General features: G+C 34.1%; 1 protein-coding gene and 1 pseudogene across 2 annotated transcripts; one reads left to right on the plus strand and one right to left on the minus strand.

Moving 5' to 3' along the window:
- The first annotated feature begins 21,390 nt into the window (after positions 1–21,390).
- On the plus strand, positions 21,391–26,314 carry LOC149545650 (disease resistance protein Roq1-like). The gene is made up of 4 exons (XM_089790760.1): positions 21,391–22,064; positions 23,447–24,527; positions 24,610–24,879; positions 24,964–26,314. The coding sequence occupies exons 1-4, from the start codon at positions 21,517–21,519 to the stop codon at positions 26,077–26,079; spliced, it is 3,015 nt and encodes a 1,004-aa protein (XP_089646886.1). The 5' UTR covers positions 21,391–21,516; the 3' UTR covers positions 26,080–26,314.
- Positions 26,315–28,325: 2,011 nt separating this feature from the next.
- LOC149545651 (uncharacterized) lies at positions 28,326–102,048 on the minus strand (annotated as a pseudogene). The gene is made up of 11 exons (XR_016354237.1): positions 101,857–102,048; positions 101,066–101,415; positions 99,996–100,176; positions 99,734–99,875; positions 99,200–99,285; positions 98,958–99,101; positions 98,369–98,858; positions 31,348–31,927; positions 30,169–31,225; positions 29,747–30,067; positions 28,326–29,651 (listed from the first exon to the last, which is right to left on the minus strand). The product of XR_016354237.1 is annotated as an uncharacterized LOC149545651 (transcript).
- Between the last annotated feature and the right edge of the window lie 42,131 nt (positions 102,049–144,179).

Below are 144,179 nucleotides of genomic sequence, written 5' to 3' on the forward strand. Positions count from 1 at the left end.
GGTTGCAAGTTTACTAATGGGGATATCATGTAAGAATTAGATCTAGATTGAACATGGATGTCTATTTACAAGGTGAATAGATAGATCGTATATCTGAATATAGATAATTTTCTAGCTGCTGAGAAATGCTAAAAATTAGGGGTCTAGTTCCCACCACAAAACTAGATGAAAATAAAGTTATTTCCCTTTGATCTCAGACTATTTTATAGATAACACATATAGCTAAAACAATTAAAAATAAAAATAAGCTTTAGACCTATATTTTCTTTTTTTATAATGATTCAAATTTTAACTCACCTACAATCAATAGTTTTCATCTCCCACCACATTTTTCAAAACAAATCTATTATAACCAAGAGAAAAATATACATTCTAAAAGAGGACTCTCTCCTCTAGAATGCCATATAATTTTCACGGGATATAATTTTTAGATTTTTTTGATATGATTTAATATTTTTTCTTTCTCAAAATTGACATCTTTTCAAGTGTTAAAATACATATATAGAAGTTTTTAATTACAATATACTATATCTAATTAAAACACTAGAAACTCTATAGGAGAATATTCTTGACTCTGAGCTCTATAAAATGGTGTTTATATATTATTAAAAACATATCATAAAAAATAGTAAGAGTTATTGAAATGCCACTTTTATGAAATAATTGTATTTCTTTAGCAATTGGATACAAACTAGTATAAAACATGAATTTAATAGACATTTCCAATTGGAAAAGTGTGAGACCATATATAACTTACTTAGAATAAATTTATCTAGACTATTTGTTTGGCCAAAATTGATTTTTAGATAGAAATATTCAAATTTAGTCCTTCTAATAAGTCAGCCTAAAAAGTGACACAAATTTGTACTTTTACCCCTCTACCCTACACCCTCGACAACTATGTAATTAAGTCCATGGAGATAATCTCCCATTTATGCACTAGAATAGGAAGAGGGTGTAATAATCTAGCTAGAAACTCGTGCTCTGACTTGTTCTATTAACAAGTCTGACATTCTCTGATATGCTGGAGGCCATCGTCCTTAAGGCCCTTTCATGAAAACCTTTCCTTGACCTACCTATAGGTTTTGAAGAAACCTAGGTGTTCGACTGATGGTGTATCATAAAGAGTTTCCATAATCTTTCATTTGAGCTTAGATTCTAGTACGAGGTAGATCCTATCCTTATAAAAAAAATCACATCTGTGATCACCTTGTACCTGCTATCCTAAAGTTGTCCATCCATAATCTGAAACGTTTGAGGATTCTTAGAATACTCAACCAACAACTAAGACTTCTAATTTGTCGATATCTCATAAATGACACAACATTAGACTGGGTAAAAGTACAAGGCTATGTCACCTTTCAGGCTAAATGAATTTGAGTATTTATATCTAAAAATCAATTTTATTCAAACATATATCTAGAACTGGGTAAAAGTACAAGGCTATGTCACTTTTTAGACTGAATGAATTCGAGTATTTATATCTAAAAATCAATTTTATTAAACATATATCTAGACAAATTCATTCTAGCTAAGTTATATATGTTCTCACACTTTTTCAATTGGAAATTTCTATTAAATACATGTTTTATACTAGTTTGTATCCAATTACTTAAAAAATAAAATTATTTTAGAAAATCGATGTTTCAATAACTCTTACTATTTTGATATTTTTATAATAACATATAAACACTATTTTATAGAGCTAAAAGTCAAGAATATTTTCATATAGAGTTCATAGTGTTTTAATTAGATATAGTATATTGTAATTAAAAAATTCTACAAGTACATATTTTAACACTCGAGAAGATGTTAATTTTGAGAAAGGAAAAAATATTAAATCATATAAAAAAAATAAAAAAATCATATGATGTTCTAGAGGAGAGAATCCTCTTCAAGAATGTATGATTTTTCTTTTGGTTAGAATAGATTTGTTTTGAAAAATGTGGTGGGAGATGAAAACTATCAATTTCAAGTGAGTTAAAATTTGAATTGTTATCAAAGATGAAAAATAAGTCTAAAACCAATTTTTATTTTTTATTGTTCTAGCTATATATGCTATCTATAACATAATTTATGATAAAAGGGAAATAAGTTTATTTCCATATAGTTTTGTGGTGGGAACTAGACCCCTAATTTCCAATGTTTTTCAACAAGTAAAAATGTATCTTTAAAAATTAGAAAAATATATCAATTCTTATTCCAAATAATTATTAAAAATTATAATCCTAAAATTCATCCATATCTACACATTTCATTAGTTTACTTCATTATCAATTTCTAAATAACACTTCCAATTTTATGTAATTGAAGATGAACTGACTATAATTTTGTTAGCCTTTTCCTTTATAAAAGGGTGACATAAGTTTGTGCTTTTACCCTCTACTATTGAAAGTCTCTTGGAAAGTGTATCAACAATTACATTATTCTTACCCTTGACATACTTGATGTCAAAATCATAGGCATGAATCTTGCTGACCCATTTTTTCTATCTTTCATTTAGATCCTTCTATTCTAAGAATTAGCACAAACTGTTGTGGTTTGTCTTATCTATGAATACACCACCCACCAAGTACTGTCTAAACTTGGCTAAAGCATGCACAATGGCCAATATTTCCTTTTCATAGGTGGAGTATAGTCTATCACCATCCTTGAGCTTCCTACTCTCATAAGCTATTAAATACCTATCCTATACGAGAACTGTGTCAATTTCACTCTCTAAAGCATCACACTCTAGTACAAAAGGGTGAGAGAAATTGGGCAGTGCCAAAACTGGGCATGTACTCATCACCTTCTTGATCTTATCAAAGGTCACCTCTACATCATCTATCCATTTGAATACCCCCTATGTGAGATTAGTGAGGGGAGCTATTGTCTATGAGAAGCCTCTAGAAAACCTCCTATAATAAGGGCAAAGACCAAGGAAGCCCATCAAATCTGATACATTCCTTTGTGGTGGCCAATCTAGGATTGCCTAAATCTTTTCCTGGTGTACCTTCACCACATTTGCACCAATCATGTGACCAAGGTAAATAATCTCAATTAATCCAAACTCACACTTTGACTCCTTCAAAAACAATGAGTGCTCCTGCATAATACTAAGTACCTCATCTAGGTGATGCGAGTGCTCCTCCCATGTTTTGTTGAAAACTAGGATATCATCAAAAAATATTAACACACTCTTTTATAGTTATCTTTTAAAAATATGGTTTATAGATGACTAAAATGTAGCCGACACATTAGTGAGTCCAAATGGTTTTTATGTGTTATCCTTGAAGACTTCGACATAGTGTTTTAGGAGCTCTTTCTAGGCCCTAGCCTCATAGAATGAGGATAAGATGTAAATTCCTTGATCTATCCCTACTCTACTAACACAATGAAATTGTGACCATAAACCTTAGCCTCTATAATAAATAGGTAGGGGGATATGGGGTCACCTTATGAAAGTCACCTTGTTGGTGCTTTCTAAGGAGTACCATTGATTAATAAAGAAAATTGTGTCATATTAACCACCTCCTTAATAAGGAGAAAAAGTTCTCTCCAAAATAAACTATGAAAATATGTCAAATAAGAACTCCCTATGGACTTTTTCATAGGTTTTGGAGATGTCAAGTTTCATCAACATACCAAGGTCCTTAATTTTCTCCATAGAATGCATCACTTCATGGGAGGTAATACCACATCTAGTATTTATATTCAAGGAACAAAGCCACTATGTGAAGTCCTAATGAATCTGACAAGTAAAGGTTTAAGGAAATTCACCAACACCTTAGAGAGAATCTTGTAGATCATGTTATAGAGTTTGATAGGTCTGAAATCTTCCATTCTAGTTGGCTTCCCAACTTTGAGAAAATGAGTAATATAGGTCTAATTAAATTCCCTCAACATCTACCCTATCCTTGTAAAATATCTAATAGTGTAAACCAAGTCATATCCAATGATCTCGCTGAACTCCTTAAAAAAAGTTGGAGGCGGGGGGGTTGGGGGGGGCGGGGTGGGGGGTGTGCGAGAACCATCTTAGGCTTTAAATTCTCTCATAGAAAAGAAAATATTTTTAACTTCTTTCTCATTGACCTTCTTAGTTGAGTCTTGATTCATCTCATCATCAATAAGCTATGTGATAGTCCTCAATAATGTGTCCTTAGCACTGGAATCCTCAATCTTATGGTAGGCATTGTAGATGTATTGAAAGTACCTAGTCACCAAGTTACCTAAATCATTTTCCTACACTAACGCCCTATTGTTGTCATCCAACATTTTTAGTATTTATTTTCTTATGACTAGAAGCAAATCTATGGAAGAAAGCAGTTTTCCTATCCCCTTTAGTTAACCATTGAATGTACAAGACATTAAAATTATAGACCCTAGCATAAAATTTTTCCAACTAGATTTAGGGATTCTCACATTGCCCAGGTTTACTTTCCCTTACACCTCCTTGGGAGTGGAGTTGTCAAGAAATGTCAAATCATCTAACTAAACAAGAGTCTCAATAGACAATAGAGTTTGCAGGGCTAGATGAGACCCCATTAGAGACCAGTCTCAAATGTGTGGATAAAATAACAAGGAGATCTAGGTGTAACTACACTAGATCATGAGGGGGTGAGGGGGCTCCAAAGTAGCACACAAGAGTAGAGTTGCAAAGTGCAAAAACCAAATTCAAATTTTTTTTTTATTTGAATTTGTTATAAAAGATATTTAATTAAATAATCAGAATATAAAAACCATTTCCAACAAAGTGAATGATAAGGAAAGGAAATGTGATTACAATGTAAATAAATACTTATAGTAATATAGCATTATTCTATGCTTCTTTTAGAAGCACTTATCTATTCTACCTAGGATGTGTACATACCATATTTTTTGTAGACTTAATTTATTGTATCTTTATTTCAAGGATTATGAATTCTACACCACTAGACAACTCATACTACACCTATTTAAAAGATTAAATATAAAAACATGTGAACAAAACTAACAACCCATCCATTTTTTAATTTTAGAATTATAGGAAGATCAATAGATGAAGACAAGTAGGAAATAAATATGCAAATCCAGAACAATAAATGTCTGGAACTTCTCAATTGTTTCTACTCAAATCAACTTCAATATATTGCATCATATAACCATGATTTCTTTCACTTTTATCAATTATAGATAATCCCTAGGAAGTTCCATAGAAACATTGAGATTAATGTACATGGGAAGACTCAATGAGCTTCCTTCATAGTTTGCATTTAGTAAACATAAGATAACTTCACAAAAATGCAAATTTAAGGAAATAATGAATGACATGAATGATTCAATGACATTTTATATTTATATTTCAGACTCATTCTTATATTCCAAACTTGTTTGTTGATCAATTTCTAATGAATATCTTTCATTTCCATATGATATATTCTTGTATATTGTATTTATATACAAAATAACTATGTTTAAGTAATTAGAATCATACCATCAAATATTAAAATTCTCATAATAGTTATCATGAGTAGTAATTTAGTTATAACTCATATATTAAACTAGAGGAATTATCCAATTCAAAGGACATAAAATACATGGACAGTGGAATAATTTATCATATAATTAATGTGAAGGTATTATGGAAGATATTTAGTTAAATGGTATGAATATAAAAATCTTCTTGCAAGAAAGTCAATGATATGGAAAGGAATGGTGATTTCAATATAAACAAGAGTTGTGTTACAACTAGAGTCCTGCCTTATGTAAAAACATATCCTATTTGCAAAGGTTGGAAGTATGCTCACTAAGTTGGACCAAGGGAAATAATTAGATAGGAAGTATTCGCATAAAGCTAACAACATAATTTAGTGTAGGTTCATTCTTTTTTTGTCAAATTAAGATGTTACAAACTTAAATTTTAAATGTAAACAAAAGTATGACAATAATTATGATTAACAAAGCTAAATGAGAACAATTAACGCTTGAAACACGTCAATTGTTTCCATAACCGTCATGCATCTCATGCATCTTAATCTTCAGATAGTCTATAAGAAATACAATAAATTTACATGGGACGAATAGATGGGATAATTTCATATATTGCATTTAGTAAACGTAAGAGAAGGGAAAAAAATGAAACCTCAGAACCAGTCAATTGTATTTAATATTTGTGTTTCAAATTGACACTTATATTTCAAACTTGTATATTAATAGAATTCTAATGAATATTATAACATCTTTGACGAAATCAAAGTCTAATCGTTCTTCTTCCTCGAAGAAGAAAAACCCCACCGATTAACTGGTTTATCTATTTTGATCGGTGTTCTTGATGAACAATTGAAATAGGTACTTCTGTTCCATGCGTGAAAATAATAGTTGAAAATGAAAAAATACATTTTCCTTCTATTTTTGTGGTCCATGCATGGATCACTAAGTTCTATGTGCCAATTTTAAGATTATATAATTGTACACATGGAAACGACTATAGATTCTTATATCTACTATGAGTTCATGTTTGGATGTGAGACATATTATCTAATTCATTAATTTATCATATCGTTATGTCTACTGAAAAAAATTTAAAATATGTATTTGAAGATTTAATTAAAAAAACTAATGATGCCATTATTATAAGTTTTTATATTTTATTTTCAAATTATATAATGTTTCAATGTTTCTAAAACTTTCTAATGGGCATCATCAACATTATCATTATTATTTCATTTATTTTTGTATTTAACACGTATTAAAGAAATATGTTTTGTATAATTATATTCGACAAAAAAATACTAATGACTTTTTCTCTTCATTTATCCTTTGGATTAAGATATTTATTTACAAAATAGCAAACCTCTTCCTTCATTATCATCTTGTTTTCTTTTGTAGGATTATTAGTCTACCATTTTATTTTATTAGTAATAGATCTCTCTCTCATGTCTATCTATGACATCCTTCTCTCCAAATTTAAATATTCATCTTCTGCCCTAAGTTACAAGGATTAATTACTCCCATACTTTTAATCTAATGACCATTCTTGTGTTATAGTTTTATGTTAGCCTTGTGAGATGCACAATGTTTAGTTTGTTCTAGTGTTTTTCCGAGATTACTAATGTGGTTATGATGGTATTGGGATTGTGAGACATTGTATATTATATGGCTTATGATGTCATTCATGGCCCCACTAAAGTTTTTTCCAATGGCTATTAGATTTTGATGGTATCATGATGTTACTTAGTAAGTACCAATGCGATTATTGGAAACTACAAGTGGGACAATTGTTATGTTGTCATTGATGCCAAACCTTAGTGGTAAGATAGTTGCTACCTAAGTAGAGTGCCATATCATTTGATTGATGAAGAGGACTTGAAAAGAAAAGAAAACTAGAAGACCTAGTGGAAAGGTTGAGTTATGTGAAACTACAATGGGCACTTGATTAGTTGGCACATTGACAAGATAATGTGTTGTTTAACCATTACACTAAGTGGAGAAGATAGTTGAATTGAAACCTAGTAGAGATGATTAGTGAAAGACCAAATGCATATGCTAAACCGAGCAATAGAGAAGAAGATTAATAAACTTATAGTTTAAATTGAGCTATGTTAGTGTCGATCAAGAGACAATATAAGCCAAGAAAATATAGTGTTGATTAAAGCTATGCTAGTGTAGACCAAGTGACAATATAAGCCGAGAAAATATAGTGTCGATTAAATATCAATAAAGATTGAGTAGCAAAAAAGTTAGACCAAGTGAAGAAAAAATATATCAAGCAAGATACTTAGTATTGACCAAGTTTTCTAGTGATGACTGAAGTCTAGGAATGTAGTATGGGTCAAGTGATAATATTTGATAGTTTGTGAAGGAATTTAGATTCCCAATTGGTACAGTTGAATTTTTGGATTGTTCAAAGTGATGAATGATAATTATTGATTAGCTAAAGCATTTAATGCATTATAAACCATATTTGATCATTTCTAGACATTGATTCATAGAGAATTTTTTAGGAGGAAACAAAATTATGGAAGGACTCAATGAATATAACCTAACCCTAAGATCAACAGTGATGTTAAGTGGAAAAAGATTAAAACTACCTATTTAAGTAAGCATAAGGATAACCTAGAAAGCTTGAGTAGTTGTTGATTTTGTTGATTGGCAAACTTGAGTAGAAGGCTCTAAGGAGTTAAGCAAGGGTGAAATGTGATTACTTTAAGGGTTTCCAAGTGAATCAATAATGGAGATGTTAATGGAGGCTAGTCAGTGGATGAGAAGATGAGTTACACCACGATTTGTATTTTCAAAGTGAGTTGTATTTATAAGATCAACATGTTGTTACTTTCAAACCATTGTATCAATTAAAATCCTTTAATCAAGGTTGACCTAATAGTCTTTGTAAATCCTTTAATTAAGGTGATATACTAATGGGACATTTTGAATCCCTTTAACCAGGCTATTCCTAATAGGGTGATTGAGTTATTTAATAGGGTAACACCTAATAGTGTGTAATTATAAGCTTTAACAAGATTGGCTCTTAGCTTATCTCACTTCAGAATAGTGAAAAGTTGGTAGCATGTTACTAGTGGCTTTTCCCAAATTGGGTTTCCACATTAAATCCTACTATCATACTTGTATGAATGGTATCTAATGTGATTTATTGTGTATTTCTTTACAATATGCAAGTAGGTTACTAGTGGCACAGTAAACTAAAAGTTTATGTTAATCATTCTACAGTTAACAAAATGAAACAAAAAGGCAAGTTTAAACAACCTAGATAGGTAAATGCATCATGATTCAATATGGAAAGTACCAATTTGATCAGATCATTCAATCATTTATGAGTATATTTATGCCTGCACATAGTAAATCACCCTGCCAGCTTTTGCACAAATTACATGCATTAAAGTATGTCACTTCAACCTTGTAGGAAATATTTTGATGATCTCTGTATTGCCACCTCTCACCTTCTATAAGTACTTTGGGTTGGTGAACTGAAACTTTGACCCACTTTGAGGTTTAAGATTCAAGTTCAATAGACTATAATTATAGGAATTCTAGCACATAAAAACCAACTTGATATGAAAGGAAATGACATGATTAATGAGTTGTGAACTTGAACGAGTCACTGTTCAAGCTTCAACTTCAAAAGAAGTGTCGAAATCTAATGATAATATTGACCTCATTACGTTCAAAAAAATGTATGGACATGGAGAATAAAATTCGAAGTTTGAGCTTAATTGGTTTGGAGTTCAAGTATAAGAAAAGAGGACAAAATAATCCAAACAAAGATGTATTGATAAGACCAAGACTATTTGAACCTTGAACTTTGAACTCAATTGTTCAAGATTGGAGTTCAAATTTCATTTAAGAAAGGAAATTTTATTGAAGGCTTGAAGAAAAGAAAACAAGAATTTAGGGCAGTTAACACATTGAATTTTGGTTTAGGATTTCACTTAACAATTCTACTCCTAAAAACATTTGTTGTATGGCTTGGTTTTCCATAGCAATAGCATGTAGACTTCTTGCTCTTATGTTTTTCTATCACATTCCTTTGTTCTCCATGTTTTGATGACTCCCCTTACTTGACACCTGATAGTAACTCAACATAGCCTAATCTAAAAGTGTTATGGGATCTCCTTGGTGCATTTATCTATTCATTAAGTAATCTAATGACCTTTTTAGGTTTGTTCATCCTTTCAATGATTTATTTTTTAACTCTTAACTCATTCTTCAGTTCATCATTTTTAGGTGTCAGATTTACAACCTCTACCACCTTTTCAGAAATCTCATGATATTCACTTAATAATTGGTTGACCTTGATTGTGATTCATTCTTTGTACCTCATTGATCCTTTCATCAAGATTTATAGCTATTTGCCTCATATCTTCATCAACCATTGCCTTCTTTTCTTCAACTTTATTCTTTTGTTAATTCACTTCACATAACTTTACTAACTATATTTTGTGTTCTCTTTTCAATGCTCTTACTTTTTCATTTAGAATATTGTTCTTTTCCAATAGATATTCTATGGCTACATAATATTCACTAGATGTGCCTTCATCAACTAAGTCTTCAATAGTTTCTTTTTTGTATTGAGTGTCAATTTGTTGAATTGCCATCTCTTTCCTTCTCTTCAAGGATTTCCTCAATGTCTCTTTGCAGTCTTATCTTGTTCAAATGTAAGTTGAACATCAAGATTCTAATTTTTAATGATCTTTCAAAATTTGTGCATGTCCATTTTCCAAGATCTTTAACTTGCAAGTGGTTAGATTTTTTCTAAGAGAACTAAGCTCTCATAATAATTATTTGAAGTCTAATATAGAAAGTAAGATACTGAGAGTGGGGGTGAATTAGGATCTTCAAAACCACTTCAAACATGAATAATATTTGACATCTTTAGCATAAACCCTCACTACACTTTAACATTATATGAAACAATCATATACTACAATGTAATATCAGATCTAACAATTAATACCATGAATAACATATATAAGCAATTGATCAAAACATGACACTAGATATGGTAACCCAGAAACTCTCCAAGGTGAAGGTAAAATTATGGTGGTGACACTCATAAAGATATTCACTACAAAAAAAAAGTGTTTCTCTTAAGGCTACAAAGTTTGATCATTTCTGATGATTAAACCTATGAGGGCTCTATCTGGTTAAGATCTTACAAGACTATTAGGTCTACCTTGATTAAAGGACTTAACATCACAACTAAGTGAGTACTCTACTAGGAGATTTATACAGGCTTGTTAAGACCAATTTATTAAAATATTTATTGTGAAACACTTGTCAAAATGTTACAATACCTTGATCCTTTAGTTTACACTACAATGATGATACATATCTCCTCTACCCAATATAATATCACCTCTCTATCATCGATCTCCAATGACTCATCACTACAATACCTGGTCACCTCTATCTTTTACCTTTGATTCACCTTAAACTTTGAATCCAAGCTTCCAATTTGTAACCTCTCTTATGTAGGTCTAAAAGCCCTCCTTATATAGCTATTCACTAAAGCTTCTAGATCATGATCAACGATCTATATTCATCTCTTTTTGCACTTAATACTTCTAATTTTCTAATTGGTTGATTATCTTTCATAGGGATAAATGGTCTTCAAAAACACACATAATTAGCTCCTTAATCTATAAAACATACTTCCAACTTGACAAAAATAATTTACATAAGATTTTGTGCCATTAAAAACTCTTATACAAAAAATTTCTTGCTCGGCACTAATAGTGTTCTAGTGCTTAGTCATGCCTTTTCTTCATCCTATCCCTCATATTTAACTCTTCTCATTTTATTCTAAAATCTCCTCTATCTTACTTGAAAATTAATTATATGCTTAATCACTCAACATTGACTAAATTGGTGGGTAACTCTTATGTGTATGTTTGACATTGGCTATCACTTAGTATGAACTAATTATGTATACTTCACAATTAGACTTTCTTGGCTTATATAGTGGCTTGGTCATAGTATTGACTGACCAACATTTCCTAGAAAATGATTAGGTTTTTTTCTCTAGTAGACAATACTATTATTTCCTTTAGGGTCAATAGTTGGATGATGTATTAAGTCATAACTAGATATTCTTTTATAGGTGTTCATCATTGTGCTTTATTGAAAAGAAAGAGATACAAGTATACCCATATATTGACTATCTAGATAATACTATCTTCGATTAACAAGAAAAAATATAAAGGGAATAGTTCAATATCCTTCTAGATTTATCTTATATCATGGGTGTGTGTGCTTGCAAGATGAATGACAATGCTTATCAAATTCACCCTATATCATCCTTGCCCAAAAATTTTATTAGAAAACTCCACAAATAGAAAACAAAAAAGAAACAAGATTATGAAACATTATTGCATTTCTCACCACTCAATGGTATTCTTGATGAGCAAAGGAACATAATCATGAAAGATATAGCAAGAACAGAATGGCCTAAAGGAATTTTTCAATGGCTCTATTGATTAACATGTCTCATGAGACCATTATTAATTTTTGAAGGTCATTATTTTATTGGTTTGATGTTTGAGTATCACATTTTTTGCTTTTCATGATGTAGAGATATTTTATTGCCAAATTTTATACTAGGGGGCCGATTTCATCCATGTTTTCCTATCATATGTACTAGGTTAGCCCCATTTTGGCTGATTGTTGATATATAAAAAATTCAAGAAAATCTCTATTCAAAAAAGGAAAAGGAATTAGTAAACCATGTCCAAACAATTAACACTTTATATATACCTCTAGAGGAGAGAGTCATATTCAAGAATATGTAATTTATTTTTAAAAAAATGTAGATATGATAGGAAAAGTTTGGTGGGAATTAAAAATTGTCAATTTTTGATAAGTTTAACTTTGAACGCTTATAATGGAAAAATGTACACCAAAAATCTTTTTTTACCACTAGCTATACATGTCAACTACAACATATTGTAAAATTGGAGAAGAAACTGATCATTTGCATATACTTTTTGGGTGAAAACAAAACTCTATATTTTCAACATTTTAAAAAAAAAATTTTAAATATGGAATTTAAAAAATAAAAAATGCAATTTTTTTAACTCAATTTAAAAAGAAAATTAAAAGCATACAACTTCATCCAATTTTACACATCTCATCTCTTTAAAGCATCATCAAATTCTAAACATAAATGCCACTTTTATGTCATTAAAGTTGAATAGTTTAAATTCTTAGCACCTTTCTATATTTAGATTTTCTCCATCTCCTAATAATTTTTATAGGTGTTTGTTGTCATGCAGATTGTGGGTGTAATGTGTGGCATCGTGTAGGATAATTCACCTCCCTTTACATGACTTCTACAATTTGCATTCAAACTATTACACGAAGGGCAACATGTGATAAAAGTTAACAACCACATTCTAACAATGAGATATAGTTCTAGTTAAAAAAATATTATTTTTTTTTAGAAAAATTAAATCATCCATCACCCCACTACCTAGGGACTCAGGTCCCTCTAGATCTCAAAGAGATTAGAGGGAGTGGCCTCAAAAGCTACTTAAGTTTCTAGTTTTGTTTATGTTGATGGCTTCTAGAATTGTATTTGGTGTGATCATACGCTCCCACTTGAATACATGTTTGGATATAAGGAGTTTGTATTACCCTTATTTTATTTCTAGGAATTCTAGTTCTTGTAATAATTACAATCCAAATGATAAAGAAGATGAAGAAGCATCCATGATGTAAAAAACCTAGTTATTTGATGTAGATATGACTTACTAAGCTACTTTGAAGGGATCCAAATGGTTCCAATGAAGAAAAAGTAATCGTTTAAATATGTGTCAGGAAATCACCACAAATTCTATGTGAAGCTCTACCTATTTGACAACATCTCAATTCACAAGAAACCACATGAAAGTGCCAAATATACAAAGAAACAATTTTAATGTAGAGAGATGTCTACTCATCCTAAAAAAAAACTAAGATCCAAGAAATTTCATGTATGTAGAGGCATAAAGGGCTAAAAATAAATTTTAATAAATTTTAAATGATTTTATTGTTTGAATTTGTTTACTAATGTTTTCCAATCTTAAATGGGTGCACTTGTATTGAAGGATGCAACACATTTTTTTAATTTAGCTTTATCATCTTGCATTTTTTTATGATAGTAGTTCAATTTTTTAAAGATTTTCCTTTATATATTAGGGGCGTAAAACTAAATTAGGAATTGTGTAACTCCTCTGCCTCCATATTATATTGGATACTTAGCAAAGAGGATTATACTTTTACTATGGATAGTAAAGGTTTTCTAATGCTTCTATGAATCATACTTTTCCAAAAGGGTTGAACATCATAGTGTTGTAACTATTTCCACCATAAGGACTTTTGAATACCTAAAAAACCTACATAAGAAGTGTTAATGTAAGAAAAAGTCCCAAATAAAAAATGTATCAATTACTCCATGTATTAATGGTGTCTTTTTGTTCTAGACCTATTTGTAAAGAAAAATGGAAAACTAAAAATAAGGCAGTTGAAAATTATTGCTTTGGGACTCCAATAGAAGGCTCTCTAAATCTTCCATTACCACTGATACAATGACATTATCATTCTCTATTTCATTGGGTTATTGAAATGTCCCTTTACTGATTTTATATGATATTTCAAGCCTCTAATCAGATCTTTAAAATCAAACAACCAATATTTCAAAGATCCACTAATTCCTCAATAAACCCCAAATCGGGTATGCCAGAAATAGTGCCAAAAGCTTCACAGCTTCACCTATTATTAATAAATTTGAAAGTAGAAATTTTTACAAAAATTTGAGCAGAATAACAGCCTATAAAATGACATTTTCAGATCTGTATAACATGCACACAATAGCTCCCAAACGGAGGAAAAAAACAATGCTCATCGGGCTCCCAAAAATAGCACAAAATAGCTCGGAATCACCACAAAAACATAGTAATCTATCACAGAAGTATAATCATATCCAAATACATATATTCAGATCTATTTTAATATTTAAAAGTCTTATATACAGCAGCAACCCAAACTGATATGAAATACTCAATCGGAAACACCAAACTCTTACAAAAAATACACCTGAAAACTCACAAATCTGCACTGTTCAGCACAAAGGCGAACTCTGCATGAGCATGCACATGGAATGGCTTCAAACTCCCATCCTTAGCCTTCCTAGAAATCTACAAACTCTCATTCTTGGGTCTCCTTCTTCACAGGTTTGGCAGCCTCTGAAGAACAACAAAGCAATGCGCAAAAATCAAGTTCTAGAATGAGCCCAAAATGCCTCCAAACCCCTTAAAAGAGGGCATAACCATAACTCACATCCAAGAGGGGTTAATAAAACATATTTTAATAATAATTTTTATTTATTAGTCCATTAGATTCCAAAGATTATCCCCTTTTTCCAAAACTTCACCTTTTTGGGCTTGCCTACCTTAGCAAAGATTATTATTTTTAATTATTTGAAAAGGGGACATGACAAGTCCTCCCCTTCCAAATATTGCTCGTCCTCAAGAAATGGCTGAACAATAGACCAATAAATCCACCTGGATCCCAAATGTAGTCATGAACTATACTATTGTCAATTAATACAGGCTCCTACAATATCCTCCGCAATATAACCAAGAGGAATCCATAATCAAACTGACAATTACTGCTCAACCAAACTCCAAAGTCACAACTTCCACCATCAGAAACCCACAAGACACAAACTCTTAGAACATCAAAACTCAAGTAAAGTGGACAAATCAAATTGCCAACATAGTAAATACCATCAATGCATCCCACTGGCCTATATGGAATGTACAATCCAACTCTGCAACAATGGTGAATGCTCCCGAATGAAACTGTACCAAGTATGGAGAATTCACACCCTGTACAACTCCTACAGTCAACACAACTCTGTAGATCACTGGCCACTATCTGATAACCATAACTCCCATGCACCCCTAATGGTGAAAAGCCATCACAAGATAAACAACAAGAAATGGAACCCAAACCAAATTTGCCTGCCATCAACTCCTCAACACAAGGATCAAATGCTAACTAATGTACATACCTTGCAATATAATGTTGATAAAAAAAACCAACCTCAGTCAATAGCTCACCATGAACAAGTGATACAACCCACTGTGGATAATCACCAGCTAAGTCAGGAGATGTCATAGCCAAAGGAGTAGAATCAATAACAGCACTCATTGAAGCATCACTCCAAAACTCTTTCTCTAAGTCATGTATTATCAAGCTATCAACTGTAGAACCTATCACCATGTCGTGACCATCACAACTCTCATCCTGAGGTGTCAAACTATCCCGTAACTAATGATAAGCACTAAGAACCAAAGTACATCTTTGTATCATCATCTCACCAACATGGTCATCAAAGGTAAATTGATGAGCATACCTCACAATGTAATGTCGATAGAATGCGCCAATCTTAGTCAGTGGCTCAAACTGCAATCCAGATGTAACTAACTGCAATCGATCACTAATCAAGTTGGAACTGACTACTACCTCTAAAGACATTTCCAAGGGAGTAGTATTACTAGAAGGAACCATGCCAACTGTCGTCTCACCAACATCACACATGGTCTTTGATACAACATCTCTAGTCTTCGTGCCATTAGTACTAGAGGTCACCACCATGTCAGGCATACCACAACAATCTACTGCAGCACCCAACTCAACTGATCCTGACTCTAGTGGGGATGAACCTAATATGCCAATGTTAGTATCAAGGATGGATGCATCCCCATCTCCACTGTCTTTGACAATCTTGACCATGGACATCCTCAGATCACCAGACACCACGGCTTGTGACTGTACAGAATCTGGTAAAGACTGTAGTTGCTCTAGCTTCATGGTCACCTTAGCCAAATGAAACTATGACTCCTTGAAAGCCAACTGTGTACTCTCAAGAATCTCAGAAGTCACCTCAAGTTGCTGAATAAGCTCACTTACCTCATCTTCCTTGGCCAATAATGCGTCATATGCTGTACTCCCCCACTCTGTAAGATAATCTCTATTGGCTACCAACTGCATATAATTCTGTCTCAAAATCCGAATAGCCTCCCATAAAGAGTGGATCTCTGTCAAGGAAAGATAACTGCCTTCCTACTCATCACTAGTAGGAGAACCCCATCCATAAACTACTAACAACTGACGAGTAGCATCAAAATGCTGGGAAGTGATAGCAATGTCTCGGTCACTAACTCTCAACTGATTAGACACATGATGGCACTGGCTTGACTGTCTCCTGCAAACCTCCTCTGATGCATTGTCTAAAGGAGTATCCTCAAAATTACTAGTCTCTAGAGTATTACCATCCGTATCCTGTGAATCAAATCTAAAGCTCATATCAACATACGAAGTATCAAAAACATTAGCACTGCTGTCCAACTCCTTTGTACCCAAGGAAACTAAGTCTTCAAAACTGCCCACTGCATCCTCCTGGATGTCATCCATGCCAATATGATCCTAGGACTCATCTGTACACACTTCCAAATATGAAATATCATCAACACATTCCAGCAAGTATGGTCGACTAGATATATGAACAAAGACCAACACTGGTGTATAAAAACTAATACCAACATTGGATAAGCTCCTGGCACAAGAAAAGACAACACCGTGCAATCTGCTAATCAAATCCATGATAGCACCCAAACAATCGCTGCTATCAAAAAGTGTTAAAGATTTCCAATCAACTAAATCCCAAATGCCAATATAACAATCTCGAGTCCATATCCGTAACCTATAATCAGCTGGTAACTCAAGCAAAATCTTCACCTGAGTAATATGACCAATACCAACTAATTTCATATACCTATCTGACATTATCCCTATATCCTGGATGTGAATGCAAGATGAACTCGCAACATTATCAATGTCCACATATGATCTAGCATTCGCAGAAAGTTGAGTATTAGGAGTGCAAGATGAAACTAAACTCAATTCCATGCCATGCTTATCCCCATGTCTCTCCCAGTCTTGTAATGCCAATGGAGTATTCACCAAAGAAGCTCGAGTGTCCTCAAGCTCGTGAGAAAGCCTGTCAACTTCCTCCTCCTTCCTCCTCAAGGCATCTAAATAGTCTCCGACAAGGTTAAGAAGATGGTCACGATATGATAGAAGATGTAAATAACTCAACTTCATCCTTCCCATTCCTTCCCTAATCGCTTGTAAGTCAACACAAGGAGACTTTGCCTGAACTCCCTTATGTCTACCCTGTAACTGAATCATCTGAATGTGATCCTCTATCATATCCCACATCCTATCATGATGAGATAATGAAGTCACAATACTATCTTTGTTCACCTTTAGCTGGACAAATCATGTGAAGTACTACCTGCCTCAACCTCATGTGATGAAGCATCTAACTGTGCCTGGTACTCTTTCTCAGCAAAGTCATGAATGCTCAATGTCTGCTCATCTCTACCAGGTATCTCACCATCATGCACAACAACATCCTCATAATCATCATCTAAACCCACTACCTCCTATGGCAGAGTAGAATCTGAGACCTTTGCCTGGCTATAAGCTAGTTTCTCAAACTCCTCATGCAAGTTCTTGGTAATTGTGTCATTTGCCTTGTGAGAAAATCTGCCAAATAGAAATCTAGTCAACTTATCCACCTTAACTGGTCGGACAATATGTCATTCATCATACGGTGGTGCTCAACCAACTGTTCAGACATGTCATGGCTTATTTTCATAAGTTTATCTCGAATGTCTAAATAACCATCCTTTCTACTATTTTGACTCTGGATATCAATTGTCCAAGATCGTGTCCTCTGAGACTCTGTACTATACATGTCCATTCTGGATAAAGTAGAGTGTAACCCCAATAGGATATAACTTCTTCAAACACCAAGAACTAACATGCAAATGATTAGAAGTAGCATGCAGCCATAGATTTTGACATGCAACTAATTAGAAGCAACATGCAACCACCAAATTCACCAAGAACTAACATGCAAATGATTAGAAGTAGCATGCAACCATAAATTTTGACATGCAGCTAATTAGAAGCAACATGCAATCATAAATTATGACATGCAAGATCTTGGTAGTTGTCAAAACTGACATGCAAGATCTGGGTAGTTGTCAAAACTGACATGCAAGATCTGGGTAGTTGTCAAAACTGACATGCAAACTTCTACAAACCCTCAGGCTGGCAAGATCATGGCTCTGATGCCAATGAAATTTCCCTTTACTGATTTTATATGATATTTCAAGCCTCCAATCAGATCTTTAAAATCAAACAACCAATATTTCAAAGATCCACCAATTTCTCAATAAACCCCAAATCGGGTATGCCAGAAATAGTGCCAAAAGCTTCACAGCTTCACCTATTATTAATAAATTTGAAAGTGGACATTTTTACAGAAATTTGAGCAGCATAACAGCCTATATAATGACATTTTCAGATCTATATAACATGCCCACAATAGCTCCCAAACGGAGGACAAAAACAATGCTCATCAGGCTTCCAAAAATAGCACAAAATAGCTCGGAATCACCACAAAAACTTAGTAATCTATCACAAAAGTATAATCATATCCAAATACATATATTCAACTCTATTTTAACATTTAAAAGTCTAATATACAGCAACAACCCAAACTGATATGAAATACTCAACCGGAAACACCAAACTCTTACAAAAAATACACCCGAAAACTCACAAATCTGCACTGTTCAGCACAAAGGCAAACTCTGCATGAGCATGCACATGGAATGGCTTCAAACTCCCATCCTTAGCCTTCCTGGAAACCTACAAACTCTTGTTCTTGGGTCTCCTTCTTCACAGGTTTGGCAGCCTCTGAAGAACAACAAAGCAATGTGCAAAAATCAAGTTCTGGAATGAGCCCAAAATGCCTCCAAACCCCTTAAAAGAGGGCATAACCATAACTCACATCCAAGAGGGGTTAATAAAACATATTTTAATAATAATTTTTATTTATTAGTCCATTAGCTTCCAAAGATTATCTCCTTTTTCCAAAACTTCACCTTTTTGGGCTTGCCTGCCTTAGCAAAGATTATTATTTTTAATTATTTGAAAAGGGGACATGATAGTTATAATTTGTCAACCTTTCCATTCATTCAGGTAGGGTCTATGAATATTAGAACCAAAGTGGGTTCAATCTGAAACTGAATTCTTCCATCAAATTTTTTAGCTTCATGCCTACTGGAGCATGTGGATAATCATGGTGGCATAACACTCAATTTTTTTAAACATGTTTTGTATGTGATTTACTTTAGATATTTTAATTCATTGACTACCTTTTATTCCAAAAAATCTACAAGCTCATTGCCAACATTTATCCAAGTTTTAAAGGGCACAGTCAAGTACTTTGTTGTTGTTTTTGGTTTAAGTCTATAGTTATTATGGGGGCTTGTCACAACTCTTTCATTTTTAGCATTGACCATTGTTGTCTACTCAATCACTTGTGGACCTTTTTCTTTGACAGAGGGAGATCTGGCTTGTCTAGATCTTTCTTTACTAGGCACTAGTAATGTTCTACTCTTGGTGTCTAGTGTTTGTTTGCACTTTGGGTCAACACTCGTTAATTGCTACTTTTTTTAATAAAAATATTTATCCCACTTGCTTGGATATGGAAAATTTAAAATATATTTTAAATTCTTTACTAGCTTTTATTCCCAAAAAATTGCACACCATTGCCCACATTCTTCCTTCTTGTGCAGATATGGAACTTTAAAATATAGCATAGACACCTTTCAAAAGCACAAACAAGGTGTGCGAATTTTTTCAATAAAATGCCTCAATGAAATGTGGTCCTAATAGTGTTGAAGATGTTTGCATAGGTAAATGAATTTCACATTCGCTGCCACAACCATTTCTACTTGGGTGTAAATGGGAGTCATCAAACAAGGTATGTGTAAAATTAATGTAGTGAAAGGGCTTTAGAGACTTTCAAGCAATTGCAATTAAAAATAGATCTTCTACTATATACTATTTAAATTCTACTTTATATTTGTTTTAAGAATTGCAATTGTTGAACTCTACTTTGTGTTCTTGTAAAGTGATCTTATTAATCTTCTCTTGGTTTGAAATTTTGGTCTAACATCTTGGTGCCTTGAGAAATCAAAGGGGAAGATGGCTAATGGTTGTCAATTTTTGTACGGAAATTGTAACTGTAATTTTACCCTTGATTAGGTAAGTACTAATGGTGATCAAGAGCAGTGGATATGGTAGAGGCTAAAAGTATGGCAATAGCAATCATGAAGATGTAGGATATTGTGTAGGAGGTTATGACAGCAAAAATAATGGGGACTATCATAACCATGAAAATGTGATATGAAAGGAAGCTTTAGGATGATTCCATGTATTTTCACTAATAATTTTGATTTTTCTTTTAAAAAATTTCTAACATCCAATAATAAGATAGATAATCTTTTTTTTCTAAAAATATATATATATAAAAATATGAACTATAATTTAGATTTAAAATTATATATTTGAAAAATTCTTCAATACTATTGATTATTGTTGGCACTTGTTTTTGGATTAGATTGTGTTGAATTTTTTATCATCAACGTTTCAAATCAGACTATGTGATTCATCGTCCCGAATCACACTATGTGATTCATCGTCCGGATGGAAGAACAAGAGTTGCAAAACAAAGTAACCATCAAACAATTATTGATTAGATCCCGTAACGATCAAACAATGCAATAATTATAATTACTTGGCGTAGACAAGAACTAATAATAATATTAATTTGGAGACCACGCAATAAACTTGTGTTTGACTTCAAAACTCGGCAAAAGAGACCAAATCATGCTTCTCACCTGCCCTCCACCCTAAAAAATATCCTCCGTGTCCAAGTTCGCTACTTCCGTTCTTCTTTGCTCGTATGAAATTTAATTTCATCTTCTCAGAATATTTCTGTACCAAGCCGGCTATCTGTCTTCCTTACTGTTCCAGTCATATTTAATTTAATGTCAACTCTAATCTAGGAAGTTCTCCAGACACGAAGCTGCCTTTGTAGTTAAGAATTCTTGTATATCTCAATTTGCATCTATGGGTGTCCCTTCTACCAGTGACGGGCAGCCCAAATATGGGTTACGAAATGCTTTTGATCGGCTCAGAATCCCCTCGCCTCCTGGAACGAATCACATGCCCTACGATGTATTTATAAGTCATTCTAGTCAAGATGTCGAACAGACGCTAGCGGATAATATCTGCAATTACCTAGATGGCTTGGGTCTGCAAGTGTTTTTGGACAACCATAGGCTCAACTTATGGGATTTGACGCCTAGAGAGTTAGAGGAAGCCATGGCTAGTGCTTCAATCCATATAGCCATTTTCTCTCACTGTTATGCGCAATCTCCTCGGTGTTTGGCGGAACTGACATTTATGATCAAAACCCATACCACAATTATCCCCATCTTCTATCATATTGAGCCTTCTGATTTAAGATGGGTTGTTGTAGGGAAAGGAATATATGCACAAGTCTTCTCCGGCCACGAAAAGGCAGATGCTTACAGCACAGAAAACCTTCAGCAGTGGACAGGGGCACTCCAAAAAGTTTCGTATTGTACTGATGGCATTATTATTAGAAATGTTGAGTAAGTACCTTACTCCTCCCCTTCCCCTCCAAGTTTAATAGTGACGCCTCTTTAGAGCGGTTTTGATTGTAAAATACTTGCCATTTTTCACTTGCTGTGTATCCTTTCAATTTTAGGCTTAGAGTATTAACTGTCAAGTACTCTAAATATGCGTAAAACAGACTTTTATTCCTTAACTGTAACATGTTTTCTAATATTAAGAATCCGCAAAAAAATCTCGTTAGAAAGCAATTGGGTGTGTTAGGTTTTCTAGTCATTGTTGTGTGGATTTAATAGGGCAAGTTTATGTCAGATCTTTCAGCAAATAAGGCGTGATGACCTTATTTGTGGCCTCTATAAATTGATTTGGAGTTTGAATGTTTGGTGGGCTCAAATTTGTTTTCAAAATAATTGATGACAAAAAATTCGAAAACCAAATTCCTAATACTATTCTTCCAAATCTAAATTGTTATAACATGTAAATAACTTGGGAGAATCAACATTTACTGGACATCTGGGAAAAGGTTCTCTGAAAGCGTTATTTCTGACATGGTTAACAAATGTTGAATTTTCGCATGGAATTTGACCTGCTGGTATGCAGAACTTTACAAACAGATAAATACCGGTTTCTATTTTGCTAAAGCCATCGTCTTAGCTTGTTCTTTCCAGAGGCCCATGGCTTATTTGTTCCTCCTTGCTCTAATATCGATTTGACTAGTGAATTTTCAGGCGCAGAATTAATGTCTCTTGTTCTTTTAATTTCGATTGACTACCTTCTTGAAATTTTAACTAATTCACCAGGTTATGTCATTTTTTTAGAACTCAAAAGCAAAAATTGCAGCTCAACCAAAACATCGTGGCTATTTTGACATTGACCTTTCTAAGTATCTTACAAATAATGGATATCCAAATCGATCAGAACGAATAATCCTAGAGAATGCAGTATACAAATCCCTGCAACACTTTTTCTTGTTGTCAGACCTCTAATAACAAGATCAATTATTGTCTATTCGTTGTCCAACGCCCTTCAAGGCTCCTCAACGACTTTGTCGAAGCGTTAAACAATGGACATCATTGCTTGAATTCGGTGGTATGGGAAATTTGTGGCTTCTAGTAGGAGCTTGGAGTTCTTTCTTTTATTTCTATTCATTGGCAAGGCATTACCTTCCGTGCTAGGAAGCCTGGGAAAATTTTAGCTTTCAATAGCGAGAGAGATTATTACTGTTTCTGAGTCTCTTTAAATGTAATTGAAACCATGCAATTCTACGAATGGCTGTCGGTAAAATAATTTTTAAAAGAAAAGGAAGAAATAAGTGTCAGTAAAATAACTTTTAAACTGTAGCATAGCATGTGTTTCATCTCATTTTATTCCTACTCACTTCGAGTTCGGTTCACGTTTCCAGAGACGAGAAGAGGGTAATGAAGAATCTGGTGAAACGTGTAGTGAAAGAGACAAACAAGGTGCCGACAGAGGTTGCCAACCATTTGGTAGGTCTATATGAAGCCGTGAGTTACTTTGACGAGATTGCAGGGGAGTGTACTGGCAAAATACAGATTGTGGGAATTAGCGGAATGGGTGGCTCTGGCAAAACCACTCTTGCAAAGGAAATATATAAGAAGAGATCATCAATGTTTTCTAGATCAAGTTTTCTGTACAATATTCGAGATGCCACAGAGAAAGGACTACTGGTTGGAAAACAGAAAAAGCTCCTGGATGACCTCGATGTCAAAAGTGTATCCTTTGACGAAGTAGAAGCGGGCAAATGTATTCTTAACAGCCATTTGAGATTTGTTTCCGTGCTTGTCATTTTAGACGATGTGGATGATACAGACCAGTTGGATGCTCTTTTGCCAGCAAAGAAGAGTCTTGGCGAGGGGAGTTTGATTGTTGTCACCACGCGAAAGGTAGACGTTCTTAAAGAAAGAGGCATATCTATCATTTATCACATGAAGCTTCTCAAAGCCACTTATGCCAAACAACTCTTCTGTTGGCATGCATTTTTACAACCATTTCCACTTTTGGGATTTGAGGATCTCGTTGAGAAGTTCTTAAGAGTTTGCAACGGTCTCCCTTTGTCACTAAAGGTCCTCGGAGGAAAGCTCTATGGCGAGTCTCGCAGGGAACATTGGCAATATACATTAAAACAGTTATCCAAAGTATCAGAAAGGGGCATCAGAGGACAGCTGGAAGTCTGTTTTGATGCGTTAGATAGAGAAGATAAGGAAACGTTCTTGGATATAGCTTGTTTCTTCATTGGAGAGGAGGTAAGTTTGGCCATCGAAGTAAGGGAAGGATCAGGTTGGAATGCTCAGATCGGTTTGGACAGACTTCTGAATAAGTGCCTAGTTGAGGTAGACGATTATGATATCATACAAATGCATGATCATTTGAGGGATCTAGGAAGGCGAATTGCAGATCGACACTCACCCTATCGCCTCTGGTCTCCAGGACAATTCACTTCGATTCCCTCGATTCCTCCTCAGGTGAAGTTAAGGCTTTTACTTTTGTCATTCAAACAGGGTACCCTATTATTGTTCTAACTTTTTCTTTTGATTTTTTATTTAGAAACCCTTCCAAATTAGAGGGATGACAGACACCGTTTCCAATGTTTGTAACCTCTGGAAAGAGAAGATCTCGCTCGGATTAAAACTTTTGGTCTGTACCGGAGAATTTCTAAATCAAGATGTTGGCGAGTTATCAAGAGAACTGCTCTGGCTTCGCTGGAATAATTCCAGTCATACAAATCTTCCTGAATGGCTTTCATTGAAAAATTTGAGAGTATTAGAGCTTAATGGCGCTTTAAACTTGCAAGAACTTTGGACCGACACTAAGCATGTAAGTAACCTGTTTTACAGATATTTTCAAATCTTTATTCCAATTATGTTTTCTGAGTTAACCAAAATCGAATCTTGCAAGCAGGCACCTTTGTATTTAAGAGAGCTGATTATTGCTGGCACCTGGAGTGCTAGTTTTGAAAGGCTCCCAAGTTCAATATCAAATCTGAAACATCTGAGAAAAATAGCTCTGTTAGGTTGTGTTTGTAAAGAGTTCAGCATTAAAGAGCTGCCAGAAGAGTTTTGTCATCTCCAATCGCTGGAACACCTGGAGCTACGGCATTGCAAATTTCTGTCAACACTGCCGACTCATTTTGGGAAACTAAGAAAACTGCGGCATCTGGATTTGTACTCTTGCCAGATGCTAAGGAGGTTGCCAGGTTCTTTCAAGCAGCTGGTAAACCTGGAATATCTTGATTTATCAGGTTGTAAGAAGCTTCCATCTATGCCAGACATGCTTGAAAACATGAGAAAGCTGAAGAAGTTGTATTTCACAGGATGTTCTAAAGTTCAAGACTTGCCCTTGCAAATTGCAGAGCAGAAATATCTAAGGGAGCTCCACCTGAAAAAATCAATGCTAAAGGATGTACCAAATAACATTGGCCAACTAAGCAAATTGGAAACGCTGATGATTGGAAGTCCGCATTTGACAGGCTTTCCACACTCTTTTGGCTTTTTGTCAAGCTTGATAAATCTCAAAATTACAGGATGCATCAAACTGAAATCTCTCCCCGAGTCTATAGAGCATCTCAATCTTTTAAGATATTTATGCATTAAGTCATCTGGAGTGAGGTCTTTACCACAAGGATTTAGGCAACTGACTAATCTCCAAGTTTTGAAGATTTTTGATTGTCCAATCTCCCTGTTGGATGTCGGGTCAGCGTCATCTTCTTCATTGCGGAAACTCAAGGTGATACATCTGAAAGCAACTGATGTGATGAGACTATCTATTACTCAAAGTTGTTGCCCGAACCTTGAAACTCTGCAGCTTGAGCTAAATCGCCATATAATCGAGATAGATATCTTCTCAAAGTCAGTAAGGACGGTAAAGGTGTATGAATGTCCAATGCTGCGCATCATAAATGGCCTTTCAGGTGTAGTAAAGCTCGAGATAACAGGATGTCCGGAATTGGGTGCAGATAATATTAGATCAGCTTCAATGGCGGCGGTTTCGACTCACTCAACAGAGAGGTTCAATTAAGCCGTTCAATTGCCTCTAAACTCTTTCAACTGTGAGCAATCAGACCGTTTTTCTTAGTGAAAAACCGGAGTTCTTATTTTTCTGAGGTGATTTCCTTAAAAAACAGAGATATTGACGTGCGTCAATGTTGTTTATCTGTGTTTTGTATCGTGGACTTTAGACAGGCTTCGTTTGTAGTATGCATCGCTGTAGTCTTTCGTTTGTGTATTATTGATCTTAAAAACTTTTGGTATAATTCCGTGTTGTTATATTTTATGTTAACTTAGATGCATGTATCTAGCCTTCTTTTGCTACGTTGTACTTGTCACCAGTTTATTTAACTCTCAATTGTGGTGTCGTTTTATAATTATTCGTGGTTTCGTATCTTTCATTCATTATTCAGTGGTTGGTTGGCAATCCTTTATATTTTATCTTTCATTATCATAAAGTTTTCATGATATTTCAAGCACATTTTTATAGACTGGTGGTCATTTTAAATTGCAGTATTGTTTTAGTGTTTTGGCAGCATTTCTGGTCTATAGTAAAATTATTCTTGTATATTATGGTCTTTTTTATCAACAGTGATCTTGTAGATATGGCTGCATTGCTTATACTATTTTTATGATCTTATTATATCTATTATCAAATTATATTGTTTGTTTATGGTAGTTGGTAGCATTAATACAATAACATGGTATTCATGGTTTCATCATGCATTGACACTTTGTTCATATAATATTTTTTTATATCATCTTAGAGTGGTTGATATATTTCTCAGTATTATATATTCATGGCCATCTATTGTGATTGATGCTTCAAGCTTGGAGGTATCTTTTTATTGAAAATACCTTAGGATGACTTGCTTGATTATACATGACATATTCATCTTCACTTGTTTCTCCCTCGTCTTCCTTAAAGTTTATATGTTCATTTATGGTATAAATTTACTATTTATCTTGAAACTTGTACATGTTCTAATAGATCTAATTATTTTAAAATATTTTTCTTCTAGCTTGGTAATTCATTTGGTCATTTAAATAGGTGATAAGCCCAATAGAGTTTCTATTGTAAAGTCAATGGTTAATTTCAATTCATTAGATTCATGGTGGTTACCATTTGTATGTCAAATTTTTATTTCATTTGCATTCTAATGTTTTATGTCCTAGTTGATTTCTCATTCTAATATTTTATGTCCTAGTTGATTTCTTTGTAGGTGGTTGTTTATATTGAATTCGTAGGTGAGATGAGATCAAAAAATAAATCTCCAAACAATTAATTATGTTTACCATATATTACTAAGTTTGAGAGGGAAAAAATTTATTTATTAAATTAAATATTTAATCAATCAATTATTGGTTGATAGCCATTTTTTTTTCAAAAGAAAATGATAAGTAAAAGTAAGGGTTTTCTTTTCTATGTTTTATTGTGTAATGTTTCTTTTTTAATTACTAGAGATGAAGATAAATATCAATCTTTTATCATCTGAATGTATCCATGAATGTTTCTATACTTTAAATAGTCATAATAAAATTTAATAATTGAAGTATTTACTTTAGTTTGTTTTGTATTTATTGAGACCATATACAAGGAAGTTGCAATTATATATTAGAGTTCTATGTCAAGGAGTATTTGTGCGTGAAGTAAAAATATTTTGTTCCATTGATTGCTAAGAAATCAACATGACAAATACATAAAAGGACAACAATACATTTCCATAATATATCATCCACCCTTAATACATTGTTCTTCAAATTCTACTTCGCCAAGGAAACCACCCTAAGGAATAAATTATTATATTTGGTTCAAATTATTTCTTGTAAGAAGCAAATTCCAATATAAGTAGAACACGTCATTCACATATCACAAAGATAAAATTTCAGTGAGGTAAATTTTTGTCACAATAGAAACTTAAATACCTTGATTACAATCTAAAGAATGATCAACTTCTATAATCCTTAACATTTCTCTATTTTAATAAATTATTATATCAATCTTGAAGCTTGATTATCATCAAGAATGTCCTTTATATATGATAGACATTATACCTTATAATATTAAACTCATCTTTTTCTTAAAATCTTTATTCTCACAGAATCCCAACACTAAGGTTAAAATCTGATCCTAAGCTTTGATTTCTACATCTCTAAATTAATTGAAGTCAACATCATCACCATACTGAATTCTGAATAAATCCTCATGTTATCTCAATAATTCAGACCAGCTTAATCTCATATCGTTTCTCCCAAATTAATGTGGACTCTAATTAGTGCACTGATAAATTGTTGATATAATATGCTTCAGCAGACATCTACGTTAATTTTAGGGCAGACTTTCTTCCCCAGACAAAGAAATATACAATTCCTTGTTGAAATCCAAAGAAGACATTAATAATAACGACATTTAAGTTAAGAAGAATAAACCGACGGCTAGAACACATAATCCTTGCTCTTCCAAAAGAAAACTGCTAGACCTACAAACTGTAGTTACTTCGAGTGGCAAATAATTGCTATTTCATGATGACATTTGCTGCTATCTGTTTGTAAGCAGTCAGTCTAGTTTGCCGAATTCGGAATGATTGAGAGAGCAGCAATACCCTTTATATTCTTGTGTTTTTCACATTCTGACAATTCTATATTCTTAACTGTTCCTGGCGGCATTTCAATTTCCTCCAAATGCTCATTATTGCTAAGACGGAATGTTTCAAGTCTTGGGCAACAGTTTTCAGAAATTGAAATTCTGCTCATGTGTGTCTCGTTTAAATCTAGCACTGTGAGCTTCTCCAATGCAAAGGAAGTTACTGACCCAAAATACACTTCTTCAAGTGGGCAATCAGAAATCTTCAAGGTTCGAAGGTTAGCCAGCTGTGTAAATCCTTCAGGTAAAGCCGTCACTTCTGTGGACTCTATACAAAGATCTTCCAGAAGTCGTAGATGCCAAAGTGTGTTGGGTAAAGTTTCCAAAGCCATACAGTCAATAATTGAAAGGCTTTTCAAGCTGGATAAATTTCCAAGAGAATCTGGCAAGCTATTCAATAACGGACTCCCTAATGTCAACACTTCCAATTTACTCAGGCGCACGATGTTACTCGGTAACTCCTCCAAACTAGTATCTTTAAGTTGGAGCTCTCTCAAACATGCCTGATCTGTAATTTGATGAGGTAATTTCTTAATGGCTAGGCATCCTGAAAGGTTCACATTCTCTAGCTGTGTGATGTTCTTAAGAATGTCTTCCTCTAAGACGAGCCTTTTGCAACCAGACAAGTCTAGATACTTGAGGCGTCTCAATTGCTGAAAAGAAACTGGTAGCATCCTCAACTCCGTGCAAGAGTACAAATCCAGATGCTCTAGGTTTCTCAAATCCCCAAATCGGGCGGGGAGTGACGACAGCAATTTACATTGTCGTAGCTCCAGGTGCTCAAGGGATTGGAGATTACAGAACTCATCGGGCAGTCTTGAAAAGCGAAATTCTCTCCCATGGTAGGAAATCAGAGCTATCTTTGTCAAACGCTCCAGACTAGAAATTATGCTTGGAAAAGTGTGGAAAATGTTGCCTTCAGTAGCAGTAATAATCATCTCTCTCAACTCTTTCGGAGGCTGCGCCCAATTTTCAATTATATTTAGCTAGCAGGGTAATTAATACAGAAAATAAGGTTTTGAAAAAGAACTGTAGGGCAAGATATTCGACTTACTTGAACGTTGTTGTCCCACAGTTGCTGTAAGCTGGAGGTACCATAAAGCTCTAGTACCCTTAAATTTGTCAATGAAAGCCAACCGGGAAGTTCGGTGTGGTGGAAATCAAACCAACGAAGCCAGACTAGATGCTTTGGCTGTCCAGTAAAGTCTGCGGTAAAATAATTCCCAGCAACAACAAGAACTTTCAATAGAATCCAGAATCGAAGATTGATGCACTCTTGAAATAGTGGCGGATAACGATCACGACATGTAGGGAATTCGTTATGAGCAGGGCAAGCAACGAATTCAGTTGTAGCAGCCATTATGCCCCTGATCTCCTAAGTACAGAAAGGGAAAAAAAAAAAGAGGAATTAAATTGGATCAAAGCAAGTTCTTTGACTAGTAATTGCACAGAAAAATTTATGATCAAGCTTACTACCTCTGTGTAACTCATGATCCTGGTGATCTGCATGGTGGACCATAGACGATGCGGCGAGCATTAAATTGCGATTTCTCTCCCGAAATCGCGAAGATTGGAATGCATTCTTATCCGGTTCTTGTTGTCGATCTCAACCAGACATTTGCTCACAAGGTTTTCCAGATCACTCCACCCCGCCTCATCCCACACTGCAATGGCCAGACTTTTCTTTTCTCCAACGAAGAAACAAGCTACATCCAAAAATATATTTTTCTCCTCGTCATCTAGTGCATCATAACTAAGCCTCAGACTCTTTTTTATCTTAATGGGCAATGATCTAGAGACCTTCTCTAACACAGATTTCCACTGCTTCTCAGGTTTCCCGTAAAGCATTCCTGCCGTGACCTCAATAGACAAGGGCAATTCATCACAAAGATCTACAAACTGTTGAACGAGATCTTCACAGGCAGCCGGTGGAGAGAATCCTACGAAAGCATGCCAGCAAAAAAGCTCCTTGGCTTGACACGGATTCAGTGCTCGCATCGTGTATATAGGGCACGATCTAAGGACACTCGAATCCCTTGCAGTGATGACGATTAAACTACCGGATCCGAGGTGCCTACCCATTTCTGGCAACAGAGCGTTCAACTGATTGAAATCGTCAACGTCATCCAGAACAATGAGCACACGAAGAGATCTTAAACGCCCTGCCAAAATAGACTTGCCCTCGCTTGCATCCTTGAATGGTATGCTCATATGTACAACGTCCTCCAACAGTTGTTTTTGCAGTTCATGCAATGGATTCTCTCTTACTCTGAATACAAAGCTGCAGTTGTCAAAGGCAGAGTATTTTCTGTTATATATCTCTTTCGCCAGTGTGGTTTTACCACGGCCGCTCATGCCGACAATTCCCACAATCTCTACGTTCCGATTACCTCCCAGACATCTGACTGATTCAAACTCTCGTACAGCATCATCCAGTCCAACTGAATATGGAGCTACATCCAATGGTACCTTCACATTCTTTATCTCCTGCACTACGCGATTCACAATTTTTTTCAAAAGAATCCCTTCGTCACTGCCAGTGCGGATTGGGGACAAATATCAGTAGAGGGCAACTGTTCTAATAATCAAATATAATGTAAAGAAGATAAACAAATATTCATCCGAATTCAAGGGAACGGAATATATGATGCATACCTGTTATTCCTGTATTCATAGCCGGTAAAAGAGGAAACCCTGTCGAGAGTCTCTTTCCACTTTTGAACCTTTTCTGACTTGTATCTCCCGTTGGCTTCATAATTGGAAAAGGCGTCAGCATAGGATCCCCTGGTCACTCCCCTTCTCAGATCAGCAGGCTCGACATGATAGAAAATAGGAATAATCGTGCCCCCAATTTCTTGCATAAGCGACAGCTCTTCTAAACAATAGGGCGATCGCGCATAATCTCTGGAAAATATGGCGATGTGAACTACAGCGCTACGAATTGCATCTTCTATTGCTTTTGGAAAGAAGTCGCCCAACTCGAGCTCTTCTCGGTCCAGAAAGACTCTGACTCTAAGGCGATCAAGGAAATGGTAGATGGAGCTTGCCAATGTCAATTTCACATCAGGTCCACGGTGATTAATGAAAACGTCGTAGGGACCCTTGTTCAGTGTTGTTGTTGATGAAGCAACTCCTGTGCCAATTTCATGGAAAATATTCTCTTGCCTTCCCATTGAAGAGGAAGCAGTTGCCATGGAGTCAAATGAAAACGCAAAGAAATGGAGCTTGAATGATACTGATCAAGGAGGCGAAACAGTCGAAAGCTACAATAGGTATTATAGTATTAATAACTGAGTGGAGTGGTCGGTCCTGATAACAATCAGAAGACCTTTCATTCAAAGTTTTATCGATTTTAAAAATATAAATTTCCGCGTCCTTATATTTAATGTAATATTTTTAGAGATTTCTTTATTGAGGCGCGTATTTTTCATTTTTTCAGAATGTCACTAGTTGTCACTGCATAAAACGACAGACTTCAAATTACAATAAAATTATATTGTATTAGGATTATGCCTAAGGTTACAATTTTGATTAGGGATTAGGGTTTCTAGCTAGAGTTAAAATCACACTAAGTTTAAGATTATCATTAAGATGATGATTTATATTATTATTAGTGTCAAAGGTTTAGAATTAGGATTAGGATTATAGGTTACGATTTGGACTTCAGATTATGATTAGAGTTTAATTTAGGATTAGAGTTTATATCACAATTACAATTATGGCAAGACTTAGGATTAGGCTTGGAATTATGATTACGGTTATGATTTTTGGATAGGTAATAGTTTAGATCATGATGATTATTATGGTTGAGGTTAGGATTTATATTAGAATTAGGAGTTTGGGTAATGATTAGAAGTAGGATTTAGTAAACATATTATTGTTAGGGTTATTTTACAATGTGCCTCATTGACATGATGCACTATTTCAAGCACAATGAAATATTCAAGAAATAGGTTGGGATGGTGTGATCAAACAATATGAAAGGAAAAAAATATTTGAAGTCACAAGCCATAATATTTGCTAAAGGAAAAATGAAATACTAGGCCCTTATTTCGCTAGAAATGTTTAACAAGGACAATAGAAAAAAATAGTAAAATTTAAATAAATGGTGGGCCTCATAAATCAATGAAATTCATAGGGGAAAAAATATTGTAAAGGATTCTACTTCATCAATGTCATACTTTAGTAGCTTGTACCATCGTATGAATGAATCCATCTTGTGATATTGTGAAGAGCAAGAAATGTAGGTCTCTATATTCTATTGACATGCAATGTCTAGAATAGATGCACTACTGTAGGGAGAAAGGAAGATGCCAAACTTGACCCATCAATTTGTGATGTAACTACAACAAGATTATAAATTTTGTATATATTTTTCTTCTTGCCCATGTGTAATCCAAATGCACATAGAGAGCTAAAATAACAAATCTTGGGCAAAGGGCAATATTTTATTTCTATGTTAAAGCTCCCTCCCTCTCATTTTAATTAAAAAAATGTTAGGTAGAGGGTGCAAGCTTGCATTGGATAAATAAATATTTCCATATAAAATATTTTAATTATTTTAATTTTACTCTATATAGTTATGGTTAAGGTGATATTTTTTGGACAAATCTACTAGTTATAGAAAAACGAAACATATCTTCATCTATAGCATTGATGAATTGTTTATATAAAAGCATACAAATTAAAGGTGTATGAATATCAAATAACACCGACACTTGCACAAATCACATGCAAAGGTTGTATCAAGTATTTAATATCCATTATTTCTGTTAGAGAAGTGTCATAGAGCTCACATATGTAACCTTCTCAGTACTTTCCATCATCAACTATAAAACTTTAACAGGTAAAAAAAAATTAAAATAATTTAATGATACATTTTTAGTCATACATTTTTCTTCAGCTTTACTCATGTCATGTAATGAGATAGTCACCATTGTCATTCATACCATTAATACTGTCACCTCCAATACCATTTCCTTCATCTTCATCTATGTAAGTACATATTATTGTAATCAAATGTAGTCACAATGCAAAATGTTACCAAAATACTTACAATGTGTTAGGATAAACCACAGACAGAAATAAAAACTACATGCAAATATAACCAATAACAGAAAATAATAGATCACACAGAAATGAACACAAGGCACCAAGATTTAACGTGGTTCACCCAATCCCTGGGCTACGTCCACCAGACAGCAAGTCCGATCTTATTATAATCCAGTGATTGCAACCTGATTATAATTTATAATCCCTTATAGCTCAATACCGCCGCAAGAACCAATTTCGCATCACAACATAATGAAAGAATACCTAACCCTAAACCCTTTTATACAAGTATTAAGTTGCTTTAGGGTTATAACATGTCAGCCATTGCCCAAAAAAAAAATTTTAGGGCGATGCCCCGAACCCCACTATTTATGAAGTATGTACAGTACTTTCCTAATCAGTCACCATAATCTAACAATCTCCCACTTGGGGACTGATTAGGTTCCACACTAAACAACAATCTCCCACTTGGAGACTAATCCTGTACCAATACCACTACCACATGGGGCTCCCACTGGATCTAACCACCCTGGACTCTGCTGTTCTTTTATGCATGTTCAGTCTAAAAGACCAACTGAAGCTGAAGAGGAGTTTGGCTTCCCCTGTGTTACAACCTTTGTCAACATATCTGCTGGATTATCATTGGTATGTATCTTCTCTAGCTTTAACTATCCATCCTCCAAAACTAACCGAATGAAATGGTACCGCAACTGTATGTGTTTGGTGTTAGAATGCAGAGTTGAATTCTTAGCAAGATGAATGGCACTCTAACTATCTGTGAACAAATAATTGTCCTTTTGAGGATGTCCCAATTCTTCCAAGAAGAACTGAAGCCATATCATCTCCTTGGCTTCCTCTGTAGTAGCAACATACTCTACCTCTGTAGTGGATAGAGCATTAATCTTTTGTAACCTAGAAACCCAGCTCACAACTGCCCCACCAACAGTAAAGATATAACCTGTAGTACTCCGCCTGGTATCAATATCTCCTGCCAAATCTGAGTCAACATAGCCCTTTAAATCAGTAGTAGAGCCCCCAAAATGTAAACACTTATTGGATGTTCCTCTGAAATATTGAAGAATCCACTTGACAGCATTCTGATGCTCAAATCCTGGATGACTCATATACCTGCTAACGACTCCCACTGCATGTGTAATATCTAGCCTAGTGCATACCATAGCATACATCAAGCTTCCTACAGCTGAAGCATAGGGTACCTTGGACATCTTATCCTCCTCTTCCTGTGTCTTGGGACACATCTCCTTAGTCAATTTCAAATGACCAGGTAAAGGTGTGCTGACAGCTTTAGCATTCTCCATAGAGAAACGTTGCAACACCTTCTCAACATGATCAGCTTGAGATAGCGTCAATGTTCTATTCTTCCTATCTCTGCAAATCTTCATACCAAGGATTTTTTTTGCTGCCCCAAAATCCTTCATAGCAAATGCATGTGCTAACTGGCATTTTAGCCCCTTAATATGATTCATGTTAAACCCAGCTACAAGCATATCATCAACATATAAACATAAAATAATGTAGTTATCATCATCCAACCTCTTAAAATAAACACAATAATCTGAATGACACCTGTTATAGCCATGCTCATGCATAAACCTATCAAATTTCAAATACCATTGCCAAGGTGCTTGCTTCAAGCCATATAAACTTTTCTTCAATTTGCACACTAAGTTCTCCTTACCTTTGACCTCAAATCCCCATGGCTGGGCCATATATATTTCTTCATCCAAATCACCATGAAGAAAGGTTGTTTTAACATCCAACTGCTCTAAATGCAAATCTTCAGTAGCCACAAGACTTAAAACAATATAGATAGAAGTCATTTGAACAACAAGAGAAAATATCTCATCAAAATCAATTCCCTTTTTATGTGCAAATCCTTTTACAACTAACCTGGCCTTAAATCTTTTCTTACCTCCTTCCTCTTCTTTCAACCTGTAAACCCACTTATTCTATAAAGCCTTTTTACCTGCAGGCAACTTGCATAGATCCCATGTCTTATTCTGTAGCAAAGAGTCCATTTCATCTTTCATTGCAGACTCCCATTGAATCTTAGTATCCACCTGCACAACTTCATCATAACTTTCAGGTTCACTAGCATCAGTAAGTAAAATAGAATACAAAGAGGGAGAAAACCTTTGTGGAGGTCTAATTTGCCTCATTGACCATCTAACATTCACTGGTGTGTGTGGTATTTGTTGTTGCAGTTGTTGCACATCATGAGGAATGGCTGGAACATCAGCTTTTGGAGTATCATCCAACACTACATAATCATCTTTTTTCTTCTCATGTTGCTGCAATAGATCTTTGTACAACACTTTCTCATTGAATATGACATCCTGACTTCTAACAATTTTAAGATTTTCAAAATCCTAAAGCCTATAACCAAATTCATTGATGCCATATACAACAAAGACACATTTCTTTGATTTAACTTCTATCTTGGTTCTATTTTTAGAGTCTATATGAGTAAAAGCTTCACAACTGAAGGTCTTGAGAAAAGAATAACTCACCTTCTTACTAGTCCATGCTTCCTCTGGAATACCACAGCCCGAAGGAGTAGAGGGACCTCTATTAATCAAATATACTACAGTATTGACAGCCTCCGCCCACATGTGTAAGGGCAACCTAGCATGCAACCTCATGCTCCTTGCGCACTCCATTATAGTCATGTTCATGCGTTTAGCCACTCCATTTTCTTGTGGAGTCCTTGGAATAGTTTTGTATCTACGAATACCATCAGTGGAGCAATAATCTTCAAATTCATCATTACAATACTCACCACCATTATCAGATCTAAGACATTTTAATTTCTTACCAGTCTCATTTTCAACCAAGCATTTCCATTTCTTAAAAGTTTGAAATACATCAGATTTCTGTCTAAGGAAATAAACCAATACTTTTCTAGTTGCATCATCAATAAATGTAACATAATAATGAGAGCCACCAAGGGAAGATACCTGAGCTAGTCCCCATACATCTATATGCACAAGCTCTAATTTCTCCTTTTTGTTTTCCTTCCCAATCTTTACAAAACTCACTCTCTTTTGTTTTCCATACACATAACTTTCACAGAAATCAATATTAACACATTTCAGACCTGGTAAAACTTTCTTTGAATGAAGTACTTTTATACCTTTCTCACTCATGTGCCCAAGTCTATTGTGCCACAACGCTGTATCAGAATCTACAACAACTATTTGTTCTCCTTGCTCAACTGCAGCAATTGTTCCTGAACATTAATTTTTCTCTAAAACAATCAAAGTAGTAGGAACAATATGACCTGTACAAAGATATAAGGTGCCTACTTTAACACCTTTTGCTACTACAAGGGAACCTTTTGAAACCTTCCAATTTTTATCATTAAAAGTAACTACACAACCCTCATCATCGAGTTGCCCGACTGAAATTAAATTTCTACTCAACCTTGGAACATGTCTTACCTCATGTAGTAGCCAATGATTCCCATTCTGCAACTTAATCTTAATTTTTCCCTTTCCAACAATCTGACAGGGTTCATTATCCCCCAAATAAACAAGCCCAAAATCCCCTTGGACATAATCAATGAAATAACGTCTATGAGGTGTAGCATGAAATGAAGCACCAGAATCTAAAACCCATGAATCATCAACACTCTCTAAAGACAGAAGATAAGCATCCTCTTCAGATTTGTTACTTACCACATTTGCCTCCTTGTCTCCATCTGATTTATCTCCTTCATTGTTCTTTCGATTCCAGCAATCTTTCTTTTTGTGCCCTGGTTTCCCATAGTACCAGCAATCATTTGGTCCTCTCAATTGAGACCTCCTCCCCTTTGACTTTCCTCTTGATTTCCCACAATTTCCACAGTTACTTCCTCTTTCAGTCATTCTACCCCTGCTTTGTGCATTCAAAGCACTTCTTGATGTAGATCCACCTGAGGATTTCCTACGAGTTTCCTCACTCAAAACAACACTGATGACATCATCATATTTTAGGGTACTAGATCTAGGAACAGAATTACTCACCACCATTACCAAGCCATTCCAGCTTTCAGGCAAAGAACACAAAATCAAGAGTGCCCTAATTTCTTCATCAAAATTGATACCCACAGAAGATAACTGACTAGTAATAGTATTAAACTCATTTAAATGATCTGCAATAGATCCACCTTCTGCCATTTTCATATTAAATAAATGCTTCATGAGAAATACCTTGTTTGAAGCGGAGGGCTTTTCATATAGTGTCGCTAGGGTTTTCATCAAATCTTCTGTTGTCTTTGCTTTTGTAATATTAAATGCCACTGATGGTGCCAAGCATAACTGAATGCTTTCTAGTGCCTTTCTGTCCAAAAGATCCCATTTAGCCTCTGACATAGTTCCCTGATTCTTGGTTTTGCCTTCCAACGGCTTCCATAAATCCTTCTGATATAGATAGTCTTCCATTTGCATCTTCCATAACTGGAAGTTTTGCCCATTAAACCTGTCAACCCTCAGCTTACCCTCATCTACCATCATTCCCACTCAATCGTGAGACTCCCACTTAACTGTGAGACTTTCCTGTAGAGGATAACTGAAAGACAACCTCACTCTGATACCATTTGTTAGGATAAACCATGGACAGAAATAAAAATTACATGCAAATATAACCAATAATAGAAAATAATAGATCACATAGAAATGAACACAAGGCACCAAGATTTAATGTGGTTCACCCAATCCCTGGGCTATGTCCACCAAACAACAAGTATGATCTTATTACAATCTAGTGATTACAACCTGATTACAATTCGTAATCCCTTACAGCTCAATATCGCCGCAAGAACCAATTTCGCATCACAACATAATGAAAAAATACCCAACCCTAAACCCTTTTATACAAGTATTAAACTACTTTAGGGTTATAAAGTATGTACAATACTTTCTTGATCAATCACCATAATCTACACAATGCTCTCCAATTTCAAAATATATCTGTATCTTAACTACTTTATAGAAAGTAATTTAATATTACTATATATACATCATTTGTGAATTATTTATATTCAAACTTTTCATTTTTTCTAAATGGTTGCCATTATATATGTTGAAAAGCCCTGTTTTATAGCCTCCAATCATAACAACATGATGTCAGGAAGTTCCTAGTTGCTTCTTATCCATTTGAATAAATGAATATGAGTTACTCAAACATAAAAAAATTGAAGGCTATATTACAAAGTTACAAAGATAAAATTTTAGATAAAGTGAGATAAATAATTAATTACTAGGGGGAATTCTTTAATTCTACTAGGGGGTTGAGACAAGGGGATTCCCTTTCCCCTTCTTATTCATCATTGTAGCAGAGGTTTTTGGAAGAAAGTTTATGTCAATGATGGAGAAGGGTATCAAGTTAGCCACAACTCTTGATGCAGGAGCATCCTGGGTGTGAGGGCAATCTTGCATAACCTAAAAATATTTTTACTTTAAGCTTGTCTCTTTTTAGTTTCAAGCTTTTCTATTTTAATAAGAACTAGTAGACAAGGGGTTACTATTCTTGGGAACTTGCTATTTTTAGTAAGTTTTTCATATGAGCTTGAAATGTTTTGATATTTATCAAGAAGGTTTGTTTCAAAATTATAAGCCTACCATAAAATGCTCAAGGTTCCATCTTCCATATCGAAGAAGTTATTGTAGATTTTTAGTGGAAAATTTTGTAGAAATATCTTTGAACTCATTTTTGAAAGTTTTAGAGGCTTTGGAATGGTCTCAAATCTCAGCTAGGTGGCACTTTGCATCTTAGGCATTGTATTTTAGGACCTACGCTTTTTGAAAAGTAGTTATAATAGTCAATCGGAGCTACGATTTGTGAGTTATGATCTCTAGAAGTTTGGTTACCTTACTCATGGTCATAAAATAAAGTTTGTAATTCTTTGAGCTAACTCTAATGTAATAAATATAATTTATGTAATTTGGGGTTTGTTGGCCTCAATGGTTAATTTCTAGGACCTTCCTGGGTGACATAAAATTGCCTATTTAAGAAAGGCCTATAGGATTGTTTAGGATAGTTCTGGATAACTCTCAATGTTAGTTCATAGTTTTGTCTTGCAGACTTTCGTAATGAAGACACCCATGTGGGTTAGCAATTTGTAATCCTAAATTTTGTAATTCCACATTTTCCATGATAATAGAAAGCCCATATTTTGTTCTTGCAAATTTTTGTTGTTTCTTTTCTTTCTGTTATGTGTTTGTGGTATTAAGGGGAGCACCCTCCATCAAGTAGTATTAGAGCTAGAGTTCTTGAGTTTGTGGACAGATTGTTGACTATAAGGTAGTTTGCACAAGGACTATGGTTTGGGCTGAGTATGTAGACATATTACCGATTGCGAGGCCATTTGTTATAAGGTTTTAGATGAAGCATGAAAATACCTCTATGAAGAGAGCACAACAGAAGAGCTATAGGTGTTACACCTAAGGGTTTTAGAGACCTCCAAAGATCAATGCAAGCATTAGAAGAACAAATGTGTAGAGAAAAAATCTTATCGTAATAGATAAAAGCAAGGGTGAGGACAAAGTAGAAGAAAATGCCAAAGTAGAGGTAGTTCTAAATCCAGAGGAAGAGAGGCTTTTTAAGGCCATCTCCAAGATTGGAAAAAGACCTAGTTTGAGGTTCCCACATTTTTGAGAAATCTTAACCTAGAGGATCTAATAGATTGGATCAATAAATTGGAGGAGTACTTTGAGTATGAGGATATTGAGGATCTTGATAGGATCAAGTTTATGAAGGCAAAATTGAAGGGTCACGCAAACATTTGGTGGCAAGAAGTCTAGTTGGAGAGAAATAGAAGAGGAAAGGATAAAATAACCAAATGGGATTGAATGATAGCTAAACTAAAGAGATAGTTTATTCTTGTAGATTATGAGCTTGATCTACTAAAGAAAATACAAGGGTTGAATTAGGCAGGAAGATCTATTCAAGAGTATACTAAGGAGTTCTATCAAGTTCTCATCAGAATTGGCCATGTAGAAGCTAATAAGGAGAAAGTGGCTCATTGTCTTAATGGGTTAAGGCCAAGTATTCAACATGAGCTAAGTCTAGTTTGAATAACAAGTATTAAGGAGGCATACCGATTTTCCCTAAAAGTTGAGGAGAAACTGAGCAAGAAGTTTGACAACAAGAATCGTGGAATAGGTCGCGATGGAAGATTTGGCAGATGATCTTATGCTAGCTGAAATGATGATAAAAAAACAAGGATGAGGCTAGAAGTAGGAGTCAGAACTAGAGGGGAAAAAATTCCAATCATTTTCGTGATTAGAACAATAGAGATCAAAGAGGAAGAGGTAGAGCACAAGGATCTAGAAGAGGAGGCTTATGTGGGAAATGTTTTCACTGTGGAGAAGAAGGGCATAGAGCATTTGAATGTTCCCAACGGAAAGGAAGGATAGATCGAAGAATCAAAGGCTAGGCCAGAGTTGCACATGTTGATGAAGATGCCGGATCATCAGATTCTAAAGATGCTAAAAGAAGAGAAGTCCTAGTTAACAAAAGAATCCTATTGAGTGGGGAGAATGAACTAGATCAAAGGAGAGGCTTGTTTCACACAAGGTGTAAATGTGAAGATAAGTGTTGTGATGTGATCATTAATGGTGGAAGTATTGGCAATCTGGTGTCAAAAATGATGGTCACCAAGTTGAAGCTGAAAATATAGAAATACCTACATCCATACCATATTGCCTGAGTGCAAGATGACCATAAGGTCATGGTCAATGAACAATGCTCAGTGAAGTTCAAAATTAGAAGTTAGTAAGATGAGGTAGTATGTGATATCATACCTATGGACATATGTCATATGTTACTGGGTAGGCCATGGTAGTTTGACTAGTATGTTGTACACAATGGGAAAGAAAATACCTACACTCTAACCAAGGATAGAGTGAAACATAAGTTGAAGTTGTTGAAGGAGAAAGAAGAACATGTATGTAGTGTTGCAAAAATATCTTTTATTGATGAAAAGGAACTTCTCAAAGGTATAAAGCATGAACACGTTTGTTTTGCTATAATTCCAAAAGATAGTAAAGAAGAAGCAGAGGAGGTACCTACAGAAGTTGTAGATATATTGGGAGAGTTTTATGGCATTGTGCTAGATAATGTACTTGATGGATTTCCCCCAATGAGGAATATCAATCACTAGATGGATTTGGTTCTAGGAGCTCCTTTACCAAACAAGGAAGCACATAGAATGACACCAGCATAAAGTGAGGAGTTGAACATACAAGCTCATGAGTTGTTATAGAAAGGGTTGATTTGAGAGAGTCTAAGTGCATGTGATGTACTAGTAGTATTAGCACCAAAGACAAATGGAGGATGTGCACAAATTCTCATGCTATTAACAAGATTACAATCAAGTATAGAATTCTATTGCCAAGGATGGATGATATTATGGACTGTTTGAATGGGGATGAGTATTTCATGAAGATAGATATGAAGAGTGGGTACCATCAAATTCACATCAAAGAAAGAGATGAATGGAAGATTACTTTCAAAAAAAGGGAAGGACTGTATGAGTGGTTATTCATGCCTTTTGGGCTAATCAATGCACCAATCACTTTCATGAGGCTCATGAATGGGGTACCGAAGGAGTTTCTGGGTAAGTTTGTCATTGTTTACCTAGATAATATTTTGATCTTTAGTAAGACATTGGAGGAGAATTTGATGCATATTCAAAAAGGTGTTTGGAAAGTTGAGACAAGAGAAGTTGGCGATAAATCTGTAAAAGTGTAGTTTTCTAAAGAAGGAGTTGGTGTACTTGGGATTGCTAGTATCAAAAAAGGGTCTAAAAAATGGACCCTGAGAAAGTGTGAGCTATCCTTGAATGGCCTACTCAAAGAAGTACAATAGAGATAAAATCTTTTTGAATGGATTGGCTAGTTTTTACAGAAAACTCATAAGAGGTTTTAGTAGTATTTGTGGACCCTTGACTAAAACAATAAGAGGGGATAGCAAAGAATTTAAGTGGACTATAAGAGTAGATCAGAGTTTTAATTTGTTGAGATAGAAAGTTATTAAGCAACCTATTTTAGTACTTCCTAATTTTAACAAGGTGTTTCAAGTAGATTGTGATGCTAGTGGTAATGCAATAGGAGCTATTTTGAGCCAAAAAGGTAAACCTATTGTTTATTTTAGTGAGAAGTTGAATGATGCAAAAAGAAAATATTCTATTTATCATTAGGAATTTTATGTTATAGTTCAAGCATTTGAGAAGTGGAGACACTATCTTCTTCTAAGGAGTTTGTTTTGTATATGGATCACCAAGCTTTGTAATATTTGAATAGTCAAGAAAAATTAAACTAGAGGCATTTGAAGTTGGTTGACTTTTTGTAGGGTTATACATTTATTTTGAAACACAAGAGTGGAAATTCTAATAGAGTTACAGATGCTCTTAGTAGATGTCAAAATCAATTTTATTCTTGGATTGCTAAGGAAAAAGTGTGGGTATGATTCTATTTTTGTGGTGGTTGACAAGTTTTAAATGATGACATATTTCATTCCTTGCAAGAAGACTAGTGATGTTGTTCATGTGGTAGAGTTATTTTTTAGAGAAGTGGCGAGACTACATGATCTGCCAAAGAGTATAGTTTTAGATCAAGATACCAAGTTCATTGGGTATTTTTGGCATACATTATTGAAGAAGTTAAAGGCAGATTTGAAGTTTAGTTCATTGCATCATCCACAAACTGATGAATAGATGGAAGTTGTGAATAGAAGTTTGGGAAATTTGCTCATATGTTTTGTTGGAGACAAACCAAAAGGATGGGATATGATTTTACAATATGAAGAATTTGCATATAATAGTTCTGTCAATAGGAGTACTGGTAAATCAACATTCTAGATTGTATATTGGAGTAGTCCCAAGAATGGTTCTGAACTACGATAGTTGGATAAAGGAGAGATAAGTACTGCTGAAGTAGAAGAATTTGTTGAACATCTAAAGAACATCCATGAAGAGGCGAGGAAAAATATTATAAAGATGAATACATAGCACAAAGCTAAGGCATATGTGAAAAGGATGTATAAGGAATTTCAAATTGGGGACGAATTCATGGTTCATTTGTAGAAGGAGCATTTTCTAGTGGGTACATATAATAAGCTCAAAATGAAGAAGTTTAGACCATACAAATAGTAAAAAGGAATGATTCTGGAAATGCCTATGGAGTAGAGTTGCCTACCGAACTGAATATTTTGCCAATATTTAACATTTCATATTTGACATAGTTTTATGATGGAGGTAACGAAGATGTTGTTGTAGGATATTAGTGGGGCATTCTAGCAGGTACTTCAGCTACAAAGGATATTGAGGAGATATTGGATAGTCATACTACTAGAAATACAAGGAACATAATCTATGAAGAGTACCTAGTCAAATGGAAAGGTAGAGTAGTTGAAGATTCATCATTGCTAGCAAGGGATGAGGTTGACTGCCTTGGTTTTCCTTTGAACATCTGAGACATGATAGAGTCACATCTTATACTACCTCAAGTGTCTAATGTAGGAGCATCCTAGGTGTGAGGGAAATCTTGCATCATTGAAAAATATTTTTACTTTCAACTTGTATCCTTTTAGTTTCAAGATTTTCTATTTTAATAAGCACTAGTAGACATGGGGTTTACTATTTTTGGGAACTTGCTATTTTTAGTAATTTTTTCATACAAGCTTGGACTATTCTAATTTTTTTCAGGAAGGTTCATTTCAGGATTATAAGCCTACCATAAAAAGCTCATAGCTCCAACTTCCATATCAAAGAAGTTATTGTAGATTTTTAGTGGAAAATCTTGAAGAAATATCTTTGAACTTAGTTTTGAAGGCTTTAGATGCTCCAAAATGGGGTCAAATCTCAGCTAAGTGGGGATTTATGTCTTAGCTACTATAGTTCAAGATCTACCCTTTCCAAAAAGGGGTTATAATAGTCAATCATAGCTACGATTTGTGAGTTATGATCTCTAGACGTTTGGTTACCTTACTCATGGTCATAAAATAAAGTTTGTAATTCTTTGAGCTGACTTTAATGTAATAAATATAATTTTTGTAATTTGGGATTTTTCAGTCTCAATGGTTAATTTCTAGAACCTTCCTGAACAGGATAAAATTGCCAATTTAAGAAAGGCTTGTAGGATTGTATAGGATAGTTCTAGGTGTTAGTTCACAATTTTGTCTTGCAAATTTTTTTAATGAAGGCCCATGTGTGGGTTAGCATATTGTAATCCTGAATTCTATAATTCTGCATTTGTGGCAATAATAGAAAGGCTATATTTTGTTCTCACAAATTATTGTTGTTTCTTTTTTTTTTACTATGTGTTTGTGGTATTAAGGGAAGCACCCTTCATGAACTCTCCCCTTGGAGGTGAGCCAATAGTTTGAGGAAGGTACCTTTCTTTATGGGATTACTTGTTGGAAATATGGCTAGATAGATGTCTAAGTGTTGTCATTTATGGAAACATATACTCAGTATTTCATTTATATAATCAGAGTTAGAAAATTGTCTAAGTGTTCGATAATATTAGTAGTATAGAGATGGATAGTGTATGTGATAAAAAAATGTTAGGTAGAGGGTGCAAGCTTGCATTGGATAAATAAATATTTCTAAGTAAATTTTTTGAATTATTTTAATTTTACTCTATAGAGTTAGGATTAAGGTGATTTTTTTGGACAAATCTAGTAGTTATAGAAAAATGAAACATATCTTCATCTATAGCATTGATGAATTGTTTGCATGAAAGCATATAAATTAAAGGTGCATAATATCAAATAACACTAGCACTCGCAAAGGTCATGTTGATTATTTAATAACAAATCTTGGGAAAAGGGTGGTCTTTTGTTTCTATGTTTAAAGCTCCCTCCTTCTCATCTTAATAAAAAAAAATTGGGTAGAGGGTGCAAGCTTTCATTGGATAAAAAAATATTTCCAAGTTTTTTTTTGAATTATTTTAATTTTACTCGATATAGTTAGGGTTAAAGTGATAATTTATGGACAAATCTACCAGTTATAGAAAAATGAAACATATCTTCATTTGTAGCATTGATGAATTGTTTGCATGAAAGCATGCACATTAAAGGTGCATGAATATCGAATAACACTAAGACTTGCACAAACTACATGCAAAGGTCACATCCATTATTTCTATTAGATAAGTGTCATAGAACTCACATATGTAACCTTCTCGGTACTTCCTATCATCAACTATAAAGCATTAACAAGTCAAAAAAATTAAAAAAGTTTTACTGATAGATTTTTAGTCATACATTTTTCTTCATCTTTACTCATGTTGTGTAATGAGATAGTCACTATTGGAATTCCCACCATTAATACTATCATGTCAATTGCCATTTCCTTCATCTTTATCTATGCAAGCACATATTATTGTAATCAAATATAGTCACAATGCTAAATTTTACCAAAAACCTTACAATGCTCTCCAATTTCACGATATATCTGTATCCCAACTATATTTATAGAAATTAATTTAATATTACTATATATACATCATTTGTGAATTATTTATATTCAAACTTTTCATTTTGTCTAAATGGTTGCCATTATATATGTTGAAAAGCCTGGTTTATAGCCTCCAATTATAGAAACATGATGTCACACTAGTAAATTTGAACCCAATTTTTGACCAATTTTGGTCAAAATTTTGACCAAGTTGTTCGTCGAAGTTTTTCTCTTAGAAATTTTGACCAACTTACAAGTTGGTCAAAATTTTGACCAATACATTTGTCAAAAATTTTTAATTTTTGGTGGTCATGATTTGTCAATGTTGGTCAAAATTTCGACCAATCCATTCGTCAAATTTTTTTTGATTGGTGGAAATTTCAACGAATGCTTGGTAGAAAATTGATAGGCATTAGTCAAAATTTCCACCAATGTTTGGTCGAAATTTTTTAGCATTGGTGGAAATTTCCACCAATGGTTGGTTGAATTTTTTTTAGTTGGTGGAAATTTCAACAATTCTTGGTAGAAAACTAACAAGCATTGGTCAAAATTTCCACCAATGTTTGGTCAATTTTTTTTTCATGCTGTATCAAGCAATTGCTTCTTATCCAAGCCATTTAATTTGCAACCTTTTAAATCTTTGCAAAGATAAAGTTGGAGTAAAAAAAATTTTCTTTTCAAAGGTGTCCTCTGATTGTAAAGCATCCATTCCATTATCTATTCAACAAACAAGACATATCTAGTTTAATAGATAATGGAATGGACCCTTTACAATCAGAGGACACCTTTAAGAAGAAAAATTCTCCTACTCCAACTTTACCTTTGTAGAGATTTAAAAGGTTGCAAATTAAATGGCTTCGATAAAAACAATTGCTTGATATAGCATGGAACAAATGTACATTTATCCATAGGGCACCATCAACTATGTGAGTGATGCAGATGAAATTGAAATTTTTGAGGTCAAAACCACCAATTAATATGAGGTTTCTAATCTCCACAAGGTCGACATTGTAGTTCTAAGGGTTGTGGATGTTAGAATCTGAAAAGATTAATAACCCAGAAAACTAGTGCAAAGAGTAAATATCTAAACTATGAATGCAAATGATACAAAATCAAAATAGCATCATAGAGTTAGTCTCCAAGAGAGTAATGCAAATGCTAGAAGGAAAATAGCATTAAGAAGATGCAAAACCAAGAGATACAAATACAAGCCAGGTAGCATGCTTATATAGGCTAGGAAGAGGGAGGAGGTGGCAACACCAACCAATGAGGAGCAACCATCTATCGGACTAAAGATAGAAAAGTATCTTCCCAAGATAGCTAATGGATGCTCACATGTAGGAAGGTGACACCTCACAACAATTCACCTAATAAGACATGCTTTATTAACCTAAGCGAGATTATTAAAAAGTGTAGGAAAAACCTAGCAAAATAGGAAAAATAAAAAACTACACTAACACCCCCCCATAAGCGAAGCTTAGGTGGATGTAGAAATGGGTCCCGACAAGTCAAGCCTGATGAGGTACCCATGTAGATAAGATTTCCCAAAAGAGAGAGAAAAGAGACCCCCCCACAAAAAGTCAGGACTCCGAGTGAGAGGAAGAGGCCCCCCCAAAAGATGAAGCATCCCGCACCCCCAACAAAGCTCGCAAATGAAGGAATTTTCTCTCAGTGAAAGGTTTGGTGAAGATATCAGCAACTTGCTCAGAAGTCAGACAATAGCGAAGGTCAATGACATGACCATGGATGAGCTCCCGGATGTAGTGCATGTGGACCTCTATGTGTTTGGTCCGTTGATGATGAATTGGATTCCGTGAGATCTGAATGACACTCTGGTTGTCACAAAATATGACTGATGGCCATCTGATCTGGATACCAAACTCAGTGAGAAGATGTTGAATCCAAATGGCCTCAGTGGCAGAATTTACAGCCCCCTGATACTCAGCCTCAGTAGAAGACAGAGCAATAGCAGACTGCTTTTTGCTCGACCAACAAACAGGACCTGACCCAAGTGAGAAGCTATAACCTAAAGTAGACTTGCGATCCTCAAAATCACCTGACCAATCTGAATCTGTGTAGCCCACCAAATCAAGCTCAATACCTACTGCGTAGTGAATCCCACAACTATGAGAACCCTGAAAGTAGTGAAGGATTCGCTTGGTTGCTTTCTAGTGTAACTCATGGGGCTCCTGCATGAATCGAGAGACTATGCCTACAGCATAGGAGATGTTAGGTCTCATATGAGTCAAATAAATGAGACTCCCAACAAGTTGGCGGTACAAAGTGCCATCAACAAGTGGAGAAGAACATTGAGCCTCAAGTTTGACTTCAGAAAGGAAGGGAGTCGAATCAGGCTTATAGTTAGCCATATGAAACCTTGAGAGTAAATCTAGAGCATACTTGGATTGTGTGATGGTGATCCCAGAAGGAGACTAAAGGATCTCAATCTCGAGAAAGTAATACAACAAGCCCAAGTCAGTCATCAAAAAACTATCCTGAAGGGCCACTTTGACAGCCTTAATGGTGGGTGAAGAACTTCCTGTGATCAGCAAGTCATCAACATACAAAACCAAAACTAGAAGTGAATCACCTTGTTGCAAAATGTACACATTAGGATCAGAATGGCACCAAGTGAACCCAATTGATAGAAGGAAGGAGTCCATCTTGGCATACCAGGCCTAAGGAGCTTGTTTGAGGCCATAGAGAGACTTTCGAAGATAACACACAAGTGAAGAATCCTGAAGGAAGCCCTATGGCTGCTCCATGTAGATCTCCTCATGAAGGTCACCATGAAGAAAAACACTCTTCACATCCATCTGATGTACTTCCCAATGATTAGTTGTAGCAATGGCAAGAATAATTTGAATGGAATTCATTCGGGCAACTGGCGCAAAAGTCTCAGAGTAGTCAATCCCAGGAACCTGGGAGAATCCTTTGGCGACCAAGCGAGCCTTGTGTTTGTCAACTGACCCATCTGCTAAAAATTTTGTCCGATAGATCCACTTACATCAAACAAGTTTTCTTCCTTTAGGTAGAGGGACAAGATCCGAAGTGTGGTTCCTCATCAAGGAACTATACTCTTCCTGCATAGCTATATCCCACTCAGAAATACCAAAAGCCTCATGAAAGGACTATGGATCTGAGGCAGTAGCAATGAAGACATGTGGAGCATCCTAGAATTGTGAACGAGTTCGCCTGGTGTGTGATGGATCCCCAACCCAATCACCTGCAGACTGCAAGGTTTGTCTAGCCCAAAGTGGGCAAGAAGATGGAGAATCTGGAGGGGAATCATTAACCTCTGAATGATGACTAGGAGAGGAAGGAGGTGAGTTCTCTAAATCACTTTCTGCATTAGAAGTAGAGGTAGAAGACTGTTTAGGTGAATCTAACTCATCTGAAGATCTGTCATGTATTCCAAGTGACTCTAATGTCAAGGTAGAAGGAGTTGGAGAAGTGATAGAAAGTGAGCTTGAAGATCCCTCCTCAAACTAAACACTCCTCTCAATGAATAACTCATGTGTAGTAGGGTGGAGCAACCGGTAAACCTTCACACCATCAGGATAACCTACAAATATGCAAGGTCTGCTTTGGAGATCCAAGGCCTTACGTTTCTTTGTAGGAATGTGGGCCCATGTAGGGGAGACAAAAACTTGAAAGGTCTTAACTGATGATTTTCGACCGCTCCATGCTTCAAAAGGAGTAACTCCCTTCAAGGCTCAGTGAGGAACACGGTTTTGGATATAACAAGCACAGTTAGTGGCTTCTGCCCAATATTGTGGTGCAAGAGATCTAGAGTGAATCATATAGTTTTCCATTTCCTTCAAGGATCTATTCTTCCGTTCTGCAACACCATTTTGCTGAGGATTGTATGGAACTGAATGTTGTAAATCAATCCCCTCTGAAGTGCAAAATCTTTCAAACCGATGGTTGACATACTCACCACCATTGTCTGTGCGCAAAACCTTGATGGCTTTCCCAGATTGCTTTTCTACAAAATTTTTGAAATCTTGAAAATGATCAAATACCTCTGATTTTTGTTTGGGAAAGTACACCCATGTATATCGAGAAAGGTCATCAATGAATGTGAGGACATATCGGGCCCTGCTGAAAGAAGGATGTTGAAATGGACTAACCAAATCATTGTGAACTAACTCTAGTATCTGTGAAGCTCTCCATGCCTTACTTTTGTCAAACTTTTCCTTAGGATGCTTACCAAGAATGCAACCTTGGCAAACACCTCCTGAGAATTGAACCAAAGGCAACCCTATGACCATGCTCTGCTGGTTGAGCTGATGCAAATAGCGGAAGTTAAGATGGCCAAACCACTCATGCCATAATTTACTCACATCATTAAATTGAGTGAGCAAAATAGATGAAGGAGGATCAGGAACAAAGTGAGAAAATAGATAGAGCCGTGACTGATGATCTGCTCTCCCAACCGCAACTACAGAATCACTATGCAACTCACGTATCTCCACTAAATCAGGAGTGAACTCAACCCGCTTGCCTAAACCTATGTGAGTGATTTGGTATATTGATAGGAGATTAGTTGATAATGAGGGTACACAAAGCACATCATGGAATGTGCCATCCCGCACATCAACAGACCCTCTCCCACACACCTCAATAGGAGTGTCATCACCCATCAAAATAGAAGGCATAGTACATGGCTCCAAGGATGCAAGTTCTTCCTTAGATGAAGCCATGTGGTGCGAAGCACCCGAATCAAGAACCCAAGTGGATGGTGAGGAAGCAACTGCAACAAGAGCTTTTCCCTTTCCTTTCCCCTTGTTGTTTTCTTTTGCCTTGTTAGAATCTTCATTAGAACTTTGTTTGATAGACTCAGGAACACTAATATTATTCTTCTCAAGAATGTATGTCAAGTGATCAATTTGTTTCTTCAAACATTTATGTTCATCATGACCGGGTCTTTTACAATAGACACATTTAACCTTTTCTTTCTTAGGCTTATCGCCTTTAGAGGATGAGGTATCAATAGTTGCTTTTGAAGCAACTGGTATCTGATCCTTCTTTTCCTCACTATTATTTTGTTTCTCATCCTTACTATTGTTGTTACTACTTTGTCCTTTTTGTTCTTTTGTGCTTTGGTTGGTTGCTAAGGCATGTGACTTAGAGGACTTAAGAGTGCCCATCTGGATTAGCTTGTCTTGTTCTCGAGTGAGATTGACAGCAAAATCATCTAGAGATGGCATGTTGAATCAAGTACCAAGTGCACCCTTAGTAGCATAGAAGGTAGAGACAAACACAAAATATTCTGAACTTAGCTTAGAGAGAATATTGAGAATCAGTTGTTCATCTTTCTTTTCAATTCCACATTGTTTTAACTGCAGCCTTAGTGATTTCAATTTGGTGAAGAAATCTTGGATTGTGTTGAAATTGCCTGGACTCAAACTAATTAATTCATTTTCCAACATATGACCTCTCATTGAACCTTGTGTGCCAAATAATGTTTCTAGCTTTGTCCATACTTCATTTGGTGTATCCAAAGACTCAATGTGAAATAGCTAGTCAGGAGAAACAGACAAACACAATGTTCCATATGCCTCATCACATTTGTTAAACCACTTAGGCTTGTCTTCATCTTTAGCAGGTTCAGTTTCAAGTCCCATAGTTATCCTATTTAATCCAGCTTTCCTTAAGTGAATTATCATGCGTGATTTCCACTCAAAGTAATTGTATGGAGTTAGGATGGGCATATTTGTTTGATCCATGATGAAGAAATGCAAAGAAATGCTAAAAAGAAGAGAACCCAGCCATGACAATGCCCCCCCCCTTTTTACTCAATCAAAGAACCCCCCCCCCCCCCCGCCCCCAAAGAAATATGATTTGGCACTTTATTTTAGTGCATTTACAACTACCACTAGAAAGAGATACTTAGTGGTCTTGATTTCAATGCATTACAAACCCTCATGAAGAGCATATGCTAAAAATGAAACTTGGGCACAATAATAAAGGAAAAAAATAGCACCATTGCGATCTACTCAAAAAATCATGCACTTTCAAAAAAAGAATCGCCTCGATACGAGGTCATATGAGAAAGTTATGATCCTCCGAAGTTTCCAAAATGAGAACTGTGCACAGTCATGGCTGAGAATCTACAATTTCTAAAGAATTCATGCATGAAAATCAAAAAACAACTCCACTAGTGGATAGAGCACAAAAAAATAGCCAAGTTCATAACAAGAATCATCAAAATTGGAGTCTGTATGAGCAAGAACGAGACATTTGAAAACTGCATTCAAATCTACGACTGCCAACAGAGAGGGGTATGGCTGTAGCTTTGCATGCTCGATTCTGAAAAATATACAGCTTGCATGCAAAATCTAAAAGATACTCAGATGGTTTTTCGGGGCTGCGAACAAACCTAGAAAGCATTTTTCTTGCTAATGTATAGAAGATGTTGCTGTAGTGTAAATCAGACGCCTTTAACCGTAAAAAATGGCTCCAAAAATCAAAAAATGACCCCAGCAACCAAAATATGACATGCAAATGCTGGACCAGCTTCTTAAGTCCATCAATGGCATGCTGGAACCTGCAAAACTGATTGAAAACTCCAAATATGCAAGTTGGTTGTCAGATTTGAAATTGAAACCCCAGAGAAAAACTGTTTTTGTCAAAACTTTTCTGATTCTCAAGATCATCCAAAGATGCAAGAGAAGAGCATACTTCATTTTTCAAAAAACTATAATAAATTTTATTTGCCCCCCCCCCCCCCCCGAATCTCTCAAATAAGGAAACTAAAATCTACTCTTGCACATAGAAAAGCTCTGATACCATATTAGAATCTGAAAAGATTAATAACCCAAAAAACTAGTGCAAAGAGTAAATATCTAAACTATGAATGCAAAATGATACAAAATCAAAATAGCATCATAGAGTTAGTCTCCAAGAGAGTAATGCAAATGCTAGAAGCAAAATAGCATTAAGAAGATGCAAAAACAAGAGATACAAATACAAGCCAGGTAGCATGCTTATATAGGCTAGGAAGAGGGAGGAGGTGGCAACACCAACCAATGAGGAGCAACCATCTATCGGACTAAAGATAGCAAAGTATCTTCCCAAGATAGCTAATGGATGCTCACATGTAGGAAGGTGACACCTCACAACCATTCACCTAATAAGACATGCTTTATTAACCTAAGCGAGATTATTAAAAAGTGTAGGAAAAACCTAGCAAAATAGGAAAAATAAAAAACTACACTAACAGTGGAGAGGGCACTTCTTCACTATTTGCTTCATCACTAATTAACTTGCACCACAGATCGACAATCTTCTATCAATAGAATCATTTTTTATCCAAAGGATTGACTTTTTGAAGTTTTAAAAATAGAAATGAATCTAAAGAACAAAATAAAAAATAATGTAAAGAAGATAAGTAAATATTCATCCGAATACGAGGGAACGAAATATATGATACCTGTTATTCATGTATTCATAGCCGGTGAAAAAGGAAACCCTGTGGAGAGCCTCTTTCCACTTTTGAAGCATTTCTAACTTGTATCTTCCGTTGGCTTCAGAATTGCAAAAGGCATCAGCATAGGATGCCCTAGTCACTCCCCTTCTGAGATCAGCAAGCTCGACATGATAGAAAATAGGAATAATTGTGCCCCTAATTTCTTGCATAAGCGAAAGCTCTTCTAAATAATAGGGCGATCACGCATAGTTTTTGAAAAATATGGCGATGTGAACTACAACGCTACAAATTACATTTTCTATTTCTTTTGGAAAGAAGTCACCCAAATTGAGCTATTCTCAGTACAGAAAGACTCTGACTCCAAGGTGATCAAGGAAATGGTAGATGGAGCTTGCCAATTTCAATTTCACATCAGGTCCACGGTGATTAGTGAAAACGTCATAGGGACCCTTCTTCAGTGTTGTTGTTGATGATGAAACTCCTGTGCCAATTTCATGGAAACTAGCATTCGCACCTTAGTGTGCAATAGGTACACCATATTTTGGTGTAAAATTTGTTCTTAACTAACAAAAATGAGACATTTTATTTGTTCTTCTCAATCTCCATCTCCACACATCTTTTTGCCCCCTTACTCTCTCATTCTCTTCCCTCTACACCACTCCCTCTATATTTTCCCTCTCTCTCCCTCTCTCTATCTCTCTCCATCTTCATCTTTCTTTGTCTCTCACTCTCATTCTTTCCTCGTGTCTCCTTTATAAATATTTTCCATATAGTATTAATTAAATTAATATCAAGACATTAGATTCTTCAATCTATATTATTTAGAGTAGGCTTTGGATTTAACTATTTGGATTTTATTTAAGTCAAATAATGTTTCAAATCATACTCAATGAACCACCATCGAGAAATTGTATCATATCTATCTTTACTTCTTTCTTCCAATCTATCTCTCTCCCTTGTTTGTATCTCCTTACCTTTCCCCACCCTGTCTCCCTAAATACATATCTTTTCTATCTCCCTACTTTGTCTCTATCTCCTTAACCCTCCCCACCCCCTCTGCCTACATATGTAGGCTTTCTTTCTCCCTCCTTTGTCTCTATCTCTTTATCTTTTCTCACCCCCTTTCCTTCATATGTATCCTTTCTATCTCCCTCCCTTATCTCCAACTACTTACCCCCCCTCACCCCCTCTCTTTACATGTGTACCCAATCTCTATGTATATCTATTTATCCCCCTCTTCATCTTTCTATTACTTGTCTCTTAACACCTTTTCAATCTCTCATTCTCGCCCTCTCTACCTCTATCTTTTTATCTCTCCCTCTCCCTCTCCATCTATATTTATTAATTTTATGTCACATAGTCACTCTAATTATATCTCACTATCTATTGCCACCCTCCTCTTTATATATATCTTATTAACATTATATGTCCCATAGTCATTTCTCCTATATATAACACATTATTTCTCTATCTCTCTCTTTCTCTTCTCATACATATTTATCATGCATATTTATCCATCTTTCCATATCTCTATATGTCACTCTTTCTCTCTCCTCCCCTCTATCTTTTGTATATCTCTACCTCCATCTCTAGATCTCCTCTTCTCATCATCTATACTTGTTTGTCTCTATCTTCTTTCTATATGTTTGTCTTTTTATCTATTTCTATAACTATCCCTCTCTAGATTATGGAAAGTGAGGGGTCTTCAGTAACTTTCTTTATCCTATTGTATTAATAAACCTATTGTATTAATAAATGAATAATGCCAGAAATGGAAATTTGTAAATGTAATTTTTTTTCCAATATTCTCTCAAATGAAGCTTCAATTGTTTCCAACCTTCGTCCACTCCAACCTTTATCTTCTTCCTCATAAATGAATTGTCTTTGTCAACTTCTTTGCTGCCAGATTATAAGCACAATTTCACTTACACATATTTGCAAGACCACTTGCATATGAATGGAATACATAATGTGTAGGTTTGAGTAATAGAGAATCATAAGTCTAAGATAATTATAGGAAATTGCGTGACAAAAAGAGAGTAGTGTCCTTATAAAGGACTCTAAAACACACTGAATGTCTATATTTTTAGATAAAATTTACTGATCAACTAAACAATCAAACCAGAACTTTAATTATTTGAAGTCCAAAATTTTGAAGTAAAAGATGTAGCCACTGATATAATTTTTCAAGGATCTATGTAACTCTCTCTGAGCAATAGGAGTTTTATACATTCTCTCTTGACAGGGCATTGAGACCCAACCAAAGTGTGAACATGCCTTTACTATTGCTATTGCATCTTCTTTCCAAAAATTTCTAGATGTCCCCAATCTATTGATTCCACCATTACTCCAAATTTAAAGTTGAAAAAAACTTATCATAGTAAGCTTATAAAGCAAGATAAAGACCCATAGATTTGTAAGTGAAAAGAGTTTAATTGAAGTGAAAGAGCATGCTGGAATGAAAAATTTCACTTGCCGCGTACCTCAGGTCAGTTAAACAAAATATCTATAGATGTGGTATATTTTCATGGTTTGACGAGGGTTTTTTTTCAGTATTGGTCTTCCACAAATGTTTACACAATAAGTTATAAGCATAAAACATCTTCTACTTTTTATATTTAATACAAATCTATATTCTATTTTCCAAAAAAGGTAGGGACTCTAGCTCCTCACTTTTATAAGATTTTAAAAATATATTCAATTGTTTCAACTATAGACAAACGGAAATGCTCTTAATATTCTCATTCCCTATCAACTAAATTAATTGCCCATATGCACCCAAATGGATGCAATAGTTACCTGCCTATCCCAGAAACTAATAGACAACTTTCCACTACCATTCATCATGCTACAATCCATGAAAGAAAACTCACACTACAATCACATGAGTTCTTCAAGCCTTTCTCAAATTTTGTCCTTATATCCAATTGAGATGCCATTCTTAGCAAGATTTTGTATCCATTTTTGTTACTCCAACTTTGGGTGCTTTCCTCAATGCTCATCACTACATAAAAGTAGTTGTGATTATGAAAAGGAAATGTTCCCTTCCTCTTATTGTGCCAACCCTAAGCTTGCCTATTAAGAAGTACTATTCTTGTATCTCCAATGTGTTTGGCTATTGTAAGGTCATGCACTTGAATCCAAAGAGGTATCTCCTTGCTTTGATGGCTTCAGAGAGTAAGTTGTTCGATGTGGTAAGCAAGGATGCCCTGGTTCCGAGCAATATGATGCCCAATGTACTATTTATCCATGGAACAAAGGACCCACTCACAAGAAATATTACGAAATATTAGAGAAGAGGAAAACCCTTCCAGTATCGCAGCAAAAGAAGGAATTTCTTGACATGGTAGATAAGTCCTTGACTATTATTTTGGTTTGTATTCTTTGATCCACAAGTAAAGTGGTATATCTTCCCTTCATTGCCATTGCTTTACTTAACGTGAGGAACTCTACTATTTTATAACCTAGGAACTCAATTGCTTGGCATGGAATGTGGATGAGTACTTTGCAGGAGAAAAGAGGTGTATAAATCTAAGAATGTGTTAAGTCACTCACCCATGACATGTAATCTCTCATTTGTGCTGAGCCTCCTTTTTGTAATCCTATACAAAAATTAATTTTCAAAGATGAATGCTGAGAGTCAAGTTGTGTTTGTATGTATCAAAAGGGATCTTCTAGTCTATGTCTGGGTATCATTCTTACTATCCTTCCTTGAGGATTAATCCTTTTAAAATATGTGCTTTATTGATACTTCTATCCAAGGATAGCATATGAAAAAAAAACAAATTGAAACTTGATGGGTGACCTCCTGGGAAGTCCTGGTGCTTCACCCCTATGAGCATCACCTAGATCCAATAAGTGCTAAGTGTTTCATTTATTCTCATGAGAGATGGATTCATGTTGAATCACTACTCATGAAACATGGGTCAATAAGTTTGACTCAAAATCACACAGTTAAATCTTGATAGCAATATCACAAATTGAAACTTTTCAAACAATATATTAAATATTTATTATTAGTATACAAAGTTACAACAATGTTTACTTTGTGTCCATATAAAACAATTTCATGTATTAAAGTATATTCTACAATTGAAGATCTACTTTCCTTTATGGAATTTTTGCACAGCAAAAATATCGGTTAGGACAAATACGAGAATTTATGAGAAGTTATAGACTATCAAATAGGCAGTCACAGACCTGATCTTTATGTTTCTGTGTAATGCTATCCAACTGGCATGCCCTTCAGCTATTTTAATAAGAAAGACATGATTTTTATGCAACAAAAGAGTAATTGCATTGTATTTAATTTCCAACATTGAATGTTTACCCTACTTCCACTAACAACTGTGTCATCATTTTAGAGATTTAGAAATTTAGTGGTGAATAAAGTCAGATTTAGATTACCCATAGGAGAACTTTGGAGGTGACAGAAACATGTAAGAAAGGGCTTCATATGACGTTGGTCCTTTTAGTAAAAAATGATCAATGGTTGGAAATTATGCAATGATCGTTCACTGCCTCCAAAGGGGTCACATTATAATGAACGCTTAAGATTATTTTGATGGTAGTCATTGTCTCTCCATGATTGTTGACCGTCAGATGGAGAATTTGGCTCCTCACATTCAAATAAGGAATGCCTACGGCGTAAATATTCTCTTGCCTTCCCATTGAAGAGGAAGCAGTTACTATGGAGTCAAACGGAAATGCAAAGAAATGGAGCTTGAATGATACTGATCAAGTAGGCGAAATCGTTGAAAGTTACAACAGGTATTAATAGTATTAATGACTGAGTGGAGACCAGATTAAACGAGGGGAGCGGTCGGTCCTAGTAACAATCAGAAGGCCTTTCATTCAAAGCTTTATCAATTTAAAAAATATAAATTTTTGCCTCCTTATATTTAATGTAATATTTTTATTGAGGTGCTTATTTTTTCATTTTTTCATGATGCCACTAGTTGTCACTACATAAAATGACAGGACTTCAAATTACAATAAAATTATATTGTATTAGGATTATAAGGTTACAATTTTGATTGGGATTAGAGTTTTTAGCTAGAGTTAACATCATGCTTAAGTTTAAGATTCTCATTAAGATGAAGATTTATGTTATTATTAGTGTGAAAGGTTTAAAACTAGGATTAGGATTATAAGTTAGGATTTAGACTTTAGATTATGGTAAGAGTTATATTTAGGATTAGAGCTCATATTGCAATTAGTATTATGGTAAGACTTGGGATTAGGTTTGGAGTTATGATTAGGGTTACGATATAGGCTAGGTAATAGTTTACATCATGATGATTATTATGGTTAAGGTTAGGGTTTATATTAGACTTAGGATTTAGGGTACTAGTCAAAACTAGGATTTAGTAAACATATTATTGTTAGGGTTATTTTACAATGTGCCTCATTGACATGATGAACTATTTCAAGCACAATGAAATATTCAAGAAATAGCTTGAGAGGGTGTGATCAAATAATTTGAAAGGAAAAAAAATTTGAAGTCACAAGTTGCAATATTTGCTAAAGGAAAAATGGAATACTAGGCCCTTATTCTGCCAGAAATGTTTAATAAGAACAATGTAAAAAAAAAAATCAAAATTTAAATAAAGGGTTGGCCTCATAAATCAATGAAATTCAAAGGGAAAATAATATTGTAAAGGATTCTACTTCATCAATGTCACAGATTAGTAGCTAGTACCATTGTATGAATATAATTAAATGCCAAATTCATCTTGCAATCTTGTGAAGAGCACGAAATGTAGGTCTACATATTCTATTGACATGTGATGTCTAGAATAGACACACTATCGTAGGGAGAAAGGAAGATTCCAAACTTAACCCATCTATTTGCGATGTAACCCCAAAGGCATTATAACTTTTGTATATTTTTTTCTTCTTGGCCACGTGTAATGCAAATGCATCCAGAGAGCTAAATTAAAAATGCTTGGGCAAAGGGTGATCTTTTGTTTCTATGTTAGGTAGAGGGTGCAAGATTGCATTGGATAAATAAATATTTCCAAATAAAATATTTTAATTATTTTAAATTTTACTCTATTCAATTAGGGTTAAGGTAATATTTATTGGACAAATCTACTAGTTATAGCAAAATGACACATATCTTCATCTGTAGCACTGATGAATTGTTTTGATGAAAGCATATAAATTAAAGGTGCATGAATATAAAATAACACCAAAACTTGCACAAATCACATACAAAGGTCACGTTGATTATTTAATATCCATTATTTATATTAGAGAAGTGGCATAGAGATCACATATGTAACCTTGTCAGTACTTCCCATCATCAACTATAAAGCATTAACAAGTCAAAAAAAATTATTTAATGATACATTTTTTGTCATACATTTTTCTTCATCTTTATTCATGTAGTGTAAGGAGATGGTCACCATTAGAATTCCTACCATCAATACTATCATCTCAAATACCATTTCCTTCATCTTTATGTATGCACACACATATTATTGTAATCAAATGTAGTCACAATGCTAAATGTTACCAAAATCCTTACAATGTTCTCCAATTTCATAATATATTATCTTAACTACATTATAGAAACTAAATTAATATTACCATATATGAATCATTTGTGAATTATTTATATCCAAACTTTTCATTTTGTCTAAATGGTTTGCATTATATATGTTGAAAAACCTTGTTTATAGCCCCCAATCATAGCAACATGATGCTAGGAAGTTCCTAGTTGCTTCTTATCCATTTTAAGAAATGAATATGAGTTATTCAAACATAAAAAATTTGAAGGGTATATTATAAATTTATAGAAATAAAATTTTAAATAGAATGAGATAAACAATTAATTACTAGGGGGTTGAGACAAGGGGATTCCCTTTCCCCTTAATTGTTCATCATTGTGGTAGGGGTTCTTGGAAGAAATTTTATGTCCATGATGGAGAAGGGTTAGATAAAAGGTATCAAGTCAACCACAACTCTCCCCTGGAGGTGATCCAACAATTTGAGGAAGGTACCTCTCTCTATGGGACCACTTCTATCAGAGAATCTAGATACTAAAAGAAGCTCCTAGATGAGTGTGCTAAAGGTTTAGGTCAACATATAAACTATCATAAGAGAAATATTTATTTCTTCAACACTGAGAGTTGTCTGCAAGATTGGATGACAAGATAATTGTAGTGTGAAATGGAGAACCTCCCTCACACTTATTTTGGATTACCCTTTACTATCAAGGAGGTCATTGCTCAATTCTAGAACTCGATTGTCAAACATATGAAAATGGATCCTACTAAATGGAAGGATAAAGTGCTAAGAATTATTGGTAAGTAAAAACTCATCATACCCTCCTTACAAGGTACCCTTTTTAATTTCTTATGCCTACTTAAAATCTCTCAAAAAATTAGAAATGCTATAGAGAAAATCCAACACAATTATTTTTCGTTGGGGATAGAAGAGAAGACTAGGATGAGTCTTATGGCCTGGGAGAATATTTTCAAACCTAAATCATAGGGTGGACTAAAAATGAGGAGAATAGTTTAACATAATATTGGTTCTTACAAGATATATTCGATGGAAATTGATATAGAACAAGGCATGGTGGTGTAGAATCATGAAGGCTAAATACTTGAGGGGAAATTCTTTTAAGTACAACCTTGGAAATATCAACCTCCCATTGGAGTCAAAAATTGGGATCAATATTGTTAATAGTTAGAAATCCTAAGGAAGGGTATAAGATGGGTGATTAGGGATGGAAATAATATTAGATTTTTGGTGGGTAGGTGGATTGGAAACACCCTAGGCCAATCTCAATTTAGTCTATTGAGGAATTCTTGTGTAAACCATCTTGGGATATGGTTGAGAAACTATATAGATAACAATGAGAAGTGGATGAAGCTTTATCAGTTGATCCCAAACCAAAATTTATCTTAGGAACTTTAGAGAATAATAGAAAGAGTTAGGGTCCCAACTTTCTCTTCAAAAGATGAGGTAGTTTGAAATCCAAATGCCTCTAGGGATTTCAATGTTAAATATGTTTATAATATTTTTATTAGGAATGAAGAGTGTATGAACTATAAATATGTCTCGAACATAGGAATAATCTTGAAGGTGAATTCCTTGTAGTGGGTTGGACTACATGGGAGCATACTTACAATTGATAACCTAAAGAGAAGAGGGTTTTTATTTGTCAGTAAGTGTGTATTATGTCATAAAAAGGAGGATATTATCATGAACCTTTTGATCCATTACACCTATGCTAAGGAGGTTTGGATGGATATTTTGCATAGATTTGAGGTTCAATTAGTTTTCAATGGTAATCTTCAACAATTCATTCTTGGCTAGGAGCCTCTTTGCTTCTACTCCCTCATTAGAATGTTATGGAAGGTGTTACCCCTATATGTGTGTTGGTAGATATGGAAGGAAAGAAATAATCATATTTTTAGGGGTAGATCATCTCCTCTCTTTGGTTACCCTTGAAATAATTATTAACCTACTACATGAATGCATTTCTTAGTGAAGGTGAAATCTTCCCCCATACCCCAACATTGCATGAACATTTTATTACAGAGAATATGGGAATAATGGATTTGATAATTCCAAACTTTTGGCTAGACAATGGGTGAGATGGAAACCACCCCCTCCCCTTGATTCAAAAATAACTTTTATGAATGTGCAAATGAGGGTTATGAAAAGTGGGTGGTTTTATAAGGAATGACAAAGGTAATGTGGGGATGACCTATGTTGGAAACCGTGATAAGAACACTAGAAACTATTTTGAATCTATGGGGCAATTTCAAGGGGTCGGGCATGCCAGCTTAATTGATTTCAAAACTTGGTGGTGGATGGAGATTCACAACTTATTATTAAGACAATTAAAGGGAAAAATAAATTTAGCCAGAATATCACCCAAGTCATTAAGGATGCCCATACCCTCCTCTCAAGTTTTTAGGAAGTGGCTATTAAACACATTTACCATGAAGATAATCAGATGGTGGATACATTGGCAAGGATCAGACATATGATGACTAATATGTTTAGTTGGGATAACTTTGATAGGTTGCTTGCTCATATCCATACCTTAATTTAAAAATAGATAAAACAATAAAATAATCTTGTGGAGTCAAATAGTTTATGTAATAAATTCACCACTTCTTTGGCAATCATTATTTGGAGTTTCAAGAAGTTGGAATAGAAGCAAGAGATTCTTGAGTAGAGATTTGATGATATCACCAGGTTTGTAGTCAGGGTTATGCACTTGGTAGTGTCAACACTTCACCTCCTACATGCTGAGAAGGAAGGCCTTACTACTATGGCTAGGGTGGACACCATTGGATCCCTTTATAGGTTCTTGGTAGATGATAGGTTGTAGCTATTGTTGGAGAAACCAAAAAGGAAAGATAATAATAAGGAGAGTTAGCTCTCCCTCTAGTTATAGTCTTAGTTTTTGTTATGTTGTTTTATTATGGTACTCTTTGAACATGTAGGCTCTATTCATGGTACCTCTTCAATCTCTCTTTTATTATGGGTTATGTATATATCATGTTTAAGATTGCTCATAGTTACTTGATGATCATTATATTCTAGGACACTTTGATGTGGGTTTTTTTTAAATCAAGAAGCAAGATAGGTTAGAATGTGCTATATATAACTTGTAAATGTTCCATGGCATGTTTCTTATCTAGGTCAGCCCCATTTTTGGTTACTTTTAATTTCAAAAGAAATTAATTACCAGGCTAGGCATTTTTTCCTTAATGTATCCTTATCTATACAATTTGTTTCCATATATGAAACCCTAAATCAGATTAAAGCTATGAGTTTGAGTAGTTAAAAAGTATTTCACCAAGAGATTAAATCATAATCAACAAAAAATCAAATGGGAATTCAAGAAATTGAGAGTGAATTTATTTTAATAAAAAATGAGGGATCAAAATAAATTCAATAAATCCAAATGAGTTTTAAAATAATGCATTTTGAAATTGATGGCTTAGCGCTTTTGGGCCAGAGCCAAGGTGCCTTCACATTGAGATCTTGTAAATAGTTAAGCATTTTAGTTTCTAAAGAACATTACTTTAATACAAAAGATGATACTTTTTAGTACAATTAAATATCATTTGATTCAACATTACCCAAATCTAATATTAGATCTACATTTGTTATGGTCTTAGCATAATTAAGATCTCAGTTAGATTAATTCATGTAGAAATAACATTTAAATGTGTAACAAACTCATAAATATACCCATAATACATGTATTATTTTTATAAAAAATGAATCAACATTCCATTATCAATGTTATAAGAAAAATTCAAAACATTTTTTTTACAGGAAAAAAATAGATAATACACCTTAGAACATGAAGAGAAAAAACATGTAATATGGGGCATATAAATACCTATCAAGGGATTTCAAATTCATTGAATTTTTGAAAGAAAAGAAAGAAAGAAATTAGGAAGGGTGGGAAATGTCAAGAAAAACAAACAAACAATGGAGTTGAAAAACACTGAAAAAATGAAAGGCAGTTGACTAGTGATATTTTTTGTGTATATGAAGTGATTAAATATTGATATCGAGAAATTTAAATTTAAATGAGTAAAAGTAAAAAGTTATATGTTTGAGAAAAAATTTCAATCAATGCATTATGTTTAAGGAAAAAATCATATACTGTATAATCAACATATTAAGGATGAAATGTTATTTGATAAAATATTATGTCTTCATCTAAAAAATTTACATTTCATTATACTATCAATTATAAATATGGAAATATGAAAAGAACAAAAAATAAAGAGAGCCCTAATTTCTTCATCAAAATTAACATTGTAAGAATATTAAACTCATATAAATGATCTACAATATATTCACATTTTACAATCTTCATATTAAATAAACACTTCATGAGAAATACCTTGTTTAAAGTAGACAGTTTTTCATACAATTTAGCTAGGGTTTGCATCAACTTTTTTGTCGTCTTCACTCTTATAATGTTAAATGTCATTGATGGTTCTAGGCATAATTGAATACTTCCAAGTGCCTTTTTGTCTACAATCTCCCAGTATTCATATCTCATAGTTCCCTATTTCTTTGAATTTTCCTTCCAATGGATTCCATAAATGCTCCCAATAAAGATAGTCCTCCATTTGCATTTTCCATAACATAAAATTTTTCCCATTAAACTTCTCAACCTTTAGCTTACCCTCATCTGCCATCACTCCCACTCAATCATGAGACCTTCTTGTAGAGAATAGCTAAAAAATAATGATGATGATCTAGCTAAAAAATAATAATGATAGTTTGGCTCATATATCACTTATTATGATCAACCACCGATAGAAATAATAGTTACATGAAAATATAACCAATACCAAAAAATAATGAAGTGCATAGATGAGAACACAAGACAAAAATATTTAACATGGTTCACCCAATCCCTAGGCTACTTCCACAAACAACAAGTCCAATATTGTTATTATCCAATGATTGCAATCCACAATCCCTTATAGCTCAATACCACTGCAAGAAGAGTTGTAATCTCATTATACATTATGATATCTCTAACCCTTAGCCATTTTATACAAGATTTTGTCGCTTACAAAATTACGGCTAGAATAAGTCATCCAATAGAAAAATAACAATTGCCTAAGGACCATGCAAGGAGTGCTACCCCTTGACCACATCTTGAGGGCGCTACCCCAAAACCCTCATAGAAATAGTGTGGGGCGAATCACAACCTTAGATTCTACTTAGGCTCTACATCACAATATTTTATTTTATATATATTGGCGATAAATATCAAATAAAGTATCGATATAACTTTTCTTCTTCTCATATTCAAAGAATGTTTTGGCATACTATCCCTTTTCTACGAAGTGAAGATCTGAAGACTTCGTTCCATAAAACACTAGAATGATCTTAGCACTACTTTGCAACATGAGAATTCTAGCTCAGACAAGCACCATGGGGACTCTGTATATCATTTGAAGAAGATATCAATGTATACCTTAATAGAATGGATGGTATTCTCAACAGTTGAAGTAAATGAACCACCAAGTACTTTCTTTTCCAAATCAAGAAACACATGTATTCCCAACTCAGAGACATAATTGGAAAGTTGAAGGGCTAACTTTTGTTTGACATTAGGGCCTCTATGGTTGATGAACACTCAAACAATACCAAAGGCTCGTCTACTTTCCTTCTTGTTTCATGAGGCTCAACTCTAGGAAAAACATCATGTTTCTTATTTCAAGGGTTAGATGAGGAAGAAGACAAGGGACCCATTAGTGACTTCTTAACCCAATTAAATAATATGGAGTGTGGTTGAGCAATAACTAGATTTTAGAAACCATAAATGTTGAGAGGAATTATAGAAAAACTATTTCCAGATGTTGGGGCGAACACATTCCTTCCTAGAAACTACCAAGGAAAACACTTGGAAAATCAAGCACCAAAACAAGACAATTCAACAAAAATCAAATTTTGTTTAGCAAGTCATTGTCCAAGATTTTAATTTTTGAGTCAACCAGTCTCCCCTATGAATGGTCAGAATTTTGAAATATTGAGTCTATTTATGTGTTACCTAAACATTTTTTTTGAGACTGTATAAGAGCTGGAGTAGTATTAGAATTGATGACTTTCATACTTCATTTTTATTAAGCATCACTTATATGCAATGAGTGCTAATTGTTACATTCATTGTCATGAGAAATGGGCTTGTGTGAACTAGTACTCATGAAACATAGGTCAATGAGTTTTACTAGAAATAATCAAGAGTTAAATTTGATAGTAATATCAACATTTGACTTGTGGAAAATATATCCTACTTATCAATGTATGAGATCTCAATGGTTAATCCTTGCCCTTGTATAGAGTGGACAAAAATGATTTTCATTAAATGATCAATTGCAATTAATTCGTCCTTTTAAAATTCTAAAAGAATATTAATATGTTTGTTTTTATATTTTTGTATTAATTCTTTTTTTTCAATTTATGTTAGTTTTTATTAGATTTGACTTTTTTGTTAGAGTTTTGGGTAAACTTATTACAAAAAGATGGATTACACCAATTAAAAGAAGGTGAATGAAAATTCAAAGAATGTTCATAATGATTTTGCTAGGAATATTGTGGCATATTCAGAATAAAGTGCATGACTTAGGGTGAGGTCTCATTAAGATAGATTTCTTGAAAAATTCTAGTGGGTGTTGATAAGAGTTTTTAAGATTTTTTTAAACTAGGAAGTCACATGAATTTCTGAGGGAGTTCACACTTAAATATTTAAGTTCCACAATTTATGAAAGTATGTGATCATACATATGGTTTTTTAATTTAACATTCTCTATTCAATTAACTAAAAAAGTTAAAATATAGAAAGAAAAAAACTAGTTACAAGAGTTTAAAATTTTCATATGATTAACAAGTGGGAGGAAAAAACTTAGGCTAGTGGGACAGATTTTAGTCCCTCCCCTTTTTCAAACCACTCAAAAATAGAGCTCTAAAAAGTATGAATTGCATATAAGTTTCGGGTTAAATATCTCAAACACTTAAAAATTGAATGATTGTGGAGTACCTACAAAATTTCTATAAGTTTGGGATTAAATGTCTCAAACACATAAAAATTACACAAAACAAACACAATATGGCCTTCACATGACACTTAACACTAGTAATATCAACTAAAAGGTAATTATATCCAAATTATTTCATTCATCTTTCTATTCAAGCACATTATGTATTAAATATAATTAATTAGATTTCTTGCTTCTTTCATAACAATTATTACCCTTTGTTCCCTTATCTAAAACTTGCTAACGGTTAAAGGATTGAGAAGGAATAAGTCTAATCCGTATAGTTGTTCTTCTGACTATAGACTCTCCCTTATTAACTTGAGGTCAAAAGGTTATTCTTCACCCAAGTACCAACCACTACATTCCCTCTTTCCAACATAACAAAGTACATGCAACTCTCTTCACAAGGTTTATTAAAGCACCTACACACAAGTTCTCTAGATTTTATCAAATCAATATAGGACTAGGTCATTTTCTTATTCCATGTTTATTTTATCTCATATTGTACACTAGATTAACACACACACACACACACACACACACACACAAACATCATGATTTTCTACTACAATGCATACAAAAGAAATCACACAAAGAAGATGTAATGACCAAATCAAAATGGAAATTTTATATGAAGTATAAATATAACTATCATTTATAAATGTAAGGTCCTGTTTGGCTACGCGAATAGGAATAGCTATTCTAGAATAGAAAATGAGGCTACATATTCTTGTTCTATGTTTGGTTTAGCCAATATTTGATGGGGAATTCACGGACCCCAAAATTTATGTTTTCTAAAATAAATAAAAGTGGAATAGGAATATGTATTCCAATAAAACCTATTTGGGTGTAATTGCAAAACCCCATTTTTGGGTCAAAATTGAAATATGTATTCCTTTAATGCATCCAAACAAAGAATTCAAAATTTTAAGAATTTACATATGCCTATTTTTCTTGTATTCCCCTTTCCAAACGGGCCCTAACATTCAAATAGTCCATCTACTTTGTCCATCAACATAGAATAAACTAGACTAATGTGAAAGACAAATGAAGCAAGGAATTGGTAGTTTTTGTTTGCTTCATAGAAGGATCGATTGGACTTCGATTTCATTAAATATCTCATAATATTGATGCATGTAGCCCATGTAAACTGAAGGCAAGTGAATTGTCCAGTGAATCAATCGATGTATAGTGATGAACTCAATGACATATGATTAACATTTTAAATTTCCTTGGGTTAATAAAAATTTGGCTCAAAATAAATGCACAATAGAAAATTTGGTTGACATAAAAGTTTGGAATATTAGAATAGTTCAAATTAGAAATAAGATGCCATTGACTTGTTCTAAGCAATAATTTTGCATTTTCTTAATCGATCTGTATGCATATGAAACATAAAATTTGAAAGTATCCAATCAATTCCTTTAAAGGTCTTTTTGGAATTTTCTTAAGGGACTACTCGTGATCAAGATCAAGTGAAACCTACCACTTTTTGACATAATATATTGAATTTAGTCAAGAGATTAAAATATACGATGGTTATTTCATTGTTCTTTTATCTGCACATTTGTTTCCAATTTTTCTTCCCATTATCATCCCTCCTAGAACTAGCAATCGCACCTTAGTGTGCAATAGGTATGTTGAAGATCTTTTGAACTGGGACTTGTTCAAAATTATTTACAAAATAAATCAAAATAACTATTGTAAGAAATATGTTTCCATAAAATGTAATTATTACAAGAGCATCATTTTCTTCCACATTCTAAGGAAACAAAAATAAAAATATATAATCTAAATCATAGAAAACCTACACTCAATACCTTGTGTCACAAGTAATTTGTTGAAATATTCTAAAGCCTTTCCAATACATCCATTTTTTAAACATCCTACAAATTTAGCATCTCATTAAGTCATCTTTGTCTAGGCATTTTGTCAAATAGTGTAACAAAGAAATCAAGGTAACAACATGATCTATCTAGATTTTGTGTACATATGAACATGCCTATGAAATTGGATGTTTTACACTTTCATTTGTATATATTTCAAGATCCTTGTCCTAAGAAGAAGTATCTTTGAACTACATAGTCAAGAAATTAAGGAAACAACTTGATTTGGAGTTTGGTGACCTGCAAGATGGTTTTGAGTTTTTAGTCCCATAAATTGTTGGACTACCTATTTTGAGATTGAAACAAAGCTAACAAAGATTTATAGGCAATTGAATCTCAAATTTAAGAACATTGAAATAATTCAAAAAAGTGTTCTATTATAGAGGATATATAATTTGAATATATTTAAAATGATAACTTACTAATGCACTTTTTTTAATGTATTATAGTAAGCCATCTTTTCTAACGCAATAAAGAATTTTTGTAATAAATTAGATAAAAATATCTTCGCTAACACAAGGATGACCAACTATGAGAAGTACTTTTACAAATATTTAGTCTTATATCTTTTCAGTGTCAAATCATTTTATTATTTATTAGAACCCCCACTTCCAAGTGAAAAGTCACATTAGGAAAGAAAAATAAACAAGGAATAGTTATTATCAAAGAAGTAACTTATCCTAAAAATACAATTGATGAAAAAAATATGATGGATGAATGTTTTAAATACATATCTCTAGACTACTATTTATATGCTTAAAAAAGAAATAACAATAATTAGTAGGTAACACAATGAGATGACGATGATGATTATGGTGTGTTGCTTAATATTTTTAATGAGTGACAAAACATCAAGTAACATATAACGATTATTCAATTTAAAAACAAGAATTTTTTTTATTTTTTCAAATTAACATAAACTAATTGTAGATTCATTGTTGTGCTTTCTTTTTTAATTCAATGAAAATTTGGCAGTGCATAATTATTGGAAAAAAGTAATGATCAATTATGTTTTATTATTTATGAATATTAAATATAATTACATTTACATATATTTGAAGGAAACACATTAATAATATAATAATTTTCTTCATTCTAATATTTTAATATAAATATTATGATAGTAAATATTATCTATTCTGTAATATTGTTTAAATAATTTTATTGTAAAAATTAAAATATTTATCCTAAATTCTATATAATAATTTTTAGAAAAATATTATTTTTAAATCAACCTTTAAAATGAAATCCATTACACAATAATATATTTTTAATATTTATAACATCTTCCAAAAATGCAGGCAGGTGAAAACTGCAGCTTGAAATAGCCCTTGGACAAACTACCACACCTAATATTTTCAAATTTGGCATGGTTCCATCTCTCAACAAGGGTAACCTCTTGAACATGTACATCTCTGGCTTATTAATCTTCCTAAAACATCAATAGTGGAAAGAAATTCCAACAACTTTAGTTGAGCTTTTCTAATCACCATGGTCAGGGATTCTTAATGCATGAGTCACAATAAAGATCGAAATCAAGTTCATTGGTCAAAAAGTAAATCATCAATAGTAGATGATTAGGATCTCTCTAATCACATGTCACTTCAATGTTGAGAGATGATTGGTAGTTCTGGACTCATCCCAATGCCACAAATGGATATTGAAAAGGTCACTCTAAGCTCAAAAGGACCCAACAATCCAACAAATCCAATCAGATTATTCTCCAATTCAATGTTCAAACTCCCCTTCTCTATATTCATTTTCTCCTATTCCTCTATTGGTTTAGGTTAGTAGGCTCCATTAAAAAAGGCGAGCAATTTGACACACCAATTTCTTCCTCTCTTTAAAGTCTACTGTGTAGTTTTCTGATTTGCAATAATAGACATTATAATGTTAGTGACATATGTTTTGGTTTGGACAAGGTTGTTTGTGAATGGAAACTTTGAGTATGCTACAAAGTCATTATCTTTATAGGGATGACAATTGTAGGTTTGAATTCACTGCCCTTCTCAAAGATGAGATGGTTTGTGGAATATAAGAAAGGAGACATGTTGGTTGTTGTCCCTCATGAAGCACACACAACATGGATGGGGAACGAGGACCAGTTGAGTCAAGGGATTTAGAGTGAAGAAGAGATATCTTTATTCACTTACACTTAGCATGGCCCAAGCCATCAATATCTTTGTTTGGTTGGAGGTAGGAAAACTACTGATATAGACATTTAGTAGCCTTTCAAATTGGGATTTGAATGACTTGGTTTCCATGCATCATTTTGCAAAACTCTAGCATGGAGGAGGACCCCGCATATGGACTTTTGTTGACATCATTTCCCATACAAGGAGAGAGGAGTGAGGAAGAGATAATGAGAGATAGAACTAAAAAAATGGATATAGGAAGTGATAGATACATGGAGATAGATAGAGGGAAAGCTATAGGGGTTGAGAGATTTGGACATATGATGAAATAAAGAAAGTTAGAGATGAAAGAAGAGAGATTGAAATCGATAAAGAGGTATAATAAGAGGAAGAGGGAGAGAGATGGATGGATAAAGAGAGGTAAACATGTATAGAATAGAAGAGGAGAGATGGAGATAGAGTTAAAAAGAAGATAGAAGAGAGAAAACTTGATAGAGCGAGGTACACCTTTGTATTTATTTGTCCCTCTGTCCATCTCTTCTTCGCAACCTCTTTAAATGTACTCTCATTTGACTATTGATCTATCTCATCATCAATATCTCTTTCTATCTCTTCTTCTAAATTGATCTATCTTCATGTCTCCCTTCATATTTCCCTAGATCACTTTCTATATTTACAAGTCTTGATCTATCTGTATATCTCTATTTTGTATTCTCCTATTGCTTTCATTGTATATTCATATCCATCTCTATCTTCCTCTTTCCATTCCATATCTATACACATCTCCCTCTCTCTATCCATATCTCTCCATCACCCCTATCCTTTTTCTATCACACACACACACAGGGAAAATAAATGTAGGTAAATATTAATATGGAGTTAGATATGGGGAGAGGAGAGGGTGTGTATGTGTGTGTGTGTGTGTGTGTGTGTGTGTGTGTGTGTGTGTGTGTGTGTTTGTGTGTGTGTGTGTGTGTGTGTGTGTGTGTGTGTGTGAGAGAGAGAGAGAGAGAGAGAGAGTTGGAACTATAAAAATGAATATAGCAGGTGATATATACAAGGGAGCTATAAGGGTTGAGAAAGTTGAACATATAATAAAATAAAGAAAGTCATAGATGAAATAAGAAAGATGGAAATAGATAAAGAGAAAAAGAGATATAGATATAGAGGTCTAATAAGAGGGAGAGGGAGAGGGGTGAATGGATAGAGAGAGGTAGATGTGTATAGAGGAGAGGAGGAGAGATGGAGATAGAGGAAAAAATGAAGATAGGAGAGAGATAAAATGATAGAGAGAGGTGCAATTTTTTTTTTTTTTTTTTCCCTCTAACCATCTCTTCTTCTCATCCTCTTTATGTATTCTCATTTTTCTATTGATCTATCTCATTATCTATATCGCTTTCTATTTATTCTTCTAAATTTATCACTCTTCACATCTCCCTCTATACTTCCCTAGATCTCTTTCTATATATACAAGTCTTGATCTATCTCTATATCTCTATTTTTTATTCTCCTATTAATTTCATTAGATTCATCTCCATCTCTATCTTTCTCTCCCACCTCCATATATAGACACATCTCCCTCTCTCTATCCATCTCTCTCCATCAACCTTGTTCTCTCTCTTGCACACACATAGGGAAAATAAATGTAGGTAAAGATTGATATGGAGTTATATAAGGAGAGAGAGAGAGAGAGAGAGAGAGAGAGAGAGAGAGGGAGAGAACTATAAAAATGGATATAAAAAGTGATATGTGCAGAGAGATACACAGATGGAGAGCTATAGGGGTTGAGATATTGGATATGAATAAAATAAATAAAGTTAAAATGAAATAAGAAAGATGGAAAGTGATAAAGAGGAAAACAAATATAGATATAGAGGTCTAAGAAGAGGGAGAGGGAGAGGCATAGATGGATAGAGGCAAAAAATGAAGATAGGAGACAAAAAAATTGATAGAGAGAGGTACACCTATCTCTGTTTATTTGTCCCTCTATCCATCTCTCCCTCTCATCCTCTTTATGTACCCTCATTTTTCTATTGATCTATCTCATCGTCTATATATCTTTCTATCTCTCCTGAATTTATCTCTCTTCATGGCTCCCTTATTTCCCTAGAACTCAAGTTCTATATTTATTTATAAGTCTTGAATTTTCTCTATATCTATATTTTTATTTTCCTATTTATTTCATAATATATTTATCTCCATCTCCATCTTCCTCTTCCCCATCTGTGTGTGTGTGTGTGTGTGTGTGTGTGTGTGTGTGTGTGTGTGTGTGTGTGTGCTTGTGTGTGTCACTTCCTTCTTTATCTTCATTTGTATATCCTTCCCTCTCTCATTTTTGTGTTATGTCTTATATTTATTGTGAGGCCCTACCCCAAGCCATCCTAACATTTCATTTATTTGCATGATAGACTTATTGTTTGCTACTTTTTTTTTATGCATTATGGATTTAGACCTTACAAGATGAGTCAAAAGTGTACACAAAAACAACATAGGCACAATGGATTAATAATTTGGATATGTGTTTGTGTGTGTATGAAATTTTGAAAATGAAAATTTGAGGTTAACTATTTCACCTATGTATTCCTAGTTTTCATTCGATCAACAATTAGTTGAAATGTTTACAATTTTTATTCATCTAAAGTGGCATTATGTATTCATAAATGAAAAAATTAGATAGGAAATAGCCCATGATCAACATGAAAATAAGTTAAGAGTAAAAACTATATTGAAAAATAAGAAAGTTACTTTTTAAATAAATTTTTATGATACATTTGTTACATTAATCATTAAAATTTTAGTAATTCCTTTTCAATCTAAGAACTTGTAAATTTTCAATTTAGAACTTTTCAAATTTCAAATTTTAGATATTAATAATTATATAATTATATATTTTCTATATATTTTTATTTATAATTACTAATTAATGTGATATAGAGGAATTGATGATAAAAAACAATATTATTATTACTCAAAATCTATGCTTGTAAATATACCATTTCGGTTGAAGTTCACTATGCTTATTTGCATATTTACAAAGTACAACTATATTAAACAAAAAACTAAGGAAATAATCTTAAAATCCTGACACGTTGGAGAACTAAAGTGAATAAAGGGGGAAGCATGCTTTTCTGTGAAAAGTATGAAAAGAATATAAATGCATTTAGCCATTTTCAAGATGAAACTTAGAGGGGGGTAGGTGAAACATGTAACAAGCGGAACGAAAAGGCGGTGATAAAGAAAAGCAAAGCTATGAAAGGAATCAATAAATGGTATATGATTGTAAACTTGTAGATGTTTCTATCTTCATGCAAGCCCTGTTCGTAAATGTACTCAAATGAAATTGAACGGTAAATATTCTTACAATTGTCGTTCATGTTTTACTGTTGATTTCAAAATATAGCTTGTCAAAATGTTAAAGAACCCAAGAAAATGATGGCTAGCAGGAAAAGGGTGAACAAAAAAGTAGAGGCAAGAAGTGGATGGTACAGATTGTTTCTATGGTCGTCCATTGCATATAGATGATGTGGAGCCGTTTAAATTAGCTTGTCCATCTCATATAGGGAACGCCTTCGGCATAATTATAAAATAGAAAACAGGTGGGTTGTTAGACTAGATACTGTTTTCATATAGTATTATTTGAAGTTGGAGAAATTTTCCCCATTGAAAGGAAATATAGCCTCACGTTAGGTCAATTCACTTGCTTGCAATAGGTTTTGATTGAGATCCTTAAAAACTGTTTCACATTAATTAATATGATTGATTTGACATTATTTCACCTTCCATGGGTAGACTATATGTCATTCAAATTTACAGTTTAAGGCGTCAGTGGATAACATAAACACGGAGTCCAGCTTTAAATCAACATGTGATTTATATTAATTTGTTTCTCGATTATAGGGTTTCACATAATCATCGATTCTTTGTATATAAATATGTTGTATAAGGAAATGTTTTATTAGAGATTTTAGATACTGCAGTGTTAAGTGATGTGGAGATCCATTTCAATTAAAGTGTAAATATTTGAAAAAAAATGAAAGAGCTCTTTGAATTTTAATATGTTTTTTTAAAACAATAAAGTATGCTAAAGTCATACATCTATTCGTAATCAGCATATTAGATATAATAACGAAAAAATTTGAGGATTGCTCAATGAAAAGCAATTGTATTAGAAGCTTCTTAATTTCTTTATTATATTAAATTCACATTATTAGAGCTTCATTTTTTCTAATAGCATGCTGTAACTATGATTAGGCTTTATTATATAAAAAAATCATGAAGAGATCTAGTGGTATGTTATAAGTAAGAATTAGAGTTGATCATAAACAAATTATCATAAAGAGATCAATTATACAAGTCATTTCTAATTATAAACATTATAATTATTTTCTTAACTTCATATACAAATAATAATCAATAAAATTTAAATAAAGTTCAAATATTTAAATTAAAAATTTTAAATAAGAATTTAATTTAATTTTTTGTCATTAATATATATAAAATTTATCATTAACAAATTCATTGTGGTAAATTATTTAGTTAACTAGTCTATTATCTAATATAGGATCGACTGGACATGTAACTTAGTGGTGAGCACATATTTGTACAAACAAGCTTGGATATAAACTACCAAGCTACAAATATCCCTAAAGGTTGATATTTTTATTGAGCATTTCTTGATTATCTAGGTTATCATATTATATAAGAAAACATACAAAAAAATTTAAGATCCACCTATATTTGTAAGGCTAAAGCTCCCAAAAAATACTAATAAGAAGCAAATCCACAAGATTTGGTAATTTGTACTTCAGTTGATATGCCATACAAAATTTAGCATATGTACTTAGCCAAGACCTAAGAGGCATAAGACTAACATATGCACGTCTTAATTTTATAAATTAAGAGGTAATGAGATAAGTATGTTTATGTAGCAATTGAAAATATGGTCTAGGTAGCATATTTGTTAAGTAAATCAATTTTTCCACTTGAACTCATGGCTACTCATTTATGTTGTGTCTTAATGTTGATTTAATCTACCCAAAGATGAAGATAATATTTTTTAACAAATTTTGACATTTGAGCTTCTTAATAGGTGACATTCAAGTAACCATTTGGGGAAATCGCATCCATATTATTGTTTTGATCATAAATCATGCTCTTGGTTAATATCAAAGTGATACGGAAATGGGTGGAAAAGTTTATTTTAATGGATTTGTAAATTCAACTATTAAAAGATAATAATTTAGAAAATAAAATTTAGGGAACTTTAATTTAGAAACCAACACAGGCTAATTACTTCTCAAACATGGAGATACTCCCATCATATGTCATCTCCTTCATGCAGTGAACTAAAATTGAAAGAATCAAGTCTAGAAAATGAGATTACATCAAAAAATATGCAAAAAGATCGAAAGAGAGTATAACTACTACTTTCTTACCATTTGTAAACAAGCATGCATAATGTGGATCACCATATTACAAATTGGTAAGCTTACATTAGATCATATTTGAAAAAAAGTCTTTAAATATGGAAATTCATTCTTTATTAAGATATATTTCTAATAGTGCAATGCTATATACACCAATTTGTAAAAACATCCTTATTGTTCCAAGTCAAAAGCACTTATTTTCCCAAAAGGTTTTCTAATCATATAGTCTATCAATAATTGTGTGTAATACACACTGAACTTCCCATTCTTTGCCTTTCTTTATGCCCACTCCATATAGCTTCTTAGTTTCTCCATACATCCCATTACAATTTCCAATCTAAGAAGTGAGATTGTAATATTTTTCTCCATAATATTGTAGTAACCGTTGGGTAGTTACCACAGTAACAATCAATTCTTGTAGCTCACAATCCACAAAAACAACACAATAGATTGCTACGCTGGACTCTCCAATTATTTTCATCCTTTTAGGAGGATGGATTTCTGAAATAAACACATCAATGTTAGAAAAGAGATTTGGCTTTAAATTTGACAATGCTCCATCTAATTCTTTTCCAACAACAAGAAGCACATTTGGCCACATGCTCTACAATTGAAAGAAAGAGAATGAAAAGCTCATTTTCATCACCACTAACTTAAGAGATTATTTTATAAGAGGTCATATGCTGTTAAACACACTAAGCACAAAAGATGTCTCATAAAAGTTGATCTAGTTACCTTCATTAGTTGGAGCCATGAAGGAAAGCAACGAGATATATGATCACTAGATCAACGACACCATGGTCCATGACATGGAGAAACTTAGAATCACTCACAGCTACCACTTTGGTTTCATACAGTTTTTAGTTTTGGACAAAGGCAATGGTGACATTTCAATCTTCCAACAGAGCAATGATAAATTTAATGGACATATATAAGTGAAATTTACGGTCGATACACAAAGGCGGTGGAATTTCTTTTGCCCTAGATTTTTTATTTTTCTTATCCCAGAAACATTGGAAATACTCCCTACAATTCTTTGGAACGAGAGACTGCTTTTCTCAAAATATCATCATAACATGATACTACCTAATGTTTTTCGATTATTATGGGGTATTCATGAGTGCAATCAAACATCCTACAAAATATGAGTTAAAAAACTTTTCATATTAAAATAAATTGTTTTGAATGATTTTGGGTGGGAAAATTAATAGTTTTCAACATGAATCAAAGTTAGAAATGTGGCATGTTATGGGTGGGTGTGTAGTTTAGTCAACCTAGTGAGGGCAAGGAGGGAATTTCTTATAGAATGTTGAAGAGTACATGGGCTGCTACTAAGGTCAGATCATTCCTCTGGCCACTAATGATCAGCCTCGGCATTGCATATGGACTTGGAAGTTAGTTATTTAAATATTTTCTTTTATCTATTTATCAAATGTCAACCAAGCTATGGGGCAAAGGCATAACAATCTGACCGTCTCATCCATAGAATCCAAGTAAAGTCTTTCTACTCTTGAAACTCATGAGACAATGAAGGTGCAAGCTTAAAGGAATAGATACATGACTAAATTCCACTCCAAAATGTTACCATCCTATGTAATCAATGAAGAAGCTATATAAATTAGAAATCACAAAACAAATAGTTTTTATATCAACTATTACCCATTACATCTAAAAACTTTGTAAAACACTATGTATGAAAAAAACATGTTATATAAACACAATGAACCATTGTATCAATGCTATGATTAACAATGAACTACTCTAACTGCACCAAGATACATACATGTACTCTTGCTAAAAGCATGTTGTTGCCAACAAGAAGTGCATTAATTGTACCACCAACTCAATTTAAGGGGCCAAAATATTCCAAGTCTACGACCACATTTTTTTTTGGGTGTAATGGATGCTACATAAATAAATATTGAATTTCCTAATAAATTGAATGCAATGAATCCAAAGAAAAGGTTAAACTAATTGACTTCAATTACCTTAATAGAATTTGGAATGCGAACAAAAAGCCAAGGACCTTCGCTAAGTAGGCATCTAGTCTCAACACCCAGCTTGATTACACTACTACACTATGACACACAAGGGAAGCACATAGTATAAAATGTTTGAAAATGAAAATTCTTTAATATTTACCCACTAAATGATATGAACATATAGTAGATAATTTCCAATCGGCCATGCTCTATCATTGATACAGGGGCATATAGTGGTGTAAGGGCAATCCTGTATCACCCAAAAGTATGCTTAGATATATTTTCTTTTTAATGTGTTTTCATTTTTGGATACCCATTTGGGTCAAATAAAGGTTCCAACTCTCATTGTTCCACTATTAGAGTTTTGGGTTAGAGTTTTTAAGCACCTTGGGATACGTGTAAATGCCAAAAAAGTAGGACTACGTAATTGAGCCATAATTATGGTGAGTTAAAGGGTGTAAATTGGAGGGATGATTATATTTGTAATTTAAATCACTCCAGAAAAAGAATCAGTTCTTGGAGACCTCCTAAGAGCACTTCAAAGTCAGATATGGGGCACTAAATGGTCTCACATGGGGCCAAAAAATGGAAGATGAGCAAAGCTGGTCCATAGGGCTGTAGAGAACTTCGAGAGCTTTCCAAAAATGTAAACAGTTTATCAATCAAAGTTACGGTTCAAAAGTTATGCCTCTCGAAAGTTGGACTACCATTTCTGGATTATTCTAATTTTACACCGATTTCTAATGTGATTTTTGGAACCTTCTATTTTGGCAGTGGATGCCAACTGGCATATTCTAGAATGAATTCCTAATCCTAAACCATTTGGGGCTTATTTAAGAACAATTTTGGCATTGTAAAGGAAGCTCTTAGTGGAGTTAGAGAGAAGGTACTGTGTGGAGGATTTCTTTCTCCAAAATCATACTGTTGTAAGCCCATAGGGAATTTTTCATTGATAATAATATTTCCCTTTTCTTGTGTGTTCATTCTGGTCTTTGGATGTGTCTCCATAAAACACCAAGATAGAGCAATTTTGATGATGATGATGATATTGAATCAAGCCCTACTGAGCATGACCCCTGTGTTAAAGCACCAGTATGTGATATCCCCATTTTGATATATAATAATAAATGAGTATTATATATTATTAAAAAGATTAAATAATGTAGATAAATTGAAAAATAAAAATTATATATAATATATATTTCATATAACTATATGTGTATATAACAAATATATATACTTCTGTGTGTGTGTATATATATATATGTGTATAAATACTATATTATTGAATATAAATAATTAATATACATACACATAAATCAACTATTGACAAATGTATCTTAATTACTTATTAATAGTATTATTAATTACAAGGAATATGATTTATATAATTTATAATCATATTTAATATAATAATATATAATATAGTTATCTTGTTAATATATTTAATTTTAATCATGAAAGGACATGTCACTTCGACACACACACACACACACACACACACACACACACACACACACACACACAGAGTATATAGAAGGTATTGGAAATGATATCAAGAAGGAAAAAATAAAATATATACACATAATTTAGGTTTAAAATCTAATAGCCTGAAATGGGTTATTACAATTGGTATTTGAGCATAATCTTGCTATCCGGCAGAAATTTTTCAAGAGTAGGAACAAAAAGAACAATATGAAGAGCTAGAAATTCAAGCCTAGAAATAAAGATGGGGAGAATTTATTGGTTATGTATTTAAGGAGATAACAATAGATATAGGAGGAGTAACGATCTCAAATAATGAAGATATTTGTAGAAAATTGTTGCTCAAAATTTTAATCTGGTAAAGGACCAAAAGTACCAGAGCCAATCCAATTTGAATGGTTGCAACATATTTTAAACTTTAATGGAGGGATTATTTGGTGTTCCTTTGAAGAATAAACAAGCATTACCATTTGCAAAGGATAAATAGTAATGTACTCATTATCCAAGAAAATGAATAACAATACCAATTTGTATCTAGTCAAGACATTATTTGGGCCTCAGACATCATTCAATTTGAATTTTTATTTTGGGACAAAGAAAAAATCTCTGTCAATGGCATTGATATGAATGGAGTTTAGTCAAACTATTTTATCAAGGAATAACAATATTGGCATATATTATCTGTTATCACAAAGATGACAAATGGAGATAAGGTGACTTAGATATAGATAACAAGCACATCACATACAAAATCCACACTTTCGTCTATAATATTATGGACTTTCAAAATAGTATTTTTGTCATCCCATTCTTGAATCTCACAAATGTTACTTCTAGTCAATACCTACCGAACATATACTTATGCCTCTTCATCCTGGGAATGGTTCTATTCCATTAATGGTGATGCCATTAAAATAGGGATCAATTCTGGTCCAAACTGCGAATAGGTTGCTCCAACTTGATATGCAACAAGAAGGTTTACACCCTAATCAAGTTATATTTTCTAGTGTACTCATGGCTTTTGCTAAAATGGGAGCTTTGAAACATGGTGTGCATATCCATAAAACCATAACGGAAGGAGGATTTCTGTCAAATCTTATAGTTGGAAATGCGCTTGTAGACATGTATTGCAAAGTGTGGAATAATAGACAAGGTGTGTGAATTGTTTGACTCAATGGCTCAAAAAGATGTCATGTCATGGACTAGAATGATTTCAAGATACACACAAAATGGATTTGTTGAAAAGGCTTTAGAAACTTTTCAACAAATATATTCAGCTAGTATCAAGCCAAATTCCACAACCTTTGCCAGCATCCTTCCCGTGAGTGCCAAAATGGGAGTTTTAGAACTAGGCATGAACATCCATCAAAACATTATGGAAGGGAGATAAGTTGGTTCTTAATCTAAATAGATCAAAAATGGGTCATCACTATGAAGATTGATGCTGAGATCTTCACTTCAAACTCCAGCTCCACTGCTCCATTTCCACCATTCTATAAATAATTTTTAGAATACTTCAGTTTAGGAGTAGTTTAAACAAGAAGCATGCCGTACATATGGCATGCATTAGATGATATTTTTGGATGCATTTTTGTCTAGTCTTAGTTACTTCTTCTCTCATCCTTAATCATAGGCATGGAATAATGCTAAAACTACTGTCAGAACTCCTGATCTATATTTTGATGTATGTGTTAGGGATTAGTTTTAACAATTTTTATTTGAATAAATGTATTGGCTGAACAACAATTTGTAGGTGGAATAATATATCAGTTTTTTTTTTCTCTGCAGTAAAACAGAGCCTTCCCTATTTTGAATATTTTTCTTTTTCTTTTGTGTTGCTGCTGTTGTTGAATCCTACATTTGGTATCAGAGCTGAAGGTGTTTGGAAGATAGCAGCATGGCAAACAATTTGCAAATTCCAGAGAGTTGATTACCAATATTGGTCAATCAAGATGAAGACTTTTTTGATTGGAAATGATTTTTGGGAGATCGTTGAATCCGGATATGAAGAGCTTGCAGATTGGAATACTCTCCAACCTAATGACAGGACATTGAAGAAAGAAGTTGAGAAGAAGAATGCAATGGCATTGTTTCACATTTAGATGGCTCTTGATAAGAGCTTGTTTCCTCAAATTGCTGATGCACAGACAGCAAAAGAGGCCTGGAAGACTCTAAAAGATGCTTACCATGGCAATGATCAGATCAAGGTTGTGAAGCTACAAACCTTGAAAAGAGAATATGAGAACTTGAAGATGAAGGAGACAGAGAGTGTGGGAGATTTCTGTGTGAGAGTGAAAGATGTGACTCATAAAATGGCCACTTTGGGTGAATCTATTGCTCAAGAGAAAATAATACAAAAGGTATTGAGATCTCTAACCCCAAGATGGAATATTGTAGTAATTGCCATAGAAGAAAGCAAAAATTTAGCTACCATGGAGTATGATGAATTGGTTGGATCTCTTATATCACACGAGGATAGAATAAGGGACACATCTATCAGTGTTAATGAGAAGGCTTTTTCTTCCCAATTGCAAATTTCAAAGAACGATGGTGCTAGCAGCAGTAGTAACAACAACAAAGGCTCGGAAAGGGGCCAAAATCAAAAATTTTCAAGAGGATCTAGAGGAAGAGGAGGTGCTCAAGGAGGAAGAGGTAGAGGCAGATTTGATAAAAGGAACATCCAATGCTATCATTGCAATAAGTATGGACATTTTGAGAGAGAGTGTAGACTGAAATCAGGTAACAATAGTGCAAATTATGCCAAACAAGATGAGGATCCTTCCTCGGGTAATTTATTTTTGTGTTATGGGAAAGGTGAAAGTACTGTGAATGATGTTTGGTATTTGGATTCTGGTTGCTCTAACCATATGTCTGACAACAAAGAAATATTTTCAAAGCTTGATGATAGTTACAGATCCAATATTACCCTTGGTAATAACAATACTATGGATGTTGCGGCCAAAGGAGCCATGGATGTTCAGACAAAGGAAGGTATGAAAAGTGTTCAAGATATTTATTATACTCCCAAGTTAAAGCATAATTTATTGAGTGTTGGGCAGCTATGTGAGAAGAATTATAGAGTGGTATTTGAGAACATGCACTGTACTATCTATGATAAGAATAAAAAAAATAAAGTGATTACAGTTGTTCCTATGACAAAGAATAGGATGTTTCCTTTGAAGTTTGGTCAAAATGATAAGCAGCTTGTCAATATGGCTTATGAGGATAAAAGTTGGTTGTGGCATCTTAGGTATGGCCATTTGAATTTCAATAGTTTGAAGAATCTAACATCAAATGCATTAGTTCTTGGATTGCCTAAGGTTGAAGAGCATAAACAGATTTGTGAAGGGTGTGCAAAAGGGAAACATTCAAGGGAATCATTTCCAAAAGGCAATGCATGGCGGGCCCAATACCCACTTCAACTTATTCATTTAGATATTTGTGGTCCAATGCAAACACAAAGTTTGGGTAAGTCGTCATATTTCATTACTTTTATTGATGATTACTCACGCATGTGTTGGGTATATTTTTTGAAGACTAAAGATGAAGCCTTTGATACATTCAAGAAGTTTAAAGCTCGTGTAGAGAATGAGAAAGAGAACACAATAAGATGTTTGAGAATAGATCGAGGAGGAGAATTTTGCTCAAACAATTTTCAGAATTTTTGTGAGATGAATGGCATCAAAAGACAACTCACCACTGCATACACACCCCAACAGAATGGAGTGGCTGAAAGGAAGAATCGTACTGTGGTAGAAATGGCAAGGAGCATGTTACAAACCAAGGGTTTGAACAATTCTTATTGGGCTGATTCAGTTGCTACAGCCGTATATATTCTCAACAGGAGTCCTACAAGTGCCCTCCACAAGATGACTCCATATGAAGCATGGTATGAGAAAAAGCCTAATGTAAATCATTTTAAAGTTTTTGGTTGTTTGGCTTATGTTCACATCTCTGATCAGAATAGGCAAAAGCTAGATGCTAAAAGTGAATCATGTATTTTTGTGGGCTATAGTGAAGAAAGAAAAGCTTATAGATTATTCAATCCTATTACTAATAAGATTTTTGTTTCAAGAGATGTGATTTTTGATGAAGGGGGAGTTTATGGTCATCAAAAACAACATGTTGGAAAGCCAAAATCAGTTTTGGATGATGATGATATTGCTGATAATGATAATGAGCAGCCAGCTAATGGTTCTATTTCAAGATCACCAAGCCCACCAAGAAACCCCTCACCAATACCAAGAGCAAGTCCATCCTTTAGTCCTCCAAGGAAGGTAAGAAGATTGAGTGATATTTATGAGAGGTGTCAAAATCAAGCACATGAAGAAGATCCAATAGGTGAGATAGTGAATTTTGTATTACTTGCTAAAGCTGATTTTGAGCCATCATGTTTTGAAGATGCATGTGCTAATGAGGTTTGGATGCAAGCAATGAATGAAGAGATGGATTCCATTGATAGGAATGAAACATGGGAGCTTGTAGATCTTCCACATAAGAAGAAGAAGATTGGCACAAAATGGGTCTATAAGACCAAGTATAATAGTGATGGGAGTGTTGAAAGACACAAGGCAAGATTGGTTGCTAAAGGTTTCACTCAAAGGTATGGCATTGATTATGAAGAAACTTTTGCACCAGTAGCAAGACAAGAAACTATTAGGATGCTAATCTCTCTTGCAGCTCAAAAGAAATGGAGTATTCATCACATGGATGCAAAAAGTGCTTTCTTGAATGGGTACTTAGAAGAAGAGGTATATGTGGGACAGCCACAAGGTTTTGAGATTCAAGGCAAAGAAGATTATGTTTACAAGTTGAAGAAGGCTTTGTATGGCCTCAAGCAAGCACCACGTGCATGGTATGCAAGAATTGATGGATATTTTCAGCAGAATGGCTTTCAAAGAAGTAAGAGTGAACCTACCCTTTACTACAAACAAGAAGGTAATGATATTCTCATTGTGAGTTTGTATGTTGATGATTTTTTATATATGGGTAGTAGTTCAAAGATGAAAGATGAATTTAAATTTTCTATGATGAATGAATTTGAGATGAAAGATTTAGGTCTCATGAAGTACTTTCTTGGCATGGAGGTTTATCAAGGTAAAGATGAAATTTTTATTTGTCAAGAAAAGTATGCAAAAGATATGTTAAAAAAATTTGATATGGCTGATTGTAAACCTCTTTCCACTCCAATTGCTCATGGAGTTACATTATGTAGAGATGATGGTACTAAAATTGTTGATGAGACATTATACAGAAGCATTGTGGGGAGTTTGATGTTTTTAACTCACACAAGGCCTAATATTGCTTATTCAGTTTCATTGGTTTCAAGGTATATGAAAAATCCATCAGAGGAACATATGAAGGCAGCCAAGAGAATTTTGAGGTATGTGAAAAGAACGGTAGATTTTGGCATTCACTATTCTTCTAATAAGTTTGAGCTTGTTGGCTTTAGTGATTCAGATTGGGGAGGTTGTTTGGATGACTGAAAATCTACATCTGGTAATTATTTTTCTTTGGGTTCCGGTTTAATTACATGGAGTTCAAAGAAGCAAAGTATGGTTTCTCTCTCTTCTACAGAAGCGGAATATGTTGCGGTCACTTCAGCTGGCACACAAGCTTTATGGCTTAGAAAGCTTCTTGAAGAAATTGGAGAGATACAGGTTCAGCCTACTGTGATTTTTTGTGACAACATAAGTGCCATTAAATTGGCCAAGAATCTAGTTCATCACAAAAGGACCAAACACTTTGATCTTAAACAACATTTTATTAGAGATTTGGTTCAAAATAAAGCGGTTGAGTTGAAGTACATCAACACAAAGGAGAAAATTGCAGACATCTTCACAAAGGCAGTTACAAAAGATTAGTTTTTGGTACTCAGAGATCAGATTGTGAGTCCTCTCAGCATCAAGGGGGAGTATGAAGATTGATGCTGAGATCTTCACTTCAAACTCCAGCTCCACTGCTCCATTTCCACCATTCTATAAATAATTTTTAGAATACTTCAGTTTAGGAGTAGTTTAAACAAGAAGCATGCTGTACATATGGCATGCATTAGATGATATTTTTGGATGCATTTTTGTCTAGTCTTAGTTACTTCTTCTCTCATCCTTAATCATAGGCATGGAATAATGCTAAAACTACTGTCAGAACTCCTGATCTATATTTTGATCTATGTGTTAGGGATTAGTTTTAACAATTTTTATTTGAATAAATGTATTGGCTGAACAACAATTTGTAGGTGGAATAATATATCAGTTTTTTTTTTCTCTGCAGTAAAACAGAGCCTTCCCTATTTTGAATTTTTTTTTTTCTTTTGTGTTGCTGCTATTGTTTGAATCCTACAATCACAAGTGGTATCTAGAAGAGATTAGAGAAAAAAATATTGCAAAAGGCATTAATTTCTACCTTGGAGAATATTATTATTGACAAGATTATAAAATTTTGCAACCTTACAAGAGTGTTGAGGAAATGAAGTGTTATTCAATAAGTGATTGTAAACATCAGTTTTGAGTTACTACATGTCAAAGGTGGGAAGCTAAGCGATAGATGAAAAGAGGTGAAATAAAGAGAGCCCATACATTCTGGAAATATAGGTTGAAACTTAATAGTGCTCAATGATTATCGTCGAAGAATTAATATCAGCGTGACAATGGAGACAAAATTACTAACAAGATAACGACACGAGCATTGAAGAAAATTTCCATCAAAAAATAATAATGAATAGTTGGAGACTGATTCACAACAAAATAAATATTATGCTTGAGCCTATGTGGATAAACATAAATGTTAATTTTTGACATCCAAGGTCATACAATGATTCAATACTGATTTTTAAAATAACACCTTCATCAATTATAATCTTCATTGACTGGACAGACATAAGAATTCAAAAGCAATTAAGAAGTTGGCCATTTATGTGCATCAACATTTTCGAGGAAGTATCCAGTCAGTGACTAGAAACAAGCATAGTTAGAAAATAGGAATATATATAGACTAACATAAAGAAGAAAATTAATGCAGTAGCAATTTACATTGAAATTGTGAAAACACTTGACATGTCCAATAGTGTCAAGGACTCCATTATTGTAGGTACCATTTTGGATGGGACGTCACCTATGGTACTTGAGCATCAAGTATGATTAACACCCGTGGAGCATAGTCAACACCTTAAGATAGGTACTTTAAGTATACAGAGCTGTTGGGTTAAAGATATAAAGTGGAAACAACTTAGAGATACATGGGCATTGAAGGAGAAACGAGATTTTTAATGTAATAATTCCACGAAGCTAGTAGTACAAATAGTTTGTGACTGTTATAAAATCCAGACCCCAAATAATTTGTGTATTTATATAATGCCACTAAGGAGAAACTAGAATGAAGGTCTGTTCACAATTTAATGAAGTAAGTATAATGGATTTATATTATGAGATGTTACTTGTTACTTATTTATTTGAAATAAGTACTTCAATTTCACTAATTTTGAATTATGCTTATATTTTAGAAATGAATGACGACTTATCAATAAAGTTATTAATGATTGGAATAATAAATTTGATATATTGTACATTATGATTATAGATAATTACATATATGTGGTCAATAATGTTTTGTGTGACATATGTAAACTAAGTTTTTGCCTAAGTTGAAAAAATAAAACTATAAGAGAAGTTGATAGAAATCTCTCTTGGGTCTAAGAGAGAGACATTATGCAAAATATTTGTGTTTAAATTCATGATGGATAGGGAGTGTGTATAGGGGGAGGAGTAAATCGGTCATGTTGGGGCAAAAGAATCCCAATATGGATTTTAAGATCCAAGGGAGCCCCAAGTTGAGCATGTCCAAACTTAGAGTAGTAGTAAACCTTCCATCCATAATTAAATTAAACATGTTCCTAGTGGATAGGGAGTGTGCACAAGGAAAGGAGTAAATCGGTCACGTTGGGGCAAAAACAATCCCAATATGGATTAAAAGATTTGAGGGAGCTCCAAGCTGAGTGTGTCCAAACTCAAAGCCACAGTAAATCTTCCATCCACGTCAAAAATTAAGTATGTTCCTAGTGGGTAGGGAGTGTGCATAGGGGGAGGAGTAAATCGATCGCACTAGGGAGTGAGAATCCCAATGTGGATTAGAAATCTGAGGGAGCCCCAAGCTGAGTGTGTCCAAACTTAGAGCCACAGTAAATCTTCCATCTACTATGGAATGATACACCCTATTACAGTACTAGCTATAGAAAATATGCATATCCAATCTAACTTTTGATTTTGAGATAGGGGAAAGGAGCATGACATTCACGATCAAGGTGGTAAAACATTTCCTTACTTTTTCTTATTTCAATTTGTAAGCAAGGTTTTAACATGTATACTATGTGTCTACATCATGTCTTCATGCATCAATGTGTTTGTTTCATGTCTTCTTTGTGTCTTCCTACATTCATGTGTCTACATTGTATTTGCATCACGTCTTCATGCATTAATGTGTCTACTTTGTGTCTTTATATATACATTCTTGTAAATGCTATTATATACTAACAGATTTACTTTGCAAGTATCTAACACATATGCAAGAAAGAGAATGAATCTAGACTATGAATTAATGAGGATCAAATCAATTACTAGAGGAAAAGCAAATTCAAGAGGGGAGTATTGTGATATCCCCATTTTGATATATAATAATAAATAAGTATTATATATTATTAAAAAGATTAAATAAATAATGTAGATAAATTGATATATATATATATATATATATATATATATATATATACATACATGTATATAATAAATATATATACTTCTATATATATTAGATATTAAAATACTATATTATTGAATATAAATAATTAATATACATACACATAAATCAACTATTGACAAATATATCTTAATTACATATTAATATAATTATTAATTACAAGGAATATGATTTATATAATTGTGTGTGTGTGTCTCCAAGTGACATGTCCTTTCATTATTAAAATTAAATATTTTAATAAGATAACTATATTATATATTATTATATTAAATATGATTATAAATTATATAAATCATATTCCTTGTAATTAATGATAATATTAATATGTAATTAAGATATATTTGTCAATAGTTGATTTATGTGTATGTATATTAATTATTTATTTTGAATAATATAGTATTTTAATATCTAATATATATAAAAGTATATATATTTATTATATACATGTATAATTATATTATATATATATATATATATATATATATATATATAATTCAATATAAATAATTAATATACATACACATAAATCAACTATTGACAAATATATCTTTTTTTTTCAAAAAGAGGGGTAAAAATTTATTAAGACAGAAAGAAATACAACAAGGAGAGCTCAACAAGGAGCTCGATCCTGAGCAACAAGATCATCAAATTCTTGCACCATCTCAAAGGACAGTTTCCTTCTATCCTAATATTCCAACTCGGATCATGACTAGATGCCCATTTGGCTAAACAATCAGCAGTTCTATTCCATTCACGAGGAATATACGTGAACCTAATGAACTGAAAAGAGGAAGAGAAGAAAAGAATCTGCTTAACGACAGTGGCCAGCTACCAACTAACATCCTCAAGCTCTTGCGAAGAAAGCATGTTCACCACCGCCTGGGAATCAGACTCACAGATAATCTTACTCCATCCCCGCAAGCAACACTGTTCCACAACATATAAAATAGCCTGAGCTTCCATGATATTGTTAGTATAATCACCCTTATGAATTGAGAAGAAAAATTTAACATCCCCAGAACTACAACGAGCCACTCCGCCAATACCAGCCGGACCAGGATTCCCACGGGAAGAACCATCAGTGTTAATTTTCAGAACTCCATAGGGAGGAGGAGTCCAGTGCCCATCCTGGTTAACCCGACCCTTCCTCTGATGGTGAAGCTGCCTGGACATAGAAGGAAACCTATGAGCTGCAGCCCCATCCTGCAGATGAAAATTGAGGCGATTACAGATAACAAGATCAATCGGATCCATACCCCCATCAAGCTCACACTTCACAAGAATAGTTTCCTGAAGAGAATGTGATATTTTCCACCAAAGATGCAAAACACCAAGCCAAACATCTTGGAATATGCGACGATTTCTCTCCAACCAGATATGCCAAAGCGTGAAAGATGGGCCAGCAATCCAAGCAGCATGGAGAAAAGAAGACTTGGAGGGAGCAGTACCCAAGCGGGCCCAAAACTCAGGCAAAGAGGAAGCATGCTGACAAGAGCAACCCCAAGCGCTCCACCAAAGGTGCCATATCTAAGTAGAATAGGAGCAATGGAAGAACAGATGGGAGATAGACTCCTCTCCATTACCACACAAAACACAATAAGAGGGGCCCTAAAATCCACGTTTACAAAGATTATCCCAGGTAAGACAACGGTTGTGAGCCACTAGCCACATGAAAAAATTGCACTTGGACCAAGAAACTTTATTCCAAACTTGCTTCCACCAAGGGGTCTCAGCATCCCCAAATAATTGTCTAGTTATCTCCTGATACCCAGCAGAGACATGATATTTACCAGACAAGATACTGCCCCAAGCCAAAACATCTGGACCAAGCAAAGAAGAACACTCTCTAGAGTCCAGAATTTGAGAAAGCTCCTGACGATCCATGTCTATACCTCCAGGAGGCCAATCAGAAGAATTCTTCCATCTGAAACCAACAACAGGTCCCAATTGATAAGGAGTCTTGTAATGAGCTACTTTATCCCTTCCAGCGGCAAGAAAAGAGTCACAAAGAGGCTGAAGATGAGGGTATATGGATAAAATGGAAGGGAATCCATCCCAAGCATCAGACCAAAACAAAGCCTGAGAACCTCCTTTACATATCCAAAACAGACCCCTCTTTACCAACATTGCACCTGTCTTCAAAGTATGCCAAACCATTGAGCCACGACCTTCAAGAGGAAGTGCAGAAATAGAGCAAGGATCAGCACCATGAAAATATTTATGAGTGATAATACGAGCCCAAAGTTGATGTTGTCCAGAGCACCATCGCCAATAAAGTTTAGCAGCCAAAGCTTGACTACTCAATAGAGCAGATCGAAGACCAAGACCACCCTCCTTTTTAGGCCTACAAATAGTTGCCCAATTAACCAGGCTCCATTTAGTACTACGCAAATTACCACTCCAAAGGAATTGTTGAGAAAGAGCATCAAACTCCTTGTGAAAGTAAATAGGTGTAGCGTGAACCATGCTTCGATAAGTAGGAAGAGCTTGGATAACAACTTGAAGAAGAGTAACCCAAGCAGCAGTAGAAAGCCATCTATGAGTCCAATGATTTACCTTATCCTGAAGCTTGGTAATCAAATTTTGCCAGAAGAGACGTGGCTGTCTGGAAACAACAATAGGGATGCCAAGATAAGTCAAAGGAAGTGATCCTATCTAAAATTGTAGGATACCAACAATCCTGTGCTGAATAGAATCAGGAGTGTTAAAAAAGTAAATGGAAGATTTGTGCTCATTAACTTTCCGGCCTGAAGCTGCCAAATAAACGTCCAAAGCATGTCAAAAGGCTTCAGTCTTCTTGATCCTAGCAAGACCAACAAGAGCAGAATCATCAACAAATTGAAGATGGGAAAGAGAAGGTAAGCCATTACCCCACTGCCAGCCTTGAATAGAATTCTGGGACACCTGATGCTTAATGAATCTACCCAAGCCTTCAGCCATGATGATGAATAGATATGGGGAGAGAGGGTCACCCTGGCGGAGGCCTCTAGAAGCACCAAATAGTTGAGAAGGTTGACCATTAATAAGAACTAAAAAAGAGGCAGAAGTAACACAACTCATAATCCAACTCACCCAGTCAGAGCTAAATCCAAAAGAAAGAAGAATACTCCTTAGGAAGCTCCATTTAACTCTATCGTAGGCCTTAGCCATATCCAGCTTAACAAACATGGCTCTCTCCCTGGAAGTAGCCATAGAGTGAATAGCCTCGGTAGCAATAACCACCCCATCCAAAATTTGTCTGCCAGCAACAAAACCACCTTGTTCTTCTGAGATAATAATGGGAAGCCACCTTTTCAGTCTCTCAAAAATCAACTTAGTAATAACTTTTTTAACCACATTAAATAAGGAAATTGGTCTAAAACACTCCAATTGATTAGCACCCTCTCTCTTAGGAATAAGAGTCAAGAATGTAGAGTTCAAAGCTTGAAGCATCTGCTTGCTAGCATAGGATTCTTTAACCACCTGCAACAAATCATGATTAATGATGTCCCAAAATTCTTGAAAGAATTCAACTGGAAAGCCATCAGGACTAGGAGCCTTCCCCTTAGGCATGCCAAAGACCACCTCCTCTAGCTCTTCCAAAGAAATAGGACGCATGAGATAATCATTCATTTCTTGAGTGATAAGGGAAGGAATATAGGACAAAATAAGATTTTCTTCATTATCAGCAGGAGGAGAGTCCTCAGAGAAGAGGGTAGAGAAGTACCAAATAGCCTCCTGGAACAAAGTTGGCAAGGAATTCAGTTGGATACCTTGAGAATTAACCAAAGAAGAGATAGTGCTCTGATTCCGGCAAGATTGCATTGTTTTATGGAAAAAGGCAGTGTTACGATCACCTTCCTGGAGCCAATCAACTCTAGCCTTTTGCTTCCAAAAAATTTCCTCTTGAAGTTCCCATTCTTCTAGAGTTCTAGAAGCAAGGCATTCAGCCTTGCCAAGAGCCTCTGAGAAACCTCGATCTCTAATCTCCCTTGTGATGACATCAAGATCTTCTTGAGTAAGCCTTTTCATAAAGTGAAGGTTCCCAAAGCATTCCCTATTCCATATCTTGAGCTGCCTTTTAACATATTGAAGCCTTTTAGAAAATGAGAACATTGCAGTACCATATGCAGGAGCACCATCTTTCCACCAACAGAAAACACAATCATGAAGAGAGGAGTCCCGAAGCCACATCAACTGGAACTTAAAAGGAGGTTGCTTTGGAACATAAGCCCCTATAGCAGAAAATTTGATTGGCCAATTATCTGAACCCCTCCAATCAAGGATTTCTGAAGAGATAGTAAGGGTGCCACTAGCCCAGAAGCAAGAAACAAGAAATCTATCCAAACGTTCTGAGATAGCAGCAACACCAGTCATGCGATTATTCTAGGTATAGAGACCATTAGAAGGCATAACATCAGAGAGATGCAAAAGAGATATATGTTGCTGAAGAAGAGCAGAAGAAGGCCCCAATCTAGCCAAACCACCATGCTTCTCCTCCAGACTTAAAACTGAATTGAAGTCCCTTGCTAACACCCAAGGATGATAAGGATGACAATTTCTAACATATTGAATATGTTCCCAAAGTTCCTCCTTTCCGACAAGATCAATAGGTGCATACACATTAGTAACCATGATTACCTCTCCTGAGTCTAGAGCAGAAGCTACCATAGAGAGAGCTAAGCGAGAAGACATCCAACCAAGAGGAGAAATTTCTTGAGGATCCCAAAATATAGCTAAACCACTCGCACTTCCTGTTGCCCCAACACACTGGCATTGGCCATGAGACCAAATACTAGAGGCATGTTGGACCATAGACTCCACAGAGAGCTTAGTCTCTTGGATACAAAAAACATCAGGGCTATGATCAACCACCAAGTTATGAATAGCCTTTTGTGTAGGGATGCTATTCAACCCCCTTACATTCCATGAGAGAATAATCATCATTGGGTAGAATTGGGAAAATGAGAATCCAAAGGTTTCACTAAACCAGACTCAATCAATATATCGCCTGTGAGTTTAATCTTCTCTTGGTCTATTTTGTGTCCACTCCTTAGAGGAGTAGAAGAAGATCTCTTAAAGGGTCAAGACATCAACCCCAAGGGGAGAGGAGAACCCTTGCCCTTACATGATGGGAGCACATCCTTAACCAAGTCAGCTAAAACAACATCATTATCCTCCAACACTGCAGGAGTCACCAAAGCCTCTGTCACAGGAGCTACAGGGCCCTCACAGTTCTGATATACTACAACTTGGGATGCCCCACAAGCATCATTAGGAACAGATCTCTCATCTGGGCAAACTGGATCAGAAGAGATAGGAGGAGGAATACCCTCCTCTAGAACCATACTATCCAGCACCTCAAAGCGGTTAAAAACTGAATCAGATAATCTTTCTTTCAAAGGCCTCTTTTGACCATGGCCCTTAGCACGAGGGTGAACAGGGGTAAATCCATCCTTATCCTACATTTGAGCCTTACCCTTACCTATAGCATCTTGCAGATTTATCCCCTTGGTAGTATTAGCCATTTGAGATTGTCCTTTCCCTGTAGTATCTGCCAAACCACCAGTATTGCCAGCTGTAGAACCATCCACTCCTTTGAAACTTGATTTATGGGGGCACTGACGTAGTAAATGACCATACTCATGACAAATTCGGCAACGAAAAGGGAGAGATTCATAATCTAACTGCTGCACCCAAGAAAAATCCCCCATATAGATTTCCAAAGAATCTAGTAATGGGTTATTCAAATTAATTTCAACACAAATTCTAGCATAAGAAATAACCTTTTTATCGAGGGATTGATGTGCGATCGCAGTCGGCTTCCCCAACAAAGCAGCAATTTGTCGAAGGATGTCTTCACGCCAAAATTCCAAGGGAAGACGAGGCAAGCGAACCCAAACTGGCACTATTGAAGGGAGATCCTCAGCAGAATTAAAACCTGAATGCCAAGGTTTGACAAATAACCCCACATTGTTGTAGAAATAAGGGCCTCCTTCAAAAACACGATCCCGATCAGACATGCAAGAGAATACAACAAAAAATAACTATTCCCCGCCAACATAATCTCCATATCACCTTCCACCTGCCATGAGTAGTGGATCCATGCCTCAAGAGCGGATAGGGAAATTCGAATTCCAAGAAATTTGCATATCAAAGCATGCTTGGTCCAATAATCAATGTCCTCCATTACAGCCGTTGGAGGAATAACCAAAACAGGGTGATCATGGCTACGTGGAAAACAACCATTAACTTTTTTCAACTTGGAGCTCTCCCCTGAATAAAATGATTCAGATCGCATTGCATGCATAGTTGGAGAAGAACCATCTGTTCTCACCAACGAAGAAGAAATCCCAGGCCCTGCCATGCAAACAATAAAACCCCAATCCAAAATTCACAAATATATCTTAATTACATATTAATATTATCATTAATTACAAGGAATATGATCTATATAATTTATAATCATATTAAATATAATAATATATAATATAGTTATCTTATTAAAATATTTAATTTTAATAATGAAAGGACATGTCACTTGGAGACACACACACACACACACACACACATGATATAAAAGGCATTGGAAAGGATATCAAGAAGGAAAAAATAAAATATTTGCACAATTAGGGTTAAAAATTCAAGATCACATTCATATGAGCAACAAGATGCAAGATCCGAGTTATTTCGACAGAATATACCCCAGTGATATTTCAAACACTACAAAATTGATTAGAAGCTTGCAGGTAGACCTAGTTGATTGGGGATCAAGGTGCCTTCAATGCATCAATGAGATTATATTTATGAAAAAGATAGAACAAATTAATATAACTATTAGGATAATCTTTTAGTATTGTTCTATTTTTGAATTGGATAAAATTTAATGGAATTAATATAATTACATGTTGTTTTCTTAGTCTTACTTGATATATTATCTTGATTTGATTTATATTTCCTTTTTTTTCCCTCCTAAATTGGCTACAATTTGATAAATAGTCTTAAATTGGAAAGCATATTGATGGATTGAGTTTAGTTTATTGTAGAAAGTCTTGTAGTTAGGAAATATTATTTAGTGTTTTGGTTTTTGTAACGAGTTAGGGTTTCAATCTATGGCTAGAGTCCTATGAGCTATGGTAGAGAACTTATTGAACAAACATAAAAGGAAGAATATGAGGGGCTTCACCTCTCCAAACATTTTTATTGAGAAGTTTTTTCTTTTGTATTAAATCCTTGAAAACTCCATCCATTTATTTTTCAAGAAATATATTATTGTGTCTTTAATATTTTGAAATTATTTGACGAATATATTTAATTTTAAAAATCTACACAATTTTGAAAATGATGTGTGTGTGACAATCAATACAAATTTATTAATTATCATTTATTTAATTAACAAGTGATAATAATCTATATACATATAAAGTAATATCACTTATTTGTGATAGGGTGAATGGAAGATACTTATACCATAGTGTGAAGTCCAATTAAAATAAGTCTACTTCCTTTCACAAAACATCCCTATTCATGTGCTTTTATAATATATATGTATATGTATATGTATATGTATATGTATGTATGTATGTATGTATGTATGTATGCATGTATATATATATATATATATATATATATATACATACATGCATACATACATATACATATACATATACATATACATATATATATGTGTGTGTGTGTATGTATATATACATACATATACATACATACACACACATACATACATACATACATACATACATACATATACATACACACACACACACACAACAAATTTTTAGACTCTTCAAACTCCCATCATTATGTCCAAGATACAAAATAAAGCAATTAAAAATGTACAAAGTGAGTTGTTTTGACATTGGCTACCATATTTTCTCATCTATTTTAGAGGAAAAATAACCACGTGAGGTAGATATATCTAAATTTTCTCAATGTGAATACATTTATTTTTTATTTGAAAAATATTTGATATAATTACTTTTTATGCAATTTATTATTATAGTTTTAAAAACTTGAATGTTGATATTAATTCTTTAGAATATTAATAAAGTGTAATTCATTAAAGCTAGCTACAATACTAAACCATCACATTATCCTAAAATATTTTACAATATAATTTTTAAGAAATAAATAAGAAAACTATTGTATATTTATAATCAATGTTTAAAAAATATTTAAATAGAAATAAATTTTAATAATTGAAAAGATTCTTTTAGTAATATACGTAATTAGAAAGTTTAGTTTTTCAAAATTTATTGAAGAAATATGTTGACTCGGGAGTGGAAGGAGGGATAGAAAAAAAGGAAAGGGAAGAGGACATGGGAGATAAGAAAATAAAATTATAAAGATGTATAAGATATTTAAATGTATAGTTAATATCAAACTTTATAATTAATTATTTGATTTATTTATAATTCAAATAAATTAAACTTGATACATAGTTTGCATCCCAATAATGAGGTGATGAACAAATTGAAAAACTACAATATTAATATAATATGAAACTTTAGAATATTAAAATTACAAATATTAAAAGATAATATATAAAAGGAGTTGATTCCTCATACAACTATTTACAATCAATATAAGTGGTTTAAATACTGTACCAAAAATTGACTATACTAATATTAGTCATCTTTTGTTGTTCTCATATGATCATGCCCATAGAGTCTTTGATCTTCTCTAACAATCAAAAGATATTGTGAAGAGTTTTTCCAATGATGTGGGTCATGCTCGAATACAAAGTAGGAGAAAGGAATAAGATTGAATGGAAGCTTAGTTAGTAGTAATGGATAGTAGGCAGAAATGGAGAATTTGAAATATGTTTTTTATAGGCATGCATGTGATCTTTGACATCACTTTACTTATTGTTCACAAGTTCAACTTATTTCCGAAAGTCACTTGGTGAGGAGCTTTTATTTGAATCCTTGCAGTGTTTGGGCCCTAGAACACAACTTTTATGGAAACAAAAACATTGTCTATGAGTTTGACACATGTTTTTTATAGGCATGCATGTGAGCTTTGACATCACTTTACTTATCCTTCATAGGTTCAACTCATTCCTGAAAGTCGCTTGGTGGGGAGCTTTTATTTGAATCCTTGCAATCTTTTGGCCCAAGAACACAACTTTTATGGGAAAAAAATAGTGTCTATGTTAGATGTTCTGTAAAAAAGTTAATGAAAATTCCCACCTCAAATGCAACAAGATAATATGATGTCTGGATACATTGGAGATCACATGATTGAATATTTTTAACCAAACCTAATAGTTGTAGAGGTCAATAGACAATTGAAAGGACAACCATTACATAGATCTATCGACTTAACCCTAGCACCCTTCAAAGGTGCAAGTGCTAGTACATAACAAAATGCTTCCTTGATCTCTTTTGAAAGCGAGAAATATGGTTCATTGGTTGATGGAATCCTGGAATCAGTACCTTCCAAATTGAAATGCAATTTTGTGCTACTGAATTACTACAAAACAAAATTGTCATCCAGCTGGTCGATGGGGCAACACCTGAAATCTTAACCCGAGCCTGCACTTCCATTTCCTCCACTAGCATTATTATCTCCCACGTCCTAACTTTTTTCTGAAAGTCTATGCTCAGCGGCTCACCACAACTAACAATGCTAATACTCTCAGGGCAGGTTACACCTTCAGCAAAATAGAATGCTTCAAGCTTCGGGCAATCTGATATGGATAGCCTTACCACATCGAATCTACCTATTACTCTATTCAAATTCTGACATTTGGACAAGGAAAAACATTTGAGTTTGCCACATCGATTAATAGTGACAGTCTCCAAATTACTTCGACCGACAAGAGAAGGGAACTCCTCAAGCGTGGGACAGCCATGAATGTTGATGCTTGGAATTTCAAGCTTTTCAAGAATTAAAATTCCTGATACTGCTTTCAAATATCTGCAATCAACCAATTCAAAACATGTTGATTTAAAATAATCGCCAAGAATAATATGCTTCGACTTGTTCAGGCCCACCAGACGTAGCTGACCAACCAGTGGACACCCAGAAATTTTTAATTCTGCCAGCATTCGAAGATCAGATATCCCTGACACGGTTTTCTATCTGGAACAATTGTCTAGTACAATTTTTTCCAAGCAGCCCATATGTACAACTGTTAATTCCTCAAGGTCTTGGCATTCAGAAATGTTCAACTCTGTCAACTTTTTCAATTGGTTGGGTGCCTGCAATTCCTCAAGATCATCTTGGCATTTCAATTGGTTCGATGCCTGAAAATCAAAATAAAATGTCCTTAAACTTACATTTAATAGCTAGCAATAATGAAGAAAGTGAACGGAAATCTAATGGCGATGTGAGAACATAATACCCGGCTCTTCACGAATGTTTTGAGAATGGTAATTATTGAACATCCCATATTTGAGGAGGAATACTTGAAGTCGAAGAAATACTTGGCTGTAATATATTCAAATTTAGTTTTAGAAAATTGGTGTAAGGTGAATGTTTTTGTCTAGCAAATTATTGCAATAAAATCTATCGAATCGAATATGCCATACAGTGTAAATTAACTAAGAATGCGAAAGAAAACACAGAACAACAAAACACATAAACATAGTAGTTTATTGTGGTTCACCACAAATCGTGGCTACGTCGACACTGAGAGTAGAGAAATTATATTAATGAGAAAACCAATTAAGTTTACAATACATGCCATCAGCAGTTATTGATCATAAATGATCAGCTGAAGAGACAAAATAAAATGGAGGGAAAACACGTGTTTGTTGGCCTTCACTATTCAACAATCTCCCAACTAAAGACAACAGATACACTAGATGATCATCCATTCCCCTGCTCTACATGCTGACTTACTTCTTTTTAACAAGGCCAAGAGAAGTCCAAGCACATTCAAACTTCTCCTTGGCAACAACCTTCGTCAACATGTCCGCCCGATTGATCTTCGTATCAATTTTGACTACCTTTAGTTTTCCTTCTTCTATTGCATAGCGAACATAGTGAGCATGCTTGTCAATATGTTTGGAGCGTCGCTGAGAAGAATGATTGTGAACCATAAAAATTGCACTCTAACTATCTGAAAATAAAATATAATCATCTTGTTGCCAATGTAAATCACTGAATAAGTGTTGCAATCAAATCATCTCTCTAGCCCCTTCGGAAAGAGCCAAGTATTCAGCTTCAGCAGAAGAACGTGCAACACAATATTGTAGTCTTGAGGCCCAACTAGTGGCAGCCTCGACAAATGTGAAAGCATAACCAGTAGTAAACTTGCACTTTTCTCGATCTCCGGCAAGATTTGAGTCACTGAATCCTTGCACCTGAGCATGATTTCTACCAAACACAATGCATAATTAGAAGTACCCTTGAGATACCGTAATATCTATTTCACTACTTCCCAATGAAGTTTCCCAGGATTGCTCATGTATAGATCCTAACTACTCCCACTGCATGAGAAATGTTGGGACGTGTAGAAACCATAGCATACATTAAGCTACCAACCACTGATTTATAAGGAACATTATTCATAAAATCCTTCTCATCTTGTGTTTTGGGACACAAATCAAAACTTAGGCGAAAATGAGGAGCAAGAGGAATAGGAACATGTTTAGCTTCAGCCATGCCAAACCACTCTACAACTTTGTCAATATATAATTTTTGTGAAAAAGTCAACACCTTTTCCTATCTATCTCTAGTGATAGTCATCCCAAGAATCTTTTTGGCCGCCCCTAAATCTTTCACAGCAAACCAAGAAGCTAATTCTTGCTTTAGTTTGCAAATTATTTGAGAAGTACCAACAACTAGCATGTCATCAACATAAAGTAAAAGAATAACAAACTCACCACTAGGAAGTCTTTTATAGTAGATGCAAGGATTTGATTCGCATCGAGTGAAGTTATGTTCAGCCATGAACCGATCAAACTTAATGTACCATTGTCTTGGAGCTTGCTTGAGCCCATACAAACTTCGCTTCAGCTGACAAAAGAGATGTTCTTTCCCCTTTTCAACAAAGCCTTCAAGCTATTCCATGTACAATTCTTCATTGATGTTGCCATGTAGAAAATCCATCTTAACATCAAGTTATTCGAGCTCAAGATCCCAAATGGCTAGCAATCCCAAAACTGCCCAGATTGTAGTCATCTGTACAATAGGTGAGAAAATCTCTTCAAAATCTAGGCCCTTTTTTTGAGCATACCCTTTGAAAACTAATCAAGCATGGTACCTTTTTCTTCCACCATCTTCTTCTTTCACCTTATATACCCAACGAATTTTCAAAGCTTTCTGGTTGGGTGGAAGTGAAACTAAGTCCCATGTTTTATTGGTTTTAAGAGAGTTCATCTCTTCTTCCATCGCAATCATCCACTGATTTTTATTAGTACTTCTGCAAGCATCTTGAAAATTAGCCAGCTCTACTTGATCAGAGATTAATATCTCAGGCTCTGCCTCCTTGGAATAAAGGAGCTCATAATCTAAATACTTCGCAAGAACCCTCCTCTGCCTTGTAGATCTCCTTATGTCTGGATTATGTTGGGCATTCTGAGAATTATTTCTTATTAATTCACATTCACTGTCCTGTGAAGATGTGCGAATGGGCTAAGGAACATCAAAGTTTTGTTCCCTATGACCATGAACACCCAAATCCATGTGGTTCTTAGAATAATTTTTATCTGTAACTGTCTGGTGGTGTAGACAAGAATCCCCATACCGTTGAGCTACATAAACACCTTGAATAATGTGATGAAAAAATTCTATAGCATGGTCATCGTGAGTTGAGATTCCCTTTTCCTCATGCTCTGTGACTATTTGGTGCTCTATCATAGATTGGTGAAGACTATCATATGGACGAGAACCTTAGATGTGTGGAGGAGCTAAAGCTAATGTTTCACCTAGCGGGCAGTGTCTGTGGTTACCATGATGGCTATGTTTGTGCACGTTTCTTATGTGAGCAGGAGATGGAGTAAATTCATACATGCCATGCTCTGTTTGCTATGGACTGTGCCATTTTCCAAGAACATTTCTTGCACCCTGCACATCATAACAGTGACCATTGAAGCCCCCAAACTTGTAGACATTCTGTTCAATGCCATGAGACTCATCAATGTTGTGAGACTCATCAAGACCAGTGATGCCAATTTCATTGGTGACTGGTTTGTTGTTAAAATTGTTCTCCAACAACTTGCGTGAATGATTATCAGAATTATGCATCCCGTGTCTCTCAACCTCTTCTAGTCTAACGTAAGAATTAGAATTCCCAATATGGTGGGATTCATCGAGCTTGTATGAGTGGGGCCAACTATATGAAACCAAATGTTGATGGCCTCCATATTCAAAAGGCTCTACTACCCAAGTGGAGGCACTAGGTATAAAAATGGCTCCAAGTATGTGAGAAAATGGTTTTGTATCACCGTGAGCAGAAGCATATACTTACCATGTGGAGCAGAGTGTAGGATCTCCCTATGTATCATAATAGTGACTCGAAAATTGACCCTCTGCCCGATTGCTATGAAGCCCAGTATTCTTTGTAGGAACTACTTTATCTCTAGTTTGTGAGGTGTCTTCAAATAGTTCTTCATTAGGCTACTCATTATTAACATGATAAAAATCCATACTTGAAATAGAGGATGAGGATAGAGCACGATTTGGTGCTAGAATAGATGTAGGAGTGGAAATGATGGGTTGAGACTGTGACTATTTTAATGAAGAATATTCTCATTAAACAAAGGCATAGGAATAAAATCTTCAACAACTCTTTCTTGTGGCACTGATTGAAGAGCTAGAAACTTCGTCTCATTAAATACTACATCTCGACTCTGTACAATCTTCTTTGCAATAGGATCCCATAATCAAAATCCATACTAATCTTCACCATAGCCCATGAAGATACGTTCTTGTGATTTTGAATCTAGCTTGCTTCTTTTTTCTTTAGGAACATGAACAAATGCTTGGCACTCGTACACTCGAAGATGTGAGTAGGAAATCCTTCTACCTAGCCATTCCTCCTCCGGAATTCCAAAATCCAAATGAGATGAAGGACTTTGATTAATCAAGTATACTGCTATATTGTAAGCCTTCACCTAGAATTCTTTGCCTAAACTGGCATTAGATTGCATACATCAAACTTTCTCAAGTATAGTTCGATTTAGTCTTTCCATTGCCCCATTTTCTTGAGGGGTGAATGGCAAAACTTTCACCCATCGAATACCATGATCTGCACAAAAGTTATCAAACTCCAAGGAACAAAATTCACCTCCATTATCTGATTTTAAACATTTGATTTTGTGCCCACTTTGATTTTCAACAAGAGCTTTAAAAACTTTAAATTTTGAGAAAACTTCTAACTTTCTAGACATCATATAAACCCAAACCTTTCTAGTATAATCATTAAGAAAAGTAACAAAGAAATTTGCACCTCCAAGATAGGTTACCTCTATTGGACCAAAGACATCCGAGTGAACCAACTCGAATGGTGTTGTCTTCTTGTCATGACCATACTTCAAAAAATTGACATGTTTTTGTTTCCCATGAAGACAATGCTCGCAGAATTCTAAATCTGCTGATTGGAGACCTGGAAGTTTCTCTCGATTAAGCATAACCTCTAACCCCTTCTTGCTCATGTGGCCGAATATTTGATGCTAAAGTGTGACATCACTGTCCACAATAGTCGTTGCAACTCCCACCTCATCATTAATTTCTACATTATATAGATTTCCAACTTTATCTCGTTTGGCAATAACCACAGAACCCTTGGTAATTGTCCATGTGTCTATGAGGATTAGAAGAAAACCTTGAGCATATAACTAACTCACAGAAATCAATTTTTTTAAAAATTTGGGGACATGCCTAACATCTTGAAGCAATAATTGAGTGCCTCCTTTAATTGATAACAAAATATCCCCCTTTCCTATGATTTCACAAGCCTTGTTATTACCCAAATAAACATTCCCAAATTTACCTTCCTTGTGGTTTGTGAAGGCTTTGTTGCAAGAAGATGCATGAAATGAAGCTCCAAAGTCAATTACCAATGAATTTGAAGTTGTGTCACTTGTTGTAAGAACCAAAATGCCATCATCGGGATCATGAATGATGTTTTCTTTGCTGTCCAAAATTTTTTCTTGAGTTCTTTTATATCTTTTGCAATCCTTTTTAACATGACTAGCCTTTCCACAAAGCCAACAACTATTTTGTCTACCTCAGGACTGCAACGTTCTAGCTGATTGTGACCTTTGGTTGTTATTATTTCTACCTCTATGTTGAGTTCTTCCTCTATTTTTCGTACTAACCATCATTTGTGCATCACCGGATGAGGATTCTTTATTAGTTCTCCTCATGTCTTCATTAAGCAATGTAGAGGCTACTTCATCATAGACCAACTTGTTTTTGCCAGTTACAGAAGTGCTAATCACTATACCATCCTTCATCTTTAACTTGTAAAGCTTCTTCATGATAAATTTTTTATTTGTAGCAGATGTCGTTTGATACATACTATGAACTTTGTCCCATATGGCTTTTGTTGATGTTTCATTGTTCACATTGAACAACACATTTCCAGATAGTGAAAGAGAAATCTCTGCCATTGCCTTCTCATCATTTTTAGTCTAGTCTTCATCTGACATGGTGGTAGGCTTCTTTTCTTTGCCTTCAATTGCTATTGCAAGATCATGCTTGATCAAAAGTGATTGCATCTGTACCTTCCACAAACTAAAATTCTTCCCTGAGAATTTTTGCACTCTTGTTTCCTCCATGACTTTAGAATTTGGTCACTAAAATCAATTATGGCTCTAATACCAATTGTAAATTAACTAAGAATGAGAAAGAAAATATAGAACATCAAAACACGAAAACACAATAGTTTATCGTGGTTCACCATAAATTGTGGCTACGTCTACACTGAGAGTAGAGGAATTATATTAATGAGAAAACCAATTAAGTTTACAATACATGCCATCAGCATTTATATATCATAAATGATTAGCTGAAGAGACCAAATAAAATGGAGGGAAAACACATGTGTCTGTTGGCCTTCACTATTCAACATACAAGACCATTTTTGAATTTTCTATTTTAGCAATTGAATTTCTATCAACTTTACAAGTATTTATATTTAAATAAAAATATTGTATTTCAAAATAATTACTTCGAAAGTTTCGACCGGGGCTTTTATAACTCAACATATTTTTTTTGATCTTACATCCATTGGCTACAACTAACAAACAAATTGCTATTTATTTGAAATTTAATTTTGATTGAAGAACATGATACCTCTTGAAGAAATTGCCACAATGTTTTTATACATAAATTTTTGATCATTAAACGTCACAAAATTTTGAAGTGGAATCCACCAAGGGAGGCATGGCTCCATGTAGTGACTCCCAAAGTCTTCGATCCCAAGTGACAACAAAATTGTTGATGGATCAGCTCTGACATCTGATTTCCCTAGAAGAAATGTAATATAAAATTTGATAGACTCATCAAAAAATGAATAGTAACATCTTCCTCTGGTTTGAGAGAGGATATTTCTGAATTCCTTTGATTTCTGCTATCACAAAAGTAGCTCAAACTTGTGTCAGATAAAGAAACTAAAAGATTTATTGTAACTTAACATAGAGAAAAATGTGAAAGGATGAATAAGCATACTAAGTCTATAAGATCTTGTTGACTCCATAACTAACAATTACCACTCAGTCCATTTGCCATTTCTCTTCCCAAGTCCCGTAGATGATCATGCATTCTCAATGTAACTCTCCAGTTTCCCCTAATTCTTTTTTTTGTTATTTCTTGCACAAGACACTTGTTTTTAAGTGTTTCCAAGGTGTGATGAGTATTCCATCTTGATGCCCCCATACTTCCATTGAAGTACTCTTTGACTCATCAACAAAAAAGCATATAATATTCATATGCATCAATAAATTAATTATAAACTATTTATGTAAGAATTTGGTATAGCTCTAATACCATGTAAGAATTTTCCTAAGGTAATACTAATGATGATCGAATGAGAATCTCAATAATCATAAAAATGATAATAGATATTAGATGATTGGATATGAGATGAATACACACTAGAAGTCCCTTATATATAAAGGTAACTAGAATGACTAGGAGTCATCAAAGAGATAAACATCACAACTAAGCACATGTCCACCAAGAGTAGATTATCCTCCATTGAGCACAGAAATTTGTGTGATGAGGAGAGGATAATTTTACATAGGTGTATCTCATAAAAAAGATGTTGTAGACACCATGTGCTCAAATAAGTTGCTAACTCATGTGTTGTCAATAAGACAACTCAGATGTCTATGCATATTCCTAAGTAAACTTAAGTAAAGTGTAATAATAATTATTTAGACTAACATTTATTAGTATAATTTTACATAATCATCTAAACAAATCAAAATCTGAAATGTGTCATACAGATCTAGTTTTAGGAACAACATTAGTAAACATTTTGTCACCAAATTATAGGTTAATATGCCCATTCTTCAAATTAAAAGAAATTAAAAGTGTTATCAAATGAAGGATACCTTTAAACATTTCATACTCACATGTTGCTTTCTTTCCTACCTTCTTTGAATAGAAATACCAATTTTGAACACCAAAAGAGAGAGAGGAGAAATTAGTTTAATAAACTTGGAATATGGATATAAGTTTACAAGTGTTTCCATGGTCTACAAATACAAATTAAATGGGTTACCTTGGTTTGGATGCAGTAATGAAGGTTGTTCCATCAGTCCTCATTGACTATGGTTTGTAGATTTTTGTTGGGGTCAAGGTAAATGGCACTGATGGAGGATGTGAGGTGTTTAGAGAAACTATCAAATGAGTACATTTTAATTATAGATTTTATGATATAGATGTTAATTAAAAGGTGTGTGAGCATCTTTATATTTTAACAAGTTCCTGTGTTATAACAACAAGTTATAGAATTTGTTCATTTTTGTTAGGCTTAAACAGAATTGTGCCACTAGCTTAAGTTAAGCATCCTACTGATGCCTAATGTCAATTTTTCCTTCTCGCATGCAAACACCATAAGAATAGGTTAAAAAGGGATCCTAAGTCATTCTTGAGGAAAAAGTATAATAAGGACCAACCTCATCCAACACCCTTCCCAAAAGGGTCTCTCTATTTCAATGAAGGCAACAATGGAAGGAGTAGTTCTATTTCCTTGGTCATTTGTTATGATTTCAACTCTATTAAAATGCCAAACACCTACATAGCTATAGGTGGTTCTTAGAACAATGGCAATAGCTTTTTCTCTTGCCATACCTCTTCTTTGAAAAAATAATTCACAGGTAGTAACATACTCATGACATGATCAACACTTACTACTTTATAGTCACAACCATTAGTACTATATTGAATTGTCACAACCACTGAAACATTTTGTGCTACTAGATCATTTCCACTTCTACCATATCAACAATAATCAATTAAATATGTACCTACTAAAGAAATCTATGAGCTAACTTGATTTCATCAGAGAGACTAAATTATGATTTTCACTAGTAAAATATTATAAGAATAGAAAAGTGATTGAGGAATTGAATTCACTGCTCCCATGGATGGACCTAACTAAAATATCAACAAGTACTTAGAGCACTAACTGGAATATTAGGAAGTATTTAGAGCACTGACCTGTACATTTATTAACCTAGTGAGATGAAATAAAAGGTTGGACAAGCCTCATGGTGTTGGATGAGGTTGTGGCCTATCCAGGATAATAAGGATCTTTTATGAAAATAGGTTTAAAAGAGATCCTAAGTCAAACCCTTGGAGACCTTGCCTTGGAAAGCTCATTATTTCCAATGTGTTTGTTGATGTTGATACTATTTAAGCTATAGTTAGTAATTAAAAATTGGAAACAATGACTATGAGAAGAATAGATAGGAATTATTTATTAGTCATGTATGTAGAGAATATTATAGAGAAAATATGACACTCAACTTAATATAATTTTCAATGATGACCCAATAACCTAACTCGTGTTTTGAGTTTGACAATGTTGCTTAAATTGAATGGATTTTGTACAAGAGGATGGTGCATTGGAAGAAAAATAGAAGTTTGAAGAATTAAACTTTGCTATGTTAGTTATTATTATTTCACAATAGTGTTATCTTCCATCACTTAATGAGATTAACCATGTCAGAAGAAAGTGGAGCAAGGTTACCAATTCAAATCTAGTGTAGAACTTGAGACAAACATAGTAAAGGTCATAATTATGGGATGTTCCATGAATCCTTGTATGTCATAATTATAGTAAACATACTCTAGAATCTTTGTATGCATATGATGGTAGAAAGGTGAAAGAAAAGGATATTACATTGATCCTAAGTTGGTGAGCCAAGAATCACCATCAAGGTCATATAAGTGATCTAGTAAGCACCTATAAATAACTAGGAAGTAACAAAACAAGCCTTGTTGTTACATTAATGATGCAAAATTTTGATAATGGATAACATGACTTGCTTTGGTTAGACTAATGAGGTAGTGGATGGGGGCAATTAAAAAGTATGGAGATGGAAGTCTCTAGACACCATCAATATCCCAGATAGAGAAACAAAGGAGTTTATCAGAATCTCAAGATCTAAAAAATGTTATGTTTCATCCAAGGCAGGATAAATTGGTTTTGGATGGCTCAAAGAATGGAACCTAGAACACTAAGGCGAGCTATAATTACCTAATTAGGAAACAACTAAGACCAAAGACAAACATCTAATTTTGACTGTATTGGGATAAAAAGTGCTTACCTAAAGCAGGATTGTTCTCATGGCTAGCACTACAAAATAAAATCCTTATAGCTAATACATTTAGAGAAAAAGGATATGCAGGTCCAAGAAGGTGCCTTTTTTTGTGAAGAGGATGAAGAAAATGTGAACCACATATTATTAACCTACAAATATTCTCACCAATGTTAGAGTTGGTCACATAACAAACTTGGATGGAACTCAGCAATACCAAGGTCAATCCTAAGCATGTTTCAAGCTTGGCCTATTCAAAATAAGGACTGTTTGTGTGGTGGCTTGTGGACTGCAACACCATCTAATGTCATATGGGAGTTATGGTGGGAGAGAAATAGACACATTTAAAAAAATAAAAGGATAGGATAGGAACAACTTACCGATAAGATGGAGCCTATCATTATCAAGATATTGAATAATAGAATATTAAATATGAAAAAAGTGGCAAAAAAGATGACTTACTAGGATGAGAAGATGAGAGGTAGATGGATTGGGTTTAAGATTCCTTGGTATGTTAGTTTGAGCTTCACTTGGTTTTGAGAATACTTTAGTATTCTCTACTTAACAAGGCCAATCACATGAAGGTGGAAGCTCATTTGGCCTCACCCCCTACCCCTAACATCAATCTAAATTACCCATTATCATCTAATTACATACTTCATTCATTCATTCATCCATTTATGAATTATAGCATTCAATCAATAAAATCACACAATATTTATTATTATGATATAAAATTCATTAATACACAATACTAATCAAAACTTCATTAACACATAACAATATTCATTGACATGAAATAAAAATCAATATTAATACACAAAATTCATAGATAATTACTTAAAACAAAGTTCTTTCATTATCCAACAAAGTTTATCAAAGAGCATTTAAAAAAAATCATTTCTTCTTTTTGTATTTCTTAGCTCTGTTAAGAAAAAGATTGATAGGAGCATCAATATCTTCCTCATTATCCTCCTCTTGTGGTACATGTAATGAAAAATTATGATGCCTCCTCCCATTTGGAGGAGTAAGAGGGCGCTACACTAAAGGGGGCTCTTTTGTAAGAACAAGTAAATGGGTCAAATTGGCATACTCTTTTTTCTTTTTTTAAATTATTACAAGTATTTAACTAAGTAGTACAACATAGCATGCATTTTTTTTACCTAAAAATGCCACGTCATGTACATTAACATTTTGATCTGCTGCCATGTCAACATGCTATACACTTGGAACATGCTCAACTCCTTCACTGTGATGTTCAACATGCTCTAAAATATTCAGAAAAAGGTTACACATCAAATTACAATTGAAGATGTTAAATTGTATTCATAATCATGTAATTAATTTCCAATAGCAAATTAATACCTCCACCACTATAATGCACATCATGGCCTTCATCATGAGCAGGTTCTATGATAGGATATGAAGGCTGCAGTGAAATGTTATGTGCATTGTTATGCAGTCAATTTATGTTCAAAACTAACACCAAAAAATAAATTTCTCAACTATTCAATTTGATTTACTTTTCATTTGACCAATTTACCTATGTCTCATTTGGTGCACCAGATTCTTGGGTATGGCTTTCAGATTCTTGGCGTAGGTGTGCACCCATAACTTTTGATGGGGACACAACCCAAGCACAAAATTGACACAACAGGAAAGGGAAAATTGTATTAACTGTAAAAATATGCTAGTACACTTAGTGTAGAGAAACATACTCCAAAACATGCCCTATGGGCTTACAATAGCATAAATCTGGAGATAAATTCTTCTCCTAGTACCTTCTCTCAAACTCCACTCTGAACTGCCTTTTACAATGCCACAAATGTTCTTAAATAGACCCCGAAGGGTTAAGGATTAGGAATACATTCTAGAAAGTACTAGTAGGCATCCACTGACCAAATAGAAGGCTCTAGAAGTTGCATTAGAAGTCAGCACAAAATTAAAAGAATCCAGAAATGGTAACCGAACTTCCAAGAGGCATAACTTTTGAACCGTAGCTCTGATTGACAAACCGTTTACATTTTCAAAAATCTCTCGAAGTGCTCTACAACTAAACCCTAACAAAAAGTGCATGGGGGAGAATAGGAGGTCAGGGATGAGTAGGGGGAGATCACACCTAGTAGAATGATACCACAGCCAAAAATGAGAACATTAACCAAGGGAACCAAGTGGTGGAAAAGCATGAAAAAATCAATTGTTGAGTTAGTTAAATGGAATGTGGACCTAGAAGACAAGTTTGATAGGGTAGCCAATTTCTCAGTTCATCATGAACTCAACAACCACAACACTCCACCTTATGAAAACTAACCAAGGCTGAGGGACCACTGATAAGGAGGTGGAGATGAACCACACCTTGTATGGATTCCTGGTTGACGACTAGCTCTAACTATTGCTAGAAAATTTGAGGAATTGTTGATGGTTCTCATATTAATATGGTTAGATTTTGTCTTATTTTATGATGCTCAACTTTACTATGTGCCTTTGAGCCTTTTTTAGTTTATATATCTAGACTATTAGTAGGGCCAATATTTATCTGATGGCCATGATTTTTTATATTGATAAGACTTTCAATGCTTATGGTATTTTTTATTTTTTTTTCAATTATTGACATTCGTAGCTTTTTGAAATTTTGAAAGGGTAAAGGGTAATCTTATGGTAGATATTGCCAATTAATCTCCAGATAGTTGCTCTTCTATTTTTGTGCCAAACCCCATTTTGGCTGCTTCTTAATTTCAAAAACAAAAGGGAGTTTTATTTTCATTTTATTATTTGTATTTGCTTTACATTTTATCTTCACACACACACACACACACACACACACACACACACACACACACACACACACACACACCAAAAATAGTTGTAGTTTCCCTCAAAAAGAGAATCAAGAAGATTCCAACCATTGCATTTTATCAACTTTTTGATAATATGTTTTCCAAAATAAATCCTAACTAAATCAATGATTCTTTACATAACACTTGTTTCCTCCTTCAAAACATCTCAAAAGCATTGAAGTTCCAATTTTTCTATTTAATTGCATTTTTTCTTCAAAATTAGCAAGAGCAAGACCCATTTAAATCCACATTTCTTAAAGGTCTGACTTTTCATTCTCCTTTTCTAGCTCTTTGATGAAACATCTAAGATTACCAATGAGAACCTATGAAGCTTCCATAAACTCATAGTAATATTACTTTGCTTCTCATGTGCCTCTAGAGTTAAATCTAGATTGATAACATGACTTGGATTTTTATTTGATGGTCCCTCTACCAAAAGTAGTCCCATTTTAGGAAATCAACTACATTTCTGATAATCAAAAGCATTGACCATGATGTCTACAATTTAAATAATTTTTTTTACCAAATTCCATTCTATCATAAATTAAACAAGACATTCCACATACATGTCATCCTACAGATACCTCACTTTTTTTTATCAATCATTGATTTAATACTAATCATAATATTTTGATAATATAACAACCAATTTGATAAACATTCAATTAATTTGTAGTTGTTAATTCATTTAGTAATCATGACATTTGCAAACATTATGTCCTTAGTTGTTGTCCAAAAGTGCACATTTGTCAACACATTATATTATTTTCCATTAGATGGGAAAATTGCCTAATCCAATTTTTTTTCCATTAAATAGGAAAATTTGCCTAATCCAAAATATATATTTTCTATTAAACTAAAAAAAATCTAATATAATATTTATTTTTTCCCTTAAATGAGAAAAATCACCTCATACAATATATATTTTTCTATCGTGCAAGGGACAAGATTGCCTCTTAAATTATATTTTTTTCTATCAGAAGGGAAATTTTTTACTCAATTTTATGAAATTTTACTATGGTCAAAGAAAAATTGCATCTAATTTCTCAATATTGAAAAATAATAGCCAATAGAAATTAATTGTTTCCCTTGAAGCTAATGTTGGATTGGCCACAGATTTATAATTTTTTCATGGAGGGCGTTTCTTAAAGTTATTCTTGAAGTGTACCAAATATCTAATTTGATGGGACATGTGCTTGAAGGACAATAACTATTTAGAATTTTGTATTCATTTCATGTTATCTTATTTTGATAATGGTGTCAAGACAATATTAAGATTTATTAGAGGACGAAAGATTGATAAGATGGTTTGTGCATGAAAATATATTTTAAGACCTTAAAAAAAATTTATATTTTTCTACATAAGATGATAACTTTGTGAAAATACAGTAATAATGACTTATTACTATTGATATTTTGCTTACATATTCCCAATTGTAATTTAGAAAATATTATGATAATTTTCTTGTTTACGATAAGTATGGTTTTGATTATGTTGGAAATACAATAGAGAAATTAAACTCTGAGGTTGGGGGGGGGGGGGGAGGGGGGGTTGGGGGAGTGGTGGTGGGGGTAAATCAACACTTTCAACCATAAAATTATTCACCACATATCCATCTCACTATTGTGCATGTAAACTGAAATACCAAATTAAGCATATACATCCATAGCATGAAGACAAATAAACATTCACACATATGACACAAGATATGATTACCCAGAAACCCTCTATAAGAAGGTAAAATTGGGGTGCGGGTGACACCCACAAATCTTCACTATTGTAGTTGTAAAGTGTATCCAATGAAGGTTATAATGTTAGATCATGAAACATGATCTACCTTGTGAAAGGTCTACCCTATTAAAGGCTTACAAGATTGTTAGATCTTACCTTGTTAAAGGATTTCAACACCCTATTAGAAGTTTGATTGGTTAAAGGACTTCAACTTACAATGAAGTAAGCACCCTATTAAAGGATTTACAACATTTTTTTAAGACTACTCTATTAAAAGATTTAACTGATTCACAGGTGTTAGAATATCTCAGCAATGATCCTGCGGTTAGCACTCTGCTACTAGATAATAGAGACATCTTTGCATGTATTGTTGATCCTCCTATGATCAAATGTATCTCTTTTATCCTCTATGTCCTTTCATTTGTTCTCCTATAACTAATTATGCAATTCATACACTATGATCACTCTTCCTTAGTCACACCTGAATGCTCTATTTGCACATGAAAACTTATCTCTTTGCTCACACCATCTTTTAGGGTTTATCTTAAGAAGATCTAGGTGAGTAGGTTGAGGTATGAATCAATGATTGTAATCCATCCATCTAGCTACTCAAATAATTCCTTCAACTCATTGGCTTCATGTATTGCATAGGGATTCTTAATTAAGATTCATTCTTATCATATAGGATCACAAAACAATCCTTAAGTCAACTTGAAAACAAGTTACATAGTAGTTTGTGTGATTATAGAAAACTATGTCAAAACTATTTTACTTGGCATCTGAAGTCTTTGATGCTTGATATCAACTACAACTTCAATGTTGTCACTTAATATCTAAATGGCTCGGCACATACTAATTGCTTGACACTTTGAGTATCTCACTTGGAATGTACTATCTAACATGTTACACTCATCATGCATTACTTGATTGACATGAACTAAACTCTAACTTGTAAATGACTTAAGTGTATAGACACTCATATGTCAAAACCAATTTGAGATTAAAAAATCTCCCCCTTTGATATGATTTTCAAAAACACTTGGTCATGCATGAATGATCTTAACTTATGAGCATAACTTAGATACTCACTATCTCTATTTGACATATATACAAACTTTCAAAATTTCAAAATTTTGTAAAACTTGACTTAACAGTCATACCTCAAAATCTTATAGCTCCCTTTGAGTTTATTGTGTTGTTCTCAATCTAAACCAATACTCTTGCTGAGTAAATATGCATATGCTAAACTGTGTTGTACTCTATTTCTATCTTTGACTCCCCCTTAGTTTGGTCTCCCCCAAAACCACATTCATTCTTTCCTTGGAGTCACTATCTCTCTCAAAAAATTATTTCTCCTTCTTATTTCTCCTCAAAACTTATTTCTCCCCCTTTTTGACACTTACGTGAAAGGGTTATACACATATTGTGTGTTTGTTTTTTCTCCCCTATAGATGCCATGTTTGCCTTCTCAATCTCATCCACACTCACCAATATAGGACGACTACATAGTTGTGCCTCGGTGGTGGAATCTACCAGTATCTTCTTCATATCTTCCTCTATTAAGAGATTTATGTTTTGAATGACACTATCAAAAACATCCTTGACATTTACTATATCTATGTCTGCATCTAACCCATGTTGTGGACTGGCACTCAGCACTAATATATCTGGTATACTCTATTCTATTTGTTACTCAACTTTTGTTTTTGCCTGTGTATCTTTATTCTTTTCAGTTCCTTCCACAATCCACGTGTGCATCTTTTTTAGTGTCATCTTTAGTAACCTCAGTTACTTCTTTCTCACCTTTGTTTACAACTACCTCAACAAGCTTTTGCTTAATTTCCTTAGGTGTTGTTAGTCCATATATTATTTTCCATATTTGGGTGGATTTTTGAACAACATCCTCAATGTCATTCTACAAAATACTGAATTCTCTATATTTAGGAGCAAATCTCCTTGTGTACTTCTTAATGACCTTTGTTATTGTGGCCTTATCCAATTCTAGCATTACACTTGCTTGTGTAGTCTCTCTAATTTGCATTTCTGTATTGAGACTAAACTGCCATTTTTTCTGAACTCTATCATATAGACTCTTGGGTATAGAGTTGGCAAGCTCAATTGGATTCTTCTTGAATGTTTCCATCATGGCATATATAGACTCTTCTACTTGGTTCATGTCAACCTTTCCAAGTTTATCAAAACCAAGATGTGTGAATCCAGATAAGTTAGCATTATTCTTTATATACTCACACAACTTCTCCAAATCAAAAGAAAGACTATGACTTACTACTTTGAATTGGCAGTTTTCATTAGATTTTGTCTTTTCCTCATTTGATTTAGCTAGGGCATTATACTTTCTCCTTTGTTTCTTCTCAAACTCACCTTCTTTATTAGTTGTCCTAGCTCTCTTTCCCTTTTTCTTTTCTACTTCTTGAGCCTTCTTAGTAGTAGCTCTTATGTTGGCCCTAGTAGTAGGTATTGCATGCTTAGGTTTTATATGTTTTACAACCTTCTATACATTTGTGAAACATAAGAATGTGAGATCACTATGATTTAGATGTATGAATAAAATGTGAAAACTAAATAATGATAAAGGATAAATACAAAAACTAATAATTCCTATCTTTATTTTTTTCCAAGTACTCAACATGAGTGAAGGGCTTCATCATTAATATACTAAATGAATTGTGAACATCATTAACCCCAAAAAAAATTCCTAGAAAAAAAAAGAGAAAGTTACAAACACACAAATTAAAGAGACAATCAATACTTAGAATGGGTCAACATCTTATATTTGCAGTTCAAATTAGTTCTAATATTCCAAAATTGTGTGTTCCAAAATTATTAGTCCCTGCGTTAAAGTAGGAGACTAAATTTTTTATGTTCTTATTCTATTAGTTTATCTATTGAAAACTGTGCACAATGTAAATTATATCCTATAGGTCGGATAATATTTTGTTTAAAGTGAAAATTTTCTTATTTAATTCTTAATTTTTCATTGGCTAGGGTAATTTTTTCTAGTGGTCTTTTTTATTTTGTATCGAAGAAATTACCATAATTTCTAGACATCATGTACAAGGCTTTGATATGTCAATTGCACATACAGGAAACACCAAAAGAGGCTAGATGTCTGTAATACTTTTTCATTGATTGTTTAGTGGCATTATTATTTACACAGGTGGCATTCATTCCCCTTTTCAGATTTGAGAATCTTTTCTAGTTCTCACATAATGATTTTCAACGCCTAAAGTTGTATCTACTACATATTTGTTTTGAGTGTGATTGGGTAAGGTCTTGATTTGCTCTCTATTTTTGTTGTTGAACTAGTTTATTGTTGAGCTATTTTTTAATATTCTTGTATCCTTATGTTTGGTACTTATGGAGATCTGATAAAAAATAAAATTGATGAATAGTTACCTTTCCTATTAATAAAATATACTTAGTTTAAAATTCACAAAAAAGGGGCCAGGGGATACAAGATCACCCTGCGAAAGAGTTCAAATGGCCAAAGCCAGACAAAAAACATGGCTGTAGTTGGAATCAAAAAATATTCATTAAAAAAAAAAATAAGCCAACCTCAAGCTGCCAAAGCAGTGCCAGCTAAGGGTAGTGGATCATCGTTATCTTGAAAACCCTAATCATCTTTAGGATTGGGGGGTGGGCTAGGAATAGTCTAGCCATCGTCACCAGCAGTAGCAATAGTAGTAGCCTTTGTATCTTTAACCTCTGGCTGGGGTGGAGAAATTTCCAGGTCTAGGTGAGGTCACTTCCTTGAGTGCACACGATGGGAATTAGAAGGAGGAACCGAGGACCAGCTAGAACCACCATGGGGTGGGGAAGCTGAGCGGTGCCTCCATCCACCATCACCACCACTGGGAGAGTGGTGGCAGGAAGCCTGGGAGTGCAGGGTGTGCGAGTGACATCCAAAAGAGTGGCATCGAGGATGGTAGCAGCGGGGCATCGAGGTCTCCGTTGAGGCATCTGGAAGAACTCTGGTGATAGTACAAAGGGCATTGCTCCAGTGATTGAGTAGCTCTTGTAAGTGAGGAACTTCAAGTGCAACTTTATTAGCTTGCACTTGTATCTACATAATTACATTATTACAAATGCATGCCTTAATATACAAAGCAATGTTAACATCCAAAAAATTGTGTGTGAAAAGAACAACATTCCTATCTTTCCACAGAGAAAATAAGATCTCTAGCCTGAAGGTATGCCAAATCTGGGTAAATTTTCAAGAAAATTTGGGAGAGTCACCCAGTAAAATCATATGCCAAGAGAAAAACTCAAGTCTAAATGGCTTGAAGAAATCATGAATCCAGTGCCAATAATTTTGAGCATGCTTGCAGAACCAAAAAATATGCAAGAAAGACTCTAGTTGTCCACAAAAGGAGCATCTAGGGTCAGGAACCCCAATTTTTTTGAGTCGAGGCCCCAAGGGAAGACCTTGGAAGGCTAGGCACCAAGTAAAATGCGCAATCTTGGATTTGGTTATAGCATTCCATATGGTGTCAAAGAATTTTCTCCATTGAGAAAGGGAAGATTGCAAATGTCATCTGTGGTTTAGTGTATCCACCATGGCAAGATGAGGCAAAAGCCATCTATATCCCAAACTTGGCTTGTAATTAGAAAAAAGAGTGGCAGGAAACTGCCTCCAATCAAGCCACCAAGGGCGAACAGACTGAATCCCCACTTTATGAACTAAGTGAATGGGGATGGAAGAAAGCAGAAGGTCAAAAGTCTGTCGGTCTAAATGGACAAGGTGCTACTATACTTGCATATCTTCTTAGGTCTTGAAATTCATGGTGACCCATGAAAAGAGGGTCTTTGGAGTTCTGATACCACATTTGAAAAAATGCAGAGCACTAGCCCCCTGAGTCTTGGTGAGGGGAGTAGCTTGAATGGAAAATAGGGAAGACCACCATATGCTATGCTGATTCAATGAGAGGCCATTGCAGAATTCATCTCCAACCCATTGAAGCTAGGGCTTAACAACCTCCCAATCTTTCCAGATGCTCTTGATGACAAAGGAGTCCTGAATGAGCATGAGCTCACACATAATGAGAAGAGTTTGGAAACCAATCCCCTTCCAAGAAAGCCTATTGATAGGGAAGCTTGAAGAAATGTAGTGTCAAACTAGAAGCTTCCAAGCTTCATCTCCTGAGAGAGCCCTAATAATCCATTTTGCACAGAGAGTAAGGCCTTGTCTTTGAGTGGAAAGCAAGCCAAGACCACCGGACTCTCTTGGGAGACAATAGAAGTCCCAGGCCACTCTGTGAAAGCCATGGTGATCACAACCAGAGGCCCAGAGAAAATCCCAAGGAAATCTTTCCAGCTTCATGTAAGAGGCTTTGGATGGAGCCCAGTAGGATGAGAAATAAACATGAGTGGCCGCAAGAATCTTAGAGAAAATCTAAAATTTTCCCGCGAGGGAGAGCAACTTTGTGATCTAGTAGTAGAAAGTTCCATAGGCGACACCTAGAATGCAAAAGGAATGCCAAGAAAGTGGAAGATTTCTCTATGAGCAACCCATTTCCACTTAAACTGGCTAAGCCAAGGTGGAGTTGGCAGAAAGGACTGGCAAAAGTAGAGCATTTTATGCCATTGAATGGCAGAACTAGAAGCTTGACAAAAGGTGTCCAAGCAACTTAAAACATTATTGATGTTTTCTTCATCCTCTAAAAGAGTGAAAAGAATCATCAGCAAAGTGTCCATTGACTAATTGGGAGGATGATTTAGGAAAGGAAATTCCATGAACTAGTCCTGAGGACACAGAATGCACAAGTAAATAACCAAATCCTTTCGCAGCAAGGACATAAAGCGCAAGAGCTAGCGGACAACCTTGTCTGATGGAACAAAAAAAACCAAAAGCCTCTGATTGCAAATTGTTAATGGTAATGCAAGCATTAGCATCCCCAAAGAGCATCTCCATGGACTGGAGGAAGTTGGGGCCAAAACCTAGAGCTTGGAGCATAGCCAAGATGAAGGGCCATTCAATGCGATCATAGGCTTTAGCAAAATCTATCTTTAAAAAGATGGCCTTTTGATTGGACTTACAAGCCCATTCCATTCCCTCCCAGATAGAAATGGTGTTGTCAAGAATATATTTGGACTTGATGAATCCAATTTGCTCTAGTCGCACAATTAAGGGCAACATGTGCCTAATTTTGAGAGAGAGAGCCTTGGCAATGATCTTGTATGAAACATTCAAAAGGGTAATGAGTCTCTAATTGCATATATCCTCTGGATCACCAGCTTTAGGTATGAATTTGATATTTCCTTTGTTTATAATGGCTCCTAAGCTTTTAGAGTGATAGGCTTCAAGATCAACTTTGTGTAGGTCAGGACCTATATGCTCCCAGAGGTGTTTGTAGAATTCATAAGGGAACCCATCACACCCAAGGGACTTGTCATCCACCATGGAGTAGACTACCCATTTAAGGTCACGAAGAGAAAGAAGTTGCTCACAAAAAGTGCATTGCTCAGCTACTAGACGGTTTGGAGTAACAGAAATACACTTTCTAAGAGCTGCCTCTTGAGCAACCAAATTTCCCTTTGAAGCAAACACTTTCTCATAGTGATGAATAGATGCTTGCAGGATGGTGGGGAGACTAGATAGAACAGCATTTCCTTGTTTGATTTTTTTAATCCCAACATTGGTATGACGAGTATGAAGAGCCTAAAAAAACTCCTTTGAGGCTTTGTCGCCAACCTCCAACTAGTGGAGATGGGCTTTGATTTGGGCTCCCCGCACAACATAATTATTAGCAATTTGCTTGTCATAATGAAGCTTGGCAAGCTAAATTTGAAAGTCCACATCAAAGGGATTAAGGGTGAGGGCCTCAGAGACTTTTTTGAGGGCAAGTGCTAACTTCATACAACCATCTGCGGAACATAGCCAATTGTCCCATAAATGTGCAAGAACCGAGAAGTTATGGTAATGGCATCAATCCACCATTGAATCCAACCCCTTTGAGAATGCGGACATGGCTCCAAGTTCCAAACATGTAAGATGTGTGAAATGGTGGAAGCATGCATTAGCACAAACGTGTTGAGGAAGAACTAAGACTTGGCCACCTTTGGGATAGCTATTTGCCAAGAAATGACAAAATAGATTGGGTAGTGGTTAGATAACGTCACATCTGGGAGGGGAATGATAGGAAAATCTCGATTCTCATAAAAAGAAAAAAAAATTGTGTAGTGATCATAGCATGATCAAGGCATTTTAATATGCAGTTAGAGCTAGTTCAAAAGTTGGCAAGTGTGCTAAACCCCACTATCTTGGTAGTGGTTGGTATTGGGATCAAAAAGCCCTAATTTATTGCACTTGTAATACCAGGCTTGTCTCTCCCCAAATATCCAGTGAAAAGGTAGAATGCCTTCTTTGTCAGAGGCCACTTCAACCATATTAAAGTCCCCACACATAACCCAAGTAGCTGGAGGCAAGTTGTCAGCTAGCTAGGCCCACATTTGGGATCTTTCCACAGCATCACTGGAAGCATACATATTAATGACTCCAAAAGAATGATTGTTAATGGAAAGAAAAACCCAAATAATTCTATGTGTGGGGTCAAAACTGTGGGAAATAATAGTAGAATGAAGGTGAGGTGATAGGAGAGTAACTACACCACCTCGGCCAACTTCGTGTTGGGAAGAAAACATCACACCATCCTGCCAAATTACACAGCATGCCAAAGCAAGCATGAAACAAAAAAATTTAACTTCTTGCAGATAAAGAAAATCTAAATTACCAAGTCTATGACAGATATCCTAAACATAGTACTTTCTGGGGAGGTCTGTAAGACCTTGCACATTCCATGATAGAAATTTCATGAGAACTCTTCCATATCATCTTTTTCCTCAAGAGAGGAGTAGCTATTCTGCAAGTAGGTAGAAACATGGTTGAAGTCAGATGAAAAATCCTCTGGACTTACAGCTAGATGTTTCACCTCTAGTATCTCCGCACATCCAGGAGGACTGTAAGAACACCGTGTTACTAGTGGAGCTATGGAAGAGCTGGCAAGACGAGTTCACACCCTAGCCAAGGTAGAAACCTTGGTAGCTGCTTTAATCCCCTGCGAGCTAGCAGGGTTTGAAACCTACAAAACTCTGGTGAGAGTTGATGCTCCTGTAGGGATAGGAGGAACTATGGCGACCATAGCATAGGACTGCTTGGGGGGCAAGGGATTTGAGGGAGCCTTTCCCTTACGCCCAACAGTAATCCATTCTTCTTTTTTCCCTTTGGCTTGTTTGATAGGCACCTCTTTAGGCATGGGCTTGACCCTAGGCGTAGCCAGAGGGCAATCCTTGATCTTGTGTTCTGCGGACTAGCACCTATAATAGGTGTTGGGGAGGTTCAAGTAAAGAACTTTCTAAGAGAAGGTTTTGGTCCCAATCTGAATTTCCACAGAATCCTTGAGATCCTTGGAAAGATCCACCTCTACACAAACGTGTCATTATGGGTGGGCATTGAAGAATTTATCAAGCTCCTTAGTGACAAGTTTTCCAAGGGCTTTGGCAATGGACTCAATGAAAGGCCAATAAGGTAGGGGTAGACCTGGGAACTCGACCCATACATGAACCCTTAAGCTTTTTATCATCTGAGACTATGAAGTCTCATGACCATTTTTGAAAAAGAAGCAAGGAAGAACTCATAGACCATTATCCATTATTAAAGACCACGTCTACCTACGAGGGGTTAGCGAAGCAAAATAAAATAATAAAACCTTTGGTAAGGTTTTGCACAGCGTTAAGGCGGACTCCATGAGGAGTCCAACTCTTGTTAACCCATTCTCGGAGCATAGCTTTAGGGGGAGTCCTACCCACAAAATAACCTATTAAGGTGTGTTATCCTAACCAATCACATGCAGCATCAAATTATTGCAAAGGAAGGATAATGTCAGGATTACCTCATGAAAATCCTTCAAGACAAACTTTCATGGACGTTTGTTCTGTGGAGGCACCATGGCAGATTGAAGCAGCAGTGTGAACACCAAAAATAGCTAGTTCACCATTGGCCGGAGCCATTATATCCTAGCCTAAAAAACTCTTGCAGTAAATGTGGTGTGACAAGTGGAGCTAACAGAGGGAAAGTTCAAACGAAAAGTTGTACACAAAAAATTTGAAAGATTGCATGAAGCAAGAAACCCTAGCAGAGAATGAACCGCCTCCTCCAGATCTGATAAATTTAATTTAAAAGAAAATTATGTTTTTGATGCTTAGAATTTGTTTTAATGCAGGTCAGATCTATTAATCCACTGAAACTCATTGCTTGCAATTAAAATTTGGATTTGAAAATTGAAACTTCTTATTTTTTGTTTTGGACATTTATCTTACAATGTGATAATAGGAAGGTCATAGCTTTCAATTGTTCTGGCTTTTTTTTTGGTTCTCAATAGTACTCAGCTCTTAAAAGAGTACACTCTGAGTGGAAATCTCCTTTCTAAGGCTTCTACCTCAAAAAAAAATGGGAGAATTTTCTCTACAATATCCTTCCTCGCCAATGCTTGTGGACAAAATGTTTTACTTTTCTTATAATAAATTGATCAAAACCCTTACTATCATTGACAAAATAGCCTAATTATATATTACATCTTTTTTCATCTAGCAACTTTTGTAAATAAGGCAACAAATTAGCTTCATAGATTTAAGAAAAATAGAAAAACTAAAAACACTAAATTAGTTATAAAAATGTTCAAAATTTATGCAATAGGAATATAAATTTTTCCTTGTTGGCATAGATACCAGTTAAAAAAAGGGAAAATAGTAAAAATGACTAGAAATGAACTGAAATATATGAGAGGGAATTATAGAAGATTGTAGTGGAATAGTTTGGTTAAAGATTGTTTTGACTACTTCAAGTGTTTTCACATTTCTTCTGAAAAAATTTACTGGCTTGATACTTTCTAAGAATTGCCTATTTTGATAGACTTCTTTTTCCTTGTAAAAATGTTCACTGATAAAATTGAGCAATTATAAGCAAGCATTTGAGAGAAGATCAAATATCACATGTCATGCGCTTTGTCTAATTCTTTTCTTTTCTATAGTTTAGTCTAGGCGATACACCCATCAATGGTAGAATATCACCCCCATTAAAGAAGGAAGAAAGCACATAAGTGATGGGATAAATTTTATTGAGGCCAAGGAATTAAGAAAAGCTCAACCATTCCCTTCGATTAGTAAGTTCATGAAAACACGATACACCAATGGTTCATGAGTTCTCTGTGCTTGAGGATATGAATAGTCAAATCAACCCAAACTTGAAAAAAACATTGTTCTTCCAAGTAGTCAATCAACTACTCTCAAATATATGTGTCTCTTAGCCAAGAATTTTTGGGAAAGCCACAATAATCTGCCATGAATGGAGGGCAGTGCCACTGCAAGGAGTATGGTGTCCATGTGGGTGCCAACTAAATTCAATAGTCTTTTACAGTAACCCTAAGCTGTCTCGGGTGTTGGAACTCATTGTTGGTGCTCATTTGCCTCTGTAGGCGAGTGTGTTATTCTAACATGCATTTAAAGTTGAGGATAACTAAGTATATTATAAATGTTATGACATCATAACATGTTTATGATATTCTTATTTTAAATTATAATGCATGTATATTATAATACATATGATTTTGCGCAAATTTGATATCATGTAAAATAAATATTTTTTAACAAACATTAAAGACATACATTTCATGTACTATATTCATTGTAGGTGCACATATACATTATTAAGCTGATAGGCTTTTTCCCTATGCGACTTTAGTCAAAAAAAATTGATTTTTTTGTGTTGTCGGATGAAAAAAATAGAGAGCCGTTGTCACAATTTGCTTCAACGGCTGCTTCGCACGGGAAAGAAATATTTGGATGGAAAATACAATTGATGACCTAGATTTTTCTTTGTTGGGAATGGCAGAAAAACATGAATTTTTTCATACAGGTATGATAGTTCTCATTACTACTTAGTGAATTTAAGACAATCTTCTAAAGAAATATAAATTTCAACAACAATAACTTTTCTGGCATGTTTTTTTAAAACTGGAGAGAAATTCATCATAAAATCTCTGAACCCAATGATCTGTCACTGCTACTTATAGAAGATCATTTAATGGAAGAACATCAGAAGGAGAAGAAGGAGAAGATAAGGACTAGCAATGTCGAAGATGATCACAAAGGGAATGAAGAATTTAGTAAAAGTGAAGAAACTAAAAATAGCGAAACTAAAGAAGCCAAAAGTAGTAGCACTCAGGTAGAGCAACTGAATGAAAATTGGGAGGCAATGAAGAAGACTACCTCAAAAGAAATGGTCAAGATAAAGAAACTTGATGCATTAGAAAAATCAGTCAAGAAAGAGAAACTTGACGTAGTAGAGAAATCGATGGCTGAGCTAAAGGAGGAAATGAACAAATTGAAAAAGCTAATGTCTAATGAGATGAAGGAGGACATAAAGGAATTGAAAAAGCTAATGTGTAATGAGATGAAGGAGGAAATGAAGGAATTGAAAAAACTAATGTCTAACAAGATGAAGAAAAACCAAGAAAACTTGCAAAAACAAGTTTCCTAGGAAAATATGGAACGAAAAATAACGAAGATCCACAACTGGGGAAATTGGAAGAGAATGAGGTCTTCATTAGAGAGGTATGATGTGCCAATGGATGTTATTTAGGTTTTTCAAAGATTTAGGTTTTATTGTAGAGTTGGCTATCTACCACGCCCTTCTCGACGATGCTGGCAATGCTCCCATTTGAATAAGGTTTATGTGTACACACGACAAATGTTTCCTCAAAAATATCCTCGAAAATACTATAGATGCATTTTAATGTTTTAAAGTTTAGGTGCTTAGATAGCACTAATTTTATATTTTATATAATATTGCTCTTGTTGGCAATTAAACAGAGTAAAACTAATATGCTCGTGCTTATGTAAACTTTGGAGTGTTATAGTGGGAGAAATGTGTTACATGGTTCATGGTTTTATTTTAATTAGTAGAAGTATCCAAATTTTATTTTCTTGTATTCATATATATTTAATATTTTTTAAAATTGTACAAATTTACATAATATGTTTCAAATAATATAATAAAAAAATTCTCTTTTATCAAAATCATATAAACATAATTAGATATTAATTTAAGCACATTTAAATGTGTTAATGAAAATAGGCATGCATGTGAGCTTTGACATCACTTTACTTATCCCTAGTAGGTTCAACTCATTCCCGAAAGTCGGTTGGTGGGGAGCTTTTCTTTGAATCCTTGCAGTCTTTGGGCCCAAGAACAAAACTTCTATGGAAAAAAAATAGTATCTATGTTACATGTTCTATAAAAAAAATAATGAAAATTCCCACCAAAATGCAACAAGATAATATGATGTCTGGATACGTTGGAGATCATATGGTTGAATTTTTTTAACCAAATGGGCAATTGAAAGGACAACCTGAGGGAGATTGCGGAATAATATAAACATGTTTCAAATGAGAACAACAAAGGATGACTAATATTAGTATAGTCAATTTTTGGTATAGTATTTAAAACACTTATATTGATTGTAAATAATTGTATAAGGAATCAACTCCTTTTATATGTTATTTTTTGATATTTGCAATTTTCATATTCTAAAGTTTCATATTATATTAATATTGTATTTTTTCAATTTGTTTATCACCTCATTATTCGAATGCAAACTTTCTAATTACATTTATTACTAAAAGAATCTTTTCAATTATTAAAATTTATTTCTATTTAAATATTTCTTAAACATTGATTATAAATATATAATATTTTTCTTATTTATTTCTTAAAAATTATATTGTAAAATATTTTAGGATAATGTGATGATTTAGAATTGCATAAAAAGTAATTATATCAAATAGTTTTCAAATAAAAAACACATGTATTCACATTGAGGAAATTTGAATATATCTACCTCACGTGGTTATTTTTCCTCTAAAGTAGATGAGAAAATATGGTAGCCCATGTCAAAGCAACTCACTTTGTACGTTTTTTATGGCTTTATTTTTAAATTATCTTGGACATAATGATGGGAGTTTGGAGAGTCTAAAAATTTGAGGACAAGACATGAAAAGAAAGGCAGTCCTTTGGCACTTGTTTATTCCAATGTGTTCAGACCCATCGAGGAAAGCTCCATTGGAGGAGCAAACTAATTCCTCACTTTCCTTGATTATTGCACAAGAAAGGTATGAATTTACAATTTGTATAAGAAATCGATGTTTTCAGCAAGTTTAAATTTTTGAAGGCTTTAGTTGAGAATCAGATTGGCCACAAAATAAAGTGCTTGCAAATTGATAATAGCAAAGCATTTTTCTCGTTTGAGTTTGATTCATTTTGTGTGGGTAATGGCATCTATAGAATCAAGATTGTTCCATTCACCCCACAAGTAAATGGAGCAACAAAGAGGATGAATAGAGCAATCCTTGAGAAAGCTCATTGTATGCTTTCTAATGCTGGTTTAGGCAAGGCGTTTTGGACAGAGGCATGTAATACAACAATCTACTTAATCAACCAAATAATCATTGGAGATTTCCTATAAATGAAGTCACACGACATAATCATACCCAACAACAGAGCATTCCTAGTAAAAAACTCCCATATTGATGGGGTTGAAATCGATGACAAGTCTGATTTACCTACTTATAGGTCTAATTTACCTCTAATAGGTCATCTTGAAGAGAGAGCTCAATCTACATATGATCAAATTCACTCACACAACAATGATTCAAAATGGGGATTGTGCAAACAAAATTTAATCACACTAATTCTAAGAAGAATTATCACACTTCTTCAAAGGGAAGTGATTTTGAATTCCAAACACAAAACCCCTAGGATTAAGAAAAGGGGCATTTTGATAAAAATAAAAAAGTTTAGGGGTAGAGGAAATCAACTAGACAATGAAGACTTCTTGCTAGATTCTCTAATAATGAACTCTTGAATTCCAAAGAAGCAGAGCTAGAACTTTTAATTTCAGACCAAGTTGAACCATCAAGCTTCAAAGATGAGGCAATGATGCAAGAAGAGATGGATTCTCTATTACAAAATAAAACTTGGGATTTGGTTCCTTTGCCACCAATTTAGAAAGCACTAAAAAATTGATGGATTTATCAGTTGAAATATGAAGGCAAAAATCAAAAGTGTTACAAAGCTGGACTGGTTATTAAAGGTTTTGATCAACAAAAGGGCATAGATAATAGTACAAAATAATTTAAGAGTGACTAAAGAATAACTTAACTTATTTCAGGTATCAAATAAGGTGAGCCCAGGTAATACAAGACCTGAGAAAGCATAGACCGATGATCTTCCTAGTGGTGACTGGAGATCAATTTGGCAAATGGTGAGTAATGCAAAGTGGTAAAAATTTGATGCAATTTAGTTAAACTAAAAATCAATTATTTGTAGCATAGTCAACATTCAAAATGAGTAGTATTTACGTCATTTAGAAGGAATCTGTTTCCATACCCTTCTTGTATGAACCGCATAGTCAAATATATAAATCACCACTAACTACCAAGAATGTCGATGTATCAAACAGAGGTGAATAACAATGTGTTGCATCTTTCAAAAAAAAATTTAATGTAACCTTTCATTGGCACAATATAAAATGATAATTGATCTCATTCTATTGAGGATTGAACAAAACAATTTTACAGAGATCGAAACACTTAGCATACAGTTTAGCCAAATCAATACACAGTGCAAAGGATATACAAGAATTCTGACATAGAAGTCTCCTGTGCAGGCACAGATAGCTTCAATTGCTTAACATCCTTCTTTTTCATATTGCCCACTGCAAAACTCCCATCACAACTTTAGAGCAAACGAGGATGTTTCAAAAGGAGTTCTTGCACAGAAATTGCCGATCTCAGTCCAAAAATTCAATGTCGAACCAAATATCAAGTGGGAGAGGAAAAGTAAACCATTTGTTCAGTTCAACTTATTCAACAAAAAGCCCAAATCGCACCCAAACGACAATTCAGATCAACTTATTCAACAAAAATTTTACCAAGCATTTACACTATACCAACATAAATTGAAGCGAGTTTGGTTAAGAGAAGGTCGCGAACATAGTCCATATATGCTAATACAAAAGCTTTAAGACTATATTCAATCGATAGCATCTACCTCGTATATAACTGAAAATGATCGAAGGTGACTTAATTAAATAGGAAAAAAATACGAAGCTGTGCCCTGTTTTTTCTTTGGAAAGCCATTGATATTTATTAAGAAATAGTGGGACATATTGGAGAGCCATTTTGAAATTTAATATAGTTGACTTCAGTATATAAACATTATCTCTTTGAAATGATAGTTCATCATTTCTTCTATATGATAAAAATAATTGAATTCTAAACTTTCCAAAGATACAGTTTTCTTTTCAATAAAATAATAAAAATTGATTTAATAATGTTTTTTTCATATGATAATAATAATTTGAAAAGAAATATGCTTTGACGACTTTGATAAAATGTTAGCTATATGTGCATCATAATTTTATGAATTTTATAAATAGTAATAATAAGTGTTAATATAAATGTAAGCTATATTATATGTTAACATCATATAATGTATTAAATGTAAGCAAATTTAAAAATATTAGGAATTTTTAGCTTTTTTTTTTTCTGATTGATAAGAGGCCGAAGCCAAGATTAGTTATTATGTGTTGTAGTAATTAATTATTATTATAATTTATTATGTGTTGTAGTAATTAATTATTATTATAATTTATTAAGTGTGATTGCGAGTAGATTCAAATCCAAGACCTCTTTGATAAGAGGCTCACAATTTACCATTGTGTTGTAGGCTCTTGCTTGTAATTTTTAGCTTTTTATTGTATTAATATTTTTATCTTTTATTTAAAGATTAATATTATAAAAATTTAAGAAATAATTACCTGTTTTAAATTATTCATATATTCACATCTTTTGCAATTGATATTTTTATTAAATATACATAGTTCATTCATAAACTATTTAATACAAAAAATAGTTATTGTTTGATAATGTCAAATGAAAACTTACTAGCGTATAGTGAGCTTTTCAATCGAAGAAATTACTGGATAAATGAAATATTTTAGAGGATAAGTTCAAGGCTAGGGAAAAAAGAAATATTATAAGAAGAAGAGGAGTTTATTGATCTATGAATATGTTGGATCTGGTAAATCAAACGGTCTTCAACTTTTCAATTTTGGGGAGGATCATAGTATAAGAGATGGTTGAACTACTTGTCTAATAGTGGGAATGACAATTTGTTGAAGAGGAGTTTATTGATCTATGAATGAGTTGGATCTGGTAAATCAAATGGTCTTAAAGTTTTCAATTTTGGGGAAGATCATAGTAGAAGAGATGGTTGAACGACTTGTCTAATAGTGGGAAAGACAATTTGTATAAAACTTGTTTTTTTCCTATTGAGTTTTTGCTTCTTTACCATTGTAACTATATGGATCATTTTCAAAAAATAGACAGAGATAATTTTTTCTTGGTTGACTATGTATGGCTTACCATTGTAAATATATGAGTCATGTTGGAAGAAGAGAAGCAAAGACAAATAACTATTTACAACTACTTTGTAAGGGCATTGTTTTCCACAAAATTGTATGACATATTTAATATATTGCTATAATCTAGAGACAAGAGCATCATCAAAAGTATAAATGACTATAGGCTTAATCCTTGCACTTTCCAAATATGCAAGTGCTAGTTATTAGTTTATGGAATGGACTATAAAGCTACAAGCATCAAACATAATCTAATATTATATTTTAAAATTCTATAAAATTAGATACAAGTAATAAGCTTAAAACTCTCGCGACGCTCAAGGAGATACGTACGATCAACTCGAGCCAAGCGAACAAATGGCTGTGGGACAACCAGATTGGACCAACTCTATCTTCATTGCACGGTGTAGTCGGTGACGCTCGATAGCCACAATATAGTGTCAGCTGTCCAAGAGGAATTCCAAAGGAAAAAATCTCTACATGCTGCCAAATACCCAGTGGGACTTCACAAGCTTGTGAAAGATTTTGAAAGGGCATGTCTTGATTTTGAAAGATTTTGAAATTAAGGTAGTGTCGGAGGAATAAAGGCGGCAAAGAGAAGGCTCATATCATCGGCATCTTTGGAATGGGCGGAGTCGGCAAAACTACTCTGACAAAGGAGATGTTCAACAGAAAGCGGTCACAGTATTAGGTAAGTTATCTAATTGTTGTAGATGAGTATATATTGATCACATGCCCTGGAAACACTTAACAACAAGTTTCTTGTGCAAGAAAATAACAGAAAAGAAAATTAGGGAACAATGGAGAGTTACATTGAGAATGCATGATCATCTGCGGGACACGGGAAGAGAAATTGCAAATGGGCTGAGCCGTAATCGGCCATTTTGGCATCCACAAGATATTATAGGCCTGGTATTCTAACTCCTTCCACATTCTACTAAGTTAATATATCAAGATATACTTAAATCTTTTAATTTGTTAATACAACATAAGTCAGAGATGCTTCTCTGGTTGCAGGAATCAAAGGGATTCAAAACTTCCTCGCTATAACCAGAGAAAGATGTTTCCATTCCTTTTTCGACAAGTCCATCAATTGTCAAATTTCATTGCTTCTAGGGGAATCGGATGTAAGCGCTGACACATCAACGTTCTTGTTGTTTCTTGAGATCAAATATTGTAAGAGTCCTTGCTTGGAGCCATGCATTCCTTCGCAGATTTCTCTTCAAATGTTGCGACGATTAATAATAAGAAATTTGCCTAGCAAATCACTCTGGCACATCCTTGTACAGGTAAATCAATATTTCCAATCAATAACACTTTCTTTGCTTCTTAATCCAGTGAATGCAGGAAGAAACAAACTTATTTTGCCTTTCAGAAGTCCACTCTATTGAAAATTTGAAAGTAATTATGTTGAAATACACTATATTTGTTTAAATTAGATTATTATATATCTATATGTGTGTCGGGGTGGGGGGTTGATGCAGTTTTGATAATTATTTGATAGTTGAACTCATTTACATTAAGCCTGCTTTCTAAAATCAGATCTGAATATTCAAGCATTCCTTTAACTTCAAGTATTCCTCTTCAGCGAAGCAGCATTCTTAAAACATTGCAGAAGAGTCAGATATTATGTGGATGGCTTAAACATCATGCACTAAAGTTTGATTCTTAGACTAAAAGTGTTAAATAGTCAAAGTTGACCTATTTTTCGAAGCCTAACTTCTTCCTTAATATGTGATGTTTAAGAATATGCTCTCCTTGATAAAATTTTGATTTACATTAATTTTCTTTATTATAGCCAGCCATTGAATGCAAGTTTAAATTGATTTCCAGGTGCCCAAACAATTAAGAGAGGTGACAAGATTGATTTCCAGGTGCCCAAACTTTAGAGAGGTGACAAGATCGAGCATTTCTAAATGCCCGTATTTTGATGAATTCCATGCACCCGGCCAATTGAAAGAGCTGACAGAATTGGATATTTCTGAATGTCAAGATCTTGAGGAATTAACAGTTGTACATTTGAGCTGCTTACAGAAAACTGTACTTCAACATTGTTATAGACTTAAAAATGTGTTAGGAATATCTGATCTTAGAATGCTCGTAGAATTAGAAATTTCTACTTGTCCAATGGTTGAGCAGTTGCGTCTGGTGAGTATGAACTACTTGAAGTCTGTTACATTTGATGATTCTTTGAAGCCAAGATGCTTTGAGTTGTTTGATTGCAGAAATTTGGAAACAGTCTATGGAATTTTAAATCTGCAAAGTTTGAATGTTTAAGCATCGACATTCATAACTGTCCCATGCTCCAGGTGTTGCCGTCTCTTGTCGGCCCAAGTAATTTGGAGACCCTGACAATTAACAGATGTGATACGATTAAACATTTTTTCTTGACCAAATGTCAATGTCTGAAAAGAGTGATGGGTAGATGTGATATAGTAAAGTTATGTATATCAGATTGTGATCAACTTGAGGCATTCTCTTTTCTTGAAGGTATAGCTTGCTTCGAGGAAATCCGAATTGTTAATTGTGGTAATTGGCCAACAAAACTCAAGAAAGTAGATGCCACAGCATGGGAGATTTGCAGATTTGAGTGGTTGGATGAGTCTGTTATATTGCAGTAAAGAAGCAATGCGAAGTTGCATTTCCATGTGGAAGGTACTGATTTAAAAAGTCTGTCAAATAATCACCCGCATCTTTTGCTTTGAAGGTATACCGAGAGAACATTTTTTCCTTACATTAATTTAAATTTTTTGTTTTCTCTACCTTAGGGTTTCATTAGCAATCTTTTAAGTTAAATGGAAAATAAAAATAGTGTTTTTATTTTTACTTTATCCTTTAATTGCAGAGGTTGAGACCATAAGCACTCATTTTCATTGGAAAAGCGTCAGATGGTGCGCTTTTAAATTTAAATTCGAAACTCTTTTCCAGAAACCTTTGTGCTTATTTCAGAAAATAAGTCTCCTGAAAGAACAGAAATAATGGGGAATGGAGTGTAGTCATCTGTTGTGCTCTTGTTATGGCTCGTAGGGAAGTATACATATTCAATGATTTGATAGTTGTTAGTGTAGCTACCAACCCAGATTATCTAGTGAATTATAACAATTTTAATTCCCGGTATTGAAGATTTTGATGGATGGCACCATAAAGTTAAGAAGTTGTAGAAGGTGGGCTTAAAGAAAGGTGAAGAATGGACAGTTCACTATGTATTACAAACAATTATTGATGGGCTATATGAGTAGTAAAGCTTACTAAAAATTAATTATTTTTGGATTTTGAAGACCATAAGAGAGGAAATTATTTTTCTAACTTTGTATTTGGGTAGCAATTTTTTTTAATCCGTTAAAGGCTTAAACCACATATATATTTTAATAACTAATTGTTTTTTTTTAACATTTTTCACCATTCAAAATGGACAATGGTAAGAAAGAACAAAGTCAAGAAAACACCATGTCTTATCCTAGAACTTTTGTCCGCTCATAGTATTACAAAAAGATTAGTAAGGGGCATTCTCCTCTTACAAAATTTTGATATCATGAGGGCCTTCCTCATTTTACATCATATTATTTCCTTTACTTTATTACACATGATTCAGATTTCCCAATATTTAGTTGATATGCTTTTCTACTGGTATATTATGCTCCTTGCATGGTCACTTATCCGATCCTACATACAACAGTTCCTAGCCAAGATCATTGTTGGTTACTCATATAAAAATATTGTATCTACAATTACTTATATAAAAACCATATTCATTGCTTGGATATAGATGACTTAGAAAATAAATCTTATGCCATATCTCTTATTATCATGCGTTTCCAAAACTTTTCAATTTTAATTTTATAATTAGATTATTCGTGAGTACTAAATCATCCAATTATATTTTCTTATATTGTGTTTAACTAAGATCCATCGTTAGTGTTTGAAAACCTTTATAAAAAAATAAGTTTATTTATTGTCAAATCCCAATATTTGATATTGAAAGGTTGAAAAAATTTCTTTGAGTTATATGTTATTGATTGTAAAAATATCCTTCCTCTAATGAATACCATTTTTGAGTCGGTTCCTTAGGCTTATAATTAATATAGTATATTAAAATTTTGAAAAAAATTATAAATAGTAGAAAAAAATTATATAGGGATGTCTAACAATTCATTGGCCTTAATACATGGTGAATTTGTTAAATCATTATTTGTTAAGGTAAAATTTTCTTAACACATCAATAAAAAATATTGGGAGCTCAAAGAATTAGTTTTCCCTACAAAGCCATATAAGTATAATTCTTGTTATTCAAAGTGTAAATGATGGCATTAGCATCAGACTACTCCATGTTGACAATTTGATTGGTCCATAAAGCATTATATTCCTTTATTGACCTTGAGTCATTCTTTTATATTAAAACTTGATGAATTTAAACCAGTTCTTGTCCTCCTATTTTTTAGATGTGATAGGTCACACCTCTTTCTTACTCAGATTAAATCTTTACATATGTATTTGTATATGTATATAGATATGTATGTATCTATATGTGTATGTGTATATATGTACATACATACATATATACATATACATACATACATATATACATACATACATACACATATACATACATACATACTTTGATCAGGATGGTATGTAGAAAAGTACATATAGTTTGACAAATAGGGGAACAACACTTTAATATTGTAATTAAGATTGCTAAGACCATTAGAGAGCATCAATTCAATCAAGCTACACTATCCTAAAAGTAGAAAATATGCCCCACTTATATGCTATCATAAAGTAGAAATTAGGTTTGATTCTCAATACAATTCATATTTTATTAAAGTTAATGATTTATTTAAAGTAGATGAATCATATATTTAGTATATATTTTATTAGTATTAAATTATAAAATAGAAAAACATTCTCAAAATAATAGCTGGCCAAAATAATATAAAGCCAAATGGATGCCAAAATAATAGGGCCTGGAAAAGGGGCCAAAAAATAGAACCTAAAAAACATAAGGCCAGAAAATAGAACCCCAAAAAATAGTGCTGAAATAATTTCATTAAATTTTTAAATATAAAACATTTTCTTTTTGTTAAATATATTTTTGCATGCACATTCATGCTTTTTTTTTGTGGAGAGTGGGGGAATTTGAAACAAATTTGTGGAATGTCAAAAGACATCTATTGGGGGATATGAGGAGTCTCTCATAGGTTATAAAACAAATGCTCCTCATTTCATTTTCATTTTGTGTTTTTACAGGGAGGAAGAGGTGGAGATTATTGGAGCATATTAGAGTTTTTGAAGAGGAGTACATTAAAATTTTGGTGTAATATTTTGCATGTGAGATTTCTATTTCTATTTTTTATTTTTTATTTGGTTTTGCATTTAGATTTAGATTTAGTTATGTATTTAGATTTAAATCTAAATTTAGTTTCAAAATTATTTATAATAATCTCCTTTGATTTAGATTTCTATTTCAATTAGTTTCTTATAGTTTAGCCTTGCATGTTTGATTTAGATTTAGAATTCAAATTGATTCAAAATCTATTTGATTTAGATATTTGATAATACATTTCATTTGCACATTTTTTATTTTTATGTTTCAATTTAGTTTTGCATTTGCATGTTTCATATTAGTTTTAAATTTGCATATTTCAAAATGCTTTTGGTTTGCATGTTTTAGATTTGTATGTTTCATAATAGTTTTATATTTGCATGTTTTAATATATTTATATTTTTCATGTTTCATAATTAAATTTTATCATTAATGTGGATGGCAAGGTTGTCTTATAAATAATATTTGTATTTTATTTAAGTTAATGATTAATTTAAAATAAATGAATCATATATTTAGTTTATATTTTGTTATTATTTAATTAGATTATGTATGTGTTTTATTTAAATATTTTCATAGTATATATATAGATTTTTATTAATATTTATGTTTGAAATGTTTGAAAAGTGGAAGGCAATGCCACCATATTGCAAACATTACAATCTAATTATTTCATTTGAAATAGTTTTGATTTTTATTTATGTTATTTTGAACATTATTCATTTGAAAGAATTTATGTTAATTATTAATACTATTTTATTCTGATTATTTCTATATGTTGATGTTTGTTTATAAGTTTGCAGGTTACTATTTGAGTTATGGATACTTCAAATAGAGAATCAAACATTATTTGATACTAGCCTGACTACTTCAATGACCTCAAATGATTTCTTTGAGTATGAGTTTGACAAATAACTACAAATAATTAAAGAGACATGCACAACTATAATTAAAGTTGTGGAGAACGCAATATTTCCAATTGACTATATTCAGAAAATGGATGGAATGCATATGAAAAATGAATAAAAATTCCTACGTGATACATCTACAAAAGTGGATGGGTTTCCCTCAATGATGAAAGAAGTCTTTCACAATCATTGTTCAAATAAAGGTTGCAAAAGAATCCTAATCATTGAGGAATGTGAAATGTATTTACACCATTATGGAGATTTCTTTTTTGTATATAGTTCATTCTTGTCTCCAGTTTCAAAATTTTACTTCTATTTAGTTGTATTGACAGTTTTGTTTCCCCATTGTTCTGTGTAACTTTCACGAAGAAGAGAACAAGAAAAAATAAATTTGTTGTTGTAAAAAATATTTCTTCAATCGATGTGGCTACTAAATATGTTAATTAAGAAAGAAAATCATAAATCTAAATAAATTTCCTTAATGATAGACATATTTATTGATTAAAATTCTTAATCATTGCAATAAAAATTGCATTAGCATCATTAAAAATTCAACAATATATAATGTTATTATTTATTATTTATAATAAATTTATCAAAATATAAATAAAAAGTAAATGTTTTTCCTATTACATCATGATTGCTACTAGCTTATATATACATATATATACTATGCAGAGAGTAATAATTCTCGATGCTCCTATTTTCATAAATCCCAACTATGATTAAAATAATCTTGGGATTAAATAAAAATAGGGGCCTCAAGAATGATTAGTCTTGGCATAATGTGTGTGTGTGTGTGTGTGTGTGTGTGTGTGTGTGTGTGTGTGTGTGTGTGAGAGAGAGAGAGAGCTAGTTAAATATTTCTATAACACTTTCACATTAATTATTTAGTAGATGTATTATGTTATTCAAATTGGATTATTTCTCTAGCTCAATTTATGATGATTACTATTGAAATTTTAATATTTGGTTATTCAAGTAGTTAAATATGATTATTTTGAATGTCAATATGTCATATAAGAATGTATCATATCAAAATGATAGGATAGCGTTATTTAAAATATTATGAGGTACAAAGAAGAATTTTGATTAAATCCTATTTTTTAGGAATATATATTAGGTGCATTTAAAGCTCAAAAATGAAACTCTAGAAAATTATTGTGTTTCAAATTACATTTATTGTTGACAATTAGATGCATTCTAAAAGGACTATAAATTAGTCCAATATTACTATAACCATTTGTCAACAATGAAAGTGTCATTCTTTTCCTTTTCCTTTCTTTTGTTAGTTTGCAACCATTTTTTTATGTTCATAACTATTAAATGGACATTAAGGATTTGGTAAATTATTTCACCCTCCATGCATTGTATGTCATTCAAATTAGAGCTTTGCTCTGGCTCAATAAATGAGTTATAATTAATTTATCATGCATGGTGTGTAGAAAGAGAACTTTGATATTTGGTTGTAGGATTTCAAATCACTAAATATGAGTATTTTCTTCATAAATATGTTGTACAAGAATACAATATTATATACCCTTTAATCTAGTTAGAGAAATTTGTCTAGACTAATTCAATCAGTAAATTAGTCTATCCTAAATAGGCCCAAACTTGAGATATTTAATGATCTTATGACCTAATTAGTCTATCTTAAATAGGCCCAAACTTGAGAGATTTAATGATCTTATGGCCTAATTGTTAGATCTAAAATCCATATGGGTGTTTGACAAACTTAGAATATAGTTTTAGTTCCATTGATTTTAGAAATAAAATATGACCCATATAAGCTTAAAATCATATGAGATAAAGAAAACAGTTAAGAGGGCCCAAAGAGGAATGTGTAAAAATTTAAAATAACTTATATAACTCATATGTTTGGTTTAAATATTATTTTTAATTAGAAAATAGGTCCCAAATGTGCTTAGAATAATGAAAACTACACTGAGTACTAGGATAATGTAAAATTGAACTCATTAATTGATGCATTACCTTTTAGGATGCTATAATTATGTATGACTAGAATTATATATCAGTTTTTGGCCAAGTTTGTTGCATATATGAGTTACAAATGATTTATTTCTCATATAAATGTGCATTTATTTTTTCCCCTCAAAACATAAGTATTTGAGAAAGTGTTAATTTTACATAGAAATGTGCATGCATAGATGAGCACATGTGTTTCAACTACATGAAGTGAAAAATACAACTAAAATTTCCCTAAGTGAAGACTTACACTAGCATTTCATCTTTGTAGCATTTTCCATCTTCTTTGTTATCATATTTACTTAATTTATAATAATATTTAACAAGATTACAACCAAAATGACGCATATCTTCTTATTATTTTAATTTCATATATATTTTATATTTGAAATACATTAGCATATTTATTTTCAATTTTTTTTTAACAATTTTTTTTTTAAATTTTAATTTTTTTTAATAAATTTATTTATTTACATTTTACATATACACATGTATTGAATACTTTTTAATGAAATTTGATCTACCTATCAAAGTGAGAAATAAGAAGAAGAGATGATTTTTTTATGTTTCTTTGTTTATACATTTATTATTTGTTGGATTTTCAATTAATTTTTAAAAGTAATGTGAAAAGTAAAAGACCAAACTATTAAAAATGCATTCATTTTAAAAATGATATGGAATAATTAAAATATACAACTATGTTTGTGTTTCCTTAACAATATTTCCATCAGATGACTTCAAATTAATTGTATACAAATCTTTAGTAGATTTTACGAGTAAAAATAAGTTCAATTTTAATTATATATTTTTGTATTTGAAGATATTAGATGTAGTCATCCTAATAACCAATATACCCATCCTTTTATCCACTTTACTTTTTGAAAGAACATCATTCTACATTTTTGAATTTGATTAATAATGATGCATTTTAGAAAATCTAATAAAATAAAAGGAACTTGTATTTATAAATTTTCACAATTCTTAAAATTTATTTATTCAAAAATTTGAAATTTGAAATTATTTAATATCATTTACCAACAATCAAATTAATAAAAATGTCCATCTTATTGAATGTTCCTTATATAATTTATAATTCTTAGTTACTAATTCTATTGGACTTCACACATATATTCAATAATAAAAGATATGGTTAAATCAATAAGAGATTTTTCATGGTCACTGTGGATGTAGCTACAAAATAATTGCATTTAAATAACAAAGAGCGGGACTCATAAGTTTCCACTAATGTGAAACTTATGAAGCAATGAGTAAGTTGGAGGAGATATATTATTCCATTTCTAGATGTGTCTGACAACTTCATTACTTGAAAACTCGTACACTGACTAGTTAAATAAACACAATCTAATTTTCATTGGATTGACTTTTTTGTTGCCAGATTTTCCTTGGTTTTTGTTGGAAGGAATGTGTACGCATTCGTGGTAGTTTCCACAAGGAAGGGTGTTGACCTCAGACATCCAAGTATTTACTGGCATTCACACTTTGGTGTGCAATAGGTATGCCAAAGATATTTAAATCAATATTTCATATAATAGGATATCGTTATTACAATATTATGTGGTATAGAGAAGAATTTTGATTAAATCCTATTTTTTAGGAATATATATCAGGTACATTCAAATCTCAAGAATGAAACTCTAGAAAATTATTGTGTTTCAAATTACATTTATTGCTTTGGCTCAATATATGGGTTATAGCTAATTTATCGTGCATGATGCATAGTGTTAGAATCTGAAAAGATTAATAACCCAGAAAACTAGTGCAAAGAGTAAATATCTAAACTATGAATGCAAATGATACAAAATCAAAATAGCATCATAGAGTTAGTCTCCAAGAGAGTAATGCAAATGCTTGAAGCAAAATAGCATTAAGAGGATGCAAAAATACGAGATGCAAATACAAGCCAGGTAGCATGCTTATATAGGCTAGGAAGAGGGAGGAGGTGTCAACACCAACCAATGAGGAGCAACCATCTATCGGACTAAAGATAGCAAAGTATCTTCCCAAGATAGCTAATGGATGCTCACATGTAGGAAGGTGACACCTCACAACCATTCACCTAATAAGACATGCTTTATTAACCTAAGCGAGATTATTAAAAAGTGTAGGAAAAACCTAGCAAAAAAGGAAAAATAAAAAACTACACTAACACCCCCCCATAAGCGAAGCTTAGGTGGATGTAGAAATGGGTCCCGGCAAGTCAAGCCTGATGAGGTACCCATGTACATAAGATTTCTCAAAAGAGAGAGAGAAAAGAAACCCCCCCACAAAAAAGTCAGGACTCCGAGTGAGAGGAAGAGGACCCCCCAAAAGATGAAGCATCCCGCACCCCCAGTAAAGCTCGCAAATGAAGGAACTTGCTCTCAGTGAAGGGTTTGGTGAAGATATCAGCAACTTGCTCGGAAGTCGGACAATAGCGAAGGTCAATGACATGACCATGGATGAGTTCCCGGATGTAGTGCATGTGGACCTCTATGTGTTTGGTCCGTTGATGATGAACTGGATTCCGTGAGATCTGAATGGCACTCTGGTTGTCACAAAATATGACTGATGGCCGTCTGATCTGGATACCAAACTCAGTGAGAAGATGTTGAATCCAAATGGCCTCAGTGGCAGCATTTACAGCCACCCGATACTCAGCCTCAGTAGAAGACAAAGCAATAGCAGACTGCTTTTTACTTGACCAACAAACAGGACCTGACCCAAGTGAGAAGCTATACCCTAAAGTAGACTTGCGATCCTCAGAATCACCTGCCCAATCTGAATCTGTGTAGCCCACCAAATCAAGCTCAATACCTGCTGCATACTGAATCCCACAACTATGAGAACCCTGAATGTAGTGAAGGATCCGCTTGGCTGCTTTCCAGTGTAACTCATGGGGCTCCTGCATGAATCGAGAGACCATGCCTACAGCATTGGAGATGTCAGGTCTCGTATGAGTCAGATAAATGAGACTCCCAACAAGTTGGCGGTACAAAGTGCCATCAACAAGTGGAGAAGAACATTGAGCCTCAAGTTTGACTCCAGAAAGGAAGGGAGTCGGAGCAGGCTTACAGTCAGCCATATGAAACCTCGAGAGTAAATCTAGAGCATACTTGGATTGTGTGATGGTGATCCCAGAAGGAGACTGAAGGATCTCAATCCCGAGAAAGTAATGCAACAAGCCCAAGTCAGTCATCAAAAAACTGTCCTGAAGGGCCACTTTGACAGCCTTAATGGTGGGTGAAGAACTTCCTGTGATCAGCAAGTCATCAACATACAAAACCAAAAATAGAAGTGAATCACCCTGTTGAAAAATGTACACATTAGGATCAGAATGGCACCGAGTGAACCCAACTGATAGAAGGAAGGAGTCCATCTTGGCATACCAGGCCCGAGGAGCCTGTTTGAGGCCATAGAGAGACTTTCGAAGATGACACACAAGTGAAGAATCCTGAAGGAAGCCCTGTGGCTGCTCCATGTAGATCTCCTCATGAAGGTCACCATGAAGAAAAGCACTCTTCACATCCATCTGATGTACTTCCCAACGATTAGCTGCAGCAATGGCAAGAACAATTCGAATGGAATTCATTCGGGCAACTGGCGCAAAAGTCTCAGAGTAGTCAATCCCCGGAACCTGGGAGAATCCTTTGGCAACCAAGCGAGCCTTGTGTTTGTCAACTGACCCATGTATATCGAGAAAGGTCATCAATGAATGTGAGGACATATCGGGCCCTGCTGAAAGAAGGATGTTGAAATGGACCAGCCAAATCACTGTGAACTAACTCTAGTATCTGTGAAGCTCTCCATGCCTTACTTTTGTCAAACTTTTCCTTAGGATGCTTACCAAGAATGCAACCTTGGCAAACACCTCCTGAGAATTGAACCGAAGGCAACCCTGTGACCATGCTCTGCTGGTTGAGCTGATGCAAATAGCGGAAGTTAAGATGGCCAAACCGCTCATGCCATAATTTACTCACATCATTAGAGTGAGTGAGCAAAACAGATGAAGGAGGATCAGGAACAAAGTGAGAAAACAGATAGAGCCGTGACTGATGATCTGCTCTCCCAACTGGAACTACAGAATCACTATGCAACTCACGTATCTCCACTGAATCAGGAGTGAACTCAACCCGCTTGCCTAAACCTGTGTGAGTGATTTGGTATATTGATAGGAGATTAGTTGATAATGAGGGTACACAAAGAACATCATGGAATGTGCCATCCCCCACATCAACAGACCCTCTCCCACACACCTCAATAGGAGTGTCATCACCCATCAAAATAGAAGGCATAGTACATGGCTCTAAGGATGCAAGTTCTTCCTTAGATGAAGCCATGTGGTGTGAAGCACCCGAATCAAGAACCCAAGTGGATGGTGAGGAAGCAACTGCAACAAGAGCTTTGCCCTTTCCTTTCCCCTTGTTGTTTTCTTTTGCCTTGTTAGACTCTTCATTAGAACTTTGTTTGATAGACTCAGGAACACTAATATTATTCTTCTCAAGAATGTATGTCAAGTGATCAATTTGTTTCTTCAAACATTTATGTTCATCATGACCGAGTCTTTTACAATAGGCACATTTAACCTTTTCTTTCTTAGGCTTATCGCCCTTGGAGGATGAGGTATCAATAGTTGCTTTTGAAGAAATTGGTATCTGATCCTTCTTTTCCTCACTATTATTTTGTTTCTCATCCTTACTATTGTTGTTACTACTTTGCCCTTTTTGTTCTTTTGTGCCTTGGTTGGTTGCTAAGGCATGTGACTTAGAGGACTTAAGAGTGCCCATCTGGATTAGCTTGTCCTGTTCTCGAGTAAGATTGACAGCAAAATCATCTAGAGATGGCATGGTGAATTGAGTACCAATTGCACCCTTAGTAGCATAGAAGGTAGAGACAAACACAGAATATTCTGAACTTAGCTTAGAGAGAATACTGAGAATCAGTTGTTCATCTTTCTTTTCAATTCCACATTGTTTTAACTGCAGCCTTAGTGATTTCAATTTGGTGAAGAAATCTTGGATTGTGTTGAAATTGCCTGGACTCAAACTAATTAATTCATTTTCCAACATATGACCCCTCATTGAATCTTGTGTGCCAAATAATGTTTCTAGCTTTGTCCATACTTCATTTGGTGTATCCAAAGACTCAATGTGAAATAGCAAGTCAGGAGAAACAGACAAACACAATGTTCCATATGCCTCATCACATTTGTTAAACCACTTAGGCTTGTCTTCATCTTTAGCAGGTTCAGTTTCAAGTCCCATAGTTATCCTATTTAATCTAGCTTTCTTTAAGTGAATTATCATGCGTGATTTCCACTCAAAGTAATTGTATGGAGTTAGGATGGGCATATTTGTTTGATCCATGATGAAGGAATGAAAAGAAATGCTAAAAGGAAGAGAATCCAGCCACGACAATGCCCCCCCCTTTTCACTCAATCAAAGAACCCCCCCCCCAAAGAAATATGATTTGGCACTTTATTTTAGTGCATTTACAATTACCACTAGAAAGAGATGTTTAGTGGTCTTGATTTCAATGCATTACAAACCCTCATGAAGAGCATATGCTAAAAGTGAAACTTGGGCACAATAATCAAGGAAACAAATAGCACCACTGCGATCTACTTGAAAAATCATGCACTTTCAAAAAAAGAATCGCCTCGATACGAGGTCGTATGAGAAAGTTATGATCCTCCGAAGTTTTCAAAACGAGAACTGTGCACAGTCACGGCTGAGAATCTGCAATTTCTGAAGAATTCATGCATGAAAATCAAAAACTAACTCCATTAGTGGATAGAGCACAAAAAAATAGCCAAGTTCATAATAAGAATCATCAAAATCGGAGTCCGTATGAGCAAGAACAAGACATTTGAAAACTGCATTCAGATCTGCGGCTGCCAACGGAGAGGGGTATGGCTGTAGCTTTGCATGCTCTATTCTGAAAAATATACAACTTGCATGCAAAATCTAAAAGATACCCAGATGGTTTTTCGGGGCTGCGAACAAAACCCAGAAAGCGTTTTTCTCACTGATGAACAGAAGATGTTGTTGTAGTGTAAATCAGACGCTTTTAACAGTAAAAAACGGCTCCAAAAATCAGAAAACGACCCCAGCAACCAAAATATGACATGCAAATGCTGGATCAGCTTCTTAAGTCCATCAATGGCATGTTGGAACCTGCAAAACTGATTGAAAACTCCAAATATGCAAGTTGGTTGTCAGATTTGAGATTGAAACCCCAGAGAAAAACTGTTTTTGTCAAAACTTTTCTGATTCTCAAGATCATCCAAAGATGCAAGAGAAGAGCATACTTCGTTTTTCAA

This window comes from Cupressus sempervirens, chromosome 7, assembly GCF_028749045.1.
Source record: "Cupressus sempervirens isolate cs-2001-9-10 chromosome 7, ASM2874904v1, whole genome shotgun sequence".
Taxonomy (NCBI): Eukaryota; Viridiplantae; Streptophyta; class Pinopsida; order Cupressales; family Cupressaceae; genus Cupressus; species Cupressus sempervirens.

Excerpts from the sequence above, each read along its gene's own strand:
- LOC149545650 (XM_089790760.1), top strand. The coding sequence starts at position 21,517 with ATGGGTGTCCCTTCTACCAGTGACGGGCAGCCCAAATATGGGTTACGA. Across the intron at positions 22,065-23,446 it reads ATTATTATTAGAAATGTTGA|AGACGAGAAGAGGGTAATGA; the intron begins GTAAGTACCTTA and ends TCACGTTTCCAG. Across the intron at positions 24,528-24,609 it reads TTCCCTCGATTCCTCCTCAG|AAACCCTTCCAAATTAGAGG; the intron begins GTGAAGTTAAGG and ends TTTTTTATTTAG.